This window comes from Marmota monax, unplaced genomic scaffold, assembly GCF_021218885.2.
Source record: "Marmota monax isolate L192 unplaced genomic scaffold, Marmota_monax_Labrador192_F-V1.1 WCK01_AAM20220418_F8-fsc00478, whole genome shotgun sequence".
Classification (NCBI taxonomy): Eukaryota; Metazoa; Chordata; class Mammalia; order Rodentia; family Sciuridae; genus Marmota; species Marmota monax.
Window position 1 is genome coordinate 128,894 of NW_026692074.1, and position 144,179 is coordinate 273,072.

Genomic DNA, 144,179 nt, shown 5'->3' on the forward strand with positions numbered 1-144,179 from the left:
AATCCAATCTGTCAGTCTACGTCTTTTGATTGATGAGATTAGGTCATTTATATTCAATGTTATTATTGATAAATTATTTATATTGATAGTCATTTTGTTTTCTTTCTGGTTTTTACTTTAAAGAATTTAAAGAATTTCTTCCACTGGAGTTTAAAATATTCTCAGCTTCCCTACTCAGCAGTGTTAGATGGGATGGGCTGCAGTGTGGTATCTGCTCCATTCTCAGATTGGGATTGCTGGAGTGTGAGAGGATATCCTGTAGGTAGAGCTTTTAGAGGTGGGGTTTAGGCTTTGGTAGGCTTCAGGTTCTTCATTGAATAGTGATTAGTCTGAAGATTTTAAATCAGCATTCTGGCAGGGCCCAGCAGTTATCAGTCCATACTGGAAGACTACACCCCAGAGATCTCCCCTAAGTTCTACTCATGTGGTGGAAGAGCCAATTTTTAGCCCCCTCCATCACCTTGGACCCTATGTTTCCTTGTCTATCAGGCTCAGTCTTCAATTCTTCCACCCTTGTGAATTCCTGGGTATGCACATCTCTCTCAGCAAGTAATGCAAGTGGCAGGATTGAAGGGGAAGGGAGAAGCTGGGTGGATTTCCACAACCAGTATACCTGTGTGTAAACCTCTCTCCATTTTTTTACTTTCTCCTGGTCACTTACATACACTCTATGTCATGCAGTATGGGTTTGCCAGGAACAAGTTCCCTCAGCTGCCAGCCCCTGCACAATGGCTGCAAAATCGTTCCTTCCTCTGGCCTCCACAAGCAGCAGGAGAGATACATCTTCTTCCCCACAGAAGGAAATTATGTAGCATGCCTTTCAATTTAGTTGGGCAATACCTTGATCTCTGATCTCTCCATATCCAAACATACCTCAGGCCTTCTAAAAATAAAATATTTCCCTTATCCCTCCCAGTTGCTCTTGGAGGGACATTTTGGCTATTGCCTCCCATGTCTGTCACTACAACCCCAGCAATGGCACTGGGGATTTATATCTTACTATATCCAAACTTCTGAGTCCCTAACCTGTTTTGAATGTCCAATATTAAATCTCAGTAAAGCCCTCCCCCCCCCCCTTTTTTTTTTCACTCACCTTGCTGAGAAGCTGCCTATCTGCTTTCTTGATTTCACACCATGGAGCAGCCAGGAAAATGACTTCATGTATTCTGCCATCTTGAGAAACCTCTACATAAGGTTTTGGAGTTTTTCATACTATATATGTGTGTGTGTGTGTGTGTGTATTTTATGAAAAAAACATAGATATTTTATGAAAATAAATATATACATATATTTATTTTATGAAATGTTGATTATGGTATTGACTATAGAAAATATTTAATACTATTAGAGAAAAGCTAAACCCAAGACTTAGTTAAAACAATTAACTTTTAATGCACAGAGCACTATGAAGAAAAAGGCATCTCATTGAAATGATAGTATTAGCCAGTGAATCTGTACTTCACCCACAGGATGGAAAAATTGACTATAAGGCTGCTTTCACTATGAATCTGTCAAACAGAATAACCATTGGGAATTCGGGTCACCCAAGAAAATGGAAGGATCCTGCTAAGAGCTGTCTTGAAAGAATGAGCTCAGGGGTAGACCATCACTGGATTCAATCTCCAGTATAAACAAAAATAAAACAAAATAAAATATAAGTAAAAAGACAAATATAATACAAAAGTGGGATAAACATACTAGTATATATTCTTATTAAATTCATATTTTTAAAAGTTGGTATTAAATTTTGATCATTTGTCTTGTTCTGGTTGGTCTAGTGTAAGTTATAGATGTATGTAATATGGAAGCACGTACACAGTGAGGTAGGAATGGCCAGAGCTGTACAAAACACAGGAAAAATTTATTCACCTGATATTCACATAATAACCAGGAAAACTGTATAAGTTTTGAGATGATGCCTTAGTCAAATCATAAGAAGAAAAAAAAAATCCTTAAAGTTCAAATATAAAAATATAAACCTTTGTCCAGACACATGTTGTCACAACATTGGAGGCAGCTCTGAAGGGCTAAAATGATACACAAGATCACCAATAACTGGGGATCTCTGTTCACTGGCCCCCAAATTGCTTGATTCCTGTAAGTATTTTGCTTTTAGGAAGGGTAGCTGGATGGACTGTGACCTCCTGAACTGTAGCCCAGAACAGTGAAACAATGATGGTAGAAAAGTGATGAAATCTGGCCAGAGTGTGCAGTTGAATTAACAGCAATGCTTTGATGTAAATTCTTAGCCTCATCACTATACCTTGTTTTATATGAACCATATAAAATATTAACATTAAGTGAATCTGGGTAAAGGGCACATGAGAACTTCCTACACTATCTTTTCAACTTTTCTATAAATCTTAGATTACTTGAAAATTAAAAGTTTATCAAAAAATGTGGGAAGGAGACTTAACTATGTACCGATGCACACAAGAACAAACCTGAGCTGTAGTGATGTTCTGATAACAGCAACACAGATGAACACACAAGTGTCATTTCAAAAACAACCCATAGAGAAAAGAGGAAGTAGTGATTGGGAAAGGGGCACGTGGGCCTCCTGAGTGCTGGCCATGTTTTACCTTCTTGACCTGAACTGGAGGTTGCACACATATCTTCATTTTTGGTAATTCACTGAACTGTACTTTTTATTACATACCCTTCAATCAAACAAAGGATTAAAAATATTTCAGTATTACTGGCAAATACTTTCCCATTTCTGGTAAAGGTGAGGATGAACACAGAGTATAGAAATAAACGAGGTGTACAAGTGGGGGGATCCTGTGTGGGCCCAGATACAACAGTCATTAGACTATAAGTCTAAAGTTTTTAAACCTGGAAGGACCTTGGAAATGACCAAATTTAGCCCTGGCAAATTCTTCATGGAGGCAGATTTGCAGGTGCTGCTGTGTTGGGACAGGCAGGGCGAGACATTGGTGTCTTAACGGAGCTCTCAGGATATTCTGAAGCAACCACATATATGCCACTGAGACAGCTGGGAAGTGAAGTGATTTCAGAGCCAGAATATCCCAGAAATGCACAAGAACCGTATCCTTGGCCTGGCTTTCAGTATAACTAAATCTCAAAGCCCACAGTAAAGACTACTGAGATTTGAGACCCCCACTAGAAGTATCAGTAAGTTCCACCAACCTTAATAAGATTATCATAGACATGTTTTGTTATCATCATGATTTTTTTTACCCTAGAAATATCACTGTTTTTTTACAATCTAATTTAGATTTCATTCTTCCAATATAGCATTATATTTTAACATATTTGTTATTTATTAAGTAATGGCAGGTCATAGTTCATAAACTATTAAAATAGAAGGGCTACTAACCTATGTATTGAAGTTGAAAAATGAGAAAACTAATCAGTCAGAGATATTATAACTAGTCAAGAGTTTCTAGAATTCAATTCTCTTTTTTCAGACTGATAAATTCAACTGAATTTCTCCCCGTAAATATTGTCTAATAAGAGGAACTTATATATACTAGTTTTGGGCTTGGATTCTTTCATTTATAGTTCTGTTAGTTGTGATTTTTCTGAAATTTGTTTCTATTGAAAACACTTCAACAGTATGTTGGCAATCATGCACAACAAAAAAATCTTCATTGGATACTTAAAATAAATTAAGGTGCTTCTTATTAATGTAAGAGTAACTCATAGTATATTAAAGGTGAGTTTAATAACTTCTTTTAAGAAATAACAATTTTAGGTAGGCAATTGTGAGGAAAATTATCATCATAAAAGCCAAAGCCACATGATTCTTCCATAAAGTCCAAGGTGAAAGATCGATGCCCTGGTTTGTCAAGAATTCTTAACCAGTACATCTGAAATTCAACACAAAAATATATGACTATATTCCTAACATCTTTCAAACTGTACTCAATATAGTTGCTATTCCTTTGTTAAAGAAGTCTATAGGTCATCTAAATATTCAGTATTTGTCATTTTATAAGTAATAGCTAACAGTCATTGAGTACTTCAAATTTTGCTAGATATACTAAGTAACCTGTGCCTGACAGCTTAGTTAATTCCTAAAACAATCTAAAGGAATATAAATATTATGCATATTTCAAAAAGGAGATGATGCAGGCTTAACTTACTTGGCCAAGTTTACAGATTCACACTATGAACCAATTTCCTAGGCTTCTCAGATTCATCTGTTTTCAAATCTATAATGCTGCTCTCTTCAAAGGAAATACTGATCAAGTAAATTCATTTTCTCCTGGTGGGAAAACCTCAATCTAAATTAGATTGTAAAAAACCTTTGATGATGAAAACTCTGTCCCTTGTTAATATGATCAAAGCTCCTTAAATTCTGCTTACATCACAAGATAGTCATCCAAAAAATAGGCTAAGAATTCTAAAACCAGAACCAGGGGGGAAAAGGGCTTGTGAACAGAATTCTGTTCTGTCAGCTCTCACACCAATACTATAATGAGCATTGCAGATACTCAGAAGACACCAGCAGGTCTAGGATCAGGCTCAAACCTTAAGTAGCAGCTGGAGGAGAGCAGGATGGAGTGCCTCTGTCACAGGTGAGAAAAGCACCTGGGCAGGGCCTACCAGTAGCCAATAATCCAGAGGTTCACAGACTATAAACCCTTAGTAAACCATCAAAATAGTCTATTACAAATTCAAATGTTCTGAAAAAGAACTCATTTTTTCACATTCGATAATATTTTACTGTTAAGAGAACCAGAGTTACACAACATGTTCACATACATTAGTGCACAACAACTCACTTTACAAGTTAGAAAACTTAGGCTTAGAAAGTCTTATTGACCTTGAAAGGATCCTTACCAGCTCTAAGGCCAGGGACCTTTCCATATCATACTATGATAGTAAGCAAACCCAATGTGACACTGAATGCAAACTTACATCACATAATTGGAACAGCTACTGCTTTCTGTTGTATTAAGTTCTGGACAGTAGTTTCGTCCCAAAAATTCATTGTGTTGCAAAGCCTAAAACACAAGGGGGAGAAGGGCAAGATAAATAGTTTCAAGGGATTATCACAAGGGGGCAAGGTAAATAGTGTCAAGGAATTATCACAATTATGTACTCAAGTTTAATGTTTATGATTATTTCTAAAAAATATTCTCTTTCTTGCCATGTCTTTGCCACAGCAAAGTACCTAATTTTCCCTGGAAATAAAGTAGACTAGGGTTGAGATGATGGTTCCCATTGGATAAGAAAGGAGAACTCTGGTTAAATTCGATTGTGGTTACTTCCTTCTCTCCCAATTTTATGCCTCAAACACTATAATTAAAACGATATAACAGTGAAATGGTTCTGTGATTGGGTTTGGAGTCTCTGATGGCTTCATAACTGTGGCATGCTTGGTGGCTAGGAAGTTTCTGTGCAAAGACACAGAATGCCTGGCTTCTAGGAAAATTTCTGTGCAAAGACATGGGATGCCTAGCTGCTATAGCAAGCAATGCTCTTCATAAGGAGGATCTGTGCTAGAGTCTTATGAGGCTCAACCTTGACCTCAGGCTCACAGCTCCTGGGAATAAAAAAACTCTCTTATTAGACAACCACAATGTTTCACCAAGCTCCGCTGCACCTGAACCTGTTCACACAACAGTAAATTTAAACAATGGACTCTTTTGAGAGCTACACAAATGTCTTAACATTACATATTGCAACTATAGCATGTAAGTGATGAATAAGCTGCATAATGTTACTTACTCTGTAAGCTGCCTAATGACACAACGAGCAATAATGTACTACTGATGCCAATGATCTAATGTAACTTATTGATATAAATAAAGCTAACAGCTTGGCTATTCTGCTATTCTGCCTCTGCATCTTGTCTCTGTTTCTCTTTTTTTATTTTCCTTACATAATAGAGCTCAAAGAATATTGCTGATTTATAAGAGCAATCTTCTCTTATTTATTTTCTTCCAATCCATTTTAATTATGATAGTCGAAAATGTAATCATTCTATATTGACACAGGTTATTTTGGAGTTGAATAGCTCATGAAAGACAATATGGTTTTGAGTATTATATGATTTTCGTTCTGTTCTAGTTTTCCTTTTGATATAAACTATAATTCTAGTCTCTCATCATCTCATTTACTTCCTTATTTAACTAAAACACAACATGTTTATCATCAACTTTTATCTTCACATTTTACTATGAGATTTATCCATAACTCTCCTCTTCTTCAAACAATGGGGTGACTGGGGAAAACCCCATGTGACTCCAGGAACTTGTGCTAACTGAGGCTAACAGGAGAGTTTCATTCATTGCTCTTGAAAGGAGACTCCAAAATCACAGACATTCACAGCTCATGGCTGGGGAAATGAGCTGGTCAGGCTTTATTTTGCTTTTCTCATAGCTTGGAAACACATGTACTATAACAGATGAAGACAACTTACCAAATAGCCATAGTGAGGGATACTGAAGTACTCAAGCCATGATAGCCAAGGTGGAAGAGGAGTGAAAGTCAGCAATATACCCAATAAACCCTATAAAAAGCAAAGACCATGAATCAGAACCCAACTGTTGATTTTATGAATAATTCTAGATAATACCGTTTTCAACTTTCAACTCTACAACTTTTCAAACATTTCTACTAGGATCAACTCTCTTCATATTCCTTCCAGTTACTCTAAAAAAAAAAAAAATCTTCATCATTTGAATGTGTATACACCTCTGTGTATCTAAGGATGTTTATTATTTTAAAGGAAGGACCATTACCTATAATCTGTATAATATATAGTATTTGGATGATCTAAAATTATTAAAACTATGTCCTCAACATTCTCTATAACTGCACACAATGGAAGTTTAAGAAGTAGTCATTCCTTGGTACCTGAGGGGGATTGGTTCCAGAACCTCAGTTCACAGATTCCAAAATCTTCAGGTATTCAAATACCTTATCTTTTAAATGGTGTAGTATTTGCATGTAAATCATGTACTTCCTTTTTTACTTTAATATTACTTCCTATATATTTCAAATCCTTTCCATATTCCTTAATGATACTATAACATAAATGCTATATAAGTAGTTGACAATACATATTTTATGGCCTAATGACTAAAAAATGACATTAAGAATAATTTGAGGTTCAGAATGCAGACTTCAGATTATCCAAAGCCTAGAACTGATAAACACAATAATATGATGAAGTACAGCAGAAAATATGGTCAATACTTCCATTTAAAGCTATCAGAAATCAATATTACAATAGAGACACTAGGAACGACTTCTCAAAACATAAGGAACAGCTATGAGGTTCACACAACACTTGTCCTAAATGGTACCAAGTACCACCTACTTGGTACCACTAGGATAGCAAAATAATGACAATGTTGTATGTCTGCCCAAAATTAGATTTGACCTAACCAAGTGCTTCATATAACACATACCATCTCTGAGTAACATGTGGTTTCATGACTATGGTTTTAAGGTTCTACCAAGAACCTTTACAATAATATTCAATCAAAGCATCCAATAAATCAAACAATTCATCTGTATTTATTAAAGGATATTTTATTTATTAGATGAAATATAAACAAGACATCACTTTCTGAATGAGATACACTGTAGTTGACAAATTCAGAAATGAAAGATTTACACTTTGACAAGAACTTATGCTGATTATGTATCACTGAAAGACATCTATTGTAGCAGAGATAACAAGTGCATTAATTGGTTAAGCACTCCTGTTTAGTCCATGTCATGGAACAAAAATGTGAGAACTATGTTGGGGATATAGCTCAGTGGGTAGGGTGTTTGCCTCATTTGCACAAAGCCCTGGGTTCAATACCCAGCACCACACACACACACACAAAAAAAAAAAAAAAAAAAAAAAAAAAAAACAGGGGAACTTGATCTGTTTATCTGTTAATTCATCTATGTGATTACAAACTTTAGGGCCATGTGAGATTAGAATTAAGTAACCATTATAAAGAAAAGATAAGCAGAAATACTTGATATAGAGATTCTTAGGAACACAAAAAGGGAATCACCTAATACTGTGGACTTTGGAATTTTCCAGTATTCTTAAAACACTCCTTTTCAAAATACAGGACCCAGGTAAGATACCCCTCCCCATGCCACACACTATTACACTTCCCAAGGAGCTTCACATTCACCTTGGAGTTTCAATGCATCCAATGAAACTGTCTCCGCTGGTTAAACAGCTGGGGGTTCTTTAACTCCAGCATGAAAAGCAGTTAGAGAGTCTACTGTTCTCATTACTCTGGTTTCTAAAGTTCAAGGTCTTATTCAATACTTCAATACTATCAAGAAGTGTCTTTTAAAAGCTCATCACTAAAGACATATTCATACTAACTACATTAGAACACTAGCAAAATAAGTTTGGATAAAGTTGAGAAGGAAAGCTGGTAAATTCTCTAGAATATACCTCATCTAGGCCTCCTGGAAGCATCCAAATCCCATGTATAGAATATGGAAAGTAGGTTTTAAATGACAGGTAAAGGTACAATGAAGAAAGAAGGGGAAATTTCCTTCTGAGAGAAGTACAGTTCATACTCACCAGCATTAACAGATAATAGGTACTTAAAACTGCTGCTATGAACAAACGTTGATATGAACCTATAGCCAGTAGCAGGGAAGCAGTTGAATAGTACACCATCAAAACAGTAAGCATCATGATTGAGAAAGCTTCTGCCTCCAGTTTCAATCCTTAGAAAGAAAAGAAGGGTTTAGCACTGCTGCCTAGGTCAATATGTATTCAGGATCATTTACCATGCAAATAATGCTAATATTCAGAGCAATTAATACCTGAAGGAAGAAAGTTACCCACATCCAAATACCATGGGCCAGCAATTTCAATTTTCACCTATATATAATTGCATGAAGTTACCACACAGATTTCTTTTGTACATTTACTTCCAAAGCACTTTTCCGTATAGCACCTCTGTTTTCATATGTGGAATTAGGACGAACTTCAGAACTACTTAGATGGAGAGGCACAGGCAACACAACTGGTCAAATTATACTGCCTTCTCCTGTACTCAGACATCACCACATTGCTCACTGTTTGCTGTCACTGCATTACTGAAGAAACAGGGATCAGGTTTTACAACTTCAGTGGTTTTAATGCCTGGGGGAAGGAAAGGAATCTCCATACCTAAGTCTCCCAGACAAACCATCACATGGCTCTGTGATAGAAAATAGAATAAGATAAGTATACTTTAAAAAGTGTAACAAGCAAACATTCATTATATAGTTTAAAGATTTGGATCAGCTATAAGAACACTGATCAGGAGTTTCGGGCCTTGATACCATGACCAATTGCTTATAACACACCTCTTATTTGTAAACTGGAAGTTTGGGGATCTTATACTACAGTGTGTTATCATAAATAGATATTTCCAGTGTATGTGAGAAAGAGAGAAACATATAGAAATTCAGAAGCAATGACCCTGGTGTAAAGTCTGAGAACAATGCAACAATGATTATTAAATCAATAAACCCCAAAGTAACCACCTTTCTCTCATTATTAAGGGTAGAGGGAAAGAAGACATATGTACACAGATTCTTTACTTTTCTATATATCTCTGTAGACCTTATCAATAATGCATACCAATCTAAATTTTATCTGTATATAGTTACATGTTGAGAGACAAAGAGAAACAATATAGATAAGTAGGCAATAACTATCACAGCTCCTCAGCATAGTGTTGAGTTTTTTATAAATTATTTCTATGTTTCTTCATGATACATGGCATCTTGGTAAAATGAAGTTTTGTAAATATTGAAAGTTCTGTTGAGTAGAGCATGGGGCATGTGTGTGCAATCCCAGTTATTCAGCGCACTGAGGCAAGATGATCTAAATTTTAAGACTAGTCTGAGAAGCTTAGAAAGACCCTGATCAAGTCAAAAAAAATTAAAACAGCTGGGGATGTATCTCAGAGATAGAGCGTTTGTCTATCATCCATGAAGCCATTGTATTGATACCCAGCACTGCACCAAAATCAAAAACAAGAAGCTTCACTTGGGAAAGACTTGACAACTATACTCAACTGAATGGCTATTGTTGAGCATGCACAATCGATACACACTTCTCTAGTGGTGGCCAGTTTTGTACTTCTAATTGTAGGAACCATAAACATGCTGGCAAAAGAAATTGGTTTTAAAACATAAGCAAATCTAAAGACACATTCTCTTTGTATTGTTACTTACATATCAAGAAGTATGCTACACAATTACATATAATTGGCAGCAAACTCCTGGGTAGTAAATCAGATACCAGTTTTCCAAAGAAGTAAGATGACACTTCATACCATCCACTAATAAGCTCTTGTCTACAAAACAAAAACACACACCACACATCCCAGATTAGTCCAAGGCACAGCCCAGCTGAGATCCTGCTGTCTAGGTTCCTGCTGCCACCAGGTCTGCCACCAGCTGCCCATGGGCTCTAGGCTGACCCCCCCCCGCCCCCATCCCTTCTCCATTGCAGGTATAGCCTCCCTGGAGGTGGGACACAGAGTCTGCATCTCCTCACTCTTCTCAGATACCCTGCTTCTCCTCTCAGGCTGACTCCCTCTTAGTAGTACAAAAAGGGTTAATCTTAGCAATAACGGAAGATTTTCTTCACTCCAATTCTGACCCTGTAAAAGATGACACTGTTATTCTCCAAGGCCTCAAAGCAACTTATGATCCCTAAACTTTTTGTACTTCTGCTTCTCTCATGTTAGAAAAAGAAAAGGACTTCTCCCTTCAACAATCACCAAGCAATACACCCATCAGCTACCAAATCCTCATCTTTCTTTTTCCTGATGTCTCTCTCCTGTAATTCCAAACTCTTCCACCAGTATCTTCATTCCTTCCCTTTCTGATAATTCCAGTCCTTGGCATATAAATATGGTAAAATATCTTCCACTTTTGAAAGCAGAAGAAACAACCCAGGCTGCTTTTTAGTGTAAGACTGCCCTCTGGATCTTTCCATTCCTTCATCCACTAAGGCCAACTGTACTCCCACCTCCAATTTACTGCTAATCCTACAACTTAACTCTCTACCAAGAACTTCAAACTTTTCTTGCAAGGGTCATGGTGGCCTGTTATTTCCAAAAAACCTAAAGATACTTTTCAGCTCTTTATTGCTGGCTTTCTCTGCAGCACTGCAAACTGATGACCACACCTAATTCTGAAACTTTGTTTTCCTTTGGTGACAGGCCCCACAAGCTCTTGATTTTCTATTTCACTCTTGACTGCTTGTTTTCAATTAATTGTGATAACCTGCATACATATTTCGAAAGCTCATGTTACACAATGATAAATACATACAGTTTATATTTGTCAACTAAAAAAACCAAGAAATAAAAGAAAAATACTGGTAATCCTCTGGGTCACACCTTTGACCCAACTATAGATCCACTCCCGAAATAGAAACCTACTCACCTAAAGAGCTTCTCCAGCTCAACACTCTTTCCTCCTAACAGGCATGCTAAACTCTGGAAGATAGTGTACAGACTGCCCGGGCTCTGCCAGGACAGAAGAACAACAACAAAAAAATCCTCAGTCAATTCAAAGCTATTAGATCAGCTTTCAACTCACAGGATCTCCTTCCACAAATTTTTCTTTAAAATAGAGTCTTTAGTATTTTGTTATGTCAGCCTGAGCTATCTGGTCAAAGAAATACCATCACCTTGAATTCAATGTTTCTCTGTTTATATTTTAGGAATGAATGCTTGGCACCATTCCTAGAATATAAACAGAGAAACAGCAAACTTAATAACTCCTCAGATGGTTAAAAATTTAATTAGCCAGTTTGATTTTAAAGTTGAGTCAAGAAGATGGTGAGACATGTGAAAAAAAAATGCCAGATGTTGGAAGGAACCCGCACTCCGTTCCTTCAGACACACAGACAGCACACAGGACAGCAAAGCCCGGCAGTCATCCCTGACCAGGACAGCCACCTTCCTCCAAGGTCTTCAAAAATGAATCAAACAGATATAATTTAAGAAGAAAAAAATTCTGTGTACCTTCTCAGTAAAATAATTGTGTTTTTTTTTAAGGGTTCAGTGAATTTATGCCTTTATAAAAATATAAATTTTATGATTATATACCAACCTCCTGGAAATAAGAACAAACTTCTCTTCAAACCAACTTAACTGATATGAATGATTTTTAATTGAAACATTTTGAAAAAAAAGATAATGTAGTACATCAATTAAGTGACATAAAAAACAAGAGAAAAAATATTTTAAATATAAATTCAAGTGAACAATTCCAGCTATCTTAAAGGAGAAACAGGAGTCCAGAGACACTCCATATATTTTCTTAATACTTAAAGAATGATAAAATAATAGTACCTGTAAATGTGTAAACATGTAAATGTCAATATGACAATTAAAATAAATAGGAAATAGCCATGCCTAGTAGATAATCAACTATATAACTTTGAGTCCAAAAATATACCTTATGTAAACTTATAAGCTAATTTGAGATGCATGGGATATAGCAAAGATTCAGTTCAATATAGCTAATGATATTATAGTGTTCATAACTCTGAGAAAAAAGACAATGAAATTCATTCAGATACATAATATGATTTATCTTATATTACTTTTTATTATTACAGAACCAATTCATTCTAATTCTTTATAAGATAGTAACTCACATTTGTCATATCTAGTATTTATCTGATTGATTTTAATTTTTAATTTCAAATAAATCAAAATATACTTGTGCATATATGGTACAAAGTAATGATACTATTCATAAATATGTTAAATAATGAAATCAAGGTAATTCAGGTGATTTCCACCACCTCAAATATTTATCATTTTTCATGATGAAAACATTTGAAATTTAATCCAAGCAATTTTTAAAGGTATATTATTATTTAGCATCTTCACAGCAATGAGCAATGTGTCTCAAAAAAATTTAAAAAAATATGTGTCTCTTCAATCTGAGACTTTGTACCCTTTGATCATAATCTCCTCATTCTGCCCATCCCTCAGATTCTGGCAACCACCATTTACTATTCTATTCTATGCTTCTAAGAATTTAATTGTTCTAGAATGTATGTATGAGTGAGAATATGTGTTATTTGTCTTTCTGAGCCTGGATTAATTTACTTTCCATAATATTCTCCACTTCCATCCATGTTGTCACAAATGACAAAATTTCAGTTTTCAGGGCTGAACAGTATTCCATTATGTATACATACCACATTTTTTTTTCCCATTCATCTGCTGACAGGCACTTTGATTCCTTAACTTGACTATTGTGAATAGTGCTGCAATGAACATAGGACTGATGACACCTTTTTCACAAACTGATTTCAAATAATTTCCATAAATATCTAGAATTGGGATTAGTGGATACAATCATTTTAAAATACATTTTCCAAATTTGCTTAGCCATAACTACAACCTTATAAAGCTATTGAATCAAAGGTGCTCACACTCTACATAGGATTCAAAGCCAGTTCTTAGTTATACAGGTTAGAGAAAGTGCAAGGATAGTACTTGATCCCAAAGAAGAACAAAACCTTTGGCCTCCCTAGCAATTTCAAATGATAAAGGACTAATAGTCACTGCTGGCGAGTGCTTTAAGGACATAGTTTCCAAAATGATGCAAAACTACTGTTTTCTAATCAAAAGAATAAATCACTGATCACCCCAGGAGGGATTAGGTAAGCCACACACACAGGTTACTTTCACATAGCCAAATGCCCACAGAAAATGTTAACAAAGGTAAGTCAAAAGAACGAATTAAAATAAGGTTGATGTCTAAATTCTTCAAAAATAATCTCAAGAAATTGACCAAGATACTTAGCATAAACAATGTTTTTTGGAACCAGGGGTTGAACCCAGGGGCACTTTACCACTCAGCTCCAGCCCCAGTCCTTATTTTTTATCTTGAGACAGGATCTTGCTAAGCTGCTGAGGCTGTTCTGACTCCACCTCCCAAGTAGGTGGGATTATAGGCAGTACCTGGCTCTGACATAAACAATTTACGGGGAAAAAAAATTTACACTGATATACAGTTTCAGAGGTTTCAGTCCACCCTTGGCTGACTCCTTTGGTTGGGGTTAAAGCAGAATATTATGGCAGAAGTGATGCTGGAGGAAAGCTGCTCAGCTCATTGAAGCCAGGAAGCAGAGAGAAAGAGAGAGGAGGAGGGGCCAGGGAAAAGATCAACCTTCCTCCAGGGCATGCCCCCAGTGACCTGCTACCTCCAACTAGGTCCCACACTCACAAGTCTTTCTAACTATCAATTGATGAATCCACTGGGGAGAAATGTGCCTTCGTGATTCTATCACTACCTGAAAGCCCCACCTCTGAACACTCCTGCATTGGGGAACCCTTCAACACATGAGAGTTTGGGGGACAGTGTAAATCTAAACAATGCTCATTCTTAGTTTAGAAAATAGCCAGCCTTCTCCGTGTATCAAAATAGACTCAACACAAGCTTTTACAATCACCCTCTATAATAAAATGGGGATAAGACCATACAGCCCCTTTGGCTGTTTAGAGGTCACCTTAGGCTCTGGATGACAAGCAGCCATCCCATCAGGTAGCCACGTATGGTTCTCCATACATGAACTATGAGGAGAACCCTGGGTCTGGGATGTTGCTGAACACCCATGTTCAGAACATGACACAGCCAGTTAAATCTCTCATCATGAGGAGAGATTAAAGGACACATTACAGTTGAAACTAGGCAACAATCACAACAAGTAATATGAGTGCTCCACACAATAGGAAAAACTGAGTCCTGTCCTCTTATCTGACACTCCTATGTTCCAAAAAAAAAAAAGAAAGAAAAAAACACCAAAATTCAAAGAAATTGACTCACTAGTAACAATAACAACAACAGACAATCTTGATTATATCAAAATTAGAAACATTTATGTGTCAAACACACTACCAACAGAGTGAATAGATAACCCAAAAGATAGGAGAAACTCTTCACAAATTAAGTAACTGATAAAGGATCAGAAATCCATAAATATAAAGAACTCCAAGTCAACAATAATGAAAAAATAAAACAATTCAATGTTTAAAAAGGCAAAAGACTTCACAAGATATTCACCAAAAATCCAATAGATCTCTATTATTTACAAAAAGAAAAATGAACAAGTTCTGGTGGGGACGTGGAGAATCTGGAACCCCTGCCTGCTGCTGGTACAATGGAAAATGGTGCAGCTGCAGTGGAGGACAGCATGGCAGGTCTTGGAAAACTTAACAGAAAGTCCTTATGACCCAGCCATTCAATATACCCCATTGAGGTGAAAGCAGAGACTCACAGAGATAATTCTACTAATTGCAGTATTACTCACAATAGCCAAAAAGGGGACAATGACACAGACTTTCATGAATGGATGCATAAACAATATAGTGGACAATTAGTTGGCCTTAAAAAACAAATTCCAACATATACTACAGTTTGGATGAACCTTGAGAACATTATGCTAAGGGAAATAAGCCAGTCATATGCAAAAAAATATTATATGACTGCAACAGAGAAAGTCAAAGATGGTTGCCAGGGGTTGGGAGAAGTGGGTAGGGAGAGTTACTATTCAATGGTATGAAGACTGCATTTCAGAATATGAAAGAAAGGTCTGGAGGTGGATAGCAGTGATGGATTCTCAGTATAAATGTATGTGATGCCACTGAAATACACATATAAAAATGGCTGAAAGGGTAAACTTCAGCTTGCATATAATTTACCACATATACATACATGTGTAAAAAAGAATATTGACTCTTTCCTGAGTTTTGCACCATACTTATCATAAATCCAAATTCTTGAATGGATGTCTACAAGCTTGAAAAAAGTAATGGCATTTTATCAAAATCAAGATCCAAATTGACCTAACTATGGTAGACGTCAGTACAATCATGTTTTAGTGCCAGGAAAAATGCACCTATGACCACTCCCAGAATGACTGCCACAGTTATCTTTTCAAAAAGAAAAATGAACATAAAAAAGGTAAGAATTTCAATTAGAGTTAAGATTTTTCATGTCATTTTTTATTATATGACACATGGATATATAATCACATCTCTCCATTTCAATAAACACTTTAATGGTGTGGCCAGAGTCCCTAGGAGAATATAAAGCAGTATATGTTATGAAAATGCTATCTAAATTAGATGGCAAATTAAGGTATCTTTTCTTCAGGGAATTGGCAGGACAACAAGTAGACTACTGGACAAGCTAAAATTACTCTCAGTGTCCACCAGGCACTGTCAGTTAAGGGTCCAGTTCAATTCAAGTACTGAACCCACAAATGCTACTAAAATTAACAGACATGCAGGGATCTGGGGAAGTCATTTGGGAACAAATGAAACTCAATACTATAACAGTATTAAAATGGGAAATAATCTGTGAAGAACATTTATGGCATAAAGGAAAATAAAGTTTAAAAAAAATGAAGCATGATCTGTAATGAATAGTTTGTGGGGACCCTAATCTGGAAAGACTTCCAAATAAATGCTGATGGTTCTACCAATGTGCAATATAAACAGATAAACAAGAGTCTTTACTTTCATACAGTATAACTTTTAAGAATATTCAATCTTTCAGTTTCAACACTCCATATTCTTAGTTTATTTTCATTCCAACTTGACATCTTATACTACCAATAAGTACTAGGATGTTTCCTATAGTTTTCAAAATTCTACAATTATCAGTCAGCTTTCAAACATTTAACAAAACAAAGAATTGCATGACAATATCATGCATACTTTTATGAGGTTACACATATTATTCTGTCTTACATTTAAAAAAAAAAAAGAAAACTAAGCATTAGTAGTGATAATGGCCATATATATGAGCTTTGTGCATCTGGTTTGTTTTAAACAAAAAGATGAAAAAGGAGTTCTTCCAAAATGTTACTCAGTCTTTGTTCAAATATGTTGAAGCAACATTTATCAAGGATGTGCTCTGAGGGATGTCTATAGCTTTAACTAAAAAAAAAAAAAAAAAAAATCTATAGATGTTCAATATGTTAATAGAAACAATGATTCTCAGACAGATTGATAACAATGTCTTCCAAATTGATTTAATCAGGAAAACATTAGCACAATTTATAAACTCTAAATAATTTTATATAGATAATTCATTTATTCTAAGAACTTCCAAATACAACTGGTGGCTAGAGGTCAAGTCTGAATCGTGTAAATAACTAGTTTAAATCAAAACATAGCTATCAGGTAACAGATAGGGTCTTATAAGAAGGAAGCCATAAAACAAATCTGTCTTAATATTTTAACAAATCTATCTTCAAAACTTAGGCAAAAAGAACACTCCAATTTAAGAATCCTAAACCAAAAGGATCATTAAACTATGCTCCACAGGTCAAATGAGGCCAGCTACTGTTTTTTCTTCTGCCCACAAACTAATAACAGTTTTATAAAGCTAAATCATAAAAATACTATGTCTTTTGATATAAGATTTATATGAAATTCATGATCCATGAATCAAAGTTTTAGAAGAACATAGCCAGGTTCATTTTTTATGTATGACCTAAGGCTGCTTTCACTCTAATGTGAGAGGTAACTACCTGAGACAATGATTATATGGACCTGAAAAGCCTAAAATATTAACTATTTGGCGCTTCCCACAAAAGAGTTTGCCTCTTCCTACACAAACATTCCAGCATTTAGAAAACTGTTGAGATTTGTCCCACTAAGCTCAGGGATCTCTAAGAGTTCTCCCCTTATTCTACAGACTACTATTCTCTGAATATTACTGGACTTTCTTTTGCAGAACTGAGTTCACTGATGAGACCAGAAGGCTGAACACGAAGCCTGGAGGCACTGGGCTTCTGTTTGCATCTTAAGGACACCTAGGACCAAATGCACAATCCTGGTGTATTTGCAAGTAGCTATGTCCTAATCATACTCTGTCCAGAACTACTACTTTGAGAAGCAAGTAAGAAACATAATACATAAATCATATGAAATAATGAATGGATTACATCACATTGTTCAAAAATATTTAATGCAGGTTGATAGATCTAAGTCATCTGACATGTTTCCAAATGACATCAAATTTGCTCTGAAACAGTAAAACTTTACCCTTGATTGGTAGGACATAAAATTGTCCATGGTCTGAGAAAAATGACAGATCAAAAGCACAACAAACATTTGCAGAAATTGACAATCTGACTAAAATACAGATGCAGGCAATAATTAAATATGAAAATTATGATGGTTAATGTTAAATAGTCAGTAGTACTTCATTAGAGCCAACAAAGACCATCTTTCAGTACTCAACTGAAACTCAATGACTGATAATGTGCATTTGGTCCTAGGCCTCCTTAAGATGCAGACAGAGGCCTAGTGTCTCCAGGCTTGGTGTTCAACCCCAAACAATCAGCTAAACTGATTTCCTTACAAATGACAGAAAATGAACTGGAAGTTAGAAAAGCTTTGTATGACACAGGGGTTAAAAACAGAAAAACCTTCAAAAGTGATAATCAATAATGACCACAGAGCTAGCCAAAGAAGAAAACTACATTATATCATCCTAGTTAAGAGAGATAACCTGACAGTGAATAGCCTTGTTAACTCTGGTTACTATCTGTGCATAAAATGCAAACCCTTTGAGGTATCTAGTGCTTTCTAAAGTTTAAAATCTCTCAATAAGAAAGGTGAATTATAAGGAACAGCACTTTGCATACAGGATCTTCCACCAGACAGTGGGCAGCCCAGACAATGGTCAGCCTAGACAACCCTCAACTGTATTCAGTAACAGCAAGTTCTCTCACTGCCTCATTTCAAGGGCAAAACAACCCTCTTGCCCCTACTGTCTTTTGTCTCCCATCCCTCTTCTCCCTCCATCAGTGCTTAAATTTTCTGTATAGACCTTTCTGCAATCTGATATATCAATTATCATGTCTCTACCCTCATAACAAATGAATTGCGAGAGAACAGAAATGTTTATTTTTACTCATTTTGTGTACTGCTTTCTGAGTTCCCAAAATGCAACACATGATCTTGTGAATGATTCTGCAAATGAAAGGGGACAGCTATGCAATACCCATACGTATCTGAGACATATTGTCTTTATTATTTTTTTTTTGAGGAATTTTTTTTTCTACTCAATATTACCCATTATAATTTGTCTAAATCAACAAAAATTCTGGGTGAGGTAATCCAAGAATCACTAAGAAACTTTCCCATAAGTAAAACTTGTGATTTTTTTTGTTGTTGTTCTATTGGCCATGATTACATACCAAATGAAGCAAGGATAATAAGTGAATGGAAGAGAATAAACCAATTCCTGAAGTAGATCATATCAAAACCATGTTAATTCTACACGGGTATTTCACAGCATAATCAAAAGAGAATCAGGTCACCTGAAATATGTTTTCTTCAGGATCACTCAGCAAGTTTTTGAGAAAACGCCAGACAATCCATCTGAGCTGATGATAGAAGGAGTGATATAGGTGGTCTCCTTGAAGGCTGAGCTCCTCTTCTTCTGACCACCTGAGAGTTGGTCTAACTCAGCTTTCGTTTCTCTGTGGATGGAGGAGTTGAGGTAAAACTCAACTAATGTTTCTATGACTGGTATTTTCCCCTTGGAGAGCTCTTCAGTCTCCCTGACTTTCAAATAAAAATGAATAAAGAACAAAAGCACTACTATCAGACAACAAGTTATTTAATCCATTTTTCTATGACTCCTTTCTTCAATAACAATTTGATTTTAGAGCTTGAATATAAAAATTACTAGCTTTATTGCCACATTTCACATTAGGAATACACAGGTGAATGAGCTGGGTACTACTATGATTGTAATTACAGATAACAGCAAACTCACTGACCTTTTCCTCCCAACTTGGAACCTAACTATTAAAATAAATATCTTCATACAGAGTTATAATGTTAATATAAAAATCTGGTCCTTTTATTCTACATATTAATGCATAAAAAACTGTTTCTCATTTATAAGTACTATAACAATGAGCATATTTATTTTTAATGGAAACCCCTCCATAAAATCAAAAGTAGCATATAAATGCTCACTCATAAATAAAACAAACAAAAATCCATAGCACTCACAGGTAACAAAGCCTATCTGCTGACTGGTATCAGAACACAACATAAATGCAAATTCACAAAGCCCTGTTAGAATATCTTTCCATATCACAAAACCTCAGCCAAATTGATTAAGCCAAAACTGTGAATCTGAGACTGATGTACCTTCACGCCCTTCTTCCTCTCTGTTTAATACCATAGCAGAAAATTCTCCATTAATGATCTCCAGAAAGAAGACTGCAGGGCTGTTGTACAGCTCACAGGGATAACGTGCAAAAGAAGGCACTCCAACAGAGCCGCGGGCGCTTTGCTCCCATCTGCTTCCTCTTTCGCTTCGCTCCGGGCGGAGAAGCTGAATGTGTAATCAGCAGTGGATTGTAAGTACCCAAGGCAAAGAAAGCTCAGTGTGCCCTGCCTTTTTTTTTTCTTTTTTTTTTGAATATTTTTTATACAGGGAGAGTTTGTGGATTGGGATTGCTGGCGGGGCTGTGGTTTCTGTGCCGAAAATCCACTCCACGGGAGCCGCCATTTGCTTTCTGCTTGCTGTCTTGATGGCTCTGTATACACTGTCCGGCAGCTGCACCTAGAGGTTGGAGCTGGGCTGCGTGCCGAGCCCTGTCCTCCGAAGGCTGGACTGCAGCCTCGAGCGTCTCTGTGGCCTGCTCGCCGCTGCACCTTCGGGCAGAGCCTGCTCTGGGGTCGTTCTGCACCCCCCTGCCAGGGGACCCGTGCTCCGGAGGAGGGGGACGGAGAGCCGCGGCGGCAGCCGCTTGGGCCCCTGGGGCCTGGCACCGGGCTGAAGAGCTGCGGAGGCCAGGGCGGCTCTGCTACGGTCGCAGACAAGCACGGACGATCGTCAGTGCGGCCCAGAGTTTCATTTCTAGAAATCTGGACTGGAAACAGAAGCAGCAGTTTGTATAATCCCAAGAACTTGCTTATACCAGGAAGCTGTAAGGGCAACATGAATATTACTGAGGAGATGTAACATGGTGGCAGGCGCAGAGAGATCAAGTCTCTGACATCTTCAACTGCGCGGGCATAGGGAGCCGTAAACTGTCTAAATGCTGTTTGCTCAGGATCACTAGGCAATGCTGAGCTGACGTGGATCTGGGGTGTACAGGCTGGGCCCCTCAGAACACACACACAGAGCCCGAATCGGAGGCAATTAAGATCCGGTTCGCCTGCTTCATGTGACTCAGCACTAACGATCCCGCTGAAATAATTGGCCGGCCCTTAGGAACTTACAGAGGTAAAAGCCAACCGAGCCTTCATAGGCAGTGGCCACAGGACTGAAACGGGGATTGGGAGAGACAGTCAGGACCCACCCGTTGCATTGGTCATCCGGCAAAGGGAACAAACGGTCACCATTTGCATGGGATATCACCATGGCAGAGAAATGGCGTCACGGGCGGAGGAGATAACTGCATTGAAACCAGCGCGACAGGTGTGTAATCCCCTAGCCATCTCTCTCCACACAGCGGGGAAACCTTAAGGGCCACTCCCAGCTCTCCTGTGAAGGCAATAACCAGACCGAGGGAATCAGGAGTGGCGCGGGACACGCAGCGCGGAACTCCAGGCTACCGCTCCCACCAGTGCTGACAACTGAGGTCTCTTGCACCAGCTACCGGGGGCGTGGCTACAGGAGGGCAAGCAAATTCGCTGGGGGATCTCAGCCCCAAGCTCTACAAACTTAGGGTCTGAGGGAGGCAAACAGGGAGAGTGAGCCCAGGTGTTCATGAAAACAGGGCTCCCAGGAGCAGCAGACCTGGCTTGTAGCCAGGATTGTGGTGAGCACCACAGGTGAGCACGGCCTGGCTTGAGGAAACACAAGACAAGGCCCTAGACACTCAGGATTGGAGACCCGCCCAGTCTAGGAGAAAGAGCTGCTGCACAGTGAATGGTTCCCACCTATTGAGAGGAGAAGCTTGGCCCAGTGGGCACAGCTCCACCTACTGGAAGAGAAGTTAATAGAACTCTAGGACTGCATTTATTATTATTATTATTATTATTATTATCATTTTTTTTCTTTTCTTTTTCTTTTTTTTTCTTCTTTTTCTTTCATTTTCAATTTTTATTTGTTGTTGTTCTTTAATTTTTTTTCAATGTTTCTATTTTTTTTAATTTTTTTTATTTTATTATTATTATTTTTTTTTAATTTTAATTTTCATTTTTTATTATCACTATTATTTTTGTTAAATTTTTTTTTCGTCTTTTCTTTCTTTCTTTATTATCTAATCTTTGTTATTCTTGTTTCTTTTGTCTTTTCATTTCTTTTCAATCTTCTTATTCACCCTTCCTTGAATTCTACCTGCCTACTCTCATTCTCTTTAGTGACTTCTTCCCTTCCCTTCTAATATCTTTCCTCTCAAGCATCAAATAAATCTATAAGAGTAAACAGTAACTCAGCGGTCAAACAGAACAAGAAGTAACATGAGCAGCATAAAAAAGCAAGGAAGAAAAGGAGTACAAACAATGAAGGACAGCCTAAATATTCAGGAGGACCTAGAGTCAGCAGAAAAATGGTCATATAAAGAACTCAAGGAATACCTTAGACAGATGGAATGGAACCTTAAAGAAGATACGAGACAGCAAATCCAAACAGTGAAAGAACACTTTGAAAATGAATTACATAGACAGATAAAAGAAGAAGTTAAGCATCTTTATCAGGAGATTGAGATTATAAAAAAAAACCAAACAATAATTCTAGAAATGAAGGAAACGATAAACCAAATTAAAAACTCAATTGAGAGTATCACTAACAGAGTGGAGCAAGTAGAAGCCAGAACATCAGATAATGAAGACAAAATATATCATCTTGAAAAGAGCCTAGCCAACTCAGAAAGGCTGGTTAAAAACCACGAGAAAAACATCCAAGAGATATGGGATAACATAAAGAAACCAAACCTAGGAGTCATCGGGATAGAAGAAGGTACAGAGATTCAAACCAAGGGAATGAGTAACCTGCTGAAAGAAATAATTACAGAAAACTTTCCAGAAATAAAAAAGGAAACGGATATACAAATTGTAGATGCATACAGGACACCGAGCACACAAAATCACAGTAGACCAACGCCAAGACACATTGTTATGAAGATATCCAATATACAGAACAAAGAGAAAATACTAAAAGCTACAAGAGAAAGGAGGCAGATTACATTCAGGGGTAAACCAATAAGGTTAACAACGGATTTTTCATCACAGACGCTGAAAGCGAGAAGATCCTGGAACAATCTATTTCAAACACTGAAAGACAATGGATGCCAACCAAGAATTCTGTATCCAGCAAAATTAAGCTTCAGGTACGATAACCAAATAAAAATCTTTCATGATAAACAAAAGCTAAAAGAATTTGCAGCCAGAAAACCAGCATTGCAAAGCATCTTGAGTAAAACACTACACGAGGAAGAAATGAAAAACAATAACCAAAACCATCAGTGGGAAGTGCCTCTATAAAGACAGAGGGCGGGGGGAAAGCTAACCATGGAGAAACAAACTAAATAAAAAAAAAAAAAAAAAAAAAGAAGATAAATAATCAAACATGGCTGGAAGTACAAACCATGTATCAATAGTAACTCTAAACATTAATGGCTTAAACTCTCCAATAAAGCGACATAGGCTGGTAACATGGATTAAAAAAACAAATCCAACAATATGCTGCCTCCAGGAGACACATCTGATTGGAAAAGACATACACAGGCTGAAGGTGAAAGGTTGGGAAAAAATATACCATGCACACGGTCCTCGTAAGCAAGCAGGGGTGGCCATCCTCATATCGAATAAAATTGACTTCAAGACTAAATTAATCAAAAGGGATAAGGAAGGACATTATATACTGTTAAAAGGAACCATTCACCAACAAGACATAACAATTATCAATATTTATGCACCAAATAATGGTGCTGCGACGTTCATAAAACAAATTCTCCTCAAGTTCAAGAATCAAATAGACCACAACACAATAATTATGGGTGACTTCAACACACCTCTCTCACAATTGGACAGATCCTCCAAACAAAAGCTGAATAAAGAAAATATAGAACTCAATATCACAATCAACAACCTAGACTTAACTGACATATATAGAATATATCAACCGTCATCAAGTGGATATACTTTTTTCTCAGCAGCACATGGATCCTCCTCAAAAATAGACCATATATTATGCCATAGGGCAACACTCAGTAAATATACAGGGGGGGAGATAATACCATGCATTTTATCTGATCATAATGGAATGAAACTGGAAATCAATGATAAAAGAAGGAAGGAAAAATCCTACATCACATGGAAAATGAACAATATGTTACTGAATGATCAATGGGTTACAGAAGACATAAAGGAAGAAATCAAAAAATTCTTAGAGATAAATGAAAATACAGACACAACATATCGGAATCTATGGGACACAATGAAAGCAGTTTTAAGAGGGAAATTCATCGCTTGGAGGTCATTCCTCAAAAAAAGGAAAAACCAACAAATAAATGAGCTCACACTTCATCTCAAAGCCCTAGAAAAGGAAGAGCAAAACAACAGCAAATGTAGCAGAAGGCAAGAAATAATTAAAATCAGAGCGGAAATCAATGAAATTGAAACAAAAGAAACTATTGAAAAAATTAACAAAACTCAAAGTTGGTTCTTTGAAAAAATAAATAAGATCAACAGACCGTTAGCCATGCTAAGGAAGAGAAGAAGAGAGAGAACTCAAATCACTAACATATGGGATGAAAAAGGCAATATCACAACAGACACTACAGAAATACAGAAGACAATTAGAAATTATTTTGAAAACCTATATTCCAATAAAATAGAAGATAGTGAAGACATTGATAAATTCCTTAAGTCATATGATTTGCCCAGACTGAGTCAGGAGGATACTCACAACTTAAACAGACCAATAACAATAGATGAAACAGAAGAAGCTATCAAAAGACTTCCAACCAAGAAAAGCCCAGGACCGGATGGGTATACAGCGGAGTTTTACAAAACCTTTAAGGAAGAATTAATACCAATACTTTTCAAGTTATTTCAGGAAATAGAAAAAGAAGGAGCTCTGCCAAATTCATTCTATGAGGCCAACATCACCCTGATTCCGAAACCAGACAAAGACACCTCAAAGAAAGAAAACTACAGACCAATATCTCTGATGAACATACATGCAAAAATCCTCAATAAAATTCTGGCGAATCGGATACAAAGGCACATCAAAAAAATTGTGCACCATGATCAAGTAGGATTCATCCCTGGGATGCAAGGATGGTTCAATATACGGAAATCAATAAATGTTATTCACCACATCAATAGACTTAAAAATAAGAACCATATGATCATCTCAATAGACGCAGAAAAAGCATTCAACAAAGTACAGCATCCCTTTATGTTCAAAACATTAGAAAAACTAGGGATAACAGGAACTTACCTCAACATTATAAAAGCTATCTATGCTAAGCCTCAGTCTAGCATCATTCTGAATGGAGAAAAATTGAAGGCATTCCCCCTAAAATCTGGAACAAGACAGGGATGCCCTCTATCACCACTTCTATTCAATTTAGTTCTCGAAACACTGGCCAGAGCAATTAGACAGACGAAAGAAATTAAAGGCATCAAAATAGGAAAGGAAGAACTTAAATTATCACTATTTGCAGGTGACATGATTCTATACCAGAAGACCCAAAAGGGTCTACAAAAAAACTACTAGAACTAATAAATGAATTCAGCAAAGTGGCAGGATATAAAATCAACACGCATAAACGAAAGGCATTTCTGTATATCAGCGACAAAACTTCTGAAATGGAATGAGGAAAAACACTACATTCACAATATCCTCAAAAAAATTAAAATACTTGGGAATCAACCTAAAAAAGAGGTGAAAGATTTATACAATGTAAACTACAGAACCCTAAAAAGAGAAGTAGAAGAAGATCTTAGAAGATGGAAAAATATACCTTGTTCATGGATAGGCAGAACAACATAACATAACATCTTCAAAATGGCGATATTACCAAAAGTTCTCTATAGGTTTAATGCAATGCCAAACAAAATCCCAACGGCATTTCTTGTAGAAATAGATAAAGCAATCATGAAATTCATATGGAAAAATAAAAGACCCAGAATAGCAAAAGCAATTCTAAGCAGGAAGTGCGAATCAGGCGGTATAGCGATACCAGACTTAAAACTATATTACAGAGCAATAGTAACAAAAACAGCATGGTACTGGTACCAAAACAGGAGGGTGGACCAATGGTACAGAATAGAGGACACAGAGACTAATCCACAAAGCTACAACTATCTTATATTTGATAAAGGAGCTAAAAGCATGCAATGGAGGAAGGATAGCATCTTCAACAAATGGTGTTGGGAAAACTGGAAATCCATATGCAACAAAATGAAACTGAATCCCTTTCTCTCGCCATGCACAAAAGTTAACTCAAAGTGGATCAAGGAGCTAGATATCAAATCAGAGACTCTGCATCTGATAGAAGAAAAAGTTGGCTCCGATCTACATATTGTAGGGTCGGGCTCCAAATTCCTTAATAGGACACCCATAGCACAAAAGTTGATAACAAAAATCAACAAATGGGACTTACTTAAACTGAAAAGTTTTCTCTCATCAAGAGAAACAATAAAAGAGGTAAATAGGGAGCCTACATCATGGGAACAAATTTTTACTCCTCACACTTCAGATAGAGCCCTAATATCCAGAGTATACAAAGAACTCAAAAAATTAAACAATAAGAAAACAAATAACCCAATCAACAAATGGGCCAAAGACCTGAACAGACACTTCTCAGAGGAGGACATACAATCAATCAACAAGTACATGAAAAAATGCTCACCATCTCTAGCAGTCAGAGAAATGCAAATCAAAACCACCCTAAGATACCATCTCACTCCAGTAAGATTGGCAGCCACTAGGAAGTCAAACAACAACAAGTGCTGGAGAGGATGTGGGGAAAAGGGTACTCTTGTACATTGCTGGTGGGACTGCAAACTGGTGCGGCCAATCTGGAAAACAGTATGGAGACTCCTGGGAAAGCTGGGAATGGAACCACCATTTGACCCAGCTATTGCCCTTCTTGGACTTTTCCCTGAAGACCTTAAAAGAGCGTACTACAGGGATACTGCTACATCGATGTTCATAGCAGCACAATTCACAATTGCTAGACTGTGGAACCAACCCAGATGCCCTTCAATAGATGAATGGATAAAAAAAATGTGGCATTTATACACCATGGAGTATTACGCAGCACTAAAAAATGACAAAATCATAGAATTTGCAGGGAAATGGATGGCACTAGAGCAGATTATGCTTAGTGAAGCTAGCCAATCCCTAAAAAACAAACACCAAATGTCTTCTTTGATATAATGAGAGCAACTAAGAACAGAGCAGGGAGGAAGAGCAGGAAGAAAAGATTAACATTAAACAGATACATGAGGTGGGATGGAAAGGGAGAGAAAAGGGAAATTGCATGGTAATGGAGGGAGACCCTCATTGTTATACAAAATTACATATAAGAGGTTGTGAGGGGAATGGGAAAATAAACAAGGAGAGATATGAATTACAGTGGATGGGGTAGAGCGAGAAGATGGGAGGGGAGGGAGGGGGGATGGTAGAGGATAGGAAAGGTAGCAGAATACAACAGTTACTAATAGGGCATTATGTAAAAATGTGGATGTGTAACCGATGTGATTCTGCAATCTGTATTTGGGGTAAAATTGAGAGTTCATAACCAACTTGAATCTAATGTATGAAATATGATATGTCAAGAGCTTTATAATGTTTTGAACAACCAATAAAAAAAAATTTAAAAAAAAAATTAAAAAAATAAATAAATAAATAAATAAATAAATAAATAAAAAGAAGGCACTCCAACAACTCAACCCAATGGTCTTTGAAAGTAAAGAGGACTCACACAGTGTGAGACAGGTGAGACTAGGGAAGGCAGAATTATCATCTTCTCCCTCATTTTCATACATACATAAATACATACATGCATATCCAACCAAATCTGGACTCTTTAGAACATATTACATTAGTTATTATCTACAATAAGTAGTAAAATTCAATAAGCTTTCTAAATTTCCTGGAGTTTATCAATACTCCTTCATAAGACTAAGGCTAAGTCCAGGAAGGAAGTTTTGAAGGCCCCGATGCATTGTATTCTCTGAGTTGATCCAGGAAATACTGGAATGGCAGTACTAATGACAACAAGATAGCTTTTCCACCTATTAAATTCATATTTCAAATTTATCATCTGTCAATCTGTCATATTCCAAAGAGGAACAAATCCTTCAGGGTAGCATTCTGGAAAGAAAATGACCAGTACAGTACACGTGAACTCTTTCTTCCACTTCTAGTGGCATAAATAATCTAAACTTTGCCTGTGGTCTGATTCCTGTCTCCTCTGGACTCCCCAGACCCATACATGCTTGAGTATTTTTTTAAATTTTTTTTTAAAGAGAGAGTGAGAGAGAGAGGAGAGAGATAGCAAGAGATAATTTTTTCTTTAAATAGAGAGTGTGGGGGGGGAGAGAGAGAATTTTTTTTTTTTTTTTAGTTTTTGGCAGACACAACATCTTTGTATGTGGTGCTGAGGATCGAACCCGGGCCGCACGCATGCCAGTCGAGCACGCTACCCCTTGAGCCACATCCCCATCCCCCATGCTTGATTATTTTTAAAGGAGAGATATTAAACAAAAACAAATTTTAAAAGACAACTGTTTGGAGTCATAGAGAAGCATCTATGATGATATCCAAATATCTCTGAAGCAAATTGTATGAGCTGTTTAAAAAAATCACATAATTTAATAAAAAATTCAAAGAACCAGACATCCCTGAAATATTGGTCTAATCAGATTTGGGATTAGCCATTCCATTGACTAACAGATCACTCACACCCACTTAAGTCCTAAATCTTGAGTCTAATGTTTCTAGAAAGTTAAGTAGCATCTCCACGAGCTCTTGTGAAGGCAGACCAAGATTACATGTCATGGTAAAAACTAAAAAAGCAATATGTTATAGGTCTCAAAATAATAATTTTGGGCCATTCCATAAATATTTAACTGACAGAATAACTGGATATAAATCCAAGTAGTTAAATTTTGGATATAAATTAAGTTTGGATATAAATTTCCCCAAAGATTCATGTTGTTTTAATCAACTGTGACCAAAAGACCTGAAAATAAAAACATAGAGGAGGAAAAGTTTATTTTGGCTCATGATTTCAGAGGTTCAGTCCACCATCAGTCAACTCCGTAGTGGTGGGCCCAGGGGAGATAGAACATCATGGTAGAGGGGCATGGAGTAGGAAAGCAGCTCAGGACATGATAATTAGGAATTAGGGAGAGAGGTTCACTCACCAGGAACAAAATATAAGCCCAAAATGTATGTCCTCAGTGACCTACTTCCTCTAGACACTCCCTATTTGCCTGTAGTTATGATCCAGTTAATATATACCAGTGGATTAATCCATTGATCAGGTTATACCTCTCATAGTCTGATCAATTCACCTCTGAACATTCTTATGCCATCTCACACATGACCTATGGGGGAAAACCTCATATCTAAACCACAACACATGTGTTTAAGGTAGGGTACACAATATAGCAACCTCATAAATTAATAACTTGAATGGACTACTATGTGGTGGGAGGAATTAAGTCACTGGAAGTATGCCCTGGAAGAATTTATCATGCTCCTGATCTCCTCTCCCCTCCCTCCCTCCCTCCCTCTCTCTCTCTCTCTCTGTCTCTGACTCTCTGTCTCTCTCTCTCTCCCTCCATCTCTCCCTCCCTCCCTCCTCGCTGGCAAGAGTTGAACAGTTTCTACCACTACATCTTTCTGACATGATGTTTCTCACCAAAGGCCCAAAGAAATGAAGCTTAGTTCTCACATAAGGCCAAAAGCAATGCATATAGCTGTATTGGAGTGAAACCTCCAAAACCATGAGCCAAAATAAATTTTTCCTCCTCTAAGTTACTATTCTCAATTATTGATCACAACAATGAAGAGTTGATTAACAAGAACTGGGGTCATTGCTGTGACTATACCTGACCATGTGCTTCAGAAGCCTTTTAAAATGATTTGTGGGAGGAATTTGGAAAAATGTGGAGATACAAGATAAAGAAGCTTTGGAATGTTGTAAGCAGTGGTTAATGGACAATTATGGTGTGATCTCAGGAGACCAGAATTTCAACAGGAATGTGGACAGTAAAGATTGTGTTCATGAGATTTCAGATTGTAATGAGGACTGTTTGGGGAACTGGAAGTGGTATATTCTGACAAGGAAGTTGTTTCCATTTTGTTCATGTCTCCACACTCTCTGAGGCTAAATTTAAAGATGATGAACTAATTAATCTACTGGAGGAAATTTCAAGGCAACAAATCATTGGGACTGTGGCATAGTTATTGCTGGTAGCTTTTAGCCATATTTTTAGTGAGAAATGGCAACAAGAAGCAGAAAAGAAACATTTAAAAATTTTCTGTTTGGCCAGAAAAACACTTGTAAAACTGCAAGTAAGGAATGTGTGGTTGCTGAAGAAATCAGAGCCTTTAAAGAGAAACCAATGTTTCATGGAGAAAAAAGGAAAGATGTTTAAAGGTGTAAAAATGATAACTAGTTTGAAAGACTCTGCTTTGAGAAGAGAGTCCTGGGTTACATTGCAGGCACAGGGCGACCTAGAAACTTGTCCTGCCAGGACTCATTTCACGGTCCAAGCACTCAGTAGCTGCTACAGCTATTGTTTGAGCAGACCCAGCTACTGTTCCTACAGGCAGTGGGCCTTGGTGTCATCTGTGTTGTGCCAGTTTTAAATAATGCAGAATTCTGAAGTAGGGGGTTCATGAAAGTTTTTACCCAGATTTCAAAGGAAGGCCTGGGAGATAGGAATCTGTGTCAAGGTTGCAGTCTCTGCAGGCAGCCCCTGAGAGTGTGATGTGAGATTCTGTGAGAGGAAGCTAAATCAGTAATGGAGTTGCCAGGACTAAGAGATGCCATGAACCATGGAATGTCTGCTGAGGAAGGATATATGCAATGAACAAGGCTTTTTTGGAGGCTGTTTATTCCCTTTTGGAATGGAAATGTCTACTCTGTTCCATTGTATATTAGAAACATGTAACTTACCTATTATTATGTATATGGGCCCATAGCTAAGGTGTTACCATGTGTCTCACAGAATACTTTGGATTTAGAGTTTTGAGAAATGTTGGAATTGTTAAAGACTAGAGGAAATTGTAAGACTGAATGCATTTTGAATTATGAGATGGACATGAGCCTTTTGGGGTTGGGGCAGAATATTATGGTTTGGATATAAAGTATACACTTTAAATACTTAAATACTAAAGAATTTAAGACTCGGTCTCCAATGTACAGAGATGGAGCTTTTAAGAAATTATTTGATTATGAGGGCTCTAACTTCCTCAGGAAACTAATTCATTTCATGGGATAATAATTAGAATAGATTACTTAGAAGTGGGACCTAATTTGAAAAAAATAGGTCACTGGGTTCATGCCCTAGAAGGATTTATTTTGTCGCTAACCCATTTCCTCTCCTTTCCTCTCCCCTCCCCACCTTTCCTTCTCATTCTCTCCCTCCTCTTTCTCCCCTTCTTCTTTTTCTTCTCTCTCTCTCTCCCTATCCTTCCCTCCCTCTTTTCCTTCCTCCCTCCCCCTCGATCCCCCTCCCTCCCTCACTCCCTCCCCCCCTTCCCTCCACCACACCCTTACACCATTTTTCTGCCTCACCTCAGGCCCAAAGCAATGAAGCCAGTAGACTTTGGACTGAAACATCTAAAACTTGAAGCCAAAAACCATCATACTTTTTGTAATTAGTTTTTCTCAGATATGTGTTATAGGAATGAAGAGCTAACCCACACAATCACTGGGAAGCAGTACAGCCACAGGACCAGTACAAACACACTCTCACACATATGCTGCCATATGAAAAAAAAATGTTTGGCAACAAAGTGACCAAGGATGTTTTAGAGTGGTAGAACCTGAGGTAAATTTATACAAAGATCAAACAGCACTCCCATCAATACCTCTGTTCTCTCCCAGAATTCCAAGAATGAAGGATCTAGTGCATGAAAAAGTCAACCAAACCTGCTGATGCAAAGTATTCCAAAGCCTTCTGTGCAGGACCTTGGTACAATAGTTTTCCTGAGGCCAATAAGGTGAGGCTGTCAAAGAGCTTGAAGCTGGAATACCGAGGGTGATTAATGGTAAAGATGATTGTTGGTCCCTGCTCAGAAATCCTAATTCAAAAGAGGGAAGATAATGAATCATTACACATCTGAACCTTGCCCTTCCTAATAAAACAGTTTATTATTACCACTAAAACAAGAGTTCGAAGTTCAACTTCATTTTCTCTTATAGTCTTATCACCTATTCTTATGTTACCTACATGACCTGGGGAATCTAAATTCAATATATTTTTTTATATTTTTCTACTTGTAGTTGGACACCATACTTTTATTTACGTATCTTTTGGGTTTCTTTTTTTAGTTGTTGATAGACATTTATTTTTTAATACATGGTGCTGATGATTTAACCCAGTGTCTCATTTATGCCAGGCAAGTGTGCTATTGCTGAACCACAGCCTCATTCCTAATTCAATGTTTTTATTAGTACTAAATTATTAGAAATTAACTTTAATATGCAATTTAAAAATTAAACATGTTATCATTCTTTATTATTTCAACAACACTGAAACTCAAAAAAAATTCATGATGGGCTGGAGATATAGCTCATCAAAAGTGCTTTCCTAGCATATGTAAGACCCTGGGGTTCATACCCAGGTACGCAAAAAAAAAAAAAAAAAAAAAAAAAAATCAAGATTTTTGTGCACCTTAGTAATTATTATGAAAAAGTAGTAATTATTATGGGCTTTGTATCTTTAATAATAACAACTAAGGGAATTTTTTATTTGCTTGTTTTGAAAGAATTGTTCATATACATTATTAATATTCTTTGTGTTCTAAACAGGATTTAACTTGGCGGCATTTATAGTCAGTTTTTTCCTTGGAAGAATTTTGCAGTGTTTACAAGTACAATAACAGCAATTAAAATACATAATCAAGATAAATAAACAAAGATGATTCTTACCAAGAAAAATAAAAAAATAAAAACATTAGGCTTCTGAAAAGATGGTACATCGACAGTCTAGAATTTACTATAAGGCTTATTAAAAATACAGATGCCTGGACAGTCCTCCTAGACACTGAATTAGAATTTCTGAGGATGATACAGGGAGTCCATATTATTAACAAGCTGTCCAGGCAACCTACAAGTATAATCAAGTTTGAGAAGTAGTAATAGAGTAAATAATAAGACAACAGTCTGGGCTGGGGATGTGGCTCAAGCAGTAGGTAACACGCTTGCCTGGCATGCGTGGGGCTCTGGGTTCAATCCTCAGCACCATATAAAAACAAAATAAAGATGTTGTGTTCACCAAAAACTGAAAAATAAATACTAAAAAATTCTCTCTTTCTCTTCTCTCTCTCTTTAAAAAAAAGAAAATAGTCATACAAATAATTCTCATTGATGATTTGTCTTCTATCGCTTTAGGATTAGTTTTCCTTTTCTCTACCTTGATAAAACAATGAACATTCTGAAGTATGTACTATGAGATTGCTAAACGCTTTAGAAATTACTTCATTTGAATTTTCACACTATTGTAATAAGGTAGTTTCAATATTATAATTTCATAACTTTTAACAGGAAAAGCTTAAAAATTAAGCGAATACCCACTAAGTCACAATTATGAAGAAGTAAGGCTATGATTCTATCTCTGGTTTAATTTGTGGTAGAAATAGTGTTAAAAGGCCATTTCACATGAGTTATTACTATGGATGCAAAAAATAAAGGTAAAAATGTTCAAAGTAGATATTTAAAATGTTTATGAGCCAGGTGTGGTGGTATGTGACTATAATCTCAGCTAGGCAGGAGGTTGAGGCAGGAAGATTTCAAGTCTGAAGTTAGCCTAAGCCACTTGGTGTACCTCTGTCCCAAAATAAGAAGTAAGAAGGTCACAGGATCAGTGGTAGAGCACACTGAGGTTCAATCCTGAGAGCAACAACAACAATAACAACAACAACAACAACAAAACTTTAGAAGACCCACTTCAATCTACAAATTTAATTAGTTCCTAGTATAGTTTAGTGCCCAAGGGTGCTCTGCCTCAAAAGCGATTTGGGCAAGAAGACCAAAAATTTCAATTGAATGTGGAATAGATATAGCTAAGGGTTCCTTGTCGAGGCTAACAACCTAGGCTAAAGATGATACAAGTGGAACATCAAATGGACCAACAGGACTCAGCTAAGAAAAGGATACTCCTGGTCAAAGAAACTCAGTGTTACAAAGCAAGAGGTGTGCTTATATATATCTGAGAGACAGTGACTTGGTATTAAATGAATAAGGTAACTAAAGAGACTACACAAAGAGAATGACAAGCCTAAGATTGGCCCTTCTCTCAGAAACTGGAACTGTATTCAGTAGACATCATTGAGCTGGTAGACAACTAGAAGCAGGAAGCAGAATTGTACGAGAGCCCTGCTACTCAAAGTGTGATTGGATGGGCAGTGGCATTAGTATCAGTATCTCCTCTTAGAGTCCCCTAGGGAAAATCCTGGGCTCCACCTCAGACTCAAAGAAACAGAATCTACATTTTAATCAGACCCCAAGTGATGACTGTGCATAGCAGGGCTTGATCTCTGCAAGAGGCAGGATGCTTCAATGCTACCCAGTAAAAAAACATAAAGGACATAGTTACAATATTCTGTATCAATTCATCATTGTCTAATGAACACTGTCAGCAGAGCTGTAGATAATAAAAAAATTTCCTGGGTATGTTCTATAAAGGAACCCGAACTCCAGGTCCATAACCTGGCATCTTCATTTATACGTAAGTTGACATCTAGAGCATAAGATATTTAAACAAACAGCCATCTTTGCATCGTCCTGTTTTTTCTCTCCTATCAGAAACTTTCTTACGAGTGTATGGCCATCAGAGAAAGCAAGGTAAGTACTAGGGGAAGCCATGAAGGTGGTGTGTCAGGCACCTTAAAGTATGAAGTAGAGAGGTTTCCAGAGGTAGGAGACAAAGATATAGCCCAGAGAAAGTGGCAGACTGGTTGCATTAAACAATTAAATCATAGACAGACCAAGTAAGTGAATATACTAAAATAAAAGGAGTCACATCTCTCATGGTCTGAAGTGACTTGCAAAGGCTGAAAGGGAAAGAACTAAAAATGACACAGAGGTATTGGACTGGAAATAAAAATAATAATATGAACTCATGGGTATCTAAATATATACTCATAAACAGTAATAATTACAGAAGTATGTTTACATGTTTTTATAATATATATATATGTATATATACACATACATACATATATACACAGAGAGAGAGACAGAGAGAGACAGAGAGAGAGAGAGAGAGAGAGAGAGAGAGGGAGAGAGAGAGAAAGAAGGACTGAAAATATTGCTCAGGTGTAGAGTAAGTGCTTAGCAAATATGAGGCCATGGATAGGAACCCTGCCACACACAATAAAAACCCCACTACACACATACACACACACACACACACACACACACACACATCTGTATACACACATATAAAATTCATGCAGGGCCAATGTTTCCAAATAAAATAGAATATATTTCCATATTTTATATAAACACATACAGTAGGCCTAGGTACGCCTACTGAAGATCTAAAAGCAATGCCACTCCAATAGCAGTGAGCACAATAGCAACCACATTTTGGTTTCTTAATATTAATTAAACCAGAACAAACTACATTCATCCACAAATAGCTAACTCAGGAAAAGTGCAACATAAAAATGAAACATCACAGTGACTACAAAGTAAAGAAATGATGGAACAATGATCAGGGAGAGGTCAAAAGAACACACAGACCATTGAAAAGCCATCCCCTAGTCAAATCAGGATCAATTTAATCATTAAAACAGTGAAGAAAAGCAGATTCCAACCCATTGCATCACACAGAAAATGAACAGGGGAAAAACTCTTCCTTAGATAAAATGTCAACAATTACTTGTTAGGCAACTACCACAAGAACAGGAGTTATTAGCTTACACTAAAATTGGTGGGTGAGACTTGAGGAGGAACACAATCTTGGTATAATAGGCAATTATCTTCCCAGAAAAAAAAATACTAATCTACTCTAAAGAAGAAAAGTACTTTCCCAGCAGAGAAGCCCAGCAGACCCCAACATGATCAAATGACGGACGTTCACACCACCTATGAGACCGGAATCTGCTCATGGAACATAGGGATGGATCCGGTAGAGGGTCACCCCATGAAATCCACCAAGACTTGCAAGGGCATGACGGACAGGAAAGGACTGTGGAACTCACACAGATTATCAAACCAACCAAAACAGGAAAGCCAGAAAAGACATGTTTCAGTGAAGAATCCCAAGGCACTGCAGGAAACAGACACTACAGGGGAAGCTGATGACATGTGAGTAGAGTCTAAGCACTGGATGGTTGTGAAGCCACCACTGTCAACTTCCTTACCTGAAGCCTGGTGTAGTGGAATGTCCTTGCCTCTTGGAATTTACACTGGGGAGAATTTACCAGAGATGGAGCATGAGGTCAGAAAAAAACTTAACACAGGTGGAACATAGATGGAGGAAGAGGCGAGAAAATGCAGTAAAATAGAAGTTAGGGAATCCAGGTGAGGGAACTGGGAATTTTTTTTTTCTTTAAACTTTTCTTGGAACTTTCCTGTCAGTTTGAAATAATTTTTTATAATTTTAAAGAAGATGTTCAAAAATTAATCTTAAAAATTTCTCCTATTACATTCCTGCCAGTCTCCTTTCTTGATAGAAATGAATGACTTTTTTTCCCATTGTTCTACTTTTCCAGGCCCCCACTTAGGATTCATAACAGGTCAAGTCCATTTCCTAAGCTGATCCAGTTGGTTCCACCTTCAAAAAAGACCCAGAACCCATGCTTTTCTTACCACCTGACCACCAGCATCCTAGTAGGACAGGGCCTACTTCTGCAGCTATTTCTTGGTGTCCTTCATTCACCTTGGCCTCATTGTGCAGTCAATGCTTACACTCTCAAAATGTCCCTGGACCTTAGCAGCACAAAATATGTCTCACAGGGGCCAATGAGGTCTATGTAATCTGTCCCAAGCCCAACTTTACTTTACATCATTTCTAATTGGCTGAATTGTGGCCTCTCCAAAACTGATATGTTAAAGTCCTAACACCCAGCACCTCAGAATGTGGCTACCTCTGGAGAGTCTTTAAAGAAGTCACTAAGGTTAAAGAAGGTCATTAAGTGGTGACTCATCTGACTGTGTCTATTGAAGGATCCAAGAAGAAACAACTTGTAGACACCTTGATCTCAAATTCCAGCTTTTAGAGCTGGAAGAAAAGTAGTATCTGTTACTCAGCCCATAGCCTGTGGTCTTGTTATAAGAGTCTAGCAGCCAACCTGCACTGGGTTCTGTCCCTCTGGCCTCTCTGATGCTCCACACACATCAAGCATCAAACATGCTGTGCCTCAGGGCCACTGGCTGCTCCTTCCAACCAAAACTCTCTGCTGACAGAAAGAGCAGGATTCACTCTGTAACAGGTCTCTTGTCACATACTTGTGGTCCTCCATGACTATCCTGTTTTTTAAAACAATTCCTCACTCCCTTCATGGCCATTCTTCCCCAAGTTGTTCATTCATTTTTCTTAATAACACTTCTTTGCTCCTTGACTATTTCTCTTTAAGAAGAAAGGAAAGAATTCTGCTCTTCACTTCTGAAACCCTGGCACCCTGAACCCCTGGTACACAGAAGTGATCCAATTGTAAATAAATAAAAGAGCAATGTTCCTACAGTATTTACCATTTCAGGAGCAAAAGCACAGTATTTGCTGTGCTTATATGTAAACCAGTTGTTGGTCAATCCAAGAACAAGATGGGAGGATCAATAATCAGCTCCATTGCTATACTGGTCCTTTTTTTCTCTCCTCTAGATAAAACCTAAAACACAGATTATTACATTCAACAAGAACCACTATGGTCACCACCATAGTGAATTAACTTCATTTGGTGGATTAACTTCAGTCCTACAAGAGACTCTTTCTCTATTACCCTTATTATTCTGAACAAGAAATAAATGGACACATGAAAGGAGAAGGAGGTCTCTATTTGAAGAGATAAGTACCTGGAGGCTAATGGCAGAGGATCCAAGTGGCTGGACCTGATATGAAGCTCATACTTTTAACATTCTGTATATTCCTCACCAAGTCAAAGGTTTAAAGACAGTGAGTAACAAAACTAAAAGATATGGACCTGACACAGTGAAACCACAGTCTAAAACAGTACATAAAGCTAGGAGATGAAAAAGGAAAACACCTTGAGTATTCTATTAGTCTTCTAACAACAACCCCCCTTCTCCCCCCACACACACACTTCATTGCTTCTGACAAAAGTTCCTGAGTGGACTTACAAGAAAAGAGTACACTTGAAGCCAGGAGAGCTCACGTTCTGCTATACCACATAAGCACTTTTTAATTCCCATAAGATTTCCTAAATTGATACCATCTATACCCTAACTCAATACAGAATTCCCAATTAATCATTTCAGATAAAAGCAGGAGGTGGAATAGTCTGTAGGTACCTGGTTCAAACTTTTCAACCAGTCAATATCATTGTGTGTGCTAAGAGGACTAGAATAGTTCTGGGGAGAAAGGCAGTAGGGAACAACTCTCAAATGAAGAGACTCCACTGAGAAATAATCAAATGCAACTCACAACCCTTGATTGGGAACTTTGAATAACTGAGCTTTAAAAAGACATCTGAAGACAATTTGGGAAATGTGGATGAATACTGTTTGACATAGTTGATGATATGAGGATACGATGTTACTCTTCATTTTGTTAGTTGGTAATGGCTTTGTGGTAAGGTAGACAAATGTCCTTTTTTCCCAATGCATATAAGTATTTTGGGGTGAAATATCATACAAATTTGTATATAATGGTTCCGTAAGACAGAGTTGTAATAATTATGGGAGATGTTAACAATTGAGAAATCAAGGTGAACAGTACTAGTAATTATATTAACTTCCATATAATTAACATAATAATGATACATACTAAACATAATGTATAATATATAAATAATACAATGTACATATAATATATAACTAATATATTAATTACCCCCAAATCACATCATTATAGTAATCAGACCATATTCTCTAGATTTCTGTTATGTTCAAAATATCATAAAAACTAAAACTACAGAAAATTATTTGATTCTATTAGATTATGTTAATTATAAGAAATCAAAAACAGCCTTTACATATGTTCCCCAGAAATCCAAGCAAGTAACTAAGGACAATGAGTGCTTAATGGTAAAGAACAGAGTAAAAAAAAAAAAAAAAGTACCAAACTGGAATGACAAGATCAAATAAATAAAGAGAGCCAAAGAAAAGAAAATCAATACTCAGTAATCAAAAATAAGTAGCATCATAGGACTATTTTTCCAAATAAAGCACTTCACATAAAGCCTATCAGCAAGTATAATAGGAAGTAGCAGTCAAGAGGATGCTCCACCCACATTCTTCATTTTTTTAGGAGGGAAGATCAGGGACTTCATTCAGAGACACTACATTCTAAAAATCTCATTATCATAAACAGCTCCAAATATCTGCTCAGCAAACACTCCATGTGGAGCAGTAAACTGTAAAGTTCAATCATTCTCTCCATGAACCTGCATAACCCAAAAAAGGTTGAGTTACTTAGTCCATTCTATTACTCTTGCCCATAAACATACTTCTCAAACCTAAGAGCCTGGTAGGTGAGTCTAGAAATACATATTGGCAGAAAAAAAATGGGAATGAGGAGAGAATAAGAAAAAGAACTGCCAAAAATAAGCTATAGAAAAAATTAGTAGCAATGCAAATTAGAAGTCAGTCCTACTGTGATCAAATATAATTCTGGAAGTCAAATTACAGACAAGTCATATATACAAAGAAATAATACCTGGAACTTGTCCTTTATCAATTCCAGAAATATGCCTCAAAAAAGCCATGAAACAAAGGTCCCAAGAAGAACAGAAGGAAAAGAGCAATGAAAGTCAGGAAGAGAAAAACAGGAAGAAGAAAAGCTAGTGCAAAGACATCAAATGAGCCCTGACTACAGCAATGAGACAACACTCCACTCCAGGAATTCCACCATCTTTAAGATTGTTTCTCCAGCTTCATTTCCACCTTCACAATAGCTATGTAGTCATTTTTCTCATCATTACGGAAAACAGCCACACATGTCATAAGAAACTTCTGATTAAGGTCACACTGTCCACACAGGGAGGTCTGCTTTCCTGGCTACAATTCTACCAGTTTTTTTCACATTACCTTAGAATCAGCTACTTCACTTAGATATAATCCTCAATGACCTTGTTGATCCTCTCATTTTTTCATGATTTGTCATAGTTGTTGGAAGCCGAAGAGCTGCTGAGAACTGCAAATTTTCTCTGTCAGGGTGTTCATCAGGACATTATTCTGAAGGGAAATACAATTTTAATGAGTCATACTGAGTCTTTTCTTAGACTATCCCTCTAGTATATGTAACTCAATAGATGAAAATAACAAACCCAAGGAAATGCTGTAGTTAATGCTGTGTTTTCAACTCTGCTAACTACAGAGACTCCATACACAGACAGCTGCAGAGCCCAGGGAGGAATTTCAACACCCATCTGAACATCCAAGTGGAGCACAGGGAAGTATGATATGACTACTGGCAGACACATTCAAGTATGTTCTCAGGAAGGAAATGAGGCAGGAGGGCAAAAACAGATATCAGCAGACCCTTCTGAAAATGATACAAGTAGAATTGATATCCATGTCCTACAGAGGTCATATTCCAGGTCCTCTCTGCCTTTCCATTTAACTCCACCCTTTTCTAATAGGAAATTATGAGAAGCAGACGTAAGAAAAGTTGATTCTAAGTATGTCACATAATCAACTGGAAGCAAAATAAACTGCAAACCAAGGCATTTACCTATATAGAAACACATGAAAACTAAAAGTAAACCAACTAATACTTATTTGAACCACATAACCTGAATGATATTTGAAATTGGCAGGTCGAGGTTCTCCATTGATCAAAACATCTCCAGATAATCCACTTGGGTCTTTCCTTGCAGCTAAAATGTTTAACAACCTACAAAAAGACAAACATGGTGAGGGTTTTTTTCCCCCTTCAATACAGGCCACCTCTCTCAGCTACTGTTAGTTCAAATTCTGTTCAAGCTATAAAATTAACTAATCAAGAGATATATGACTTAACTAAAACTTAGTACATGTGTGTTTGTGTGCTTCTGTGTGTGTGTATGTGTATGTGTGTTTACATTCAAATCCTCATCTTCCTTTTCATTTGTGCTATAAGAAAGCATAGAAATATAAAAGCAAGGCAAATTTGGCTTAACCTGCATAGACCTCCCAAAGGAACCTCCTGTCCATCTGACATTGGTGGATCCAACCCAGGAAATGTGCTCTTTTATCTAAATGTGTCTTCAATTATTCCTATGTTCCATCTCCCCACATTTAATACTATTCCCTTCTTATTCTTCCTCATTATCTCATAATAGGTTTGACAGGTGTACGTCAACCACTTTATGATGCTGTATTAGTAAGACTGATAAAAGTTATTTCTAAAAGCACACTGAAACTACAAAAAGAAAGCTGACTTATAATTTCTGTTATACTCACAAAGACTTGTTTTGACCTTTGGGTACCATAATGGCGTTGAGACCAGGTTTCATGATTCCACTGAAACCCAAAAGCAAAAATGGGTAATTATTCCATTTTAAACAAAGTACTATTAAATTAGGATCTATGTCAAATACACTTAAGGAAATTTCATGAAATTGCATCAGATTCTCATTAACATCTCTTAATTATTTTTTTTAAAAGAAGCAGGAAATTACTTACTGAAAATAGGTATATTCTGACTGAACAGAACTTAGTTACATTCCTACCTGTGATTTTATGCTCACATAGTGTGTCAGTCATTTGTATTAGACTTGCCCTTCCCCTTCCTTTCTTAATAGGAATACGATGGATGTCCTGGGAGTAGGGCAACAGACACCAGCATCTGGGAATACAGGATGGGAAGCAGTGAGAGAGTAGAGGGGAAAAGTTGTAGGCTGTGAAGAAGCTTACATGAGAAAATAAAAGAACTGAACAAATCAATAATTACATTAAGACTATGAAGAGGCATTTTTTCACTGTTTTTAAATAGACTTTTTAAAAAATAAATTTTTTAAACATGGAAAATGTGTGAAGAATCTACAGTGCTAGATTGGAATTGGTGCATTAATTAGAAGTAATAGGTTTTAATCTACACAATAGTTATAGAAGAGTATAGATGGAAGGGTGCTGAGGAACCATCTGCCATCCACCACTCCATTTACCCCTCCTGGACAGAACCACAACCTCATGCACTTGCATAAGGGATTCAGTTTTATTTTTTTAAACAAAGTTATATATATATATATATATATATATATATATATATATATATATATATATATATATTTGGTTTTTTTTGTGTGTACGCATGTTCATGCATACATATATTCTCTAGGCATGTCCACTGAGGTGGTTTAATTCTAATGACACATGAATAGCAATGAGCATTCTAAACACTCAGATGATGGTTTATAAATACCATTCTCCATAATTCCACAGAATGAACATCAGCTGATTCTGGCCTAGGGTCAGTGCACAGTTTGGATTTTTTTTTTTGTAATAGTATTAAACCTAGGGACTCATACATGATAAACAAGCACTCTATAATTGAGCTACAGGTTCAGCCTTTTTAAAATTTTACTTTGATACAGGGTCTTTCTAAATTGTCCAGTCTGGACTTGAATTGTGATTCTCCTGTTTTGGTGTCCTGAGTAACTAGGATTACAGGTATATGCCTCAACCTCAAAAGTGTATGGAACTTCTAGCTATAACAAGAAAATACTCAAAGAATGAAAGAATAAGTCAAAACAGTGAAGGAGGAAGGGAACTCAAATTGAATGGTCTCCCACTGACTAAGTTCAGACCAACAGAAGTATCAAGATAAATAACAATAATAATACATTACCACTAAGTGTTATTGAAAGAGGAATCCTTGACTATTGTCAATAGAGTAAATTAAAGAGGAAATGGTAAACTGAAGCTTTTTCCTCTTAGTTTCATGCAAATTATGAGATAATGGAAATAAATCACCCTTTGGTAACTATCATATTTTCTGATCTAGACAGGAGTCATGAATGGGAGCTGAAGCTGGTGAATTGGACTATAATAAGGAGCAAGATTCTGTATTAATGTCAGAGCACCACCCTTCACAATAGTAATGAAGTGCAAAGAGGAAAATGGTGACACTGTGGTGAAATTTGGCAGACAGATGCATGACCAGGTGATCAATTTTAACATCACCTGGAGTGGGATGGAATTAGAAGGTACCAGTCTGGATGAGCCTGAAGAAACATGATGTGGTGAGGAGCACAGTGATGGGCAGCCCTCAGAACCACTCCTGCCTTCACTCTGAGGATACCTGTCTCCTCATCTGCTGCCAGACAACAAATGAGTGATTACACAGGAGAGGGTCCTTCTTTCTAGAAAGTAAGGCTGAAAGAGCTAGGGATAGAAAATCATCATGTGAACAGTCTGCTCTCAAGGATTCCCAAAATACACTAGTAAAAATGGATGAAAAAGGAGACACAGTAGGGCCAGGCACAGTGGCATGCATTTGTTATCCCAGTGGCTTGGGAGGTGGAGGCTGGAGGATGTCAAGTTCAAAGCCAGTTTCAGCAATTTAGTGAAGCACTAAGCAATTCAGCGAGACTCTGTATCTAATAAAATACAACATAAGACTAGGGATGTGGCTCAATGGTCAAGTGCCCCTGAGTTCATTCCACAGTACCTGCCCCCAAGAAAGACACACAGTGATGGGAGTAAACAGTGGAATGTAAACAGGTAAGGAGTCTAGTGAAAGGATTATGTTCATGCAGGTTTATATTTGAAATCATTTAAAAAATAATCATTAATCTGAAAATTTCCCAAAGAGAAGAATGAATTTTCCTCAACATTATACGAATATTCATAAATCTTCAGGAATGGATAATTTTTCCCCATAGATATTGAACATTGGTGAGGAAAAGTTCAAGTGCTGTGTATGAAGATAAACTAAGCTTAAGAGAAAGTTTTTCATGAGGTATGAAAATCTTTTCAATTCTCAAAACCAAATTTGGTTTAACTTCTTCTTACAAAAGGAAAGCAAAAAAGTATCCAAAGGAAAATCGAGATTCTCACCACATTTCTTGGAATATACTTACTGTTTTGAACGGTGACTTGTGCTATCAAATACAAATAAAAAATAATATGAGTAACTCTTCCTCCATCCCATAGCCTACTAACCTGAAGTGAGCAGACAGGAGAAAGATCTGAAACACAACAACCATAAATGGGTGTCCTTTCCCACAGATACTTATACCAGAAACACAAGAAACAACAGTCCCTGAAATTGTAAAAATTGAAAGAACTTCAAGATTTGACTGCACTTTTATTAGCCTAAGAGCATAAAACCATGACCCCTGTCCTTTGCTGAGAGGCACAACACTGAGCCTTAAGCACAACAAGAAGTCTTGAGCAGAGGTGACACTTAGGGTATCCCATCACTAGTCTACTTGGCGGAAAAGATAATCAAGAGGTGTTTGGGATTGTGGCTCAGTGGTAGCAAGATGGCTCACTGTGCACAAGGCCAAGGGCTTGATTCCCAACACCAAAGTGGGCAGGGGCAGGTAAATGTACCCTCACATAAAGAATGTACTTTATATGTATTTAGCCTACAAATATTCAAATCAAATTACCTTTAACTTCTTTCAACACAAAATCTGAAAGTACCAACATTTTCTTGATTATTTCACAAAACTCTTGTTAGCTTTTCATAAGTCAATTCTATCTAATCATTAACAAAGGATAAAAGCTTTAGATCTACTATTCCTCTTCTTATTCACCTGGTCAGGATTTCTTAACCAACACAAGAGAGACAAGAAGCAGGCATGACAGCAGGTATTGCCAGAGAAGAGTTCCAATCCTGCACAGAGCCCTTGAGCTCAGCCCATGAACCCTCAGATCCTCACCATTTTTCTCTCAGGCACACCCCAATGTCTACCCAACCCTGTCACTTCCTTGTCTTCTGAAAGATGTTAGGCACTACTGACAGTAAAGACCACAGATGCATACAAAATGTCAAGAAAATCAGGTCAAACACCTGATTTTATATAGAGCTACAACCATACTAGGACTCTTATAACCACTTTCCCAGCCTTGGAGAGTCAGAAAAAGTTGCTTGCTTACACTAGGAGTAGTTATTTCCTCTAGTGAAAAAAAACAAAACAAAACAACAACAACAAAAAAAAAAAAAAACAAGAAACAAGTGTTTCCAGGGCAAATCCAAATTCATTTCCCCTCATGATTATCTCACAAAACTCTTGTCAGCTTTTTATTAGTCAATTCTATCTAATCATTAGAGGGAAGTGCAATTCTCTAGCAATCAGACAAACATTAACAACCCTAAGGGCCAGCATCTGTGAGCTCATATAGATATAAGTAGTGAGAGGTTCCAAACTCACTGCCACTTTAATAATTAAATGACACATTTATTGGACATTCATAAAAACAAAAAAAACATGATGCAGTTCATAAATTCTCTTCAAAGTTTAAACTACCTGATAACTGATCCAATCATATCAGTCCTTGTTTAGCCTAAAGGAAAGAAAGCATGCATCTATATGTCTCTGCAAAACTTGTACTCAAATGCTCACAGCAGTCTATTGGTAGTAAGCAAAGCCTATAGGTCAATAAAGTGAACTTTTAAAAAAAATCATGCACATACCTGATATTTGATAGTATTTCTTTCTCAACCATTCTTCGTTGGAGCAGAGAGCCACTCTTCACTTGTACTCGATAGCAGATATTATGAAAACTCAACACAGCTCCTTGGGTAATTGTCTCCTGGTCACCAGCTATCATCTCAGAGAGGTCATTGGTGTGTCTTTGTAGCATTGGGATAACAACCTGGTCACTACTGGAAGACATCTTCAGAGGTTTTGCCTTTTTGTGGAGGGAAAAGTAATAGTAAGTTGATATTCCATATAAATGAGATTGTAAACTCTAGATACCAATTCATTGAAAACAAGATGGTTTTAAACTGTGCTGCAGTGAGTAAATTCTTTTCCAATGAACAAAGAGCCTGCATCACTATGATAAGAATTGTTGGCAGCAGGTCCACCCTGGCCCCTGGAGCCCTACCTCCACTAGTTTGTTCTGCATGCCAGTGTGGCCAGCTCACAAGGCCATGGCGAACTTGCGGTTTTTCTGTTCCTGCTTGTCCGTCTGAGACATATGTATCCCACGGGAATGCCTTGACCTTTTCTGGTCTGATGGACTTATTGTTAAGGGAGGTTTCGGTACCTGACAATAATAGATGTTGAAACTAAATTTCTCCCCCCTCCCTCCTGCTTTTGGGTAGTTTTCCACTTCTGCTGCTTGGGGTATAAAAAAAGGTGTGTTAGCAATAAAGGGTATTGACTCCTGGATGAAGAACCTTGGTGTCCTGTGTGTCTTTTAACCTCGCCGTCCCTCGCCGGACTCGGCTCCCTTGGCCGGACGCGGAAACTGGAGGTTCCCACCGAGATCCGGAAAGCAGGGGTAAGCGGACGGGGCTCACCTTCTAAGAAAGAAGGGGGAGGATTGGTTTAAAGATATTTTAAAGAGACAGGGTACGTACCATGGGTAACTCAACAGCGAAGGTTCGTCTGGCCAACGAACTGAAAGAGCTGTTAAATACACAAGGAACAGGAATAAAAACTAAGACTGCAACCGAATTCGTTGAAATTATTGCCCAGGCTTGTCCTTGGTTTCTGACAGGAGGATTTCTTAATAATAGTGACTGGGACCTGGTGAGGCATGACCTTCAGAAATTATTGAGGGACCGGGGCTCGGACAGTGTCCCAGTTGCCACCTTTTCCTTATGGAGGTTGGTAAAGGATGCTTTATTAACAGATAAAGTAAAGATCAAGGATCAGCTTGCTGAATGTGAACAGGCCCTTAATCAGGTGCAGGAAGAGCAAATGGCAGAATCCTTAAAGGATGAGGGTCCGCTTGAGGACTCGGGCTCGGAGGGTAGGAAACGCCTCCAGATTTCTAAGCCCAAAAAGGATCCTGAGGACCTCAGTTCTCTCTCTGAGGAAGAGGAGGGATTAGAAAGGGAGATAGAGAAACTAGAACATCACCTTAAAAGGGCAAATGTGAGGGTGCCTAGGGCCCCCTCAGTTGCCGCACCTCCTCCCTATAATCCTGATTGGAATGAGGACGCCCCTACTAGACGGGCGGGGGTCCACTGGGGTTCTAGAGCGGCTCAGGTTTTTCCAATGATTGAAAACGCCGATGCTGATGGACAGCCGGCCAGAGCCCATGTCCCCCTAGCCTTCAAGGACATAAAACAGCTTAAGGAGGCGGTCATTAATTATGGACCTCATGCCCCTTTCACATTGACCCTCTTCGAGTCCTTCTCAGCCAGTCAACTGATACCTAATGATTGGCAGCAACTTTGCAGGGCTGTGTTATCTGGAGGGGATTTCTTATTGTGGAAAAGTGAATATCATGAAAGGTGCCGCGAGCTGGCTCAGATTAACCTGAATTCGGGCCATCAACGGCGAAATGCTGAAATGTTGACAGGAACTGGGCAGTATGCCACCATAGGCCAACAAATTAATTACGACCCAGGTGTTTATGCTCAAATAGCCTCAGCTGCAGTCCATGCCTGGAAAGCCCTGCCCATTTCTAAGACTGAAGCAAAAATTTCCAAGATCTCTCAAGGACCCTCTGAACCTTATTCGGACTTTATAGCCCGCCTAATGCAGGCTGCTGGAAAAATATTCCCTAATCTAGAACAGGCTATGCCACTTATTAGACAACTGGCATATGAAAACGCTAACACTTACTGCCAAAATGCTATTAAGTCCTCCCGGGCCAAAAGTATAGATGACATGATTCGAGCATGCAAAGATATAGATGGGCCTCATATTACTGGTCAGGTTTTGGCTGCTGCCCTTAAGACTGGAATGCAAAAAGCTGATAACAGGGGAACCCGCTCTAAGGGGTGTTTTAAATGTGGAAAAGAGGGACATATAAGGAGAAACTACCCGGAAAGGAGCGAGGGTGCTGGCAGAGGGATGCCTAGAATTTGTCCTAGATGTCATAAAGGAAATCATTGGAGCAGTGAGTGCAGGTCAAAGTTTGACATCCAGGGTAACCCAATACCGTCGGGAAACGGGAGCAGGGGCCCGCCCCGGGCCCCGGAAGCCAAAGTGTACGGGGCAGTGCAGGGACAGAACAGTGTCCCAGGGAGTGGGCGTCTCCGCCGCCTCCCACTGACCAACCCCTTTCTATCTGGGAACTCCCCAGGGGAACACCAGGAAGCGCAGGACTGGACCTCAGTTCCACCTCCCGAGCGGTATTAACTCCCCAAATGGGACCTCAGACGCTGCCTACTGGGGTTTTTGGACCCCTGCCAGAGAGGACGGTGGGACTAGTGTTGGGACGAGGTAGCGCAACTCAGTTGGGCTTAAAGATTCTTACGGGGGTTGTTGATGCTGATTATCAGGGAGAAATAAAAATAGTAGTAGAAGCTACCCAAGGAATTGTTATTCTTCCCCCCGGGGAGCGTATAGCTCAATTGCTGCTGCTACCCTTAGCTTCCATTCCTGGGCACACCCTCCGTGGGTCCCGGGGCGACGGCAGCTTTGGCTTCACTGGAACTCCCCAGGCCTTTTGGGTAGCTCATTTGGATTCGCGTCCCAACCTGACCATTGAGATACAGGACAAGGCTTTCAAGGGAATACTAGATACGGGGGCGGATGTCTCTGTCATTTCTGAACAACAATGGCCACCTGCCTGGCCCCTCCAGAGTCCCTCGGCCATATTACAGGGGATAGGACAGACCCAACCAAAAAGAAGTGCCTCCTTTTTAAAATGGAGAGATGGTGAAGGACATAGTGGCCATTTCCAGCCCTATGTAGTGACTGAACTCCCCACGAACCTTTGGGGGAGGGACTTGCTTCATCAAATGGGGGCTATTCTCACTACCCAGATTTTGAAAGGAAATAATGACTTTGTTAATGATTCAATGCTAGACATGGGATGGATCCCTGGAAGGGGACTAGGAAAGAGACATGAGGGCAGAATATCACCCGTGGATCCAGCAGAACAGGTTACCTGGCGGGGAAGAGACTGGAGAGGACTGGAAAATTTATCCTAGGGGCCACTGAAGTGCGGCCACCTCCACTGTCCATTACTTGGTTATCAGATGACCCTGTGTGGGTAGAACAGTGGCCCCTAACTAAGGACAAATTACAGGCCGCTTCCCTATTAGTTCAAGACCAGCTTAAGTTAGGACATGTGGTGCCCTCTACCTCCCCTTAAAATACCCCTATTTTTGTTATACAAAAGGGGTCTGGGAAGTGGAGACTTCTTCAGGACCTATGAGCTATTAATAAAACTATGCAACCCATGGGACCCTTACAGCCAGGGCTACCCTTTCCTACTGCGATCCCAAAGGATTGGCATCTTATTGTTATAGATTTAAAAGATTGTTTCTTCTCTATCCCCTTAGACCCACGAGACCGAAAGCATTTCGCTTTTTCCTTGCCTTCCACAAAATTTAGGGAACCTTACCAACGGTATGAATGGACCGTCCTACCTCAAGGGATGACTAATAGTCCTACAATGTGCCAATATTTTGTAGCTGAGGTTTTACGACCCTTTCGACAGCAGTTCCCACAGCTCTACCTCATTCATTATATGGATGACATCTTACTGGCAGGGCCCAAGAAAGAAAGACTTCTTCAATCTTATGAAGTCCTCCAATCCCTTCTAAAAGGGGCAGGGCTGGTCATAGCACCCAAAAAGGTGCAGTTTCAACACCCTTACAATTACTTGGGATACATCATTAATAACATAGGAATCTTTCCCCAGAGACCCCAGTTCCAGATAAATCAGCTCAAAACTTTACATCAGTAGCAGACATTCCTCGGAGAAATACAGTGGCTGCGCCCATCCTTTCATATTCCAACTGGAGAGCTCAAACCCCTGTATGACCTCTTGCGAGGAGATCCTTCTCCTACGTCGTGTAGAGTACCTACACCAGAAGCCTTACGAGCACTGAGGCTAATAGAAGAGGCTCTGCAGGACATGCAGATTATGCAGATAGATTATTCTCTGCCCTTGTCATTTATAGTTCTACCTTCTAAAATTACTCCCACAGGAGTGTTCTGGCAAACGGGTCCCATTTATTGGGTCCACTTGCCGGCTTCTAACCCCCGGGTATTGACTCCCTTTTATGAGCTAGTTATTAACTTAATTTGGAAGGCTAAATATTTGGGTGATGCATTGTTTGGAAAAACCTTTGACATACTTATTCAACCTTACACTCAAGATATGATACACAAGTTACAACAAGAACATGACCTTTGGTGTCTTCCTGTGCAGCTTCAAGGGTCAGATTGATAATCACTTCCCTAAACATAGACTTTTGGAGGGCTTTAAAAGGTGTCCCATTATCTTCCCAAAGATTATGAAAAGGAAACCTATTCCAAAGGCCCAAACTGTATATACAGATGGGGCCAAAAATGGATTTGCCGTCGTTTTTGATGGATCTCAAATTCTCCGACAACCTGTGTCAGGTCAGTCGGCCCAAAAGGCGGAAGTTGAAGCTTTAATCATAGCTCTCAAAGTCTATAGCTCTATTCCTCTTAATGTATATACTGACAGCTTGTATGTAGCCAATCTGGCTCTAGTCATAGAAATAGCATCATATATTGGAAAGCAATCCACCATCACAGAACAACTACAGGTAGTCCAGCTTCTCATTTGGGCTAGATGAGATCCTTTATACATTGGCCACATCCGAAGCCATTCAGGGCTCCCTGGACCTTTGTCAGAGGGCAACGCAAAAGCAGACGCTGCTACTCATGCTGTTGGCCTTTCCTGTGTGACTACCAAATATGATAAGGCCTTACAATTCCATAACAAATTTCATTTAAATGCACAGTCTTTACGCTTCCACACAGGATGTTCACGGGACCAAGCTTTACAGATTGTCTCATTATGTCCAACCTGTGCACCATTTATTCATTCTCCTTCCCTTGGGGTTAATCCAAGAGGACTACAACCTAATGATGTCTGGCAAACTGATGTTACACACTTCCCTAGCTTTGGTAAGCTCTCCTTTATACATGTTTCCACTGACACATATTCTGGCTTCATTTTTGCCACCTTACATACTGGAGAAAAGGCTAAGGACGTAATCAGTCATCTTCTAAAAGCCTTTTCCTCCATGGGCACCCCACGATGCCTCAAAACCGATAATGGTCCCGCATATGTAAGCCAGGCGGTTCAACGGTTTTGCACCCAATGGGAAACTAATCATAAGACTGGAATCCCTTATAATCCACAGGGACAAGCTATCGTGGAACGAGCCCATCAACATTTAAAAACTTATTTACAAAAAACAAAAGAGGGGGAGATATACCGGAATTGTCAGGGACCACAAGCACTTCTAAGCATAACCTTATTTACTTTAAATTTTTTACTCACTGACACTGGAGGGCGCACGGCTGCACAACGCCACTTTTCCCCTCCCACTGTACAAGATGCTCAAATAAGGTGGAAAGATTTATCCACCAGAAAGTGGCAACCCCCGGCTCCACTCTTAGCTAGAGTGAGGGGAGCTGTATGTGTTTTTCCCCCAGGAACTGAGAAGCCCATTTGAATCCCAGAGCGCTGCACCAGACCGGTGAATGAAAATTCAAGACAAAATGAAGTTCCCAAGATGGCTGATCCTGCCGCTGTTGTTCTCACCCCTTCAAGTGAGTGCCGAGACACACCTCATGAGCTGGACCCCGCTTGTGGCATTCCTTCTGGACAGGTTTGTTAAAGGAGGGCTTGACCCCCCACCTGGGAATATTCATGAATATCTTTTTGGAGCCCCTTGTGAGTGTAAGGGAGGGCCCCGGCACTCGGCCCCCTCTGGTTATATCCAGAACATTGATTGTGGGACTAAAGTAGCCTACATGGCGGCTGAACTCAATAAAAACATCGGAGGATTTAAGCAACCAAAATGGGTATGTGTTAATAAGCCCGGACTTGTTGTCCCTAATCCGACCGAGACTCTTGTAAGCTGTCCCGCCATTTGTCATTACACCCCGGCAATGCACATCTCCTGTTATACATCAGCCTCAATTTGTGTTAATAATCAAGGAAAACAATATTTTGAGGCCATCCTAACTAACGCCCGTGGAAAATGGGGGACCACTTATAATTATATTCCTTTTCTTGGTGACCGGGGAGGGGAAGGCATCACGACTCGGTTAACGGAGGCGGGATGTGAGGGCGTCGTGGGTAAACCCTCCTGCTGGCCCATGCAGGCCCCCATCGGAATCTCTGATGGAGGGGGACCCACTGATGCTATCAAATACCTTCAGGTGATTAAGCTTTTAAAGCCGGAGATCCCTAAGCCTACATACCACCCCTTGATATTGCCCAAATCCCAGTTTCCTGATTTAGATGCTAATACATTAGATATCCTAGAAACTACCTTTTCTTTACTTAACAGTTCCAACCCTACCCTTGCTGGTGATTGCTGGCTCTGCATGACGGCAGGTGCAGTCATGCCATTGGCGGTTCCCATCAATTATACCATTGATGATGACAACACATGTCAATCTGGGCTACCCTTTAAGGTGCAGCCTCTAGGTGGTTTTATGTCATGCCTTCTGGGCATGATGCAAAATAATACCTATGATGTTGATGTTGGAATCTCTTCCTTTGGAAACTGCTCATTAGTAAAGAATTACTCCTCACCTACTCCGCCCATTTGTCCCCCTAATGGTACAGTCTTTATGTGTGGTGGAAATTTAGCTTTTCCCAGGCTCCCAGCAAATTGGACTGGTGGTTGCGTTCTGGCATTACTGCTTCCTGATATCACAATTATCTCAGGAGATGAACCCCTACCCATTCCTAGCCTAGACATCTTAGTTAGAAGACACAAGAGAGCTGTGCAGGCCTTACCACTCCTTGTTGGCCTTGGAATAACAGCTGCTGTGGGTACAGGCACGGCAGGATTGGGTACGGCTCTACATTCTTACCGCCGCCTATCTCAACAGGTTATAGATGATGTGCAAACCCTGTTGGGAACCATTAAAGACTTACAAGACCAGATAGACTCCCTAGCAGAAGTAGTTCTTCGGAACAGGCGGGGTTTAGACTTGCTTACTGCCAATCAAGGGGGAATTTGTTTAGCCCTTGGGGAGAGGTGCTGTTTTTATGCTAACAAGTCTGGCATAGTTCGCACAAAAATTAAACAACTCCAAGAAGACCTAGAAAAAAGGAGGAGGGAATTATTTGAGAACCCTCTCTGGACTGGACTTAATGGATTTTTGCCTTATCTTCTTCCCTTATTGGGACCATTGTTAGGCCTCCTTCTAGTAGTGGCAATAGGACCCTGCATTGTAAATAAGATAGTACAATTCATTAAGGATCAAATTAATATCTTAGCCTCTAAGCCAATACAGGTTCACTATCAACGCTTGAAGATGGATGATCGCCTCTCTGAGATATACTTCAGACCAATCCGAAGATGAGTGTCCTCCTTAAAAGAAGAACTCCTGCCATATCTTTTCTCCCTCTTGCTTTCCTGTACTAGGATCTTTGCTGTCTAATCTCTCGGTCCAATCACATCTGCCATTCGGTGGTGAAGGTCGTGGGTCCCATGGGTGGAGACGGTTAAGCGTTTACCGCAATAATGTCTTGATAGGTCATAACACCTTGAGCTGATCTTGTAGTACCCAGTGACGGGCAACTTTCACGCTTGCTGTGCGACCTAAGCCAGGGAATCGGGGCCTTCCCAGAGACGGGTAAGCATCGCAAGGGCTGTGAACGACCTAAGACAGGGGCTACTTGATTCCCACTGGCATGCAAAAAACAAAAGAGGGGGACTTGTTGGCAGCAGGTCCACCCTGGCCCCTGGAGCCCTACCTCCACTAGTTTGTTCTGCATGCCAGTGTGGCCAGCTCACAAGGCCATGGCGAACTTGCGGTTTTTCTGTTCCTGCTTGTCCGTCTGAGACATATGTATCCCACGGGAATGCCTTGACCTTTTCTGGTCTGATGGACTTATTGTTAAGGGAGGTTTCGGTACCTGACAATAATAGATGTTGAAACTAAATTTCTCCCCCCTCCCTCCTGCTTTTGGGTAGTTTTCCACTTCTGCTGCTTGGGGTATAAAAAAAGGTGTGTTAGCAATAAAGGGTATTGACTCCTGGATGAAGAACCTTGGTGTCCTGTGTGTCTTTTAACCTCACCGTCCCTCGCCGGACTCGGCTCCCTTGGCCGGACGCGGCAAAGAATAACCTTAGAACCTAAAATGGGAGACAGATGAAACATTAAATGCTTGTACTCAAATTAGATGTCAGATAAATTCCAATAAGCAAAATAGTTGAGTATGAAAATTACCTACAACACATAAAGGAGAAAAAAGGCAAGTGAGCCAGGTACATTGGCACATGCACATCTGTAAGCCCAGTGAATCTGAAGGCTGAGGCAGGAGGATTGCAATCTCAGAGGTCAACCTGGGCAACATAGCAAGACCCTGTCTCAAAAGAAATATAAATGTACCTCAGTGGTACAGAACCCTTGGGTTCAATTCCCAGTACTTAAAAAAAAAAAGGTAAGGACTTCTCCTGACTTCAAAAAAGCATATATGATACAGCTTCAGTTCTGGGACAGCCTACATGAGCATCATAATATTCCCTGTCCTTTTTTTAATGTTGGAAGTGTTCATAGTGTTGTTACCAAAAAGGGCTTAGACAAGCAGAGAGGGACAGGAGAATTCTCTGAATTTTGAATCCAGACTTCACATATCTGGTTATTATATACTTTCAGTCAAGTAAGAAAGTAAACTCCAATATCGTTTACAATGCAACAGATTTCATTATTAGGAAAACATTTGAATTCTAGGAAGATATCAAATTAAGTATAAAATGATTAAATTAATTAAACCAATAGTTAAGCAGATCAAGTCTTGAAAACAAAAACTGAAAAAAGAAATCAAAATTAAGAATTCAAGCCATAAGTGGTTGTGCATACCTACAGTCCTAGCTATATGTTTAGGCTGAGGCAGGATCATCATGAATTCCAGGTAGCACTGGTAGTACAGTGAGACTCTGTCTCTTATAAGAAAAATAAGGGACTGTGGGGGTGTAGCATAGTGGCAGAGTGCATGTTTGAGACCATGAGTTTGACCCCAGTACAGGGGGGAAAAACATTAAGCATTCAATAGTTGAGTTTAGCTACAGTTTAAACAATGACAATGGAAGAGAACTAGTATAGTTTACTGAATTGAAGAGAATTAATAAACTTTAGTTTTCTGAATTGAAGAGAATTACATAAAAGAGGATAAGGAACACAGGGCATGATAGGAAGAGTCTGATCTACATGTAACTAGAGATGTGGGAGAGGAGGGAAAAATTAAGCAGCATCAGTCATTAAAGAAATACTGGCCACAGGTTGGAGGTTGAAGCAGGCAGACTGCATTTAAGGGCAAGACCACAATTTTAAAGTTTAATATGTTGGAGGCAACAGCAACTTCAGAATCCATATGAAAGATCTTTGTCATTCCCATCCCTTGACCTTCTCTCCTCTGATGATCTTGTCCTCCCGACTCTGCTTCACTATGCCTATTTCTGGTCCCCCTTATCTAAACAATATCACATCAGTACCACTAAACAAAGAACTGGTAACTCTGGTCCCCTTTGTTTTCCAGTATAGTTATATTGATTAAAATTCCTTTACTGCTTTTTGACATTACTCTTTCTGCCAGTTTTTAGAGACTAGTGGCTGGACCTAAGTTTCTGGGACTCCACCACATTGGACCTCTGGCCTAGGACTTCAGAAACAGTACTTAAAGCAAGCAAAATTACAACTATGATATTTACAACTACGACAAGCCATTTCAAGAAGTACACTTAGAACATGCACTGTTGCATGCATTATGGAAACACTGAGAGGGCTCTTCCATTGCAAATCCTCAGTCTCCACTGCATCCTTGTGTGACACACACGAAAGACACAGCCCTCAAAAGTAAATGCCAGGTAAAGATTCTCTGAAGACACAATGTTATCCCCTTTATTGTCACTAAACTGTGTGACAGACCATTCTGTTTTCATTATGGCCTCCTTGGTGTAACTTTATTAAGTGCAGAGGGCCCTTGGGTCAGCCCATGTCCATTGTAATGTGTTCCCTCATGGCAGCTTTCTACTCTAGGTTGTATATGATTTTGTAAACATCATATTTATGCTCATGTCAAATGCTTCAAGGATGCTTAATGACAATAAATGCAGAAACAGATTTTGCATGCTTGTGTAATTTAATACACCTTGTTTCAAAAAGAATGTGTTTCCTAAGAGAATTCCTGTATAATACCCAGGACCTGGAATAAAGATGCCCAATATACATTTGTTATTATGAATCTCTATACATTTCTGAAAAAATAATCAGCAATTACATTTCCATTATTAGGTAAGAAAATAAAACAAGGTACTATTATAGATACACACACAAGCTGATATATTTACAACTTAATTTTTTTGGTCATATATTTGAACATTTTTAGCATTATTTTTATATGTATTGTAAAAGGCTGGTTAATTTTTAAAGTTAATTATTAAAACTTAACCACTCACAGAAAAATTACAAAAGGAAATTCAATAATTCTTTAACAAACCACCCAAACTTGGAGTTAAACTTCATTTCGTGTGAATAAAAAAAAGACCCAATATATTAGTCAATGCCTTTAAAATATGTGAACAAAATTCTCCTACACCTTTAGGAACTCCTATGCTCAGTAAATTTATGTCCATTCAATATCAATTCCATTTATCTTCACACACTTGGAGACAGGTAAGGATTTTACCTTAACCAACCTGCAAAAACCCACTATAATCAACTGCTCCACCACATCATTTTCTGAAAATCCATTCTGAATCGTCAGTCTGTATTTCATAGTCATTTTCAAATGAAACTGCCAGGTTCTGCACATATAATAAGGACTTAAGACTCTCCACTTGAGCCTATGAATATCCAGTTGGCAAGTAAAAGAAGGATTAAAATCTTGGAATCTCTGGTTCCATGTTACATCTGTCTCCTTTACTCTCAGTCACCTTGGATTCTGGAAATGACAGACCTGACCAATAAACCCCTTGTGATGAGTGGAAACTATCCCTGCACACACCACACAAAACACACATACACATACAACTAGGAAATACCAGCTTTCTTATCTCCAACAGGTTCCCACCAGACCAATTGTGAGAATGATCATTCATGCCATGGTTTGACAAAAGCTGCCTGACTATGGATACTTAGTTCACCTTGTCTTAATAATCTAGAAGTTCATATCAATGCCCCCAAATACAGGGTCTGGAAACACTGGTCTACTTCCCAGTATACCTATACTGATTAAACTTCCTTTCTGCTTTTCACCATTACTCTTTCATTTGATTTTGAGACAAGTGACAGAACTGATTTGCTAACTGCCCCCCACCCCACCCCCATTTCATCAGGCCTCTGGACTAGGACTGAACTCTGGTTAACAAAAACTCCCGTCATCTCATTTGAGCAGCTGACTTGCTATTTTTTTAACAAATCACAATATAAACCAACTTTCCTGACAAACAAATTTGCCCAAGTTGTGTGTGCTCAGAGGCAGGGCAGTTAACAGGTCTTGACTCAAACATTGAGAGGAGTCAGCTGGATCTTTCAAACAGATCCAAAGAAACAGCTTTCTCTTAATATGATGCCAATCATTTTCTGCTGTGCTGTTGAATTCCTGAAGAGCTTTCCCCAAATACCCCTGGCTCCTTTCCAGGCTGCCTCCTTCCTGCAGTCTGGGACCACCATGAAAAATATGACCCCTTAAAATTAAGAGCATAGAAATTCTGAGTGGGGAAATGAGATTGGCCCACCTCCCCTTAAAAGAGGGTCAAATGCTCTTCAGCAACAGGTACAAGTGAATAAACACAGAGACCCTTTCGTTTTTTCAAGGAACCAGCCTAACACTTCATCAGAGCCATGTCTCCCTCTGGCTCCCCAGACAGCCTCCCTACGTATTCACTTGGGGTTTTACCCACAAGCCAAGTCAAGTTGGGGGTTGCGGGGCTCCCCATCCTCCAGCGTTCTGGGGACTCGGTCTGTGTGGATCCTGGGCCACGCCCACAGCCACCGCAGAGACCTTCACAAGACCCAGAGGTCCCCAGTGAATCTGCTGTCTTGGGGTCCCGCACTCACCACTGGAGGCACCTGGGAAGGTACCGGTGGCCCAGCTTAGTCCTGCGGGTGGTGAGGAAGTGGCGGCTTCGCCATACCAGGATCCAGCTTCAGGGCTGGGGCGCCGGCTGCTGCCTCCCAAGAGCTGGCTCCCCAAGGCCCAGACAGTAAAACGAAAGAGGAAGGGGTGGTGCCGCTACCAGGAAGCAGTAAGTAAGCATCTGGGGGCCCAGGTTCTGGGAGAGTGTCCCAAGATAAGAAGAGGAAGCCCTGCTGGTTGAAATAGCCCTCACAGGGAGGGAGGAAGGGGTGCTGTCATGCACTCTGCAGGGCTGATACTTGCTGTTGGCAACATGGAACACCCCCCTCTTCTTCACCAGTACTTCTCATTGACTGATGTACAGAACTTTTCCTGCAAGTTGGTGAGGAATACATCAAATTATTAGTTTAAACCTACTAATCCTTTGATTTATGTGTGGAATTTCAGTTTTACAGAATTCCTGCTAATATTTGTCCTATTTTCTTTATTTTTTCCTTTGAGGCAATGAGGATCAAACTCAGGGCTTTGAGAATCCTAGGCAAGCTGTCTAGCTCTGAGCAACATTTTCAGCCCTCTTTAAATTTTATTTTGAGATAGGAACTTGCTAAGTTGCCTACACTGGCCTAGAATTGCAATCCTACCTCAGCCTCCTGGCTAGTTGTGATCGTTGGTAAGGGCCATGGTGGCCAGCTCAGTGTGTCCTTATTTTATGTCCACCATAGACTTGTTAGAATACATTCCAGCACAGAGCAAGCAAGGAATTTATGTTTCCTGTGCAAAGTGACAGCTTCATTAAGGCCTGATACTCGAGCCAAAGACATCTTGGTTCTACTATCTACATCTGGTATAGTGACATGTTATAGCAATTTCATCTCCTTATTGGCCCATGGGTAATCAATCATGGGAAAAAAGTTAATTTCTAATGGCTTAAGTTTATATGTTATGCTTGTTTATCCTTTTGTTAATTAATTTTCAGAATTTATGGTTTTAAAATGCTTCTTGGTTATGTTATTTGTGGTTTGTTTTCTATTTGGGGGGATATGCTCAATTTTTTTTTCTTTTTCTTTCATTCTTATTTTTGTTTGTTTTAAATTTAGAGCAACAGAAATTCGTTGTCTTGAAGTTCTGGGACTAGAAGTCCAAAATTAAGGTGAAAGTAGGGTTATGTTCCCTCTAAAACTGTAGGGATCCTTCCTTGCCTCCATGTCACTTCCAGTGATTGCTAGCAACTCTTGGTCTCTTTGTTATGGAGCTGTATCACTCAAATTCTCCTTCTTCATGTGGAACTCTTCCTATCTCTGTCTTCACTAGGTGCTCTCCCTGCCTCTGTCTTTAAGTGGACAACCTATTATAAGCACACCTGTCAAGCTAATTTTTAATTTTATGGATATACTGTTTTTCTCTTCATGGCTTAGCATAGTACCACGTTTTGTAAATATTCCAGAGATACCTAAAGAAGAAACTAAGTGATCTCTTTTGATAGTAGAGATTAAATATCCCTTATTAGAAATACCTGAGACTAGAAGTGTTTCAGACTTTGGACTTTTTTAGATGTTGGTCTGTTTGCATACATATACTGTGATATTCAGGGGATGTGACCCAAGTTCATATAATCTTTGCATGGATGTAATTTATACAATATCAATGTACAACATTTTATTAATTTCATGGATAAAACAAAATTATATTGCGTGGAAATTTCCATTTGTAGTATCATACCTGCCCCTCAAAGACTTTCATATTTTGGAACAATTTCAGATTTAGGGACATGCATCTTGTATGAAGTTAGATGTGTATATAGTATGTCACATATTCATTTCAAACCCTTCATATGTATAGGTCATTTTTGTCTACTTTCTCTGTCAAAGATTGAGATATGTAGGGTTAAGATTACAACTACAATATAATTTTCCTATTGCTCTTTATATACAATCTGGTATTGTTTTATATATCTTAAAGCTCTGTTATTCCATATATAAAATTCATGATAATTAAATCATGTGTGTGAACCATTTATCCATATTAAATAACTTTTGTTAGATTCCATAGTCAACCTATTGAGTATGAGACTCCTTTACCCCTTTTAAGAAGCATTTTCTTCTCATATATTTTCTCAAAATTCCATTTGTCTTTAACTTTACTTTGAGGGGTATTATACAATTTCTAAGGTGATTTTTTTTTATTTTTAACCAATATTTGGAAACTCTGTCATCAGTAAAAGTTTAAATCATTTGTATTTATACTTTAGCCAAATTTCTATCACCTTAGTTCATTCTTTTTTATACTTTTACATAATTTTAATTAATTTCTTTTCTTAATTTTAATTCTTTTATTAATTTCTTTTCTTTGCTCTTTCATTCATGCAATGCAATTTACACAGAGATATGAATTTATTTGTTTTTAATATTTGTATCACCATTTCCCCAACAATATTAAGAATACAATAGTATCTATTAACTATTTTGAAATAATACACCATGTTTTAAAGGCAGGTTTTTGTAGTTTACATGCTGGTAGTTTGATGCTCTGTGTCATGTTTTGTTCTGGCTTAGTTTTTGGAAAATAGAAAAATTAGGGGTTGGTACAGGATTGCAATAGCAGAAGAAAATATGTGCACATGGATACATATGTGTCCTTTAGCTGATGTATTTTAATATTCACTTTTCCTTTCTGGTCCTCACTTCAGGTTCTCTGTTCCATGTGGCAGCTGTGTCCCTCACAATTCATTTCATTTAGTGAGAATGAGTGCCACCTTCCAAGTCTTTTGAATATGCTGATTTCTCCATTGGTAATGAAAGGAGAAGTGTTGCACCTGTCACATCCCAATTGCATTTTAAGGTGTTCAAATGCTTTCATATACATTTCTTTAGCTGGGTTTCACAAACCCCTAGATAATATTATGCTCATTTTCTGGAAAATAGAAATCAAACCCAGGAGAGTTAATAGCTGTCCAAAATCCCAAGACACCAAGCCTCAGAATCATGAATCCCAGAGTCAAACAGGATGGAGCAAAGATGAAACACTGACTCAAATTTTCTGACACTAAATCCAGGGGTCATTTACATTCCAGTTGCATAGAATTTTGATGTAGCTGACTTCTGGAGTGTGTAGAATTGTCACTCAAATAGAGTTGAGACAGCCCAGGATTTAGGGAAGGTGAGAAACTAAGTTCATGTTTGCTCATTAAAGATGTTTCAATAATCATTGAAAGCTGAAAGGCTTTGTTTCTCTGGCTGTCCAGCAGGGGGTGCTGTACAACCAAGGATATCTGTTGCTTAGCTTTTACTGAACAAACCAATATATAGTTTCCAAGAATTTCAAAAGTGAAAGTCAATATTGGGTTTGGAACGCAACATTTTTTAAATTAGTAGCTAAGATACCTATATTTACTTATTATGTATAACTATACCATTATTTAGAATTCAAATATTTTAATTAATTTTTCAAAATTCCTAAAGATAAACTACAAACCCACAGATGAGAAATAGCAGAATGCTCTATATTAATCTATCCAAAGAACCTTCTACTTTCATATTAGTTGAAAGCAATTAACTTGTTTAGGTGTTTTGGGAAACTTCACTCCCTGCACTTTCATGTCAGCTTTGTCACATCAATTGGCTCAGAATCCACAGACGGCCTCTGCAGACTGTATCATATCTGTGTCCATCTCTATATTGGAACTGCTCAGGCAGCTTGTTCCCTGGGGACATTATGAGCTCCTTTTCTGGAAGAATAATTAGGCTCTTGTTAATCTTCATGTTCAATACCTGTTCCATGAGTATGAATGTTAGAATTCTACACCCTTAACTAGAGTCCAATACAGTTCTAGGTATGGCAGGTCATGTAGCTCTAGAAGATGACTGTTCTTGTCCTACCAACTTTGATTTATAGAATAACAGGTGAGGGCATATTACTAGGGTGTCTGAAAATTATCCCTAATCCTCCTGATATATTACACAAGTGGCATGTAAGATAGATAGATAGATAGATAGATATTTACTGCTATTAACAAATGTGGGGTTTGGATGTCTTGGTTACCAAGAAAAGGACCTATGTGACCTGACATAATCATTTCAGAAAAGCTTAGAAAGTGATTCTCCCTTCTGTGCCCTACCAGGGTCAACAATGTCAGGAGGACCACCTTGAGACTCATCGAGAGCTTGTTTTACTATACTTATATATCATGTTTTCACCCTCCATGAATCAGTTGATGCACTATGGTTGATACTATATTTTGGCTATTTTGAATAGTGCTGCAATAAACATGGGAGTGCAGAGATCTTTTGAATATACTGATTTCATTTCCTTATACATTTTAGTGAGGTTGCTAGCGCATATGGTATTTCCACTTTTAGTTTGTTAGGGAATCTCCAAATAAAGTATAGTTATATAAAGTTTGAATTGGAGAGGCAATATTTTTCTGGTTTAAAATCCCTATTTCTCAAATGTATATTTGTGATTTTAAATTTATATTGACACATATGCATATTTGAAGGATTTCTCTGGGTTTTGTGTGTGTGTGCTCTTTGGTAAACATACCTCCAATGTCTAGTATATTAAGAAAGAATTATTATCCAAAGTACATGGATGAAGACACGAATTGGTGTGAATATATTTGTATACAACCAGAGATGTGAAAAAGTGTGCTCTATATGTGTAATAAGAATTGTAATGCATTCCGCTGTCGCATATAAATTTTAAAAATAAATAAAACAAAATAAAGAATGCTTGTTCCATTTTAGATTGTGACAGTAGCACCAGGGCACTGAAGCAGGGAAGGATAACACAAATGGAACAAGAGAGAAACACAGTGGACCAATTGGCATGGGAACACCTGTAGAACAGAAAGACAGTCTGAGCTTAGCTGATTTAGAGGTGGCACAGTGAGCAGTATGTGAAATGTTGTCCATGTTTCTCAACTTCTGAGCAGAAAGCTGAAGCAGGGAGCAGTCTTGTGGGGCTCATGCTGGATCATGCTGTGGGAAACCTGGGAGATCATAGCAAATATTGTCTCAGTGTGCCAGCTAGCACATACTATGTGGCCTGAATGTGATTAAAACAGAGATGATTGCATACAGGGGAATTCAGGTCAGAGATACAGAGGGGAGTGAAACTCTTTTTCCCTTTATGGCTGGTGCTTGCACAACCATCTGGAGAGGGTTGTGAACTGAACAGGTGGACATGACTACATTCAGGGAGATTTGGATATTTATGGGTGGTAAAATGTACAAGACCTGTATTTCCTCTTTCAACCAAGGAAATTGGTTAGCCCACAGTATGTGTTGAAATTTTGGGAAGCCCCTGAGTTTCAGATAACCAGCAGAAATCAACCTGTGCCCACCCCTAGAGTGTGTTGATCTAATCTCTGCGGAGTAGAAAACAGCCAACAAAGTTCCACAGATCCTAGATGTCAGTCATTGGAACTTCCTATTTAGGTCTAACTCTGCATCAACCCTGCCCTACAATTGTAATCAATCTAATATGTCCAGACAGAACTCCAATAGAGAGTACTTCCCATTGCATCCTACCTCATGCTGGTAAACAATGAAACTGACAGCCATTTCAATCAATTTCTGTTCCCAACACTCCTGCCAGCCACTTGGTAAGCAACACAAAAGAAGGACTGGTTTAATATCCAAGGCACTTGCCAACTCTAAGGGGTGAATAGCCCAAGAAGAAATATATCAGAATCTCTGGGACACTATGAAGATAATTCTAATAGGAAAGTTTATAGCCATGTGTGTCCACATAAAATAATCATAAATGTCCCAAATAAACAACCTAATAATGCATCACAAGATATAGAAAACCAAGAATAAACAAATTATAAAATGAATAGAATTGATAAAATAATTAACATCAGAGTCAAAATTAATAAAATAGAGAATAAAGAAGGTACAAAGAATCAATGAAATGAATGGTTAGTTTTCTGAAAAGATAAACCAGACTAATAAACCCTTAATCAAACTAACCAAAAGAAAGACAAGACCCAAATTTATAAAATGAAAGAAAAGGGATATCACTCAGACATCTTGGAAATCCAGAAGATTATTAAGCAATATTTTGAAAATCTTTAAATCAATAAATTGGAAAATGTAGAAAAAATAGGTATATTTGTAGATATATGCCTCCCCCCCCAAAAAAAAAAAACAAAACACTGCACTTAGAGGATATAAAAAATGCAGACAGAACAAAAGCAAGTAATGTAATTTAAACAGTAACATAAAGACTTCCAACACAGAGAAGGCCAGGATGACAGGAATTCTCTGAAAATTCTACCAGTATTTTAAGGAAGCACTACTGCCAATACTCCTCAAACTATTACATGAAATAGAAGGGGTGCAACACTTCCAAATTCATTCTAGTATCACCCTGATTTATAAACCACAGGACATATACAGGAAGGAAATCTACAAACCAATGTCCTTGGGGAAAACTGATGCAAAATCTAATCAAATAATATAAATTGCATTCAACAGCACATTAAGAAGATTTTACATCAAGACAAAGTTGGTTTCATTCCAATGATTCAAAGATGGTTTAACTTATGAAATCAATAAATTTAATTCATCACAAAAACTTAATTAAGCAGCTGGAGTTGTGCTTCAGTGGTCGAATGCTTGCCTGGCTGATGTAAGGCTCTGGGTTTGATCCTCAGCACTGCATATAAATAAATAGATAGAAAAAAAAGCATTTATGAAGAAAAATATTTTTAAATATATATATATAATTAAGGACAAAATCACATAATCATCTCAATATGTGCTTTGGGTTTCTCATACACAAGTTTTATGATGTTGAGCTAAGTTATTTCTATCCCTAGTTTCTTCAGATTTCTTAACATAAATGCATAACTACATTTAGTTAGTCTTTTTATACATTTATTGAGATTATCATATTACTTTTGTCCTTAATTCTATTTATTTGATAAATTGTATTTATTGATTTTCACATGTTGAAAATACTTGCATCACTAAGGTGAAACCCACTTGATTATGGTGTAGTATCTTCTGAATATGTTTCTGAAAACACTTTGCTAATATTGTATTAAAGGTTTTTGGTATCAATGTTCAATAGGGATATTAATCTGTACTTTCCTTGTAACATCTTTACCTATTTTTGGCATCAGGTGATATGGCTTCAAAGAGTGAATTTGGGGGTCTTCTTTATCTTTCTATTTTATGGAATCATTCAAGAAGAATTGACATGAGTTCTTTAAAAGACTGGTAGAATTCAGCTAAGAATCCATCTGGTCCTGGGCTTTTCTATTACTACTTCAATAGTTTTGCTTGAGATTGGTCTGTTTAGGTTTTTTTATATCCTCCTAGTAGGATACACAAATTGTAGTAGGTCCTATATGTCTAGGAATTTATCAATATCTTCTAGATTCTCCAATTTAGTGGAGTATGTGTTTCCAAAATACTATTTAATAATCCTCTGAATTTCAGAGATATCTGTGGTAATATCTCAGTTTTCTTCTCTCATTTTATTAATTTGGATATTCTCTTTCCTTGTTTTGATTAATTTGGCTAATCAAAACAAGGAAACAGATAACCAGGTTGCCAACTAGAGCAGCCTGGAACTGAAGCTGTTTGAAATAGTTCTTAGCTTCCCTTCTCTCCAGTATGAATCAGAATAGAATGTGAAGTACTGTCCACAGGGGTTTAGTCCAGACAGACTAGACTGATGTACACCTAGGGTGGGCTGATGCAAATTTCTAAGTGGGAATTTCCAACAGTTGGGGTTAAGCTCTGATCAGACCTTTGAAATTTTGTCAGGTGCTATCTCCTAGGACCAAGCAGATTTCTATTTCTGCTGAGTGTCTCAATCTCATAGGCCTCTTGAGAACTCCACTCACAGGATGAGATAACCAAATTTCTACAACTCTTACAGACTTTACCATCCATGAACATGGCCTTCCCAGGCTCAGTTCCTATTGTAATCATGCCTGCCTGTTTAGCTTCCCAACTCTCTTCAGCTGGTTACATAAACCAGCCAGATTCAGAGGGAAAATGAGCCACATTCTCCTCCATATCCCTAACCTGAGTCCCCTTGGGAACAATCTTCTGTAGGCCTGTTTCAATCCCACTCTAATGGACACACCCTAGGCCACACTGTAGGTCCTTGCCAGCACAGTATTGCAATATTTGCTATGACCTGGGTTCCTGTGGCAGCATGCTGCAACGTGACATCTTCAAGATGGCTACCTGCCTCAGCTCTTCTAGTTGAGAAACTCAGAGCACTTTTAAACACCAGCTCTGGGAGTTTGGCTAAGTTCAGACTGCTTTTGTGTTCCACAGATTTTCTCATGCTGAATTTGTGTGCCTCACTTCTGTCTTTCTGTTTGTGTTTCCCCTCCACTCTGTGGGGAACTCGCGCTGCTGCCACCACTGCTTTGGCTCTAATGCACGCTTTCTTGTCCTCTGTTACAAGAAACCAAATTTCTGGATTTTTATGATTCTCTGACTTTCCAGTATCAAATTTCAGTGAATTCCTTTTGTCACAGAGCTTTGTGAGGAGCAGAACTCCTGCTTCTTGAATCCCAAGCTATGGAGCAACTAAAACGTGCAACCCTCTTCTAATCCACCATCTTTGATCTCTCTCTGGCATGATTCCAGACTCATGCTTATATTAAAATTCCACTCCTTTTTATGGATGAAAAATATGCCATTATATGTCTATACCACTGGGCTTTTCCAATCTTTTTTTTATGTCTTCCCTCTTTACAGTTCTTCAAATTCCAATTTTAACATGACCATGAGTCTGCCATGACTATCTAGAGGTGGCAAAGATATGCCCAGTTAATATTCCACACCTTCTATGCTCAGGTTGCTGACTTCAGTGTTTATATAATTAAGAAGAAAATATTTAATGTGAGATCACGTCCTTTTCAAGGATGAAGAAATATTCATGGTTGCCACTTGGTCACTATGAAATGTTAAAAATTGTCACTCAAAATGGGACCCACAAATGCAAAGAAGTCAATCCATTATTAAATGTTGATGTCTATGCTACCTGCCCTCGTACGTTGAGATATAATGAAACAGCTACAGAAAACCAGCACTTTTCCATAGTCCAAGGTCTTTTTAGCACCTAGTTTGGTCTGGAGTCTCTGAAAAGACATCCCTGTATAGTTTCATTCCTGTTGAAAACTGTTGTCATATACTTAGAACTTAAACTTATTTAATAAGAGAAAAGATGTTTCTAATATTTTAGACAAATCTTAGAACAGCAAAGGAATTTTTTATCTTTTTTTCTAAGTTCCCATACATGCAGAAAACAAAACAGAACAAAAGAAAACTAGCCAGCATAAGATTTCTGTCCCATGTATGAAGGAGTTAGTAGTTAGTAAAGGAGAGGACTCCTATGAGAATTGATTGATAGGGCTTTTTCTGTATGTGGGCAGAGTTACCTCTAGTTAATTACTGTTTGATAAAAGTCAGAAATTGAAATGATTTATGAAAACCTGACCCTGGAAATACAAATCAACTTTGATCTCACTTTGAGTGAATGAAAATATTAGATTTTTGAACATATGCAATTCTGGTAATTCTTTAATTTTTTTTTTGTTTTGTTTTTCTTTTAAGAAATTTAAATTTTCAGATCCAGGGTAACCATTGTAAAAAATTGAGTTATCATGGTTTACCCAGATTGTACATGGATTCACAGAGCCACATCAATTAATAATAATTATTTTTCATATTAATCGAAGGGAAATAACAGGTAGAATGAAAACATATTATCCTTCCAGAAGACTTCAATTGCTGATATAAGTAGCAAGACTTTTTCAATGATATTGACATTTTTATTATTTGGCAGCTCTCCACAACTGCCACAACTGCCTGAAATGTGAAATCATCTTTAAGAAATATTACATTAACAGCTGGGTATTCTTCAATATTGTATTCTGATGTTTTGCTTTGTTTTTATATCTTCTCTCAGTTCTGCATCATTTTGGTATATCAACTTGGCAGAGTTTAGGAAGTTAATAAAGTTTCAGATCCACTGTATTTTACTACATTTGTACTTCATTCTTTAGTATGTACACTATTGTTTATAGTGTGGTGATATAGGCTCCATGTTTATAAATGAGCATCTTTTTTCTCACACTTTACTTCCCATCATGGCAAAGAGCAGACAAAATTGATTTTAGAAAATTCATGTGGACAGTGCCACAGGAAGATGGCCGCTGCGTACGGGGGTTGCTGAAGTGCTGAGCGTGGTGCTCAAAGCAGCGGCTTTAATAGAGATTTCGCACAGTCTGTTAAAGCTCCTTTCACCGTTAATCTGTAGTGGACCACTTTGCCAAGGAGCAGGAAGAACAAAGAAATCAAAAAAGAGACGCTTGGCTGCTCAGAGCCGCGGGCGCTTTGCTCCCATCTGCTTCCTCTTTCGCTTCGCGCCGGGCGGAGAAGCTGAATGTGTAATCAGCAGTGGATTGTAAGTACCCGAGGCAAAGAAAGCTCAGTGTGCCCTGCCTTTTTTTTTTTTTTTTTTTTTTTGAATATTTTTTATACAGGGAGAGTTTGTGGATTGGGATTGCTGGCGGGGCTGTGGTTTCTGTGCCGAAAATCCACTCCGCAGGAGCCGCCATTTGCTTTCTGCTTGCTGTCTTGATGGCTCTGTATACACTGTCCGGCAGCCGCACCTAGAGGTTGGAGCTGGGCTGCGTGCCGAGCCCTGTCCTCCGAAGGCTGGACTGCAGCCTCGAGCGTCTCTGTGGCCTGCTCGCCGCTGCACCTTCGGGCAGAGCCTGCTCTGGGGTCGTTCTGCACCCCCCTGCCAGGGGACCCGTGCTCCGGAGGAGGGGGACGGAGAGCCGCGGCGGCAGCCGCTTGGGCCCCTGGGGCCTGGCACCGGGCTGAAGAGCTGCGGAGGCCAGGGCGGCTCTGCTACGGTCGCAGACAAGCACGGACGATCGTCAGTGCGGCCCAGAGTTTCATTTCTAGAAATCTGGACTGGAAACAGAAGCAGCAGTTTATATAATCCCAAGAACTTGCTTATACCAGGAAGCTGTAAGGGCAACATGAATATTACTGAGGAGATGTAACATGGTGGCAGGCGCAGAGAGATCAAGTCTCTGACATCTTCAACTGCGCGGGCATAGGGAGCCGTAAACTGTCTAAATGCTTTTTGCTCAGGATCACTAGGCAATGCTGAGCTGACGTGGATCTGGGGTGTACAGGCTGGGCCCCTCAGAACACACACACAGAGCCCGAATCGGAGGCAATTAAGCTCTGGTTCGCCTGCTTCGTGTGACTCAGCACTAAGGATCCCGCTGAAATAATTGGCCGGCCCTTAGGAACTTACAGAGGTAAAAGCCAACCGAGCCTTCATAGGCAGTGGCCACAGGACTGAAACGGGGATTGGGAGAGACAGTCAGGACCCACCCATTGCATTGGTCATCCGGCAAAGGGAACAAACGGTCACCATTTGCATGGGATATCACCATGGCAGAGAAATGGCGTCACGGGCGGAGGAGATAACTGCATTGAAACCAGCGCGACAGGTGTGTAATCCCCTAGCCATCTCTCTCCACACAGCGGGGAAACCTTAAGGGCCACTCCCAGCTCTCCTGTGAAGGCAATAACCAGACCGAGGGAATCAGGAGTGGCGCGGGACTCGCGGCGCGGAACTCCCGGCTACCGCTCCCACCAGTGCTGACAACTGAGGTCTCTTGCACCAGCTACCGGGGGCGTGGCTACAGGAGGGCAAGCAAATTCGCTGGGGGATCTCAGCCCCAAGCTCTACAAACTTAGGGTCTGAGGGAGGCAAACAGGGAGAGTGAGCCCAGGTGTTCATGAAAACAGGGCTCCCAGGAGCAGCAGACCTGGCGTGTAGCCAGTATTGTGGTGAGCACCACAGGTGAGCACGGCCTGGCTTGAGGAAACACAAGACAAGTCCCTAGACACTCAGGATTGGAGACCCGCCCAGTCTAGGAGAAAGAGCTGCTGCACAGTGAATGGTTCCCACCTATTGAGAGGAGAAGCTTGGCCCAGTGGGCACAGCTCCACCTACTGGAAGAGAAGTTAATAGAACTCTAGGACTGCATTTATTATTATTATTATTATTATTATTATTATTTTTCTTTTCTTTTTCTTTTTTTTTCTTTTTTTCTTCTTTTTCTTTCATTTTCAATTTTTATTTGTTGTTGTTCTTTAATTTTTTTCAATGTTTCTATTTTTTTAATTTTTTTTATTTTATTATTATTATTTTTTTTTAATTTTAATTTTCATTTTTTATTATCACTATTATTTTTGTTAAAATTTTTTTTTCGTCTTTTCTTTCTTTCTTTATTATCTAATCTTTGTTATTCTTGTTTCTTTTGTCTTTTCATTTCTTTTCAATCTTCTTATTCACCCTTCCTTGAATTCTACCTGCCTACTCTCATTCTCTTTAGTGACTTCTTCCCTTCCCTTCTAATATCTTTCCTCTCAAGCATCAAATAAATCTATAAGAGTAAACAGTAACTCAGCAGTCAAACAGAACAAGAAGTAACATGAGCAGCATAAAAAAGCAAGGAAGAAAAGGAGTACAACATGAAGGACAGCCTAAATATTCAGGAGGACCTAGAGTCAGCAGAAAAATGGTCATATAAAGAACTCAAGGAATACCTTAGACAGATGGAATGGAACCTTAAAGAAGATACGAGACAGCAAATCCAAACAGTGAAAGAACACTTTGAAAATGAATTACAGAGACAGATAAAAGAAGAAGTTAAGCATCTTTATCAGGAGATTGAGATTATAAAAAAAAAACAAACAATAATTCTAGAAATGAAGGAAACGATAAACCAAATTAAAAACTCAATTGAGAGTATCACTAACAGAGTGGAGCAAGTAGAAGCCAGAACATCAGATAATGAAGACAAAATATATCATCTTGAAAAGAGCCTAGCCAACTCAGAAAGGCTGGTTAAAAACCACGAGAAAAACATCCAAGAGATATGGGATAACATAAAGAAACCAAACCTACGAGTCATCGGGATAGAAGAAGGTACAGAGATTCAAACCAAGGGAATGAGTAACCTGCTGAAAGAAATAATTACAGAAAACTTTCCAGAAATAAAAAAGGAAACGGATATACAAATTGTAGATGCATACAGGACACCGAGCACACAAAATCACAGTAGACCAACGCCAAGACACATTGTTATGAAGATATCCAATATACAGAACAAAGAGAAAATACTAAACGCTACAAGAGAAAGGAGGCAGATTACATTCAGGGGTAAACCAATAAGGTTAACAACGGATTTTTCATCACAGACGCTGAAAGCGAGAAGATCCTGGAACAACGTATTTCAAACACTGAAAGACAATGGATGCCAACCAAGAATTCTGTATCCAGCAAAATTAAGCTTCAGGTACAATAACCAAATAAAAATCTTTCATGATAAACAAAAGCTAAAAGAATTTGCAGCCAGAAAACCAGCATTGCAAAGCATCTTGAGCAAAACACTACACGAGGAAGAAATGAAAAACAATAACCAAAACCATCAGTGGGAAGTGCCTCTATAAAGACAGAGGGCGGGGGAAAGCTAACCATGGAGAAACAAACTAAATTAAAAAAAAAAAGAAGATAAATAATCAAACATGGCTGGAAGTACAAACCATATATCAATAGTAACTCTAAACATTAATGGCTTAAACTCTCCAATAAAGCGACATAGGCTGGTAACATGGATTAAAAAAACAAATCCAACAATATGCTGCATCCAGGAGACACATACACAGGCTGAAGGTGAAAGGTTGGGAAAAAATATACCATGCACACGGTCCTCGTAAGCAAGCAGGGGTGGCCATCCTCATATCGAATAAAATTGACTTCAAGACTAAATTAATCAAAAGGGATAAGGAAGGACATTATATACTGTTAAAAGGAACCATTCACCAACAAGACATAACAATTATCAATATTTATGCACCAAATAATGGTGCTGCGACGTTCATAAAACAAATTCTCCTCAAGTTCAAGAATCAAATAGACCACAACACAATAATTATGGGTGACTTCAACACACCTCTCTCACAATTGGACAGATCCTCCAAACAAAAGCTGAATAAAGAAAATATAGAACTCAATATCACAATCAACAACCTAGACTTAACTGACATATATAGAATATATCAACCATCATCAAGTGGATATACTTTTTTCTCAGCAGCACATGGATCCTCCTCAAAAATAGACCATATATTATGCCATAGGGCAACCCTCAGTAAATATACAGGGGTGGAGATAATACCATGCATTTTATCTGATCATAATGGAATGAAACTGGAAATCAATGATAAAAGACGGAAGGAAAAATCCTACATCACATGGAAAATGAACAATATGTTACTGATTGATCAATGGGTTACAGAAGACATAAAGGAAGAAATCAAAAAATTCTTAGAGATAAATGAAAATACAGACACAACATATCGGAATCTATGGGACACAATGAAAGCAGTTTTAAGAGGGAAATTCATCGCTTGGAGGTCATTCCTCAAAAAAAGGAAAAACCAACAAATAAATGAGCTCACACTTCATCTCAAAGCCCTAGAAAAGGAAGAGCAAAACAACAGCAAATGTAGCACAAGGCAAGAAATAATTAAAATCAGAGCGGAAATCAATGAAATTGAAACAAAAGAAACTATGGAAAAAATTAACAAAACTAAAAGTTGGTTCTTTGAAAAAATAAATAATATTGACAGACCGTTAGCCATGCTAAGGAAGAGAAGAAGAGAGAGAACTCAAATCACTAACATATGGGATGAAAAAGGCAATATCACAACAGACACTACAGAAATACAGAAGACAATTAGAAATTATTTTGAAAACCTATATTCCAATAAAATAGAAGATAGTGAAGACATTGATAAATTCCTTAAGTCATATGATTTGCCCAGACTGAGTCAGGAGGATACTCACAACTTAAACAGACCAATAACAATAGATGAAATAGAAGAAGCAATCAAAAGACTTCCAACCAAGAAAAGCCCAGGACCGGATGGGTATACAGCGGAGTTTTACAAAACCTTTAAGGAAGAATTAATACCAATACTTTTCAAGTTATTTCAGGAAATAGAAAAAGAAGGAGCTCTGCCAAATTCATTCTATGAGGCCAACATCACCCTGATTCCGAAACCAGACAAAGACACCTCAAAGAAAGAAAACTACAGACCAATATCTCTGATGAACATACATGCAAAAATCCTCAATAAAATTCTGGCAAATCGGATACAAAGGCACATCAAAAAAATTGTGCACCATGATCAAGTAGGATTCATCCCTGGGATGCAAGGATGGTTCAATATACGGAAATCAATAAATGTTATTCACCACATCAATAGACTTAAAAATAAGAACCATATGATCATCTCAATAGACGCAGAAAAAGCATTCGACAAAGTACAGCATCCCTTTATGTTCAAAACATTAGAAAAACTAGGGATAACAGGAACTTACCTCGACATTGTAAAAGCTATCTATGCTAAGCCTCAGGCTAGCATCATTCTCAATGGAGAAAAATTGAAGGCATTCCCCCTAAAATCTGGAACAAGACAGGGATGCCCTCTATCACCACTTCTATTCAATTTAGTTCTCGAAACACTGGCCAGAGCAATTAGACAGACGAAAGAAATTAAAGGCATCAAAATAGGAAAGGAAGAACTTAAATTATCACTATTTGCAGATGACATGATTCTATACCTAGAAGACCCAAAAGGGTCTACAAAAAAACTACTAGAACTAATAAATGAATTCAGCAAAGTGGCAGGATATAAAATCAACACGCATAAACGAAAGGCATTTCTGTATATCAGCGACAAAACTTCTGAAACGGAAATGAGGAAAAACACTCCATTCACAATATCCTCAAAAAAAATAAAATACTTGGGAATCAACCTAACAAAAGAGTTGAAAGATTTATATAATTAAAACTACAAAACCCTAAAAAGAGAAGTAGAAGAAGATCTTAGAAGATGGAAAAATATACCCTGTTCATGGATAGGCAGAACTAACATCATCAAAATGGCGATATTACCAAAAGTTCTCTATAGGTTTAATGCAATGCCAATCAAACTCCCAACGGCATTTCTTGTAGAAATGGATAAAGCAATCATGAAATTCATATGGAAAAATAAAAGACCCAGAATAGCAAAAGCAATTCTAAGCAGGAAGTGCGAATCAGGCGGTATAGCGATACCAGACTTAAAACTATATTACAGAGCAATAGTAACAAAAACAGCATGGTACTGGTACCAAAACAGGAGGGTGGACCAATGGTACAGAATAGAGGACACAGAGACTAATCCACAAAGCTACAACTATCTTATATTTGATAAAGGAGCTAAAAGCATGCAATGGAGGGAGGATAGCATCTTCATCAAATGGTGCTGGGAAAACTGGAAATCCATATGCAACAAAATGAAACTGAATCCCCTCCTCTCGCCATGCACAAAAGTTAACTCAAAGTGGATCAAGGAGCTAGATATCAAATCAGAGACTCTGCGTCTGATAGAAGAAAAAGTTGGCTCCGATCTACATATTGTAGGGTCGGGCTCCAAATTCCTTAATAGGACACCCATAGCACAAAAGTTGATAACAAAAATCAACAAATGGGACTTACTTAAACTGAAAAGTTTTCTCTCATCAAGAGAAACAATAAAAGAGGTAAATAGGGAGCCTACATCATGGGAACAAATTTTTACTCCTCACACTTCAGATAGAGCCCTAATATCCAGAATATACAAAGAACTCAAAAAATTAAACAATAAGAAAACAAATAACCCAATCAACAAATGGGCCAAAGACCTGAACAGACACTTCTCAGAGGAGGACATACAATCAATCAACAAGTACATGAAAAAATGCTCACCATCTCTAGCAGTCAGAGAAATGCAAATCAAAACCACCCTAAGATACCATCTCACTCCAGTAAGATTGGCAGCCATTATGAAGTCAAACAACAACAAGTGCTGGAGAGGATGTGGGGAAAAGGGTACTCTTGTACATTGCTGGTGGGACTGCAAACTGGTGCGGCCAATCTGGAAAACAGTATGGAGACTCCTGGGAATGCTGGGAATGGAACCACCATTTGACCCAGCTATTGCCCTTCTTGGACTTTTCCCTGAAGACCTTAAAAGAGCGTACTACAGGGATACTGCTACATCGATGTTCATAGCAGCACAATTCACAATTGCTAGACTGTGGAACCAACCCAGATGCCCTTCAATAGATGAATGGATAAAAAAATGTGGCATTTATACACCATGGAGTATTACGCAGCACTAAAAAATGACAAAATCATAGAATTTGCAGGGAAATGGATGGCACTAGAGCAGATTATGCTTAGTGAAGCTAGCCAATCCCTAAAAAACAAATACCAAATGTCTTCTTTGATATAATGAGAGCAACTAAGAACAGAGCAGGGAGGAAGAGCAGGAAGAAAAGATTAACATTAAACAGATACATGAGGTGGGATGGAAAGGGAGAGAAAAGGGAAATTGCATGGTAATGGAGGGAGACCCTCATTGTTATACAAAATTACATATAAGAGGTTGTGAGGGGAATGGGAAAATAAACAAGGAGAGATATGAATTACAGTGGATGGGGTAGAGCGAGAAGATGGGAGGGGAGGGAGGGGGGATGGTAGAGGATAGGAAAGGTAGCAGAATACAACAGTTACTAATAGGGCATTATGTAAAAATGTGGATGTGTAACCGATGTGATTCTGCAATCTGTATTTGGGGTAAAATTGGGAGTTCATAACCAACTTGAATCTAATGTATGAAATATGATATGTCAAGAGCTTTATAATGTTTTGAACAACCAATAAAAAAAATTAAAAAAAAATAAATTAAAAAAAAATAAAATTGTTACAAGGTCAATGTTAGCTTGATCTCATGTGCAAGACCATACATCATTAAATGTATATATTTTGTAAGAGTCCTGTAAAAAAAAAAAAGAAAAAAGAAAATTCATGTTATTTTCCATTGCAGACCTTAATCAAATATCATCTTTGTAGTCTTTAATTTATCCATTTAAGTGTGTTTAATCAATGAAAAAAAAATTAGAGCAAGTACAAATTTATAATTACCCCAAATAGTACTTTATCTCAATAATAGAATATTCTCACATGCTTTTTTTTTAACTTTAATGTCAGCACCTTCATAGCCACTCACGAGCATAAAACTTTATTTATTTTCTCTGTACTGGGGATTGGACCCTTAGGCATTCTACCTCCAAGCCACAACCCCTACCTTATTTATTTATTTATTTGACAGGATCTTGCTAAATTTGTCATGCTTTCCTCAAACTTTTGATCCTCCTTCCTTAGCTTCCTGAGTAACTGGGATTATATGCATGTGCCAACAAGCCTATCTATAGCTAATTTTTAACCCTCTGAAATGTCCTCTCCCTTTTACATTTTAAAGAAACACTAGGTGGGGGGGAGTGAGGCGAGGCCTCACGGGGCCTCTGGGAGGAAGGCAAGCAACATGTGGGACCCCGGAGGGAGAAGCAGGTAACATCTAAAGGAACTGGTTTAAATCCTAATGCCAAAGCATGGCAAGAAATTCCTCCTGGAACTCCTGATGCCACTACTGTAGCTCATGGAACTGAAAGCTCTTGGCATGAAACAGCAGCCACATCAGGGTCTCATCCTGAAGGAAATGCTGAGCTTTCAGAAGATATGTGTAAGGAATATGAAGTAATGTATTCTCCATCTTGTGAAACCACAAGAAACACTACAGGCATTGAAGAATCAACTGATGGAATGATATTAGGACCTGAAAAGCTGAGTTACCAAATATATGATGTTTCTGGAGAAAGCAGTTCAACAATTTCCACAGAAGACCTAAAAGAATGTCTAAAGAAACAATTAGAATTCTGTTTTTCACGAGAAAACTTGTCAAAGGATCTTTATTTGATATCTCAGATGGATAATGATCTGTTCATCCCAATTTGGACAATTGCCAACATGGAAGAGATAAAAAAAATTGACCACAGATCCTGATCTAATTCTTGAAGTGTTGAGATCTTCTCCTATGGTACAAGTTGATGAGAAGGGTGAGAAGGTGAGACCAAGTCATAAACATTGTATTGTCATTCTCAGAGAGATTCCTGAAACAACACCAGTAGAGGAAGTGAAAGCTTTGTTTAAAAGTGAAAACTGCCCCAAAGTGATAAGCTGTGAGTTTGCTCATAATAGCAACTGGTATATCACTTTTCAGTCAGACACAGATGCACAACAGGCTTTTAAATACTTAAGAGAAGAAGTTAAAACGTTTCAGGGCAAGCAATCATGGCAAGGATAAAAGCCATCAATACTTTTTTTGCTAAGAATGGTTATCGATTAATGGATTCTAGTATGTATAGTCAACCAATTCAAACTCAAGCACAGTATGCCTCACCAGTCTTTATGCAGCCTGTATATAATCCTCATCAACAATACTCAGTCTGTAGTATTGTGCCTCAGTCTTGGTCTCCAAGTCCTGCACCTTACTTTGAAATGCCACTGGCTCCCTTTCCCAATGGTAGTTTTGTGAATGGCTTTAATTCACCAGGATCTTATAAAACAAATGCTGCTGTTATGAATGTTGGTCGACCATTCCAAAAAAATCGGAGAACTGTTTTCAGAGGTCGAAGACGACGAGAAGATAACAGAATCCCAAGACCCCATCCTTCAACAGCTGAAACAAAGGCTCCTACACCAAAGTTTGACTTACTAGCTTCAAATTTTCCTCCATTACCTGGAAGTTCATCAAGAATGCCAGGTGAACTTGTTTTGGAGAATAGAATGTCTGATGTTGTTAAAGGTGTCTACAAAGAAAAGAATAATGAAGACTTGAGAGTTAGTTGCCCAGTACCTGTAGAAGATGAGCAAACAGACTGTACTTCTGCCCTGCAACTCAATATGAGTACAAGTCCTCCATGTACAGCTGAGCTTCCTGCATTAAGCACAACTCAGAAAGAAAAGGACCCAATAGAGGAATCCAGTGTTCAGAAAGATGTTCTCAGTCATATGACTATACCAGTTTCTTCCCCAAGCACTGCAAAGACACCACAGGCAAATACTGCTTCACCAAGTAATAGTAACACAAATGCATCCAGAGCTGTGACCATACAGGAACCTCGAAAGTTAAGTTATGCCGAAGTGTGCCAGAAGCCCCCTAAAGAGCCATTTCCAGTTCTTGTGCAGCCACTACGGGAACTTCGCTCCAATGTTGTGTCTCCCACCAAAAATGAAGAGACTGGAGCTCCTGAGAAGTCCATTGAGAAATCACATGAGAAGCCAGAAGCAAGGGCTAGTAAGGATTATTCTGGCTTCAGAGGCAATACCATTCCCGGGGGAGCATCTGGAAAAATCAGGGAACAGAGACGCCAGTTTAGCCATAGGGCTATACCTCAGGGAGTGACTCAACGTAATGGCAAAGAGCAATATGTGCCACCCAGATCACCAAAGTAAAATCAAAAAAACAAAACTATTCAAAAACTTTCTCTCTTCCCATTAAACTTGAGCCGTGGCTATGTTGAACTGTTTTGGAGGGGAATGGGTAGCCAGGAAGGAAACAAAATATATCCTTAAATCATTATGGATTTTGGAATTGTGAGGAGTAGAATCCCAAAATTCATCACTAAAGTGATTTTAAAATGCTGGAGGCTTCCAATCAGTATATATATATATATATATATATATATATATATATATATATATATATATATATATATATATATATATATTATATATATATATACATACACACACACACACACACACACATACGTACATACATATATAAAATATAATTTTTCTATTTTTGTTTTTGGTTTTAATTTACAAAGATTTTCTGCCTGGAATCAATTTTGAGTGTTCAGCTTTAGCTTGAGAAATCAAAACAAAACAACAACAAAAAAAGCAGTATACATCCTTCAGTATAGGAGATGAGGGAGTAAGAAAATATTTTTTGAAGAAGCATTTCTGTAAAAATTAGAAATTACTTTTTTTAATCTATTTAATGTTTGGCTTGGAGAATGTCATCTCTGATTATATGGCCTTGTGTTGCAGAGCAGATCAGTAATTGGGGTGTCTGGTTGTGAGTGTGTGCAAGAGTGATTTAAGCCAAATCTGTTGTCATATTAGTAAATGATTTGAAAACTGAATGTAATACTTGAGTAGATTTTTTATTCTAGTTTGAATTTAGTCTGTCTTTTAAACTTTATTAATATTTCATTCAACAGACTGTTAAGCTCTAATTATACTTGGAGATGTGACTACCAATCAGTTTGATACTCAAGGAAAGAATGGGGGCTATTCAACAAAATTCAGAAATTCATCTTGGACCTGAAACGATAGGTCAATGGATTTTAAAGGTTTAAACTGCCCTGTGATCTGTTGTCACCCCTCCCTTCACCTTTAAGATGGGAAACAAAACTTTTTTGCTATTTCATTTGTTACTCTTTGTTTTTTGACTATCTACCCCCAAAAGTAAAATAACCAACCACCTATTGAATTTGAATTGTATGTTTCTGTATATTTTAATTAATCCAGTCAAATCATATAACAATTATAAATTTGGGGATTTAACACTGAAGTATTTTATTCTGTTCACATACTCAGAATTTTAGGTCCCAGAAAGGTGGGGCAGACTGACTCTCCAGTAATATTTTGTTTATTGTTAAAGATGAAACAATTTAACTGACTTTTTAAAAGTGTTAAATAGTATAGAAGAGAAAATTTTTATAAAGGCTTAATTGGGGGGGGGGACATTTTTCTGTTTGCAGTGTATATCACCTTGCTTCCTTCGTCTTAAAATTAAAAAAAAAACTATATATATATATATATATACACACACAGTTTGGAATTCACTGAAACAGAAACAGCAAGTCAAGAGATTTTTATGATAAGGTGATAAAGATGGTTAAATAAAATTTATGCAGAATTTCTCAGTGAATAAAATTGTAGCTGTCATATATTAAATAGGCAAGTTTACATGCTGGTATTTAGAAAATGGATAAAATATTAAAAACCATGTTGTATTAATCTGTTTTTTAAGTCATACCATGTTCAGAGTTCTATGTAGGGTGGGGTTTTATTTTTCTTCTTAGGGATAGTTTGTAACAGGAATAACTTTCCCTTATGTTAATGAGTTACATATGTACAAATTGAAACTGTAAATTGTGAACACTGGAAAGCACCATTGTGGCATAGAATAAACATCTTTAATATATTAAAGTGAATGTAAATGGAGGTTAAAAATGTTACTGTGAAACTGCTTTCAATTCTAAGTTAAGCTTTGGAGATTTGTATTAGTGGATAACTGTTAAGAGCTTTGAAAACACTGCATATTTCTGTACAAGCCAGAATTATTATTTCTTTGTAATTTATTATTTAGCTTGGCAGTTGCTTTTGATTTGGTGGATTGATAACATGGTATAATATATTTACACAGTTTGAAACTTTCCTACACACTATTTTTAAAATCAACTTCTAAAAGAGACATACAATAAAATTCGCTGAAATTTGGGGGAAGTTTAGGTCCTTTAAAAAAAGAAAGTTTTATTAATCATTGGCTTACATCTATGATAAAAGTGCTTATTTTGCTTTACTTACATAATGCTGCAGTTGGTGGAAATGAAACAAAGTGTTAACCCCCTGTGAGTTCATTGGAATTAAAAGAATAAACATTTTGTAAAAGTCAAAAAAAAAAAAAAGAAACAAACACTAGGGGAAGTTTAATTCTTTGTTACCCTGTAACATTGGTCGTATTATAACTTGGGGACACCGGAATGTATCCTAAAGAGCCACAATCCAGGAACTGAGCATCCATCAGTGGATCCTTCAGTTGACCCTGGCCTTCTAGTTTTCAGTTTATCAGTTACCTACATGAGGAACATAACTGTGGTGACTTGAACTGCTCAAATGAGGTCTCATTTGAATGTTGTGCCTTAATAGGCAGAACCTTCCAGGTTATTCAATCGTTTTATCAGATCAAATATCACAACATGAAAATAAGACCTTGTTTTTTATATTAAAATAATTTTATACTACTGCACAAGAGATTGCTTTTCTTGAAGTCCTCACATAAAGATAGATGAGAGATATATAATTGATAGATGGATAGATGAATGATAGATAATAGATAAGATATAGAGGCTACTCTCAATACAAAATCATTTTTTAGCCAATGAGAAGCAAACTGTAGGGTTGCTCATATTTCTGTGCTGACTGCCTGGTGTGCATTTATCCCATCCTCCATTTAAAAATAACCCACAGGGGTGTGAAATGCCTGAGATAGAAATGACTACCACCACACACAGAGGAAAAGACCTCCTAGTACAGAGCCACTTATGTGACACTTGCATTATTGGATGGGGAGTAAGTAGGCAAGCTTCATCTTGCCACCATTTTGAAAGCCTGTCTCAGACCCTGTCTGCTATTAAAAGTCTGCTCAGATGACCCACCCTTTAACCATTTCAGCAGAGACATGTGTATGCATCAATTACCAATTTGGAAGCCAATATAGAATGCTAGATGCCTCTGTTGGGAAAGAGAAGTTGGACAACATTCCAACTGAAATTATCAGTCCTGAAAATGGAGCCTTTGGCCAGGAACTTATATGTATTCTATGTTCTGTTTTCATATCTGCTATAGAATATTAAGATTCTCCCTTAATTGATAAAGATTTATTAGTCCTTCAGAATAAGATAGCCCTAATGTTCAAATAGATACTCCACCATTATATTTCCATAAATAATATATATTGTGTATACTATATATTATAATATATAATGTATACTATACTTATATCATACAGTGTGAGATGTGGTAGATGCTGAGGATACCATGGCAAAAAAAATAGATCCTAATCCCACTGTGATGATGATTCTATGAACTTGTGGAGAAATATCACTAAATACACCACTCTATAGTTATAAGGCACAATTACATGTCATTGGGGTAATTATTGGTCAGTGCCTAGGAAGGCTTGTTGTTCATGATGGTGAGATAAAAAAGAGCTTCAAGGAATGTGATTATTTGGGTAAAGGGGACCGAAACTGGACATTTCCCTTTTCTCCAATATGTAGGTGGGAATCTTCATTATATAGTAAAAAAATGTACTCATAAATCATCTGAAGAAATCCATCTGTCACATAGTGGGAATGCAGTCTCTCATATTTATCACACAAATGATAGCTAATCTAGGAGAGATAGAAAGATTGTAGCAGAAAATGGAGCCCCATAAAATCCATCTAAAATTGGGAAGGACCCCTTCAATTCTCCTGTGAACAGGTGTGGGTAGAATTAATACAAACAAGAGTGGAGGAAAAGAAAATAGATAAGCAACCTAATGCCACTCTGGTACAATTATGGAAGCAATTACCCTTATCTTCCAAGAAGGAAAAGAAAGAGGAGATAGTCATGAATAATAAATTAACTCCTGCTCCCAAAAGAGGCAAAGACAAATTCCTGCTATTAAGAGGTATAATAGGTGCTGGGGATGTGGCTGAAGCAGTAGCATGCTCTCCTGGCATGCAAGGGGCGCAGGGTTCGATCCTCAGCACCACATAAAGATGTTGTGTCCACAGAAAACTAAAAAATAAATATTAAAAAAATTCTCTTTCTCTCTTTAAAAAAACAATAAAATTTAAAAAAAGAGGTATAATAAAAGCACCATGAACTTGCCTGATGAATTTTTGGCTGTTTGCTTAAAGGATGAGTAAGTTGGGGGTCAAGGTTCAGGCATCTGAATTGTGTATCTGGACTGGAGGCCATATATAAAATTAGCAGTACATTGGTCTACAAAAACATTGCAATCAACAGTATTGGTGGATGTGGAAGCTGAATATGCATTGATCTATTGTATTCCTGACAAAATCTTGGGCAAGTTAACTGCTATTGGTGGGTGTGATGGGAAAAACAGTAAGGGTTCAACTGTCAACACTTATGCTTCAGTTTAGACAATTGCTGCCTATCCACTACCTGGTGTTCATACCTCCCATTTTTTAATATGTAATTGATATCCTTATCTAATGGCATAGATTTCCATAAAACATAGTAAGGGAGTTTCATTTTATTATCAAGAGATTAAACATGTGAGCTGTAAAGCCAATATTAAGAAGGCATGCTAAACACTCTCCCATTGATTTTCCTGAGCTTCTCTGTATAGTCACCACCAAACAGTGCCAGCTTCCAAATTGTTATCGAGAGATAAGGGACACCAAACATGTATTCCAAATTGTTATCGAGAGATAAGAGACACCAAACATGAATTGACTAAAATAAATTATGCTCAACCCACAGTCCTTTTAACTACCCTATATGGCCAATAAGAAATCTGGACAGGACTTGGTACATCTCAATTGGTCTCTAGAAGGAAAACAAGTCCTCTGATTAAAATAGAATATATTTTGCCAGTGTAACAAGTCAAAATGGCATCAATTTTGCAATTCCTAAAGGATTGTTATATGAATCATCTATAGGTTTTTTTCTTTTATGAACTGATTTTTTTAATGATTCTAGGGATTTAACCCAGGTCCTTGAGCATCCTGTGTAAATACTCTACAACTAAGCTTCATTCCCAGATCAACTGCTGGTTCTTGTACTGACTAAAGGATATATTAATATTATTGGGGCACATATACACCCAAGATGTAATTAAGGTGACTAATAGAATTTTATTACATAATATTAGCATTACAAAGACAAGGGCATTTCATTGAAATATTGGTATTAGCCACTTGTGCTGTATGCATTCAAAGGATGAAAAAAGGGAATATAAGCCACTTTTCACTATGAACCAACAAATGCCATAATGATTGGGACTCAGTAAGTTACCCAGAAAATTAAAGGATTATGGTTAGGAATTGTTATCAAAAATAAGCTATGTACCCTTTGTAAGTTACACTTACAAGCTCTCACGTAGTTTAGAAAACTAAAAAGCTTGGAGAAATGCAATGTACATTAACCATTGGAGGCAGTAAGTGTTCCCAGAGAATCTAATGCCTATGAACTTCAACTCTAAAGAGATGTAGTGAATGAATTAATGCTATGAATATAAATTTTACTATTAATCCTAGTGAGTCTTGTAGTTAAATATAAGCATACTGCAGAATAGAATGTTCAACTGCAAATAAAGTTGTTATTTTTGTCTATTATCTGAGTTCAGACTTTTTTAGAAAAATATAATTTAGAAAGACATATGAAATAACATGTTCTAATGGCTCTTCTGTACCTGAAGAAAACACATTTGTTTTCCACTAGATCAAAGTATATGATTATAAAGGTTTGAAAATCAAATTTCCATGTCTCAATTTGAGTCCCAACTAAAAATATTTTTAGTAAAGCCATGGTAAATGACCTATTTTATCTTGATAGTTTATTTGCATATTTGTCCAAAGTCTTTAAGTATACTATACAGTTTCTTGGTCAGTTACTCTGTTTTCTACCTCTAAGATTTCTAGTAAAATGCATCCTGTGCATTAACAACAACAACAAAAAATTTCTCTACTGGATATTGAACCCTCATTTAGTCTAGGAAAGTGCTCTACCATTGAATTCATCCTCAGCCTTTTTTAAAGACAGGTTTAAGATAGGTTTCCCCGCTGGCCCTGGAAATTTTAATCCTCTTGCTTGTCTTCCCAGTAACTGTGATTAAAGTTGTTCACCCCATGCCTCTCTAATGATTTGGATTTTTGTTGGATGTTGTGTCATGTGTTTCTCATATCAACCCCAATAAATATTTTAGCCATTTTATCTTATGCACCGCTAAGATATATATTTCTCTCCAATTGTATACTGTTCCATTACTGTCATTTCTCCCAAAATGGGCCCTTCTGATGATTTGGGATATGTAGAAAAATGTTTTGTTCATGTGTTATAATTAATGGGCTTTAACTAGTATAAGTAAGTGAATTTATACTATAATACAGGATCTTTTATTTCCTTATACATTACTAATGTAGTATACATGTCTTGATTATTACAGTATATTTCTTCTGTATTATGTAAATAGAGTAAGTTGTTCTGATATTTGTGTAGTATTTGCTAGTATGAACCCACCATATTTTACTTATGCATTCCTATAGTGAATGTTTGGTTCTATTGCCATCATTTCAAAATCTTTGCATGAACATAATTCCCTTGTTAACTTTTCATGTGTTCCTCTCTGGATGTATAATAAGGATTCGAGTGATAAGAGTGAAGTGAATAAATATTTTACCCAGGACTATCAGGCTGCCCACCAGAATGAACGCCCAGGATAATCTAATTATGTGTACTAGGACTCCAGTTTAAGCCATAACCTCACCAGCACTGGTACCATCTACTTCCTGATAGAATGAGTTGAGATTGAGCCCTTTTTTCCCTGATTCCTGGTAACATTGAATATGTACTCTAGAGTTGTTACATAATTGAGTTTCCCTTTCTGTATATTTGCGATCAAACCTTTAAAATTTTATATTTTGACTTAATGGGAAACAAGTATGTTTTGTTCATTGCCTGTTTTTTTTCAGTTAGGTTGATTACAGTTTTGCACCCCATGCCTGGCTAAAAGATGTATTTGAATGAATTAATGCTATGAATATAAATTTTATTATTAATCCTAGTCAGTCTTGTAGTTAAATATAAGCATACTGCAAGCTCTGTTGGTTTAATGTAGATGTTTGCAAAGTTATATAAAGAAATAGATATGTAGATGTTTGCAAAGTTATATAAAGAAATAGATAGTGTTATGTTTTGTATAAAATGTGCCCCCCCCCGCCAACCAAGCTCACATTTGAGACAATGTAAAAAGTTTCAGAGGAGAAACAATTGGGTTGTAAGAGTCTTAAGCCAATCGGTAATTTAATCCAATGATAGGGATAAACTGAGTGGTAACTGAAGTGCTACAAGTGTGGCTGGAGGAGGTGGGAATTGGGGTGTGGCTTTGGGTATATATTTGTTTCTTGTGAGTAGAGTCTTTTTCTCTGCCTCCTGGTCACTGTGATGTGAGCTGCCTTCCTTCACTATCCTTTCCCATCATGATGTTCAGGCTTAGGTCGTGCCCTGAGGAGTGGAGCCAGCCTTCTATGGGCTAAGAGCTCTGAAAGTGTGAGCCCTCAAATAAACTTTTTCTCCTCCACAATTGTTCTGGTCAAATCCTTTAGTCACAGCAGAAAAAAAAAATTACTGAAACAGATAGCAAATACTTAGGCTTTGTTGGTGACAATGGCCTTTGTCATAACTACTTTGCCATGAAAGGGCAAAAACAGATAATACAAAAACATTTCTGCAAAGTTAATACCTGTATTAGGACCTAAAGCCCAAGACATGGTCCCACTCATGTTAGGGACGATCACTCAACTATTGCACACTATCATCTTGACACCCATTTGCTGACTCATCTGCTCTCCTACAATGTCATAAACATACCAAGAGCCCAGCATCAGCTCCTGCTGCTGACAGCTCTAGCACCAGCAGTGCTGTCAGTACCTCAGCCTTTGTGACAGCCCCAGCTGTTTTAGGACCAGTTGAGAGCTCCATTCCTGCCACCTTGAAGATTCACTTCTAACGCCTACTGAGCAAGCACTGGAATAGTGAAAAACATTTCATAAATGAGTAATCTCAGTTTTCAAATGTATATTTGCTATGGATGTTAATAAAATTCAAATCTAAATATATATAGGATGACTTCAAAGTTAGGAGAAGAAGAATATATTCTTCTTTAACATCTCTCTCCAAACTACTCACTTTTTCTCCCCTTTTTTCCTCCCTCCCCAACTTACCAAGTAGCCTTCCATAGCCACAGGCTTTTTATACTCTTGTTTGACTGTCTGGAAAAGTAACTGGAGTATAAATAGACACAGAAATTCATTTATTTCTGTGGTTCCTTTTAGTTTAAACCAAATTAATTGGTCCTATCCATTATAGATTAATTCTGATATCCAGGAACAAAAAAAAATTATAAAGATTATAGTCATATTCTTAAATATCTAAAACTAACATTTTTCTTTCTACTTCATAGAAAAATAAATTCATAATTTAAAAATGCACCTTAATTAAAATATAGAGATGATAAATTTTATGTTATATGTTTCTTATCACTATGAAACACTATACAAAAAGTCAATCATAATGCACAAGGGTGATAAACACAATAATTTATTTGTAGATGCTATTAAATTCTTATTAAAATGTATATGTTAGTAATTTTTACTGTTCTCTTTCTTCTGGCAGGTATATTTTGAGCACAAGGTATACATATGCATTTCTCTGCATAATAAGGAAGTCTGTACTTAGTAAAACATAGTTATATAAAAAGCTGGAATTGTAGTCAAAACCCAAAAAATTCATTGGCCTTGATGTTCACATAGTAACAAGAATATGACATTATTGATAGAATGAAGATGGTATGTGGAAATCAATGAGGTATATAGGGGAATCCTCTGTAGGCCCAGATATAACAGTCATTGAATCATAATTCCAATGTTTTCTGAGCTGAAAGGACCTTGGAAATGACCAAATCCATCTCTGGTGTGTTTCAATGTGTTGGCTCTGCATGTGTTGCTGTGGTGGGACAAGCAGGGTCAGGCATCTGTGTCTTAACAGAGCTCTCAGGAGAATCTGATGCATATACCACTGACTCAACCAGGGAAGTAAAGTGACTTCTGAGTAGAGTGTCTCAGAAATGGCACAGGAGTTACATCCCCAAACCTTTGGTCTCTATTCTAACTATGACACAAAGCCCCCTGCTGAGACTCCTGAGGTTTTACATTTTCACTAGAGAAGTATCACTAACTTCCAACATCATCAATAACCTCATCAAGATGTGTTTTAATATCATCATAGATTTTTGTCCCCTGGAAATAACACAGGGTATTACAACACATTTTAGATTTCATATTTTAATACAGCATTAATATATATCTGTTATTTATTATAGAATGGCAGATCATGGATTCATCATCTATTAAAACTAGAGGTCTACTAACCTTCCATGCATTTTGAAGGTGAGAAAACTCATACTAGAGATATTATTAACTTTCTAAGTGTTTCAGTAATTTAATTCTCCTTTTCAGATCAATAAATTAGACTGGACTTCTTTACTGTTTGATGAGATGAGCTAATATAACAGGTCAGTTGTTTTGGCTTGGGTTCTTTCATGTGTAATTCAGTTTGTTGTGATTTTTGTGAATATTTTCTATTAAAAATATTTTTTTTTTTCTGAACAACAGTATGCAGGCAACTGATCAAAGGCAAAAATATCTGCATTGGTGAAATAAATTGCGGTGTTCCTTTTTAATATTAGGGTAATTCATGGTAAATTAAAGGGGATTTTAAGAATCTTTTTTTTAAGAAGTAACAATTTTAGGTAGGTAATTGCGAGAAGGATAGTAGTTATACAAGCCAAAGCCAGATGATTTTTCCACAAGCTCCACGGAGATGGATCAATGCCTTGGACTGTCAAGTATTCTTCACCAGTACATCTAAAATTCAACACAAAATTTCTGATTACATTTGTAGCATCTGTCAAGGTTTACTCAATATATTCACTATTTCTTTCTTAGAAGCCAATAAGTAACCAAATTGTATGAAATCATCACTTCGTATATAATACCTATCATGGAGTGCTTAAAATTTTTCTAAATACTGTGCTAAGCACCTTGTACCTAGTAAGTTAGGGAATTCCAAAAATAACCCAAGGGGGTATAGGTATTACACACATTTCAAAGAGGAGGATTCATTAATAAGAATGAATGAAGTTGGCCAAGTTTACAGTCACACAATGAACCAAGTTCTAGTCTCCTCAGATTCATTCCATTTCAAATTTATAATGCTACTCTCCTCAAAGGAAGTATTAATGAAGGAACTTTTCACCACTCCTAGTGGGTAAAAGCTCAGCTTTAACTGATGACACCTATGGACCTTACTGAGAGCATCAAAAGTTCCTTCTGGTTTGGCTCACCCACAGAATAGTTATCCAAAAAACACAGGCAAGAATTCTACAACTACAGATAGAGGAAACAAATGCTTCTAGGCAGTCAGGATCTGTCAGCTCTTGTACCATGATGGTAATAATCATCACAGACACTCCACCACAGAAAGATACCCAGGAATCAGACTTAGGTAGCAGCTGGAACACAGCAAGATGGAGCATTCCTGCCACAAGGTGGAAAAGTGGCTCTTAATAAAAAACACCTTGTGCAGTCACAATTATTGCCTGCTGCCATTCTTGTGCATCTCTTGGAATTCAGCCATTTCAAAAAATCCTTAACCTCTCTGTGCTATTAGAGGAGCTTCTTATTTTCTCTTATGTGAAGGAGCCTTCTGTGAGCATGAAGCCTGTGGTAGTTTCTCCTTATGTGGTCTAATGTTTCCCGTCCATTTCATCCTGACTAATAGCCTGGCACTAACTTTTTGTCACAAAGACTATGCCCAGGTCAAAACAAAAAGAGTGGTTAAGGAAAACTCCTCTTAGAAGAGGCTTTATCAATCATTAACAATAGGGTTTGTGTTTTTACAAAGACTTAATTCCATACATTTGAGAAATCTAGGAGAGATTGAGCATGCCAGATTCTCTTTCCCCTTGGTAATTTATCTGTTAAAGTCAAAGATAACAGCAATCATAGAAAACAAAAGTAGTATTAAAAATTAAAAATGAGATCTTCTAAATTGATTGAAATTTGCACTTCAGTTTTAATGACATTATTCAAAAATAGATTTTTTTTGTAAACTAACTGAAATATGTATTTCTTTCTCTAGAGGATATAGCCTTTGATAAGGAGTATACTGAGTCAATGTATAGACATATACACACACAAACACACACACACAACTATGCAGGCTTTGATTTCCCATAAGTGTGAACAAAAAGAAGGGCCGGGATCTCAGCAAAGCAACGTTAACCACTTTTATGCTACTGCTATTCTTTGAGCTATTACTAATCTCCAAGGGATGGGCTCACTGGTAGCACAGAATCCAAGTTATCAGAATCTATGATCCTTCACTAAACTGTCAAAGCAATTAATTTCAAAATCAATAGTTCTGAAAAAAATAAGAACTGAATCCCACAACTAAAACATCAGAACAATTTCTCAAAAGGCTCAAAACAAATATGTCTCCACATTAAACTTAAACACAATTTTATGTTCAATACAGGAATTGTATGGGTGTTCATATATATTACTGTACAAGGACTCATATTTCAAGTGATAAAACTTAGAATCAGGAAGTTTTGTTAGCCTTGAAAGGAATCAAATCAGCTTTGAGCCTGGGGGCCTTTCTTAATCACATCATAGGAGTAATCAAACCCTTTGTGACATTGAGCACAAACTTACATCACATAGGTGGAACAGCCACTGCTTTTTGTTGTATTGAGTCCTGGACAGAAGTTTTGTCCCCCAAATTCATTATACTGCAAAGCCTATAACAAGGGGGAACAGAAGTGAAACAGACTTGGATTCTAAAAGTTTCCCAGAAATTATCCCAATGATGTCAAGTCTAATCTTAATTTTGTATTTACAATATGCCAAAGTCTCATATTCATAGTCTATTTCCCACAAAATACCTTATTTTCTCTGGAAATCAAGAGGCCTAAGCTTGGGATGTTGCTTCCCATTGGCCAAGAAGTCATTCCTTCATCTCTTCCCAATTTTATAGTCCCATAAACACTACAACTAAAATAATACAGTGGTGATCAAAGGTAATGTTGATTTATGATAATTATGTTTTCCTCAAAACTAGTTGTAATTATGTGAGTTAGAAATTTGGTTATATATGGATGGACAGTCACTTTGGAGTTGATTGGCTTGCTAAAGCCAATACAGTTAAGAGTGTATTATGGTCTTATTTTTGCTTCTTCTATTTTCCCTAATTTCTTTACAACCTTCATCTTCCTCAAACAATGAGGTGATTGGGGAAAATCCCATGTGACTCCTGGAGTTTGTACTAACTGAGGCTAATTGTGGTGAGCCGCTTCTGCCGTTTCTGCAGATTATGGTCGCCATTACAAGATGACGCTGGCTCCACTGTGGTCTGTGACAAACAACTCCTTATCTGGGAAAGTTGGCACATGATTTTTCACCACCCTGTGAGAAAGCTCCACGCAGCAGCTTTGCATTGGGGCTTGGGATGCTTTATTAAGGCTGGGAGGGGCATCCGAGAGAGGAGAAGAAGAAATATCAAGGGCCTGAATAAACTGCTGAAAGAAGATTCCCGAGTTGCGTCTTCCTTGCGGGCAAGGGGTTGCGACAAGTGGTGCCGAGACCCAGGAACCAGAACTTTCAGCAGTCAGGGGTGGTGCACCGGTTAGTCCCAGGTAAGTGGGATCCGCGATCAAAGTGGGGTTAGTCCCAGGTAAGTGGGATCCGCGACCAAAGCGGGGCAGCTCCTCTGTAAAGAAAGAGAGAGCATTACATTTTATTGCAGCTGCACTGTGTACTTTCGCTTCTACTTTCGCTTTTGTTTTCTGTGTTTCTGTTGTTGTGTCATTTCGCTTTTGTTTTTTGTGCTTCTTTTGTTGTTGTGATGACAGGGACGCTCCCCTGTTAAAAGGAAGAGAGCAGGGAATTCATAGAACGGAACACTCCCCTGTAAAAGGAAGAGAGCGGGGACTTTTGTACTTTCACTTTCTTTATAGCTCTAAAAACATTATGGGCGTTGCTTCTTCAAGCCCAATTTTGTTGGCCCTAGATGGGTTGTTACATTCAAAAGGACTTAAGATAAAGCAGAGTACTTTGCAGATGTTTTTAAGAGAAGCTGATATAGCGGCTCCTTGGTTTGCTTTTTCAGGGAGTCTTACGGTTCCCAGCTGGGACAAATTAGGGAAAGATCTAGATTTCGCTCATGAGCAAGGTACCTTGCAGGGTGGCGTTATACCACTTTGGAAGTTAGTTAGAGGATGTATAACAGATGGTAAATGCCAGGAAGCTGTAAGTGAGGGTCAAGCTATTCTTGAGCAGCTGCATGAGGAAAAATCTGAAGGATCATGTAGTGAAGTGGCAGAGAGTATTAAAAGTAACAGTAGTGAGAAGGCAAAAGAGCCTGAAGATAAAAATAGGAGAAGGCTCTACCCAGACTTGACCGAATTAAAAACGCCTGAGAACACAAGCGACTCAGAGAGTTCTGAGGACCTTGATATATTGTTACAACAACTACATAAGATAAAAATGAAAAAGAAGAAAAAGGAGACACAGGGCATGCAGGCCTACTGTAAGAAGGGGAAGGGAGTTAACATCGGTCAACAAAACTCTGAGGAGGAGGAGGTAGAATATCTAGAAGAAGATATGGTGCCGATTGCCCCACCTCCGTATGTGGGGGGGAGCCAAGGTTCCGGGAGATCTTTTCATGCACAAGTTTGGAGGACAGTTAATACAGATATGGGACTTGCATACCCTGTATTTCAGGACAATAACAGGGGAAGATATCATGAGCCTTTAGACTTTAAGATAATTAAAACCTTGGCAGAATCTGTCCGCACTTATGGCATAGATGCCGCTTTCACTCTCACTCAGGTGGAGGGACTTACTAGATTTTGCATGACTCCCTCAGATTGGGCTAGTCTAGTCCGCACTTGTGTTTCCCCAGGGAAATATTAGGAGTCCAAAGTTGGCTGTTTAATGTTTCTGGCAGTACCCAAGACTCGGAGCGAGGTAGGAGACTTAAAATTACTTCACACAATTCACAATTGTTTAATGCTACATTACCCTCCACAGCAGTCTGTCTCCAATCTCCGTTCCTGTTTCTTTTGGCTAATGTTACATCACAGGGGATGCTTAATTGTTCTAATATTACCTGTTATTTGTCTGAGTGTTGGAATGCATCCTGGCCTATGGCAATGGTTATGAAAATTCCAACCTTTGTCCCGATTCCGGTTACTACAGATCCAGAGTCTTTTCCTATTGTTGAACTGATTAGAGCCCGTAGAGATTTTGGAATTACGGCAGCTATAGTGACAGCTGTGGCAGTGTCTGCTGCTGCAGCAGTTACAGCTGGAGTAGCCATGGCCAGCCAGGTACAAACTGCTGCCACTATTAATCAGGTTATTCAACAAACATCCACCATACTTGAATCTCAAAGTAGAATTAATCAACACATTTTATCTGGGATTCTAGCTGCTAATCAAAGGATAGATCTGCTTCAAGCTCAAGTTGAGGAATTGTCTGACCTAGTACATTTGGGTTGTATTGATCAACATGCACATTTATGTATAACCTCTGTCAGATTTTATGATTCCAGAAATGCCTCCCACATCATCGGGGAGTATCTATCCGGAACCTGGTCCATGGAAGCAGAAAACATGATCCAGTCTCAACTAACCCAGATAGCTGTCTTGAACAGTACCCGTGTCGATCCCGTGACTTTGGGTCAATTCACCAGTTGGCTATCTTCTGCTTTTTCCTTCTTCAAAGAATGGGTGGGAGTAGGCATTTTTGGTGCAATGTGTTGCTTCGGTGTTGTACTCTGTTTGTGGCTTCTCTGTCGCCTTAAAACTCGCCATGCACAAGAAAAGGCTATGATCATACAAGCTCTTGCAGCTTTAGAAAATGGCAACTCGCCTCAAGTCTGGCTTGCGCATCTTAAGCAGTAAACCTTTGTCATGGTCGTTACACCCCAAGTTATTATAACATTGCACTGGGATCGACATGACTTTCCTTGTTATTCTCTTAGTGTTGGAAAGCCCTTGCACTCTGCCGGTCTTACTGCCATTGCACGCAGATGGGTTTCCACACTAGTACTTTTCTATCGCCTTGAAGTTCGTGCCTTTCTTTCAGGGTGCTGTCAACTCGTTTGTCATTATAAACAGCCACAGTTCAGCCTCAGCTATCCCCCTTCGTCCACCATCGTCACGATACAGGATGCGAGGCAAGGCACTGCACTTGAGTGATCCTTGACGTGGACCTCAAGGAGAGCATGTCCTATTGCATGTGGGTTAGACGCGTCCACGCCCCGCCCCACGAAAAAAGGCGTCGGCTGATATGGCCTCAGGTCTGGGGAAGGCGCCTCCTTAGGACTGAGTCATACTATGCAGCCACTTCTGCACAGTGGGATAGGACCTCTACTCTCACCTGTATTGTTTTAAGAAAACAGAAAAGGGGGAACTGTGGTGAGCCGCTTCTGCCATTTCTGCAGATTATGGTCGCCATTACAAGATGACGCTGGCTCCGCTGTGGTCTGTGACAAACAACTCCTTATCTGGGAAAGTTGGCACATGATTTTTCACCACCCTGTGAGAAAGCTCCACGCAGCAGCTTTGCATTGGGGCTTGGGATGCTTTATTAAGGCTGGGAGGGGCATCCGAGAGAGGAGAAGAAGAAATATCAAGGGCCTGAATAAACTGCTGAAAGAAGATTCCCGAGTTGCGTCTTCCTTGCAGGCAAGGGGTCGCGACAGCTAATAGGAGATTTTCAGTCATAAAAGGTGACTGCTGGATAGGACACCTTCACTGGTCATGGTCAAAGCAATATGGATAGGCATTGTTTTTGTTGCATCCAGCTTGAGAATACATTTCCTATGACAGATGAGGACAACTTACCATATAACCATAGTGAGGGATACTTAAGTACTGAATCCATGACAGCCAAGGGGCAAAGTTTCCAAAATCCAGTGAAAAACTTATCAAAATCTAAAAAAAAAAAAAAAAAAGCAAAAACCATGAAACCATGAATCGGAACAAGTCCAGTGATTTTACAAGAAATTCTAGATAAGTCTCTCCAAGAACTCTAGAATTTTCTATACACTTCTGCTGGACCAACTCTTTCTTAAAATTTCTTCAACTTATTCTAGACAGTAAGCTTCATCCTTCATCCCTTGCATATCTATACCTCCACACAGCTAAGATAGTTTATGTATTAAACGAAGGACAATATACCTATAGTCTGTATTATACATTCATTTATTTGGGATATTCAGGACAATATTATCTATATTATATTTTCCACTTATTTGGAAGATTTGTAATTATCAAGACTAAGTCCTCTAATTTCTCTGTAACTGCACATAAAAGAATACCAAGAAGTACAGTTATCCTTTGGTAGCCCAACGGTATTGGTTCCAGGATATCTAGTCCACAGATACCAAAAATCTGCAGATGCTCAAGTCCCTTATTTTTAAAATGGCATAATATTTTCATGTAACCCACATACATTCTTTATGCATAAATAAAAATATAGTGTGTTTTAAAAATCATTTTAATATTTCTTGATGCCTAATACAACATGAATACTATGCAAATAGTTCATATGAATAGAGCAAAATGACAAAGAAATAAGCACATATACTCGTTGTAGACATAATTTTTGCTTTGCATAGTATTGATCTGCAGTTGGTTGGATCTTTGAATGTGGATCCCATGGACATGAAGAGCTGATTTTACTGACTATTCAAATTATATTAAATCATATGTACCCAGTAAGGAACCTGACAGTCTAAGAACAATCCTAAGCATCACATGCCCCTTACTACTTTCATACAACATGTAATTTGTTATTCACAAGGGTCGACACTATATATCCATTACATTAGGAATCATCTGGAGCTCAGAAAGGAGGCCTTAGAAAACCCAAACCCTAGACCTGATAAACAACACATTGTGGTGAAATACAGCAGGAAACATAGTCAATCCCTCCATTTAAAGCTACCAGAAAGCAGTGTGGCAATGAAGATGCCAGGAAGGACTGCTGGAGACACACAAGAGACAGCTGTGAGGTGCACATATGTTTGTCCTAACTGGCGTGAGGTACCCTGGGGTATTCGGAGCAATGACAATGCTGTGGTTTTGTCTGCATGTGTTAAAACTGGACCTAACCAACTGCTTAGTATATAAGTCAGCATCTCCAAGTAAAATGTGATCCTGGAACTGATTTTTAAATTTCTACATAGAAAACCTTACATAATAATTAATCATATCTTTTATTTGTTGTATGACAGTGTAGAAACTATAAACAAGACATTGCTTTTTCAGTGATATACATTGATTTTTGCCAGATTTATACATGAAATAATTAAACTTTGGCAAGAGCTTATGCTAATTATGTATCTTTGAAAGACAACTCCTCCTACTGTAGAAGAAAGGACGTGTGTATTAATAGGATAACCACTCCTATTTGATGTCATTGTGTGGCAAAGGTTGGTAACTAGTTTCTGCTGATTCATCATTGTGAGTGCAAAATTTAAGGCATAAAAGAATAAAACTAAGTAATCATTAAAAGCAAAAGTAAGCAGGAAAATATTGATATAAAAAGCATCAGGAACCCATTAATAGGGTGACCTTGTACTATGAGTTTGGGATTTCCAGTGTTTTTAAAATACTCCTTTGCAAAATGCAAAAGTCATTCAAGTTAGGCTCCCCATGTGGCACAACTCTGTTAACGTCTCATGGAACTTAACTTTGACCTTGGAGAGTAATGAACCCAACTGAACTACCTCTGCTCTTAACTAGCTGGCAGTTCTCAATACCAGCATGAAAGGCAGACAAATAGCTTATTTTTATGAAGGAAGTGCCTAATCATTTGTCTTCTGGTGTTTGAATTTCCAATATATCAAGGTTTTATAATGTCACCAAGATGTTCATTTAAAAGCTGTTAGTAAGGACATGTTAATTAAGTTTAACATAGTTCACATTAAGCACCAGGAAAAAAAAAACAAGATAAGTGCCAGGAGGAAAGTGGTACATTCTCTAATATAAACAGGATCTTAGTCCATGGCATCCTGAAAGCATCTTAGGTCTATGCACAAAATCCTCAAAGCAGGTTTTACAGGACAGGTGAAAGAGCGGGAAGGAACAAGGGGAAAAATTCCCTCTCAGACAATCACAGTTCACACTCACCATCATCAATAGAAAATATAGTCCCAGAATTGCTGCTATTAAAAAAAATACTGTGAACTCCAATAGCAAGGATCAGGGAACCAGTTGAATAAGCCACCATCAAAATGGTAAGCATCGTTATGAAGAAAGCCTTCACCCCTGGTTTCAATCCTTTGAAAGAAAATAAAGGGTCAGTCTACCTGCCTAGGTTCCCATGTATTTGACCCTTGTGTGTGTGTGTGTGTGTGTGTGTGTGTGTGTGTGTATACACGCATGCACAAATGACAGCATAATACTCTGAAAAAAAAAATAGTATCAAGATGAAAAGTTGTCATCCAAGACCGAAATACCCAGGGACATTAATTGCATCGTTCACCACTGTATAACGTTACCACACAGATTTATTACACTTTCTACCAAAGCATTTTCCCATATAACACTGATGTTGCCCTATGTGTAATTTTGACCAATTCAGAATTGGTGAGGTGGACACAGGCAACATATCTAGCCAAATTATACTGCCTTCTCCTATTAAAGAAAACTCATCAACAGCACACCCATGTACCCAGACATCTCTACATTACTCGCTGTCTGCTATAATGCATTTGTCAGCAAAAAAAAAAAATCTGGGATCACAATTCTCTATTTTTTTTCTAACAATGGTTTTAATATATGGGAAGGAAAGAGAAAGAATCCATACGCTGAATACCGCTAGACAAATCCTATTACTCTGATTCAGATTAGAGCCAAATGAAGTTTCTTCTTCCACCTTATGAACTCTAATGAGTTAATGCTCACCATCAGTCTTACAATGTTGCAATTGCTGCAGTAACACTAATCAGGACTGTGGGGGAGGGGTTAGATTACATAATTAATTATTTATGAAACAACTTTTATTTCTAAACTGGAAGGTTTACACTTTCTCAGTGGTTCTTACTCTGCAGTGTATTGTCAAAAATAGATATTTCTGTGATGTGTGTATGTGTGCATGTGAGTGCATGAGAGAGAGAAAGAAATACATTTACATTCTCACAGCATGAGCCTGGGAAGAAGCCTGAGCATAATGCACGAATGAATGTGTCTATGGCCATTAAACAAGTATTCTTGTTAAATCCCTGAATCCAAAAGTCATCATCTTTCTTTAAATAGGGAAAAGGAGAGGAAGAATAAATATGTGTATGTATGTGTGTGTGTGTGTGTGTTGTTTTTTTAGCTCTCTCTTTGTATCTCTAATACCTATTTATAGTTTTTCCATTTATACTTTATCTTTATGTAGAGGTATAGGTACAGAGACACAGAGAAAAATTGAAAAGCAATAAATATCCCATTATCTCCAGCATAGTCTCAAATATGAAGGGATTCTTTACATGTTTTTGTATGAATCACAGCATTTTACTGACATAAAATGTATTTATAACTTTGAAAGTTCAGTTGAGTCCAGTACAGTGCCATACACCTGTTATCCCAGAAATTGGGTTGACCAAGAAAGGAGGATTCCAAGCTTAAGGCAAGCCTGAGCAAATTAGCAAAACCCTATCTCAAGATAGAAGTGTAAAAAACGGCTGGAGATGTAACTCAATGGTAGACTACTTGTATAGCATGTGAGTGGCTCCAGGTTCAATCCTCAGTACTGCACACACACACAAGTAACAAATAAAAATAAAAGAATTTGTGTAGAACAGTATTGACAACTGAACTACCATTTTAGAAAGTGAGGAATGAATACTTGCTCTCCTGGCTTATGACTTGATATTTCGTTTTGGAAACCATAAATATGTTTACAAAGAGAAGATGGTTTTCTTTCATTTGTAAGACTACGGACACATCCTCTTTATCTTGTTACTTACCTAACATGAAGTATACTGTACAAGTAAATAGAATGATTGTTAACAAACTCCTGGGTAGAAAATCAGATAACAGTTTTCCAAAGAAGTAAGAAGACAATCTGTAGTATCCACTGATGTACTCTTGTCTGCAGAACAAAAACACATACCATACATCCCAGATTAGTCCAGGAAGGCACAGCCCAGAGGAGACTCTTCTGTGCAGACTCCTGCTGCCACCAGGTCTGACACTGCAGATGTCCAAGGGTTGTAGGCTGACCCCCACCCCCACGTCATTCTCCACTTCAGGTGCAGCCTCCCTGGGGCATCAGCCTCCCTGGGGCATCAGCCCCCCAAGGCTCTTGCCTGGATCCTCTCATAACAGCACTCCTCCTGTGCTGCCCACTCTGGCCCACATCACCCCTCTAGGGACAGTGTCTGCATCTCCTCACTTTCCTCAGAGGCTATATTTCTCCTCTGAGCTGGGCTCTGCTTGAAGAGCAAAACATTGGCTAATCTCAGTGATAACAGAGGCTTTTCTTCTCCCCACTTATGATTGTGACAAAGATGGCTTTATTATTCTCCAAGGCCCTACATGCAGGTGCAGTTTCCTAAACTCCTTTTAATTTATTTATTTTTAATTTTAATTTATTTTATTTTTACCTTTATTTTATTTATTCATTTTTATGTGGTGCTGAGGATGGAACCCAGGGCCTCGCATGTGCTAGGAGAGCGCTCTAGCACTGAGTTACAATCCCAGCCCTCTCCTTTTACTTTTGTTACTCTCATGAAAAAAAAAAGAAAGAAGAAAAAAGACTTCTTCCTTCAATGATCATGTCTTTCAACAATACACCCTTTCAGATATTAAATGCTCATCTTTCCTCTTCTTCACATGGATTTCCTGTATTTTCAAACTCTTCCACCAGTATCTTCATTCCTTCCCTCTCTAATGATTGCTATCCTTGGTGCATATGTAAGCACAGGCAAATCTCCTTTATATTTGAAAATCTCAAGAGAAAAACTGAACCTTTTCTTTTCCTTTGATTCATTCCATTCTTAAAGCCACTGAAGGCTGCACAACTTCAATTCTTTGTCAGCTTTATCTACTACTGCTAATTTGCTGATTAACCCACCACTACAATTCTACCTAGCTCCTCAAAATGTTCTTGCTAGAGTCATCTTGATTTGTTATTTTCTAGAAACAAAAATATAATTTCAGCCCCTCTATTGCTTGCTTTCTCTGCAGCACTGGAATTTGCTGACTACACCTCACCCCAAAATTCACTCTTCCTTTGGCAAGAGGCCCCATACACTTGACTTTATACCCTGTTCATTTTTTTTTCAGTTAATACTGGTTATCTCTGCACATACTTTGAAAGCTCGTATTGTACATGATAGGTATATATGATTTGTATTGGTCCTTTAAACAAATCAACATATGAAAGAAAAGAAAAATACTGATATTCTCCCAATCAGATCCTTGGTCCAATTATGGATATCACCAGTTTAGTCAACAGACATCAAGCTCCTTCCTAAAATAGAGATCTACTCACATAAAGAGCTTCTTCTCAAGTGCAAAGGTCTCCTTTGCTGACAGGTTGGGTAAACACTGAAAGCCAATTAGCAGACAGAGTGTCCAGGTCCTGCCAGGACAGAACAGAAACAAAAGAACCATAGTTTTGTTTTTTTTTTTTTTTCCATAAAAAAAGAAAGAAAGGAAGAAGAAAAAAAATTACTATCCTGGTTAAAAGAGAGGGGAAGAATGACCCCATGAGGTCTCTCCCTGTGTAGGGTATAGAAATTCTGTGTGGGAAGACAAAAAAAAAAAAAAAAAAACATTCTGGGGTTGGATATTGGCTATAGTTGCACAATGAGCAGGTGCTTGATGCACTGAACAGTAACTGTACATTCAAAAAGGGTTAAAAGGGTAAAATTTATGATGTATACAGTTCAACAATAAATAGATACAAATATATATGAAAAATAAAATTAATTTTTCCACTCATTTTTCAATGCATGAACACATCCTACCCACAATGAATATAATGTTTACTCAATACTTACACTCAAAAAATATGAAATGGATTTTTCCAAGCTTGAAAAAAATAACAGCATTGATTCAAATTTACTTACCTAATCTGGATTTCGGTGCAATCATTTTTTAAGTGAAGGAGAATAGCACTCATAACCAGTCCACCTATGATTGTGATAATGATCTTTGTAAAAAAGGAAAATGAAAAAGATAAAGAAATAGTTTCAATTAGAAGTGAAAAATGTACACCATTTATGATAAAATATACAGCTTCATAATCAGATTTCACCACTGAGATAAACAATTTACATGGCTTGGCCAAAGTCTCTGAGAGAATCAGAATACAGTGCACACTATTACACTACTTTCTAAATTAAGTTGAACACTTGTGGTGAGCCACTTCTGCCGTTTCTGCAGACTATGGTCGCCATTACAAGATGAAGCTGGCTCCGCTGTGGTCTGTGACAAACAACTTCTTATCTGGGAAAGTTGGCACATGATTTTTCACCACCCTGTGAGAAAGCTCCACGCGGCAGCTTTGCATTGGGGCTTGGGATACTTTATTAAGGCTGGGAGGGGCATCAGAGAAAGAGAAGAAGAAATATCAGGGGCCTGAATAAACTGTTGAAAGAAGATTCCCGAGTTGCGTCTTCCTTGCGGGCAAGGGGTCGCGACAAGTGGTGCCGAAACCCGGGAACCAGAACTTTCAACAGTCAGGGGTGGTGCACCGGTTAGTCCCAGGTAAGTGGGATCCGTGATCAAAGCGGGGTTAGTCCCTAGTAAGTGGGATCCGTGACCAAAGCGGGACAGCTCCTCTGTAATGAAAGAGAGAGCCTTACATTTTATTGCAGCTGCACTGTGTACTTTCGCTCCTACTTTCGCTTTCTTTTTTTTGTGCTTCCTTTGTTGTTGTGTCATGGGTGCCGCATCTTCAAGTCCGCTTCTCCTGGCCCTAGATGGCCTGTTACGTTCCAAGGGACTGGAAGTGAAACATAGTACTTTACAGAGATTTTTACAGAAGATAGATATCGCTGCACCGTGGTTTGCATTTTCGGGCAGCCTTACTGTGCCTAGTTGGGATAAATTAGGCAAAGATCTTGACTTTGCTTCTGAGCAGGGCATATTAGAGGGTGGGGTGATACCCCTTTGGAAAATGGTCCGTGGTTGCCTTACAGATGGTAAATGCCAGGAAGCTGTGAGTGAGGGTCAAGCTATTCTTGAGCAATTGCATGAGGAAAAATCTGAAGGATCATGTAGTGAAGTGGCAGAGAGTATTAAAAGTAACAGTAGTGAGAAGGCAAAAGAGCCTGAAGATAAAAATAGGAGAAGGCTCTACCCAGACTTGACCGAATTAAAAACGCCTGAGAACACAAGAGACTCAGAGAGTTCTGAGGACCTTGACATATTGTTACAACAACTACATAAGATAAAAATGAAAAAGAAGAAAAAGGAGACACAGGGCATGCAGGCCTACTGTAAGAAGGGGAAGGGAGTTAACATCGGTCAACAAAACTCTGAGGAGGAGGAGGTAGAATATCTAGAAGAAGATATGGTGCCGATTGCCCCACCTCCGTATGTGGGGGGGAGCCAAGGTTCCGGGAGATCTTTTCATGCACAAGTTTGGAGGACAGTTAATACAGATATGGGACTTGCATACCCTGTATTTCAGGACAATAACAGGGGAAGATATCATGAGCCTTTAGACTTTAAGATAATTAAAACCTTGGCAGAATCTGTCCGCACTTATGGCATAGATGCCGCTTTCACTCTCACTCAGGTGGAGGGACTTACTAGATTTTGCATGACTCCCTCAGATTGGGCTAGTCTAGTCCGCACTTGTGTTTCCCCAGGGAAATATTAGGAGTCCAAAGTTGGCTGTTTAATGTTTCTGGCAGTACCCAAGACTCGGAGCGAGGTAGGAGACTTAAAATTACTTCACACAATTCACAATTGTTTAATGCTACATTACCCTCCGCAGCAGTCTGTCTCCAATCTCCTTTCCTGTTTCTTTTGGCTAATGACACCTCGTCGGGGATGCTGGATTGTTCTAGTGTTACCTGTCTCTTATCTGAGTGTTGGAATGGTTCTTGGACTGTAGCAGTGGTTATGAAAATTCCAAACTTTGTCCCAATCCCAGTCACTGCGGACCCAGATAAATTCCCCATTGTTGAGCTACTTAGAGTCCACAGGGATTTTGGAATTACGGCAGCTATAGTGACAGCTGTGGCAGTGTCTGCTGCTGAAGCGGTTACGACCGGAGTGGCCATGGCCAGCCAGGTACAAACTGCTGCCACTATTAATCAGGTTATTCAGCAAACATCCACCATACTTGAGTCCCAAAATTCAATTAATCAACATATTTTGTCAGGGATTTTAGCTGCCAACCAAAGAATAGATTTACTCCAAGCTCAGGTAGAAGAATTGGCCGACTTGGTGCTTTTGGGTTGTGTTGACCAACGTGTACATTTATGCATAACCTCTGTCAGATTTAATGATTCCAGGAATGCCTCCCGCATCATTGGTGAATATTTGGCTGGAACCTGGTCCATGGAAGCAGAAAACTTGATCCAGTCTCAACTAACTCAGATTGCTGTTCTGAATAGCACCCGTGTCGAACCAGTGACTTTGGGTCAATTCACCAGTTGGCTATCCTCTGCCTTTTCCTTTTTTAAAGAGTGGGTGGGGGTAGGCATTTTTGGTGCAATGTGTTGCTTCAGTGTTGTACTCTGTTTGTGGCTTCTCTGTCGCCTTAAGGCCCGCAGTGCTCACGATAAGGCTATGATCATACAAGCTCTTCGCAGCTTTAGAAAATGGCAACTCGCCTCAAGTCTGGCTTGCGCATCTTAAGCAGTAAACCTTTGTCATGGTCGTTACACCCCAAGTTATTATAACATTGCACTGGGATCGACATGACTTTCCTTGTTATTCTCTTAGTGTTGGAAAGCCCTTGAACTCTGCCGGTCTTACTGCCATTGCACGCAGAAGGGTTTCCACACTAGTACTTTTCTATCGTCTTAAAGTCTGTGCCTTTCTTTCAGGGTGCTGTCAACTTGTTTGTCATTATAAACAGCCACAGTTCAGCCTCAGCTATCCCCCTTCGTCCACCATCATCACGATACAGGATGCAAGGCAAGGCACTGCACTTGAGTGATCCTTGACGTGGACCTCAAGGAGAGCATGTCCTATTGCATGCGGGTTAGATGCGTTCAGGCCCCGCCCCACGAAAAAAGGCGTCGGCTGATATGGCTTCAGATCTGGGGAAGGCGCCTCCTTAGGACTGAGTCATACTATGCAGCCACTTCTGCACAGTGGGATAGGACCTCTACTCTCGCCTGTATTGTTTTAAGAAAACAGAAAAGGGGGAACTGTGGTGAGCCACTTCTGCCGTTTCTGCAGACTATGGTCACCATTACAAGATGAAGCTGGCTCCACTGTGGTCTGTGACAAACAACTTCTTATCTGAGAAAGTTGGCACATGATTTTTCACCACCCTGTGAGAAAGCTCCACGCGGCAGCTTTGCATTGGGGCTTGGGATACTTTATTAAGGCTGGGAGGGGCATCCAGGAAAGAGAAGAAGAAATATCAGGGGCCTGAATAAACTGTTGAAAGAAGATTCCCGAGTTGCGTCTTCCTTGCGGGCAAGGGGTTGCAACAAACACTAACCTGTTTTTTTTTTTTTTTTTTTTAATTGAGAGAATAACAGAGCAGATGTTGGAATGGCCAAGACTCCTCTCAGTGTCTACCAAGTATTCCCAGTTCAGGGCCCAGTTCAGGAGTGGGACCTATGAATGTCCTACAACATAGTAGCAAAGCAATGCAGGCACCTGGCAAAGTTGATCTGGGAACAAATTAAAGTCCACGCAGCTAAGAGGGATGACTTCAACTGAGCTCTCAACTCTTCTGCCAGGAAACATGCACATTTTCTACCTGACCATTTCCCATAATCAGGATTGCAACCAGGATCTCACACAGTCAAGGCAAATATGCTCATACTGAGCCACATCCCCAGCACTTTTTGTTTTGCATAGGGTCTTGCTACATTGCCCAGGTTTGGCTCTAACTTGTGATCCTCCTACCTCAGCCTCCTGAGTAGCTGGGAATACAGGCATGTACCAACATATTAGGCAACTATTTTATATTTTAAGAAGTTTCAAGTGAAAATTCTTACATTAGAAATAAGAAAAAGAAAAGAAAATACTCATAATTCTTAAGTAGACTATATCAGAACCCAATTGCTCCCACATAAGAATCTCACAGCAAAATGAAAAGAATCTTTCAGATTACCCTCTCTATAGAGGTCCTGTAATTAGGCAGCAAGTTTTTGAATGAACGCCAGGAAATCCATCTGAGTTGGTGACAGAAGGAGGTGACATAGGTGGTTTCCATGAAGGTTGGTCTCCTCTTCTTAAGACCACCTGAGAGTTCTTCTAATTCAGCTTTTGTGTCTTTGTACAGGGAGGAGTTAGCATAAAACTCAGCTAATGTTTTTGTAACTGTTTTTTCTCTCTTAGGAAATTCTTCATTGTGGCTGACTTTAGAAGAAAAATAGATAAAGAAGGGAAATATTATTAGCAGACAAGAACTGACTTAACCCAATTTTCTGTGACTCATTTATGAGATAACAATTTTATTCTAAAGCTATCACAAGTGTTGTCATTGATGTAAACATAGCTAATTGGCCAGATTCTGCCATAATCATATGGATAGAAAAAACTCACTCAACCTTTCCCTAACAATTTGGATCTCAGTTCTTGAAACAGACTTCTTACCACAAAGAGTTATATTTCTTAGTATAAAACCTTGTCCTTATTTTCTACTAGGAGAAAATACATAAAGTACCAAATTTTTATTATAAAAGTACAATAAATAATAAGCAACTTATTTTTAGTGAATTTTCCTCTTACAATAACAGCATCATAATTGCTCATTCATAAATTGAATATAAAACACAGCACTCATTGACAATAAAGTCTATCTATTGGCTGGCATCAGAACATGGCATAAACGTGAATTCACAAAGCTAAGTTTTAATGAGCCACCACATTGCTAAGCTTTGGTCAAACAAATTAGGCAAATATCTGTGAACCTAAAAGATTCACATACCTTCATGGTCTTCTTCCTCTCTGTTTAATACCACAGCAGAGGAAATTCCGTAAATGACGTCCAGGAAGAAGTCAGCAGGGTCATTATGGGGCTCACAGGAATAACCTGTAAAAGGAGACACCCCAAGAACTCAGCGTGATGGCCTTGGAATGTAAACAGGTCTCATTTCCAGAGGGTGATGGAGGTGAGGCTAGGAAAGACAGAATCTTAAAAGTTCTCCCTCCTCTTCTTGCTCTCTTCTCACCTCACAAATTTGTACTTTCTTTCATCCTATTCATTCATGCAGACTTTCAACAACATTCTTTCTGCCAGCAATACATGTGTGGGTATCATAAATCATGAAACTCGAACAGCTATCAATATGCTCTGGTGCTTCCCAGTACTAAGCTTAGTACTTCCAAGTAAACTTAGTACTTCCCAGTACTAAACTTTAGTACTTCCCAGTACTAAAACTAGGTCCAAGAAAAAAAGTATTAAAGGCCTGGATACAGTATGTTTTTGAGTTCACGTAGGGACTGCTGAAACTTCCCTGTGTATGCAGCAATGACTGCTTCTCCGCCTACTGAATTTGGAGGTGCAAATGATCACCTCACATTCTGCCATATTCCAAATATGGAGCAGCGTTCTTGAGAATATGAGCAGCAGGTTATACCTGAACTGCCACCTCAGCTTCTTTTGGCACAATCATCTGAAGAGAGCCTGAAGTCTGACTCTCAAATTCATCTCCACTGGACTCTCCAGACTCTTACATGTTTGGTTAGATTTATTTTATTTTATTTTTCAAATAGTTTGTTAGTTATTGATGGACTTTTATTTTATTTATTTATTTATTTATTTACTTATGATGCTGAGAATTGAACTCCATGCCTAACACACTCTACCACTGAGCCACAACCTAAGCCCAGGTTATATTTAAATGACAGAGATTAAAATAAACAAATAAAAATTAGCTAGTGAATATTCACTACTGCATTTGGAGTCATGGAGAAACACTTATGATCATCTCCAAATGTCTTTAAGTAGATTTTTGGATCCATTTTTAAAAAGCACATAATTCAATATGAAATAGAACCAGGCAGCTCAGAAACATTGGTTCATTAAAGATGAATTTAGAACCACACATTCTATTGACTATTATTCACACCCATTCAATTCATAAATCTTAAATATAATGTTCCTAGAAAGTGGTGTAGCATCTTCATGAGCCCTCATCAAGGCAGAGCAAGATCACTGCCAAGTCAACATAGAAAAACCACAATTGGTTCTATGATCAAGAAGAAAGTAATACTGGTACTTTCCAAAAATATTGAAATGACAGAATAACTAGATGACAATACAACCAGTTAAATAATGAACTTTCAGGAAAAGACCATTGTTAGGGTTGGGATTTGAAGTATTTCCTTCCCCGGATTCATATGTTTAGAACTTGGTCCCCAATGTAGCAATGTTGGGATGTGGGACTTTTAGAAAATGATTGGCTCATGAGGACTATAATCTCCTTAGTGAATTAATACATGTGATTAATTAAAAATATGAATAAATTACTAGGAGATGGGACCTAGATAGAGGAAGTTGGTGAGTGGGGCCATCTCCTTAAAGGTTTTATGTTTCCCTTGCCCCCCCCCTCTCATTCTACTTCCTGGATGTCTTGAGCTAAGCAGCTTTCCTGTACCATGTCCTTCTGCCATGAGGTTCTGCCTTATCACAGTCCCAAAGTAAGGGAGCCAACTGAAGGTGAACTGAAACCTCTGGAATCATTAGTCAAAATAAATCTTTCCTTATCAAAGTTGATTTTCTCATGTATTTATCACAGTGATGAAAAGTCGACTATCAGAAAATATGTACCAAGAAGAGGAGTCATTGCTGTGACTGTGCTTACCCATGTGGTTAAGAAGCCTTTGGAAGTGATTTGCAGGAGAAATCTGGAAAGGTTTGGTGATGATAGCTACAGAAGCCTTAAGATATTTTAAACAGAGCTTATTGAACAATTCTGGTGGGAGGTCAGAAGACCAGAATGCACATAGGAATGCAGAGAGTAAAGATTACATTCATTCGTTTCAGATGGAAGTGAGGACTCTTTGGGGAACTGGACTGGAGGCCATTAGTAATACATCCTGGCAAAGAACATGTGTACACTTTTCCATGTCCTTAGGCTTTGTATGAAGTTGAATTTAAATGTGATGGACTAATTAATCTGGTGGAGGAAATTTCAGTGCAGCACAGCATTTTGATCTGTTTGACCATCTTTATAATAAAAATCAGGACTAAATATCAAAGCAGAAAGATTTTGAAAATTTTGTAGTTTGGCCAGAATTTGGCATGACTAAAAGCAAAACAAGTATTTCTCATAGAGACAATAGGAGAGATGCCTTGAGGGCATTCAGGAATTGACCAAACTGCATAACAGGCTCAATAGTGTACAAATGAAAACATGTTGAAAGACTTTAAGAAGAGTCCTTTGCACAGGGGTGCCTAAGAAGTTCTTTCCCTAGGATTCCTTTCACCCTGTGTTATGGTTTGGATGTGAGGTGTCCCCCAAAGGCTCACATGTAAGATAATGCAACAAGATTCAGAGGAGAAATGTTGGGTTGTGAGAGTGTTAACTCAATCAGTGATTAATCCCCTGATAGGGATTAACTGAGAGTAAGTGAAGTGGTAGGGAGCTGCTGGAAGAGGTGGGAATTGGAGGCGTGGCTTTTCTATCTGGCATGTGAAGACCTGTATCCGCTTACTGATCATCATGTGAACTGGTTCCCTCTGCCACACTCTTCTGATGTTCTACCTCATCTTGAGCCCAGGGGAAAGGAGCCTTCTGTCTATCCATTGAGACCTGTGAAACTGTGAGCCCAAAATAAACTTTTCCTCCTCTACAATTGTGCTGATTAGGTCTTTTAGTTGCAGTGGTGAAAAAGCTAACTAAAACACCCTGCTTAGCAGCACATGCATTCAGAACTGCTGCAACCATGGTTCAAGAGGTCCAGAAAAGAGCTGTGGCTGGTTGTACAGTTTGCTGTCATCCACATGATGCTGGTTTTGCAGGAATGCAGGATGTTAGAGTTAGAGGAGTCTCTCAGACTTCAACAGAGAGTTCAAATGAAGGCCTGAGAACCAGATAGTGTGTTTCAGAGTTGGAATCCCTGAAGGTGAACCCTGAGAAGGCAAAGTGTGAAACTTTGAGAGTGAAGCAAATGATGCAGTGGAATTCCAGGAATTAAGAGATCCCTAGAATGTAGAATGTCTCCCAAGGAAAGCTGCAGACTAGGAGCAGAACCAGAAGAAGGAGCCATAGGGGTTACAACAAGTAAGGACAGAGGCAGAGGGGCTTCCCCAGCCCTAAGAGCCCAGATCTTGCTATCATTGTCTCAGAAGCTAAACATAGACCTACAGAATTTAATGTTTTCACTGCTTTGGTCCAATCCCTTCATTCTATGTGCCTGTTTCTCCCTTTTAGAATGGGAAGGTTTACTCTGTCATTATATGTTGGAAGCATAGAACTTTTTTTTTTTTATGTAAGAGTTTACAGCTAAGGTTTTGTCTTGAATCTCAGAGGAGACATTGAAATTAGACTTTTGAGACCTGGTAGAACTATTAAGGCTATGGGGATTCTTGGGACTGAATGCATTTTGCATTATGAGATAGGCATGAGTTTCTTGGGACCAGGGTAGAAATTTATGGTTGGCATATGAAGTGTCCCACAAAGATTCCTGTGTACAAGGCTTGGTCCTCAGTGGAAAAATGTCCAGAGGCAGGGCTTTTAAGAAACAATTGGATATAAAAGTTCTAACTTCATGTGGATTAATCCATTTGATGTATTAATAATTCCAATTATTCCTACTGGGAGGTGGGACCTAGTTGGAGGAAATAGGTCACTGGGAGCATGCCATGGGAGGATCTGAAATTGCATTCCCTTCCCCTCCCCTCCCCACCTCTCCCCTCCTCTCTGGTCATCATTGTCCCTTCTCCTCCTCCTCCTCTTCCTCCTCCTTCTCCTCCTCCTCCTCCTCCTCCTCCTCCTCCTCCTCCTCCTCTCCTCTCCTCTCCTCTTCTCTCTCCCTCTCCCTCTCCCTCTCCCTCTCCCTCTCCCTCTCTCTCTCTCCCTTTCTGCTTCCTAGCAGCCGTGAACTGAGCAACTTTCCTCTACCACATTCTTCCTCATGAGATTCTTCGTTGTCTAAGCTCAGGTCCAAAGCAATGGAGCCAGCTGACCATGGACAGAAATCTCTGAAACTATGAGCCAAAATAAATTATCTTTTTATAAGTTGTTTTTCTCAGGTGTCTTGTCACAACAATGGAAATCTGACTACAAATCAATGATAACTAAGAATCATAACATACAGTTCCAGTAAAAATACTCAGATGCACACACACACACATGCATACTCAGATAGGAGAGGAAAAAGAAAGAGACCTAAAAATCAAGCAAGTACTGCCAAAATGAAGAAAAATTCTGGCACCAAAGTAACCAAAGATGTTTTAGAGTGGTGGAATCCCAGGTACCTATATATTATCAAACAGCACTCCTGTGGACTCCTCTGCTCTCTCCCAACATAGGATGAATGAAGGATCAAGTACATGCAAAAAGTCTACTACACCTGCTGATGAGAAGTACTCCAAAGCCTTCAAAAGTACTCCTGGAGTACTCCAAAGTACTCCAGGACCATGGTACATTAATTTTCCTGAAGCCAAGATGGTGAGGCTGTCAAACAGCTTGAAGATGAAATAGTGAGGTCTATGAATAGAGAAGATAACCGTTCTTCCCTGCTGAGAAATCCTAAGTTAAAAGGGAAAACAATGAATCATTAAATATATGAATCCTGAACTTCTTGGTAAAATATTTCATTCTTGCTATTAGACCATTTGTTCCCAGTTCCACTTGATTTTCTCTTATGAAGTTCTCATCTCATTTTATATTATCTACATGATTACTGGGGAAATGAAATTCAATATTTTTATTAAAAACACTAGGACATGGGCTGGGAATGTGGCTGAAGCAGTAGCTCACCTGGCATGTGCGGGGTGCTGGGTTCAAACCTCAGCACCACATAACAATAAAGATGTTGTGGCCACCGAAAACTAAAAAATAAATATTAAAAATTCTCTCTTTCTCTCTCTCTCTCTCCAAAAAAAAAAAAAAAAACTGGACTTCTTAAAGGATTGTGAATCAACAGTCTGGAATCTACTATAAAGATTCCTGGATAGTCTTCCCAGATTATGAATTAAGATCTAGGGGTAGGTACAGGGATTAATTTTCATTTTTTTTTTAATTTTTTTGTACCTGGGATTGAATCCAGGGGTGCTTAACCAGTTAGCCCTCTTTTATTTTGTATTTAGATGCAGGGTCTTATTAGGTTGTTTTTGGCCTTGCTAAGTTGCTGAGGCTGGTTTTGAATTGTTATCCTCCTGCTTAAGCCACCTGAGCTGCTGGGATTACAGGCATGGGCCACTGCAACTGGCAGGAGTCCATATTTTTAAGAAGCAGCCCAGGTAATCTGTAAGTACACTTGAGTTTGAGAACGAGTTATAGAGTAAATATTATTAAAGGTGTCATATGATAAATTCTCCTTGATCATTTATATCTTTTAGGTTTAATTTTCATTCATCTAACCTGATAAAACAATTAACATTACTATGTGTTTGCTAAATGCTTTAGAAACAGCCATGTTTTCATGTTCACAATATTGTTATAAGGCAGTTCCGATATAATTATTTTCTTCTTTTTACATTTCAGGCTTAACGTTCAAGCAGATGATCAAAGGGTCATCGAATACTAGGGAAAAAACTTTGAATTTGATTTCTGGTTTATTCTACAGTATAAGCAGTGCTAAACTTCCTTTACAAAGGAGTTATAGCTTATGGGTAGAAGACACAATGACAAAATCATTGTTGAAAAACTATATTTGAAATACTTTAGGGACCGGGCATGGAGGTACATGCTTTTAATCATAGGTATTCAGGAGGGTAAGGAAGGAGGAATGCAAATTTGAGGCAAACCTGGGAAATTGAGTGAGACCCTGTCTTTTTAAAAAAAGAAAACAAAAATTAAAAGAACTGGAGATATAGTTCAGTGGTAGAGCACCCCAAGGTTCAAACTTTATTACTAAAAAAAATTATGAGAAGACAGCTTGAATATGCATACTTGAGAAGCACCTAGTACATGCTAACTGTGTGTGGAAAGATGCTTTGCCTCAAAGATAATCAGGCCAGTAGGCCAATAATTTCAGTACAATGGGAAATAGAATTAGATGAGGGTTCCATTTAAGCAAAATAGGAGACTTACAACCCATTATGAAGATAGTACTAGTAGAACATCAAAAGTCTCAGCAGGAGTGATCTAAGAATAGAAGACAGCTCATTCTTGAAGAACAAAATAAACAAAGCATGAAATTTTTTAAAAATGCTTTTTTTGGAAACTAAAAGAAGCTCTTTTTTTACAAAGCAGGACTTATGTGTGTGTATGTTTTTGATAATGAGATATTAGATGTTGGATGAAGAAAATAACTAAAGAGATTTCCCCAAAAAAGGGATGATTAAGTCTTCACTCAAAAAACACAACTGTAGCCAGCAGGTAATAGGGAGCTGGACTAGAAGCAGGAAGCATAATTGCATGACAGCCCTGCTTCAGAAAATGTTGTCTGAGGACCAGTGGCAACGTTATCAGAATCCCCTGTTTGATTCTCCTGTGGAGAATCTTAGGCTCTATCTCAGACTAAAGAAATAGAATATGCATTATAACTAGACCATTGATGATAAGAATACACATAAGTCATTTAGAATGACCAATTAGAGCTCCCTGCAGTAGGCAGCATGCTTGTGTGCTACATAGTGCAAAGCATAAAGAAAGCAGTTATATATTTTGTATCAATCCATCATTTGCTAATAAACATCATTAACATATTTCTAAATAATAAAAATATCTTGGGTATATTCTGAAATGGTACCAGAAGGCTAGACCCATAACTTGGCATCTACACTTGTATGTGCACTTTACATTTCAAAATTAAGATGTTTAATTATCCATCTTTGCATCTTCCTGTTTCTTCTCTGCTAGCACAGAACCTTTCTTATGGTGGCATGGGCACCAGAGGAAGTGACATAGTGATAGAGAGGGTGAGCCATGAAGGTGATGTGTCTGCCAGCTTAATATATGAGGCAGAGGGGTTCCAGAGGTGGTAGACCAAAGCAACTGGGAGACTGATTGCATTAAACAATTAAATTACTTAACTGAGAAAATAAGCAAATATATTGAGATAATGGGCCATATCTCTCACTGTCTAAAGTGACTTGCAAAGATTGAAAGGACAAAATTTAAAATAACACTGAAGGGGGCTAGGGCTGTAGCTCTGTGGCAGAGCACTTGCCCAGCATGAGTGAGGCACTGGGTTTGATCCTTAGCACCACATAAAAATAAACAAATAAAATAAAGTATAGCTGTCCATCTACAACTAAAAAAAATATTTTAAAATACACTGAATTGTTAGATTGGAATTAGGAATATTATTATGAATTCACAGGATTTTAATGATAACATTAAATGCTAAAAGAAATATCAACATTTGCAGATGCATGTTTATTTGTGACTATCAGAAATTCACATGTAGGTGTTGGTAATGTTGCTCAGTGGTAGATTGGGTACATACAATGTGCAAATCACACAGAGACTCATAAATGCATATGTAAGTATATTTATAATTATTATCTGAACAAATAAAATATAGAATCAGATTTCTACTTTATATGTGCGTACACACACACACTTACACATGTATATTTCCTAGATTTGTCTTCTAAAGGCAATGCCACTAGAAGCTAAGCCACTCCAATAGTAGTAAGTGCACTAAACAACCATATCTTGGTTTCTAACCAAGGGCACCTTCTACAAATGGCTGATATAGTACAACATGAGCATGGAACATCATAATGACCACAAAGGAAAGAAATGCTGGACAAATGATTAGGGAGAAGTCAAAGGAACACAAAAGCCACAGTGAATGAGGCCCAATCAGGATCAACTTGATCACTAAAACAGGGAGTAATAGAGATTCCGACTCACTGAATCATATGGGAAATGAATAGGGAAGAAGAAACACCTCTTTCTTAGATATGCTGTCAACAATTACATGTTAGGCAGCTACCACAAGAGCAGGAGATTTGGGTGCATCTAAAATTGGTGTGGGACATTTGATGAGGAATAGAATTTGGCATTAAATAGTCTATTTTATTTCCCAATAATATACTAATCTATTCCAGTGTGGGGAAAACAGTAATTTATCAGAAGAGAAGTCCAGCAGACACCAATGTGATCAGATGATGGAGGTGTACACCAGCTGTGGTGGGTGAAGCTCAGGTGTGTTATACTGGGACCTCAGCATGGTTTCATGCCTGAGTCAGCCTAAGCAACTGTAATAGACCATCTGAAGGTCACTCATGAAATGTCCTAACTCAACCACATGAGAGCCAGAGAAAGACTGAGCATCTTTTCCAGATTAGAGGATAAAAAAATGAAACATCCAGGAAATACATGTTTCTTCAGAATCCTGAGAGAGAAAGAAAGCAGGGTGAGCTTGTGACATCTGACTGGAGTTGAAGGACTCAATAATTGTGAAGCTGTCATTGTTAAGTTCCTCACTGGGAGGTTGATATGGTATAGTGTCTTTATATCTTGGAGTTTAAACTAAGGAGTATTCAGTAGTGATAAAGGATGATGTAAAGTAAAAAATCTATGTAATGGTGATCATAGACATGGAGGGCAATAAAATGCAGTAAAATGTAACAGTTGGAGAGAATAGGAGAGAAGAGTGGATTTTATTTGTAATATTCTTGGAGCCATCTTATAATTTTGAAATTATTTTTTATACTTTCAAATGAATTTAAAAGTTAACTTTTGAAATGTTTCCTATAAACTTTCCTTTCACAGTCTTGCATTTTTTTCTTTTTGTTATTGGGAATTGAACTCAAGGGCACTTAACCACTAAGCCACATCCCTAGTCCTTTTTTTTTTTTTTAATTTTTTATTGTTGGTTGTTCAAAACATTACAAATTTCTTGACATATCATATTCCACACTTTGATTCAAGTGGGTTATGAACTCCCACCTTCACCCCATACACAGATTGGAGAATCACATCAGTTACACATCCATTGATTTACATATTGCCATACTAGTGTCTGTTGTGCTCCGCTGCCTTTCCCATCCTCCACCCTCCCTCCTCCCCACCTCTCCCCTCCCATCCCCTCCTCTCTCTCTACCCCCTCCACTGTATAACCCTGAGGGTCTCCTTCCATTTCCATGCAATTTCCCTTCTCTCTCCCTTTCCCTCCCACCTCTCATCCCTGTTAAATGTTAATCTTCTTCTCCTGCTCTTCATCCCTACTCTGATCTAGTTACTCTCCTTATATCAAAGAAGACACTTGGAATTTGTTTTTTAAGGATTGGCTAGCTTCACTTAGCATAATCTGCTCTAATGCCATCCATTTCCCTGCAAATTCTATGATTTTGTCATTTTTTAATGCAGAGCAATACTCCATTGTGTATAAATGCCACATATTTTTATCCATTAGTCTATTGAAGGGCATCTAGGTTGGTCCCACAGTCTAGCTATTGTGAATTGTGCTGCTATGAACATCGATGTAGCAGTGTCCCTGTAGCATGCTCTTTTTAGGTCTTTAGGGAATAGACCAAGAAGGGGAATAGCTGGGTCAAATGGTGGTTCCATTCCCAGCTTTCCAAGAAATCTCCATACTGCTTTCCAAATTGGCTGCACCAATCTGCAGTCCCACCAGCAATGTACAAGTGTACCCTTTTCCCCACATCCTCGCCAGCACTTGTTGTTGTTTGACTTCATAATGGCTGCCAATCTTACTGGAGTAAGATGGTATCTTAGGGTGGTTTTGATTTGCATTCCTCTGACAGCTAGAGATGGTGAGCATTTTTTCATGTACTTGTTGATTGACTGTATGTCCTCCTCTGAGAAGTGTCTGTTCAGGTCCTTGGCCCATTTGTTGATGGGGTTGTTTGTTCTCTTATTGTCTAATTTTTTGAGTTCTTTGTATACTCTGGATATTAGGGCTCTATCTGAAGTGTGAGGAGTAAAGATTTGTTCCCAGGGTGTAGGCTCCCTATTTACCTCTCTTATTGTTTCTTTTGCTGAGAAAAAACTTTTTAGTTTGAGTAAGTCCCATTTGTTGATTCTAGTTATTAACTTTTGTGCTATGGGTGTCCTATTGAGGAATTTGGAGCCCGACCCCACCGAATGTAGATCGTAGCCAACTTTTTCTTCTATCAGACGGCGCGTCTCTGATTTGATATCAAGCTCCTTGATCCATTTTGAATTCACTTTTGTGCATGGCGAAAGAAAGGGATTCAGTTTCATTTTGTTGCATATGGATTTCCAGTTTTCCCAGCACCATTTGTTGAAGATGCTATCCTTCCTCCATTGCATGCTTTTAGCCCCTTTATCAAATATAAGATAGTTGTAATTTTGTGGATTGGTTTCTGTGTCCTCTATTCTGTACCATTGGTCCACCCGCCTGTTTTGGTACCAGTACCATGCTGTTTTTGTTACTATTGCTCTGTAGTATAGTTTGAAGTCTGGTATCGCTATACTGCCTGATTCACACTTCCTGCTTAGCATTGTTTTTGCTATTCTGGGTCTTTTATTTTTCCATATGAATTTCATGATTGCTTTCTCTATTTCTACAAGAAATGCCGTTGGGATTTTGATTGGCATTGCATTAAACCTATAGAGAACTTTTGGTAATATCGCCATTTTGATGATGTTAGTTCTGCCTATCCATGAACAGGGTATATTTTTCCATCTTCTAAGATCTTCTTCTATTTCTCTCTTTCGGGTTCTGTAGTTTTCATTGTATAAGTCTTTTACCTCTTTTGTTAGGTTGATTCCCAAGTATTTTATTTTTTTTGAAGATATTGTGAATGGAGTGGTTGTCCTCATTTCCATTTCAGAGGATTTGTCGCTGATATACAGGAATGCCTTTGATTTATGCGTGTTGATTTTATATCCTGCCACTTTGCTGAATTCATTCATTAGCTCTAATAGTTTCTTTGTAGAGCCTTTTGGGTCTGCTATGTATAGAATCATATCATCTGCAAATAGTGATAATTTAAGTTCTTCTTTTCCTATTTTGATGGCTTTAATTTCTTTCGTCTGTCTAATTGCTCTGGCCAGTGTTTCGAGAACTATGTTGAACAGAAGTGGAGAGAGAGGGCATCCCTGTCTTGTTCCAGATTTTAGAGGGAATGCCTTCAGTTTTTCTCCATTCAGAATGATGCTAGGCTGAGGCTTAGCATAGATTGCTTTTACAATATTGAGGTATGTTCCTGTTATCCCTAGTTTTTCTAGAGTTTTGAACATAAAGGGATGCTGTACTTTGTCGAATGCTTTTTCCGCATCTATCGAGATGATCATATGGTTCTTATTTTTAAGTCTATTGATGTGGTGAATAACATTTATTGATTTCCATATATTGAACCAGCCTTGCATCCCAGGGATGAATCCTACTTGATCATGGTGCACAATTTTTTTGATATGTTTTTGTATCCGATTCACCAGAATTTTATTGAGGATTTTTGCATCTAGGTTCATTAGAGATATTGGTCTGTAGTTTTCTTTCTTTGAAGTGTCTTTGTCTGGTTTAGGTATCAGGGTGATGTTGGCCTCATAGAATGAATTTGGAAGTTCTCCCTCTTTTTCTATTTCCTGAAGTAGCTTGAAAAGTATTGGTATTAGTTCTTCTTTAAAGGTTTTGTAAAATTCTGCTGTATACACATCCGGTCCTGGGCTTTTCTTACTTGGTAGTCTTTTGATGGTTTCTTCTATTTCCTCAATTGATATTGGTCTGTTTATGTTGTCTATATCCTCCTGACTCAATCTGGGCAGATCATATGACTTAAGAAATTTATCTATGCCTTCACTATCTTCTAATTTATTGGAGTATAAGGATTCAAAATAGTTTTTGATTATCTTCTGTATTTCTGAAGTGTCTGTTGTGATATTGCCTTTTTCATCCCTTATGCTAGTAATTTGAGTTCTCTCTCTTCTTCTCTTCGCTAGCATCGCTAAGGGTCTGTCGATTTTGTTTATTTTTTCAAAGAACCAACTTTTAGTTTTGTCAATTTTTTCAATTGTTTCTTTTGTTTCGATTTCATTAATTTCAGCTCTGATTTTAATTATTTCTTGCCTTCTACTTCTTTTGCTGTTGTTTTGCTCTTCTTTTTCAAGGATTTTGAGATGAAGTATGAGATCATTTATTTTTGGTTTTTTCTTTTTTTAAGGAATGAACTCCAAGCAATGAATTTTCCTCTTAGAACTGCTTTCAATGTGTCCCATAGATTCTCATATGTTGTGTCTGTGTTTTCATTTATCTCTAAGAATTTTTTAATTTCCTCCTTGATGTCTTCTATAACCCATTGATCATTCAGTAACCTATTGTTCATTCTCCAAGTGATGTATGCTTTTTCCTTCCTTCTTTTATCGTTGATTTTCAGTTTCATTCCATTATGATCAGATAAGATGCATGGTATTATCTCTACTCCTTTATATTGTCTAAGAGTTGCCCTGTGACATAATATATGATCTATTTTTGAGAAGGATCCATGTGCTGCTGAGAAAAACGTATGACTGCTTGATGTTGGGTGGTATACTCTATATATGTCAATTAAGTCTAGGTTATTAATTGTGTTATTGAGTTCTATAGTTTCCTTATTCAACTTTTGTTTGGAAGATCTGTCCAGTGGCGAGAGAGGTGTGTTGAAATCTCCCATGATTATGGTATGGTGGTCTACTAGACTCTTGAACTTGAGAAGAGTTTGTTTGACGAACATAGCTGCACCATTGTTTGGGGCATAAATATTTATGATTGTTATGTCTTGTTGGTGTATGGTTCCCTTAAGCAGTATGTAGTGTCACTCTTTATCCCTTTTGATTAACTTTGGCTTGAAATCTATTTTATTTGATATGAGTATGGACACTCCTGCTTGTTTACGAAGTCCATATGAGTGATATGATTTTTCCCAACCTTTCACCTTCAGCCTATGTATGTCTTTTCCTATCAAATGCGTCTCCTGTAGGCAGCATATTGTTGGGTCTTGTTTTGTGATCCATTCTACTAGCCTGTGTCTCTTAATTGGTGAGTTTAAGCCATTAACATTTAAGGTTATTATTGAGATATGGGTTGTTCTTCCAGCCATATTTGTTTATTTCTGTTACTAAACATGGTTTGTTTTCCTCTTTGATTATTTCCCCCCCCTTTACTGTCCTACCTCCCACTGTTGGTTTTCATTGTTATTTTCCATTTCCTCTTCCTGTAATGTTTTGCCGAGGATGTTTTGAAGAGATGGTTTTCTAGCTGCGAATTCTTTAAACTTTTGTTTATCGTGGAAGGTTTTAATTTCATCTTCCATCCTGAAGCTTAATTTCGCTGGATACACAATTCTTGGTTGGAACCCATTTTCTTTCAGTGTTTGAAATATGTTATTCCAGCATCTTCTAGCTTTCAGAGTCTGTGTTGAGAGATCAGCTGTTATCCTGATTGGCTTACCCCTAAATGTAATCTGCTTCCTTTCTCTTGTAGCTTTTAAAATTCTCTCCTTATTCTGTATGTTGGGCATCTTCATTATAATGTGTCTAGGTGTGGATCTCTTATGATTTTACACATTCGGCGTCCTGTAGGCTTCTAGGATTTGGGATTCTGTCTCATTCTTCAAGTCTGGGAAGTTTTCTTGTATTATTTCATTGAATAGACTGCTCATTCCTTTGGTTTGGAGCTCTGTACCTTCCTGTATCCCAATGACTCTTAAGTTTGGTCTCTTAATGTTATCCCATATTTCTTGGATGTTCTGCTCATGGTTTCTTAACAGTCTTGCTGAGCTGTCTATGTTCTTTTCCAGTTGAAATACTTTGTCTTCATTGTCTGATGTTCTACTCTGCTGGTAGTATTCTCCATTGAGTTTTTAAGTTGGTTTATTGCTTCCTGCATTTCTAGGATTTCTGTTTGTTTGTTTTTTATAACCTCTATCTCCCTGTATAGTTGATCCTTTGCTTCCTGGATTTGTTTGCGTAATTCACTGTCGAAGTGATCTTTCATTGTCTGATTTTGCTGTCTAATGTCTTCCTTGATACTCCAGATCATCTGAAGCATGTATATCCTGAATTCTTTATCTGACATTCCATCTGCTGCAGCTGTTACCTCTTCTAAAGTTGCGTTGACCTGCATTGCTTGTGGTCCTTTCTTTCCTTGTCTTTTCATACTGCTTGCGTATCTTTCCTGCAGGCGCGGGCGGCGGCTCTGCTCTCTCCTTATTCCAATTGGTGTGTCGTGGCTACCACTCCGTCAGGTCACTGGGCCTGTTCTGGGCGCTGGCAGCGGCTCTGTTCTGCCCCTACTCCAATTGGGGTGACGAGTGTACCATGCCGGCAAGCCACCGGGCCTGATCCGCCGGTCGGTTGCAGGTTTGCCTACCCTGCAGGCACGGGCGGCGGCTCTACTTTGCCCCTACTCCAAATGGGGTGACGTGTCTGTCATACCGGCAGGCCACTGGGCCTGTCCCGCTGGTCAGTCGCAGATCTGCCCACCTTTCGGGCACGGGTGGCGGCTCTGCTCTGCCTCTACTCTAATTGGGGTGTCGTGACTACCCCGCCTGCAGGTCGCTGGGCCTGTTCCTGGCATGGGTGGTGACTCTGCTCTGCCCCTACTCCAATTAGGGTGGTGTGTGTACCACGCCAGCAGGCTCCTGGGCCTGATCCGCTAGTCTGTCGCAGGTCTGCCTACCTTGGAGGCGCGGGCAGCGGATCTGGCCTGCCCCTCCTACCATGCCTACGGACCCCTGGGCCTGATCTGCAGGTTGGTCACAGGTCTACTCACCCTGCGGGCACGGGTGGTGGTTCCGCTCCGCCCCCACTCCAATTGGGGTCACGTGGCCACCACACCAGCAGGGCCTGATCCGGGCGTGGGAGAAGGATCTGCTCTGCCCCTACTCAATTTGGGGTGACGTGTGTACCACACTGGCAGGCCACTGGGCCTGACCCGCAGGTCTGTGACAGGTCTGTTTACCTTGCAAGCGCAGGCGGCGGCTCTGCCCTGCCCCTCCTACCACGCCCATGTACCACTGGGTCGCGGGTCTGCCCACCTTGCGGGTGCGGGTGGCGGCTCCGCTCAGCCCCATCTCCAATTGGGGTCACGCGGTCACCATGCTGGCGAGCCGCTGGGCCTGCTCCGGGCGCTGGCGGCGGCCCGGCTCCTCCCCTCTGGCTCAACGACAAATTGAGGAGACTCGGGTGTCTGTGCCTCACCCCCCCTACCAGGAGACCAACTGTTTCTGTTGCCGCTGGTATTGATGAAGTTCTCTCCTCCACCGCTTTCTGATGACATCAGATCTCTGCCATGTTGGTATCCTATGCGAATGGCAGCATTTCGTTCCCCTTGCTGGGCAACCAAAGCAACGGGTGAGTCCTGACCGGCCCTCAGCAGGACCCGGACCGAGAAGCAGTTTCCGTGGGCTCCTAGCCCTGGGCCAGGGCAGTTCTGGGAGCCAGAACTCGGCCGCTCCGTGCTCGGTGTAAGCTCCGATAAGAGTAGGCTCCAAGAAGCAGTCCCTGCGGGCTCAGTTCTGGGAGCCGGAATTCGGCCGCTTAGTGCTTGGTGTATGCTCTGATAGGAGCAGGGTCCAAGAAGTAGCCTCTGCAGGCTCCCCAGCCCTGGGCCAGGGCAGTTCCAGGAGCTGGAACTCGGCCGCCCGGAGCTCGGTGTTTGCTCCGATAAGATCAGGTTCTAAGAAGCCCCCAGGCACTAAACCCTAGCAATCTGTCTGCAAGCCGCAGGCGAATGGCAGCCTGAAATTACCTGTTCTATGGCTGAATGAGCTGCGGTCAGTCGAAAACAGGGATGGTGACGTCAGCTTTCCAACATGGTGGCTGCTGGCCTCCTCTGTGGTCTGACCGGTGTGGAGAACCGAGATGGACCGCTTCCTTCCCCCGTCTCAAACCCAGAATTCAGCCCTGAGTACGGTGCTTGCACGGCTGGCAGAAACTGCAGCGCTGTATCCCTGCATCGCTATCTCCTCGTTTCCCAGCGCGCGCTGCAGACTCTAGCCGCGGGGCGATTTGCTGAATAAGCAGTGTTACCCTCCGTGCGACAAACCTCTCGCGTTTGAGTCCCCGTAGCCGATCCTCATGCGATGGAAATCCTTCCTCCAGGTTCCGGCGCACCCCACTATTGCTGGAAATTCCTAACAAGATATCCTTTAGCCGTCCTGACTTGTCATACTCCCACACAGTGAAGCAGCACACGGGGGCAATGCACTCCCCTCGCCGCCATCTTCCTCTCCTCCCTAGTCCTTTTTTATATTATATTTAGAGACAGGTCTCACTGAGTTGCTTAGAGCCTCACTAAGTTGCTGAGATTGGCTTTGAACTCATGACCCTCCTGCCTCAGCATCCAAGCTGCTGGGATTACAGACATATGCCACCATGCCCAGCTCCACAGTTCTCTCTTCTTTTTTTAAAGAGAGAGAGAGAGAGAGAGAGAGAGAGAGAGAGAGAGAGAATTTTAATATTTATTTTTTTTTAATTTTCAGCGTACACAACATATTTGTTTGTATGTGGTGCTGAGGATGGAACCCCGGCCGCACGCATGCCAGGCGAGTGCGCTACCGCTTGAGCCACATCTCCAGCCCCAGTTCTCACTTCTTAATAAAAGCTATTGTCATTTCTTTTACTTCATTCTTCCTCTTAATCAGGCCCCAAATCTCAGGCATCATCTCTCAATTCTCAAAGCCCAGGTCCACTTCCCAAACTGATTGTTCTTTCTAGCCTCAAACAGATCCAGAACCTGTGCTCCCCACCACTGCAGCATGAGCACCTTAGTCCAGACCCCATCCTGCCTCAAGAGTTCCTTCTTAGAGTCCTTCACTCATCCTATCCTAACCTCACAGCCTTCCCTATAGCCATTGCCCTGCTCTGATATGCTCAAAATGCTTCCATGAGTCTTTTGTGTTAAGTACAAGGTAATCAAACTAGATTTCAATGGGTCTGTTTTCCAAAATCAGATTCTCAGTAACCAATCATAAGAGCTCTGTATTACCTGAGTTGCATTACAAGGAAGGCCCCTCTGTTTAACCCCTTAAGGAAAGTAACTTTCTAATAACCTCTCTGCTATATGTTCTCTTCTTTCTTCTGCCCTTTTCTTCCTATAAAGCCAACCCCCTTTGCTCAGTTCATTGAACATTCATTGTTCCCAATTCTAGAATGGCAAATGAAAGCTTATTGTATCTTTAATAAGACAAAAAATGACCCCATGTCCCTAGCAAAAAGAATAGAAAGCCATATATTTAACACTGGCCTAGGAGAGCTAGGCCAGCCCAACTTTATCTCACATCATTTATAACTATGAATGGCTGAATTCTGGCTTCCCCAAAACTCACATGTTAAAGACCTAACCCCCAGTATCTCAGAATGTGGCTACTTTTGGAGATAAGTGTCTTCAAATTGGTCATTATGATTGCATGAGAACCTTGAAGGTCCTCACTCACTGGTGTCCAGTTAAGAGGAGATTAGAAACTGGCACAGAGGGAGAAGATGGTCATCTACAAGCCAATAATAGAGGCCTTGGAAAAACAACCTTGTGGAACATCTTGATATCAACTTTCAGCCTCCAGAACTAGAAGGAAATTAATTTCTGTTGTTTGCCTCCAGTCTGTGGTATTTTGTTTTTACACCAAAATCACCCAGTTTCCTTTCCCCTTATCTACTAGGTTCTGTCTCTGTGGTCTCTCTGATGTTCCACACACACCAGGAATGCTCTTGCTCAGGGCCACTGGCTGCTCCTTCCACCCAGAACTCTTCTGCAGATACATGAGGTCTCACTCCAGCTCACCTGTCACATGCTTGTGGTCTTCTCTGACCCTCCTACTATTTAAAACAGCTTCCCAACCCCATTATCACTTTCCTTCCCTACACTCTTATTTCATCAATCTCTATAACATTTCTTTGTTTGTTTATAATTTCCCTCTAACAAATAAGTAAGAAAGCCTGCTGATGTATTCTGATTTCCCTGAACCAAGAATATATGGTAAACAGAAGTAATCATATATTGAATAAATGAAAGAACTTTACCTTTTCAGGAGCAAAAGAACAGCATTTGTAGTGCTCAAATCTAAACCAGTTGTTGGTTTATCCAAAAATAAGATGGGAGGATCTGTGATCAGCTCCATTGCTATCCTGGTCCTTTTTCTTTCTCCCCTAGATAAAACCTAAAGCACAGATTATTACATTATCAGCAAGAATGGCACAGTCAGTATGATTGTTGAACAGTCCTGACAGAAATACTTTATCTCATTGTCCTAATTATTGTGAGCAACAAATAAATGAACACGGGGGAGAAGAAAGAAGTTTCTCTTAAAAGTGAATAAACTGAGGGTCAGAGCAGAGCTGCTAAGTAAGTGCCAAGACTGGATGTGAAGCCCATGCTTTGAACAGTCCTGTATGTTTTTAAGTATATTTAGGTTTAAGATAGTCTATTAGAACATGAAGAGTCATTGCCCCGACATAGTGAAATTATAGCCTAAAATGGGAGAGAAAGATAGGAGAGGAAAAGGGGAAAACTTTATGGTGATTTATTAGACTTCTAACAACTTCCCACACTGTTTTCACCAAAAGTCCCCAAGTGGACTTACCAAAAATAGGTACATTTAGAGCCAGGAAATGTTCACTATCTACACCTTTTCAGTTTCTACAAGGTTTTCCATACTGACATTGTCCATGCCATAACTGAATGCAGAATTTCTACTTTACCTTTTCAGACTTAAAAGAAGACAGGTTATTCAACAGGGCAACGGGCTTACTCATTTGAATGAGTCAATGTCATTCTGTGTGTGAGTAGTGAAGGAAGGTTTTAGGTAGGCAGAAAGTTAGAAGCAATTATGAAATTCAGAGTTCCCAAAGAGTCTCTTAACAAGATTCAAACAAGGGTGCTATTGACAATTGAACTATAAAAGACATTTGGACACAATTTGGAAAATGTGTACAAATTAACATGAACTCCATATAGATGATGATGTAAATACATTACTCATTGTGTTAGTTGATAATGGTATTAAAACAAGGAAGGCAATGTTCTGGTTTGTTGGAGATGCATAACAAGAGGTAAAATATTATATATATATATATATATATATATATATATATATATATATATATATATATATATATATATATAATTTCTATAAAATACTTCAGTAAGAAATAGCTATAGTAACTAAGGAAGAAGATATTAACAACTGAGAAGTCTAAGGGAATAGAATTAGGAATTTACTCTTCTATTAATGATTCAACAATCACGTTATAGTAAGGAGAATATCTTTTCTGTTTTAAATTAACTTTTTATAATTTATATATACAGCAGAATGCATTACAATTCTTCTTAAACATATAGAGCACAATTTTTCATATCTCTGGTTGTATACAAAGTATATTCACACCAATTTGTGTCTTTATACATGTACTTTGGATAATAATGTCTATCACATTCCACCATAATTTCTAACCCCATTCCCCCTTCCTTCCCCTCCCACCCCTCTGCCCTATCTGGAGTTTGTCTATTCCTCCCATGCTTCCCCTCCCTACCCCATTATGAATCAGCCTCCTTATATCAGACAAAACATTTGGCTTTTGTTTTGAGGGGATTGTATAATTTCACTTAGCATTATCTTCTCTAACTCTATCCATTTACCTGCAAATGCCAAAAGTAAAAAAAAAAATGAACCATGGAATTCAATTAGATTATTTGAATATAGGCAGTCAGTGACTACCTCTGCATATTTTTCCAGCAAACATAAGCAAGAAATTTAAGGCTGTGAGTGCTTAATGTTAAAGAATAGAGTAGAATCCCACAGAAGAAACTCAAAAGTCAAGTCAATAAACAGATGAAAAGCAAAGACAACTCAATCACTAAGTACACAAAAAATAAATGGTAACTAGTGGAATCCTAGGGTTATTCTTCCATAACAAATATATTTCACATGCAAGAATGTCCACAATAATACAGGAAGCATAAGCCAGTAGAACCCCAACTTTCATTGCTTCTAAGTCGGGGAGTTCTTAAGGAGGTGAACCATTTACAGTCTAAGTAGCTCATTATCACACACAGCTTCAAATGTCTGCTCAGCAATCCCTGCCTACAGACTGTTCAACTGTTCAATAGTGTTAAGTTGATGCATTCCACTCAATTTTTCTCTCTGATGCCTAAGTAGGCATTAACTGTTTGTCACACTTCACTCATTGTCACACTTGTTAACAACTGTACCTCTCAAACCTAAAGAAGCCTGGAATATAGATCTGAAAATAGGACTGGCAAAGGAAAGGAAAGAAAGGAGAGAGTGAGGTGGGGATAAGAAAACTGACAAAGAAAGGCTCCAAAAATTCTTGGTGACTATATGAATTAAAAGTAAATTATAATTTGACAAAATACAATTTTGAAAGAAAAATTAAACATACAAAGCAATAATCCTTGGATTCTTGTCATTTATCGATTCCAGAAATTCACCTCAAAAAAGTCATGGAACAAAGGCCCCAGGAGGAAGAGAAAGAAAACAGCAGTTAATAGCAGGAAGAGAAACAGGAAGAAGAAGGGTTAGTTCAAAGACATCAAATGAGCCATGACTTAACAATGAGGGTGGAAAGGGTCCTGTGAGGAACACTCCCCACACCAAACCACACTCCATTCCTAGGATACAGCCATTATTAAGAGTATTTTTCCACTTAATTTCCACCTTCATAGTATGTAAGTAGTCATTGTTCTCATCATTACAGAAAGCAGCCACTTTTGACCCCACACATTTTGGGGAACACACATTTAGGTCACAGCATCTACACAGGAGGTCATCTTTCATGGTTATGATACTATCAGGTTTTTTCACACTACCTTGGAATCTGCTACTTTATCCAGGTCTAAATCTTCAATGACTTTTTTGATCCTTTCATTTTTTTCATGATTTGTCATAGCCATTGGAAGCCGAAGAGCCGCTGAAAACTGTAAGTTTTCTCTCCCTGTCAGGGTGCCCATCACGATATCATCCTAATGCAATTTTTTTTTCATTTTTGAAATCAGAAATCAACATTTTCCCTTTACCAAAAAATGTTTTATTTTTACTTTCCATTAGGAAATTGCCAAATATATTCAAAAATAGACAGAATAATATAATAAACTCCACATCTTCAAAATTCAATTTCATTAATTATAAACTCATGATCAGTGTTGTCTCATCTATAATTTGAAGAAAATTCCAGACATCATAGTACATAGTTCTATATGTATATAAAACATAACCACAATATGATTATCATATGTAAAATTTGTTAGTGATAATATTTAATATCATTAGATTTCCATTCCGTTTTCCCTATTTCATACTTGTTTCTTTACTCTGTAATGATTTTAGATGCTTAATAATAAATCTGCTCCAGACTGGACTGACTTCTCTCTGGGGCTTTTTTTCACTAATTTTCTAAGTTGAGTGTAATTTTCCCTGTACATGTGTCTTCTTCTGTCTCATTTTAATCTCCTCAGTCATATTTCAGTATATGCAACTTAATCCATGATCTATAAAAATAACATAACCAAGGTAAAGTTCAAGCTAATAGTAAACTTTCAACTATACCAATTGCAGTGACCCACATAAAGATAGCTGCAGAGTCCAAGGAAGTCATTTTCATCCTCAATCTGCACGCCAGGTTTGAGCCCAGGTAATCATGCCCACTAGAACCAGATACAGCCAGGTTGCTTTGTACAAGTATTTGCAAACACATCTTCTAGGGAAAGGAAAAATGCTAGAAGGGTAAAAAGGACAACTGTGGACACTTGTAAATTATACACAAGCCAGAATTGATAACATTGTCCAGGGTCATTTTCCAAGTCCTCCTTGCTTTTCCATTTAACTCTTGAGATGGAAGATTATGAAAGCTGGTGGAATGAATATTGGTTATGTGAGCATGTCACATAAACAACTAGAAGCATAATAACCTGTAAGTAAAGAGTATGCTCATACAGATGAAACAAAAAAGGCAAATCTACGAATTCTTACCTGAACCACATAACCCAAATTACATTTGAAATTATCAGATTGAGGTGCTCCATTGATCAAAACATCTCCAGATAGTCCAGATGCATCTCTCCTTGCAGCTAAGATATTTAGCAACCTATAAAAGGACATATACGTTACAAATTTCTCTCCTCCATTATAGGCCATATCTCTCATATTCTGCTAAACTTAGAAAATTTACAACTCCAGAAATCTGAGGTTTAACTAAAATTATTTATATGTGCATGTGTATGCTTAAATTCTCATCATCTTTTTGTTTTTACTGTTGTTGTTGTTACAAGAAAACCCAAAGGTACATAAGCAAAGCCATGTTGGCTGATCCAGCACAGTCTTCCCAAATGAGCTTCTAGCTGTCTGAATTTGGTGGATCCAGCTCAGGCAATGTGCTTCTTTACCAAAAAAAAAAAAAAAAAAAAAAAGAATTATTGTCTTCAATTATTCCTTCAGCTCCATCTTCCCACTTTTATCATTATTCCCTTTCTCCCCTCTCCATTCACTTCTAATATGGCCAACATCACCATATCAATTGTTTAGTTATGCCCTAGTAAATTTTAAGAAGTCATCTTTAAAAATCACACGACAACTACACAGAAGTGGTTGAGACATATTTTCTGTTATACTCACAAAGATTTCCCTCGACTTTGGTGTGCCAGAATAGCATTGAGACCAGGTTTCATGATTCCACTGTAAACACAAAAGCATGATGATTTATTGTTCTACTTTAAATGCAGTACTATTTACTTAGACTGTGCAATGATACACTCAAGGAAGACTGAAGAAATTGCAGACAGAAAACAAGCACCAAATCAAAGAAAAAAGACTTATTGGTTAACAGAAGTCTAGTCTATGAAGGATATTATTAGTAGTCAATATTTATAAGAAAGATGGATCAGGTCCCTCTAAATTCCTTTCAATTATTCTTTAAACCATGATCCTTTTTGTACATCTATTCTGTTTACAATAACCTCAAAAATAAAATAAAGTACTGGGAATTAAATTAACCAAGGAAGGGAAAGACCTCTATAATGATAACTACACAATATTGAATAAAGAAACTGAAGAACTTAGAAAATAGAAAGACATCCCATATCCTTGGATAGGTAGAATTAATATTGTCCAAATGGCTATACTACCAAATGCAATAGACATATTCAATGTGTGTAGGTACCTGCATACATACACTCCCTAGGTCTGTCCATTTAGAAGGCACAGGAGCAATCACACCCGAATAGCAATGAGTGTTCAAATCGCCCAGATCATGTTTTCTCAATACCATTCTCCAAAAATAAACACTGGAGGATTCCAGGACTGGGAAGGCAAGTATACAATAAATTTGGAACTTCTTGCTATGCCAAAGAATTAAGAGTGGTGGGATGAGTTAAAAAATAAAAAATTAACCTGTCTTGAAAAATTTCCTACTGACTAAATCAGCAGCAATAGGAGTATGAAGATAAATAATACTAATGAAGCATTACAATTGAGTGTTATTGTATAGAATACAAATCCATACTAGACACTGTGGTACACTCTTGTAATCCAAAGACTCCTTATGCAGATGCAGGAGGATTGCAATTCCGAAGCCAGCCTGGAAAATTTAGCAAGATACTGTCTCAAATCAAAATATAAAAGGACTGGGGAAGTAGCTTAGTGGTATAGTAACTCTTAGTTCAGTCCCCAGTAAAGGAAATTAAAAAAAAAAATACAATCCATGAGTCTATACAGTAACCAAAATGAGAAATGATGAATGAAGATTTTTCCTATTATTGGAATGCAAATTATGAGACAATGAAAATAGGAACTCACCCTTTATCAACGATCATAGTGGTTGCTGATCCACACAGGAGTCACCATAGTGGACAGAAACTCAAGTTTAATGAAGAACAAGATTCTGGAGTAATATCAGAGTATCACCACTCATATTAATCAAGTACAAAGAGGAAAATGGTGATCTGATGGTGAAGTTTGACGGACAGCAACATAACCAGGTGATCAGTTTTAACATCACCTGGAGTGGGATGGGACTAGAAAGTACCAGGATGGACAAGACTGCAGAGACACGATGTGGTGGTTAGTCACTTATGTGGGGAACACAGTGAAGAGTGATCCTCAGGACCTCTCCTGCCTTCACTCTGAGGATACATCATTTCTTAGTTGCTTCCAGAAAACAATTGAGTGATTATACAGGACAGGAATCATCTTTCTAGAAAGTAGTACTAAAAGAACTAGGGATAAAGGTGAATCATGTGATTCACAAAAAACAGTAGTAACAATGGACACAAATGAGACACAATGATGGGAGCAACAGTGCAGTGTGGACAGTTAGGGAATCTGGTGAAAGGGTTATTCACATGCAGCTTTACATCTCAAATTATTTCAAAATAGATAACCAGACCAATTTCTCAAACAGGGTGAAGAATTTTCCTCACAATTATAGGACATCCACACATCTGCTGGAATGGAGAATTTTTTTCCATAATATTTTTTAGTGGTCAATGGACCTTTATTCTTTACTGATTTATATTTAGTGCTGAGAATTGATCCCAGTGCCTCATGCATGCAAGGCAAGCACTCTACCATTGAGCTACATACTCAGCCCTTTTTCAATAATTTTAGAATTGGTAAGAGAAAGCTCAAATGCTAGATATGGATAAAAACTAAGCAAAATAAAATTCTAAGAAAGTAGGGAAAATTAATGAATTCTCATGATCAATTTTTGTCTTACTGTCTTCTTAAACAATGAACAGAAGAGCAAAAATCCAAAGAAAAAACAAGATTCTCATGACCTTTTCTTGAAATATTGTCATAATTTTCAATAATGATAGTGCTATTCAACACAAACCAAAAATAAGATAATGAGAGTGACCCTTCACACACCAGAGACTATTTGAGTCCAGCAGATAGGAGAAAGTTTGGAAACACTGCAGCCAGAAAAATATGACCTTCTCTTGAATAAAAAAACAGAAATGTGAATAAGCATGAAAACCAACGTTTGCTATGTTTGTAACAGTAAAAACAAAATAAAAACTTCAAGACTTACTACATTTTATAAGTCTAACAAAGCACAAAACAATGGCCTCCTCCTTTGTAGAGATGCACACCACTAAGCCATAAACTCAGTGTGAACTCTTGAATAGAGGAGACCCTTAGTATACTGAGTCAGTAGTCTCCCAGGTGAAAAAGATAAGCAAGAGGAATTGGGAGTGTGGCTCATGGGGAGAATGATGACCCAGGGAGCACAAATCCCTGGGTAAAGTCTGTAATCCACACTCCTCCATGCTCCAACAATTAAAAAAATGGGGGGGGGGAGGGATAAAGTGAAGGGCAAGGTAAATATACATTCCCACAGTATGTTTGAACAGGTATTCAATATGTATGTGGTCAATCACATTACTTTCTACAAAAAATCTTGTCAGCATTTCACAAGTCAATTTTAATGAGTTAGTTTTCATGAGTCAATTTTAATTCATTAAATGGAGTCATTTTAGTCCTAGTTTAGTCAAAAGGAATGAAAGCATGTGTCTATACACCAGCACAAAGACTGAAGCACAAATGCTCACAGTAACTTATTGGTATTAGGCAAAGCCTTTGAAGCCTGAGATAGGTCATTAAAGTGGTCTTTTAAAAAGTTCATATACATACTTGATATTTGATAGTAATTTTTTCTCAACTGTTTTCCCACAAAATAGAAAGCCACTCTTCACTTTTTCCTGATAGCAGGTGTTATGGAAACTTAACACAGCCCCTTCAGGAAATGTCTTCAGGTCACTGGAGGTCATCTCAGGGAGGTCACTGTTGTTTCTTTGTAAAAATGGGATATAATCCTGGTCATTACTGGAAGACATCTTGACATATTCTGCCTTTCTGTAGAGGGGGAAACAATGTAAGTTGATAGTCCATATAAATGTGATTGTAAACCCTTGCTAATATATTTAAATCAATTCTGTTTTAAAGTGTGCTGCACTAGATTACTTTCTAATAGTCAACCCACATCACTATGATGAGAACAATCTTTGAATCCATAATTGGAGGAAAAACACCTTTGAATCCTCAATTCAATGAAACACTCAAAATTAGATGCCAAATAATTTCCTGATAATTAAAGAGTACCCAAAACTCATAATGGAGGGAAAAGACAGGTGAGTGTTTTACGTGCCTGGCGTAGTACTTGAAAACATAGTATGACACAACTTACATTGAGGGATAGCCTACACCATCATCATGTGCCACATTTTTTTTTTGAGTTTATAACATTGTTATTATGAATACAAGCTTAGTCAAGCGTCAAGCACAGGAGAAAGCTCTCTGAATTTATAATTCTAGACTTTATATTTCTGGTTGTTATGCACTTTCAATCAGCTGAGAAAGTAACATCATAATGTTTCACAATGGCAAATCATTTCCTTAATGGTCATTTAAATTCTAGCAAAGTTTTAAATTAACTATAAAAATTATTAAGTAAATCAAGCCAATAGTTAAGAAGCTCCATACTTTAAAGCAAAAACTGAATATTACATTCATAAAGTAGATTTAAAGCATTTCACTAAATAAGTTGCAAAAGACCCCTTAAAATATTTAATTAGATAAGACATTAATGTGAACTGGTCTTGTGCAAGAGGTTTGAAATATTACCTGCAACAAACCTAGCTTTGTTTTTGAAAAGCCAATGTCATCCATGAAGAAATTTCTCTCTGCCCCTAGTTCTTTCAAAAATAACAAAATGCTAAAAAAGAAATGAGTAGAAAAGTGAGGTAGTACACTCAGTCCTCAAGACTATGGGGTCAGCAAACATCAGGAAACAGAAGACTGAGAAAAGCAAAGTTATAAAGCTAACTATCAGTGATGCACAGGCATACATATTAATATTGTACTTTCCTCTAACACAGTGCTAAGGCTTTACCGAATCATAAAGGATAAAGGCATGTGGAAACTAGTCACTGGAATAAACCATGATAACCCTTTCCTTACTAGCATATTAAAATTATATCACAGAACAGAGAACTAATATGATAATGAGACAGGTAGCCCATGAAGACTACTTCTTCTATGATGAAAAGAGCCCAGGTGGGCTCTAAGACTGCACCTCTATATGAAATGACATCACTGAGTTTCTGCCTACCCTATATATGCAATAAAAATACACACACACACACACACACACACACACACACACAAAACAAACTGTATATTTCTCTCTCTTAATGAATGGACTCTTAATCCCATTCCCACCTGCTGCCTTCCCTATATTAGAGCTTAAGAATCAAAGCCTTCTTCCTGTAAAACAGTGTTCCTGCCTGATCTTACTTTGGGGGAACACTGGAACCTGCAGTACTGGTAACAAAAATGGTGTGTACTTCAGTTTGAAAATACTAAATGTGCAAAATTAGAAAGTGTGTGAAAAATCTAAAAGAAAATGATCCTACTGTTTTAGAACTGCTGCCTATTAGCTAAATGCAATCCTTTTCTTCAAGCAAAACAAAAGAGATGTATCCAAAGAATTAAATCTGATCTCTAAAGATAATTCACATTATTATTAATCAAAACATGACATCTTCATTCCTGAAGTGAGTTTCATATTTTTGTATTCCAAATTTCCAATAGCAATGGTAGATAAAGAAAAAAAGAAGACAAAACAAGAACAATTTCAATACCTATAACCTTTCCAGGAATTCCCACCCTTAGGCCTTTCCTAGAAAAGTCCCAAAGATTCCTAAGCATGTATGCCAGTATTTAGATTATGATTCCATTTAGCACTAAAATGGTCTTCGAGTTCAGCCATAGAGTAGTAACTTTTGCCCTATCTTTCTCTTTGCTCTAGCCTGTCTCCTCTGTTTAAAGTAAATAAAAGAATAATATTAACAGAAATATCTCCTTTAGCTTTTCATTGCAAAACTATAATTTCTAAAAATCATATTTGCATTTGAAAATTGAATTGCATTTGAAAATTGAATTTTCACTTAATATCATAATATCTAGTTATTTCAGCCCTTTGGATCTCCTCACACCCTATTTTCAAAGATTCATATAGAATAAAAGACTAAATCACAATTAACCACAACTACTATAGCCACAAGCAAGAAATCAAGAGCAATCACCTTAAGAATTAGATTTGTAGAACTTCTCTAGGGATGGTAGATTATTGTAGTGTTTTTCTTCCTAGGTATGGAAGCTCATCCCATGGAAAATCAGTGTTTAAGAGATGGTTTTATTCAGGGTTCAAAAAATGGAGAAGGAGAATATTTACTCATAAATCAGTTTCTCGACTCTAGAGGTTACAAATATAGGATAAAAATAATGAGGAAGGGGGACAGGTTACTAAAAATGAGGAATATCTATATCTTTTCTGGGAATAGTAAAGATCTTCAACAAACTCAAATCCCACCTCTTTTCACTCTTTTTATGAAGCCCCCAGGGAAAGTCATTGTTAGAGATCAAGGCCATCTATGGAGCCAAAATTCCTCTAGATGTCTTTGGTCACTTGTTCTTTGTGATCATGCTGGAAAGATTTCAGAGGAGTTGCTCAGAGTAGCTCAGGCATGAGTTTATTAGAAGAGACAGGAAAAAAAGGAGACAATGGATCCTCTCAAAGAAGAGAGGTAAGGTGCAGCCCTCCTGACCTCTAATTTTATTGGGGATCCCAGGGAAGTTTCCAGAGTCACACCAGGTCCACCTCTTGACTTCTCACTGATAGAAGGATTGCATTAGACTATCAAGTCACCACTGCAAATGGTATTTTGCCATGAGGAGACATTTTAATATTATAACAATATGTTAAAAATTCAAAGCAACTCTGAGTCACTTTGGCCCATGCTGACCAGTTTTAATTAGAACTTGTTCTTACAAATTTTATTGATAGTGTGCTTTGCTTTTAATTTTTCTGTCTCTCTCTCTATTTTTTAAGAAGTGTCATTTAAGATCACATTTTCTTTTTTAAAAATTTATTTGTTTTTTTTTATATAAATATAGCAAAGAATGTACTTTGGCATATTACACATGTAGGGACTATAACTTATTCTAATTAGGATCCTATTCTTGAGGTTGAATATGATGTAGAGTTACCCTGGTCATGCATTCAAATAAAAGGCTAAGAAAGTATGTCTCATTAATTCTACTGTCTATTACCCTCTCTACTCCCTTCCCTTCATTCTCCATTGTCTGATCAATGGATTTCTATTCTTCCCTTCCCCATTCTCCCTTGTTGTGGATTAGCATCCACATATCAGAGAGAACATTTGGTCTTTGGTTTGGGGAGACTGGCTTATTTAACTTAGTATGATATTCTCCAGTTCCATCCATTTACCTGCAAATGCCAAAATTTCATTCTTCTTTATGGCTGTGCAATATTCAATTATTCTGTCTTATTGAGTCCTGGAATCTGCCCTGTATAAAAGTCACAAAATCCCTCCTTCAGAGAACCTGTGTTCTTTTTATTAGCAGGAAGGAGTCTTTGGCCCTGCATTTCTCAAGCAGATAAAATGTTGTTTACTGATGAATCTTAGGCCAGACAGAGCTGCAGGTAAATTGCTTTTAAAAAGAAAGCACATGGGGGGGTCAGCACAGTTTATAGAATTGCCCCCTGAACCCCATGTTTCCACCACTCACATCTGTTATCCATCATCATCACCCTTTCTCTTTTCCTTTCCCAAGGTTGGCCTCACCAATCTGGCACTGTGACAAGATGACCAACAGCAGAGAGGGGTCATTGGTGATTAGAAATTTGTAGAATCAGGAGATCCAAGGGGAAAACAAGAGGAATAGGCTAAGATCAAGCTGAATACTTGAGTTAGAATTTACCAGAAGCTTTACATCACTAGATCTAAAACCCAGTCCTTCTGAAACAGAGAGCTCCTGAATTTCACATGAGAATAAAAACTCACACAGGCTGAAGATAGATGTCAAGAAAATTAAAACTGACATATTCTCTGGTTAAACACAGCCTAGTTATACTTATATCGCTTACCTATCTTTTCTATAAATGTTAACCTCTTTTTGGCACCAGCAGAAAAGCAATATAGCTACTTTTCCACAGTTTGATCAAAGTGCATAAAATACATTTTTTTTCTTTTTACATCACTTGCCTTTTATAAAAAAGTAAGCAGCCTAATCTGGTCTGCAAGGATTATGTGTGTCTCATTGTGTATACAGGACTAGAATTGCTAGTATCAATAACATCACTGTTCTTATGACTAAAATAAATATGGATTTAAATTTTAACTGAGTTCATTTAGCACTGTGTATTCAGTCAGCAGATACTGAAATTAAAACTAAAATAAAGGTAGTACCCCAAATGTTATGGATATTAAGGAGTATTTTGAGCATGCAAGAAAAGCATGGGAGCCAAAAACTATTGCTAAAACCTTTATTTCTGGAATGAGGATGCAGAATACAGACTTGCCCCTACATGACAGAGAGGGGGTAGATATCTTAACTCATTTGAGAATATTTTAAGCATTTCAATATATCTTCCCTTCACATACAGTCAATTATTAGTCAGGATGAAGTTTAATCAAGCTACTAAGCTAATAAAATGTTCTGGACTTCTTACCAGTGACAAATAAATAGCTCATGTGTACACTGATTGTTCTGTTAACACTTACAAGTCATCATTTGAGATAAGCTGGGAACTTTTAAAAATTCCTAAGTGCTAGCAAATTGGTCTCCTTACCCTTAAAAGGCTGAATCCAAATTGCCAACTAAAATCAGGTCCCATGTAGTGTATAAAATTTAAGGTAATACCAGCTTTTGTAATGATGTACTTAGTAGTCACAAATCTATTACACACAAATGTCACAGGGCAAGTCTGAAAGAAGAGGTTTTGGTGGCAAAAGCCGATGCAATGTGAACAGCAAATTGAATAAAGGTAAAAATGGATTACAACCCATATAACAAAATAAACACCCATGAGTCAATACTAACATAAATTTGAATAAAAGAAGGAAAGGGGAAATTCTTCCTTACAGGAAAATATAAAAGTGTAGAAGAAATGAACCATTTTTTAAAACACCCATCCTGAGATTGACATAATATCATTTACAACATGTTCCAAAACTAGATGCCAAAATTCATCAGTGGAAGTTTAAGAACAAACAGGATATTGACATAACACAAGTGTTTCTCCCAAGATATGTCTTCATTACAAGGGGAAAATGATCACTCCTGGCAAACATCACCTCCACCAAGGCTGACACCATTAGCAATGAGAGGCACCAACATCACACACCCCTGATATGATGCCTGGGAAGGCCCTGTACTGCTGTGGTGTTTTTCTCAGAAGGCAGGACCTCAAGGTGATCATGAGAAAACATCAAACAAATAAAATGTGGTGAAATCTACCCATAAACTAATTGGTATCTTCAACAGTATCAAGATCTTAGGGGGAAAAAGGCTGAAAAATTATTATAGGGTGTAGAAAAATAGATCTATAGCAGTGAACTGCACTGTGAGAATCTGGATTGGATCCTGAAGAGAAAAAGGGTAGTAGAGGGACAATAAATCTTGGAATAAAGTATGTAACTAATGTATTACAAATAATTTAATTAATGATATGAATATAATTAATAATACTGTATTAGTCTGCAATTGATATTTATTAGTTTTGATGATTGTACTCTAATTATGCAAGATGTTATGAAGATTTTCCACTTTTTTAAACTTTTCATTAAGTCAAAAATTATTTCAAAATCAATTACACTCGGCCACATAGTGAGGCTCTGAGTAACTTAGTGAGACTCTGTTTTTAAAAAAGGAAATAAAATGGTTGACCCACCTATCCCTCTCCTTGGTCTATACCCCCAAAGTCTTTAAAAACAGCATGCTATAGGGACACAGTTACATCAATGTTTATAGCAGCACAATTCACAATAGCTAAATATGGAACCAACTTAGATGCCATTCAACAGATGAATGGATAAAAATATGTGGCTTATATACAAATGGAATATTACTCAGCAATAAAAGAGAATAAAATCATGGCATTTGCAAGTAAATGGATAGAGTTAGAGAAGTAATACTAAGTGAAGTTACCCAATTCCAAAAAACCAAATGCTGAATATTTTCTTTGGTATAGGAGGCTGATTTATAGTGGGATAGGGAGAAGAAGCATGGGAGGAATAGAGGAACTCTAGATAGGGTAGAGGGGTTGGAAGGGAAGGGAGGGGGCATGGAGTTATTAATGATGGTGGAATGTGATAATCATTATTATCCCAAGTACAGGTATGCAGACATGAATTGGTGTGAATATACTGTGTATACAACCAGAGATGTGAAAAATTGTGCTCTATATGTGTAATAAGAATTGTAATGCATTCTGCTGTCATACATAAATTTTTTTAAAAGTAAATAAAATGGGCTGAGGTGTGGCTCAGTGATTAGCTTTCCTGAGTTCAATCTCTGGTACCACCTCCTTAATAAAATAAAATTAAATATAAAACAAGCAACATTTTTTTCAATATTTGTATTAGAAGTGTAGTGTTGGACTTAATCTACCATCATTGTTCCTGAAGTTTTCCTTATCAAAATCTATACAGCCCAGTCAAAGCTTATTCTATGAAACATTGTTTTGTGAAGAATGACATAGCAAAAATCTCCCTTCCTGGTTAATATGGCATATTAGTAATTAACTGATATTCAAATGACATGAACAATGAGATTCCTCTAGAAATCAGGCTTGTGGAGATGTCTCTGGCACACTGAGAAAGGACACAGAGCAGGAAGCTTATAGTTTCCTCCTCCTTGTTGGCCTTCAACATGAGCTGCTCTATGAACAACTAGGAGAGATATAAACTCACTACCAGGTTAGGGCAAGGGAAGAAGAGAAGGAAGGAAGAAAACAAAAGAGGGTGCTAGGAACAAAGTGAGACATGGAGGAATAAAAGATGGAGAGATGGACAGAGAGACATGGTGCACATTAACGAAGTTCAGTAGTATTTTGTTACCAATGAACTCTCACCTTCCTCATCTATTAATACTGCACCATAACATCTACCTGGAAAAGCTTTGCCTAAGCTCTATGTGTGTGTGTGTGTGTGGGGGGGGTACACATGAGTCAACATGGGAATGATTATAAAAGACGAATGCCCACAGTAGCATTCGGTTGCTCATTAATGGCCACTTCCTTCTGTTATGCAATAGACTTAAAGAATTTTTTTGAAAAATTTTCCACATTTTTATTGGTACATTATAGTAATACGTAATGGTGGGGTTTTGTTATGTATCCATACATGAAAACAATATAACAATATTATTTGGCCAATATAAGATCTAAAGATCTTAAGCCATCTCAAACTCATGGAAAGGGTGAGGTAAAGTATAATGTTTTCTTCTTCCTTCTCAGTATTCTGCTGTCCCTTCTCCGCACCCTAAAGTACAACCAAGGTGGGAATGATTGAGGTAGTGCTGTTGGAAAAGGGAAGCAGAAGGAATTGACCTCTAGCTGAAGATATGATAAGTTTGGGTACCTCTCAGATTGTCTTCCTATATTTCCTCATTTTTTTTCTACTGGGAATTGAAACCAAGGACTCACAAATACTAGGCTCTCCCGCCATTTGCTTTTATTTTGAGACAGAGTCTTACTAAATTGCTCAGGCTGTCCTTGAACTTGAAACCTGGCTGCTTCTATCTTGAGTAGCTAGGATTACCAGTATGCACCACCAGGCCTGGGTAGTCCTTTCTCTTTCTTTGTAAGTCACTCACTTCCAATGGACCCAGAGGGAGATTCAAAGCCTTATTAACTGTCGCGACCCCTTGCCCACAAGGAAGATGCAACTCGGGAATCTTCTTTCAACAGTTTATTCAGGCCCTTGATATTTCTTCTTCTCTCTCTCAGATGCCCCTCCCAGCCTTAATAAAGCATCCCAAGCCCCAATGCAAAGCTGCCGCGTGGAGCTTTCTCACAGGGTGGTGAAAAATCATGTGCCAACTTTCCCAGATAAGAAGTTGTTTGTCACAGACCACAGCGGAGCCAGCGTCATCTTGTAATGGCGACCATAGTCTGCAGAAATGGCAGAAGCGGCTCACCACAGTTCCCCCTTTTCTGTTTTCTTAAAACAATACAGGCGAGAGTAGAGGTCCTATCCCACTGTGCAGAAGTGGCTGCATAGTATGACTCAGTCCTAAGGAGGCGCCTTCCCCAGATCTGAAGCCATATCAGCCGACGCCTTTTTTCGTGGGGCGGGGCGTGAACGCGTCTAACCCGCATGCAATAGGACATGCTCTCCTTGAGGTCCACGTCAAGGATCACTCAAGTGCAGTGCCTTGCCTTGCATCCTGTATCGTGATGATGGTGGACGAAGGGGGATAGCTGAGGCTGAACTGTGGCTGTTTATAATGACAAACAAGTTGACAGCACCCTGAAAGAAAGGCACGAACTTCAAGGCGATAGAAAAGTACTAGTGTGGAAACCCATCTGCGTGCAATGGCAGTAAGACCGGCAGAGTGCAAGGGCTTTCCAACACTAAGAGAATAACAAGGAAAGTCATGTCGATCCCAGTGCAATGTTATAATAACTTGGGGTGTAACGACCATGACAAAGGTTTACTGCTTAAGATGCGCAAGCCAGACTTGAGGCGAGTTGCCATTTTCTAAAGCTGCAAGAGCTTGTATGATCATAGCCTTTTCTTGTGCTTGGCGAGTTTTAAGGCGACAGAGAAGCCACAAACAAAGTACAACACCGAAGCAACACATTGCACCAAAAATGCCCACTCCCACCCATTCCTTAAAAAAGGAAAAGGCAGAGGATAGCCAACTGGTGAATTGACCCAAAGTCACTGGTTCGACACGGGTGCTATTCAGAACAGCAATCTGAGTTAGTTGAGACTGGATCAAGTTTTCTGCTTCCATGGACCAGGTTCCAGCCAAATATTCGCCAATGATGCGGGAGGCATTCCTGGAATCATTAAATCTGACAGAGGTTATGCATAAATGTGCACGTTGGTCAACACAACCCAAATGTACTAGGTCAGACAATTCCTCAACTTGAGCTTGGAGTAAATCTATCCTTTGATTAGCAGCTAGAATCCCAGATAAAATGTGTTGATTAATTCTACTTTGAGATTCAAGTATGGTGGATGTTTGTTGAATAACCTGATTAATAGTGGCAGCAGTTTGTACCTGGCTGGCCATGGCTACTCCAGCTGTAACTGCTGCAGCAGCAGACACTGTCACAGCTGTCACTATAGCTGCCGTAATTCCAAAATCTCTGCGGACTCTAAGTAGCTCAACAATGGGGAATTTATCTGGGTCCGCAATGACTGGGATTGGGACAAAAGTTGGAATCTTCATAACCACTTCTACAGTCCAAGAACCATTCCAACACTCAGACAAATAACAGGTAATATTAGAACAATTAAGCATCCCCTATGATGTAACATTAGCCAAAAGAAACAGGAACGGAGATTGGAGACAGACTGCTGCGGAGGGTAATGTAGCATTAAACAATTGTGAATTGTGTGAAGTAATTTTAAGTCTCCTACCTCGCTCCGAGTCTTGGGTACTGCCAGAAACATTAAACAGCCAACTTTGGACTCCTAATATTTCCCTGGGGAAACACAAGCGCGGACTAGACTAGCCCAATCTGAGGGAGTCATGCAAAATCTAGTAAGTCCCTCCACCTGAGTGAGAGTGAAAGCGGCATCTATGCCATAAGTGCGGACAGATTCTGCCAAGGTTTTAATTATCTTAAAGTCTAAAGGCTCATGATATCTTCCCCTGTTATTGTCCTGAAATACAGGGTATGCAAGTCCCATATCTGTATTAACTGTCCTCCAAACTTGTGCATGAAAAGATCTCCCGGAACCTTGGCTCCCCCCACATACGGAGGTGGGGCAATCAGCACCATATCTTCTTCTAGATATTCTACCTCCTCCTCCTCAGAGTTTTGTTGACCGATGTTAACTCCCTTCCCCTTCTTACAGTAGGCCTGCGTGCCCTGTGTCTCCTTTTTCTTCTTTTTCATTTTTATCTTATGTAGTTGTTGTAACAATATATCAAGGTCCTCAGAACTCTCTGAGTCGCTTGTGTTCTCAGGCGTTTTTAATTCGGTCAAGTCTGGGTAGAGCCTTCTCCTATTTTTATCTTCAGGCTCTTTTGCCTTCTCACTACTGTTACTTTTAATACTCTCTGCCACTTCACTACATGATCCTTCAGATTTTTCCTCATGCAGCTGCTCAAGAATAGCTTGACCCTCACTTACAGCTTCCTGGCATTTACCATCTGTTATACATCCTCTAACTAACTTCCAAAGTGGTATAATGCCACCCTGCAAGGTACCTTGCTCATGAGCGAAATCTAGATCTTTCCCTAATTTGTCCCAGCTGGGAACCGTAAGACTCCCTGAAAAAGCAAACCAAGGAGCCGCTATATCAGCTTCTCTTAAAAACATCTGCAAAGTACTCTGCTTTATCTTAAGTCCTTTTGAATGTAACAACCCATCTAGGGCCAACAAAATTGGGCTTGAAGAAGCAACGCCCATAATGTTTTTAGAGCTATAAAGAAAGTGAAAGTACAAAAGTCCCCGCTCTCTTCCTTTTACAGGGGAGCGTTCCGTTCTATGAATTCCCCGCTCTCTTCCTTTTACAGGGGAGCGTCCCTGTCTTCACAACAACAAAAGAAGCACAAAAAACAAAAGCGAAATGACACAACAAAAGAAACACAGAAAACAAAAGCGAAAGTACACAGTGCAGCTACAATAAAATGTAATGCTCTCTCTTTCTTTACAGAGGAGCTGCCCCGCTTTGGTCGCGGATCCCACTTACTAGGGACTAACCGGTGCATCACCCCTGACTGCTGAAAGTTCTGGTTCCTGGGTCTCGGCACCACTTGTCGCGACCCCTTGCCCGCAAGGAAGACGCAACTCGGGAATCTTCTTTCAACAGTTTATTCAGGCCCTTGATATTTCTTCTTCTCTCTCTCAGATGCCCTTCCCAGCCTTAATAAAGCATCCCAAGCCCCAATGCAAAGCTGCCGCGTGGAGCTTTCTCACAGGGTGGTGAAAAATCATGTGCCAACTTTCCCAGATAAGAAGTTGTTTGTCACAGACCACAGCGGAGCCAGCGTCATCTTGTAATGGCGACCATAGTCTGCAGAAACGGCAGAAGCGGCTCACCACAATTAACTTTCTAGACACTTCTGGAATTAACTTTTGAAGATATCTTGTGTGTCACATGGGAACATAGAGGAGAGTGAGTAACTATAACGGGAACATTCTCGGTGCTATCCTATAATGCATAAAACAATGAATGATCTAAGTGAGCTTCTTAAGACGGTTTATTGTAGTGGCAATTTTTCTTGTCCTAAGTGTTGTTACCAGAATCCTAAGTCTGACAACTGACTGACTTTGCATCCCAATCAATCAGGTCTGGGTGCTTGCCTCAAAAACCAAATAGAAAAAGTAATGGTGAAAAGCAAATATTAGGCAGGAATTCAGGGACGCCAAGATGATGGGGGCAGGGTATAAGAAAAATGCCATTGGAGGACAATACAGGGAGATGAGGCATCTTGTCCCTATTTATAAGTCCAATTATCATGCCATCTCCAATTAAGGAGGTCTTGTGGCCATAAAAACTTCTGTCACAGGATTGGTCTTGTAAAACAACCAATGGGGTAAGGTAGACAGTACTCTAAGTAGGTTTTCTAAAGTAATATTGAACACTATAATAATCAGGGCTTATAAAATAACCAATAGAAGCAAATGGGGTGAGAAAAATAATGCCCCACAGCTCAGTATGTAAGACACTAATTTTTACTCAGTCGGGACTTGAGCTTCCCTCTTTGATGTGCCCACTCCACTCTACCTTACAGAGTGCCATTTCCACTTCACCTCAACAAATCTGTGCTTTGCCTGCTACTTCTGTGTGTGTTGCTCAGTTCTTTGCTCAGGACATGAAGAACTTGGACCCCA

General features: G+C 38.5%; 2 protein-coding genes and 1 pseudogene across 2 annotated transcripts; 1 reads left to right on the plus strand and 2 right to left on the minus strand.

The window, feature by feature from the left end:
• Window positions 1-3,545: 3,545 nt before the first annotated feature.
• LOC124102951 (broad substrate specificity ATP-binding cassette transporter ABCG2-like) lies at window positions 3,546-46,195 on the minus strand (annotated as a pseudogene).
• Window positions 46,196-76,918: 30,723 nt separating this feature from the next.
• LOC124102938 (la-related protein 4-like) lies at window positions 76,919-79,092 on the plus strand. Its single transcript, XM_046459386.2, is given in 3 exon segments — window positions 76,919-77,426; window positions 77,428-77,731; window positions 77,734-79,092. Coding segments are annotated over 3 exon segments (1,773 nt in total). The 5' UTR covers window positions 76,919-77,126; the 3' UTR covers window positions 78,903-79,092.
• Window positions 79,093-88,728: 9,636 nt separating this feature from the next.
• On the minus strand, window positions 88,729-132,129 carry LOC124102942 (broad substrate specificity ATP-binding cassette transporter ABCG2-like). The gene is made up of 15 exons (XM_046459398.1): window positions 131,927-132,129; window positions 128,912-128,971; window positions 128,270-128,384; window positions 127,111-127,263; window positions 124,305-124,441; window positions 110,770-110,948; window positions 106,178-106,282; window positions 105,359-105,606; window positions 101,175-101,257; window positions 100,595-100,684; window positions 99,066-99,190; window positions 97,298-97,389; window positions 94,948-95,037; window positions 90,752-90,837; window positions 88,729-88,900 (listed from the first exon to the last, which is right to left on the minus strand). Exons 1-15 carry the CDS (start codon window positions 132,127-132,129, stop codon window positions 88,729-88,731), a joined length of 1,938 nt encoding a protein of 645 aa, XP_046315354.1.
• Window positions 132,130-144,179: the final 12,050 nt, after the last annotated feature.

Bases quoted from the DNA above. Each gene is read 5' to 3' on its own strand.
- LOC124102942 (XM_046459398.1), bottom strand. From the start codon at position 132,129: ATGTCTTCCAGTAATGACCAGGATTATATCCCATTTTTACAAAGAAAC. The intron at 110,949-124,304 runs GTAAAGTTCTTT...CTTTTAACTTAG, and splicing joins GTTCTTTTGCTCCTGAAAAG to GATTTCTCAGCAGGGAAGAA. The intron at 101,258-105,358 runs GTAATCTGAAAG...TTTTTTACAAAG, and splicing joins ACAGGACCTCTATAGAGAGG to ATCATTATCACAATCATAGG.